Source organism: Marmota flaviventris, chromosome 6 (assembly GCF_047511675.1).
Source record: "Marmota flaviventris isolate mMarFla1 chromosome 6, mMarFla1.hap1, whole genome shotgun sequence".
Taxonomy (NCBI): Eukaryota; Metazoa; Chordata; class Mammalia; order Rodentia; family Sciuridae; genus Marmota; species Marmota flaviventris.
Genome location: NC_092503.1, coordinates 30,701,914 through 30,846,092, shown reverse-complemented (window position 1 = coordinate 30,846,092; position 144,179 = coordinate 30,701,914). Strand labels below are relative to the sequence as shown.

Sequence of the window (144,179 nt, the reverse complement as noted above, 5' to 3'; positions counted from 1 at the left end):
CAGGAAAGGGATGCTGAGCTCATAACCCAACAAGTGGCCTTTACCTTCCACCACTTTCCTTTATCTAACCCTCAACCTCCATGCTTTTCCTTTATATAATCCAGCATATTTTAAGGAAACTGAAAACACATCCCCATTCCTTAATTAGATATAATCCAACGACTACTCATCTCACTAGTATGGAGACTTATTTCATAGGTGAGACATTTGTAACTATAATCTGCAAAGTGAATATTATTGTTCTAGGTAGACCTTTAAGGGCAGTGGCAGCCAAACTTCCAGGTAAGAACAGTTCCATTTACCTCTGTGTGAAGACTTTTACCAAACATGGGCCTTCCCTGTGCTCATCTCCAGGTTGATCAGTTAGTATCCAATGGACCCTGTCCTCTGCTCTCAAATGCCAGTCTGAATGTGAATTGCTTTCTGCATTTTCTATTATGAATCTAGTTGATGGGTTGTTTAATTAATGCATTTAATTAATGTTGTTTAATTAATTTTTACTATAGTTTAAATTATTTACCTTTCTGAGGGCAATTTTACCAAAATTAATATCTAAATCTGAACTTTTAAAACACTCCTTAAGAATTAGAACCAGCAATCAGTAGCCAGGAACCCAAATTTGAAATTTTGGCAAGCCTTCTTATAGGCATAAAGAGGTCACCAATAGATTTCTGATCAGGTTATAATAGAGCAATGTGTGTGTGATTACAGAGCAGATGTGACATAGGCACTTAGAGGCAGGGACGCCAGCTAGGAGACTGACTTCAGAGGCCCCAGAGAAAGTTTAGCAAGTTGTCCTTATTTTCAGAGACACTGCACATTATTTTTTCTTGTGATTGAAGCACATTTTCCAAACTGTCTACATTGAATATTTCTTTCTTTTGTTCTAAGTATATGGATATGTATATGAAATGGTAGATTTGGCCTGAAATGTACATAATGGCTGTGAGAGGGTTCTGGCCTCTTTTTCCTGACAGTTACATTATTCTCCAGTGATGCTAAAAGGCCTGACTTCCCCACAGGTATAAATGTTAATTGTAGAAAATTGCTGTGTTTCTTGTCAACCTCTCCCACAGTAAACTAAGCTCATATGAAATCTTATGAAACAGTCTTTCTGCAGATTGTTAGTTGCTTGGTGCTTGGGATCAAACCCAGTGCTTTATGCATGCTAAATGTGTGCTGTATCACTGAACTAGTGACTAGTGACTAGTCACTATCCCTGTCTAGTGACTTTTATCCAAAGGACCTAACCAGTTAAAAAAAAAAAAAGAAAGAAAGAAGAAAAAGAAAGAAAAAAAAATGCATCACAGGGAATTAAAATTGTTGCAAATGGGAGTCATGCCCATTTCTTGAGCACATAGCATATCAGCTGGTGGTCCGCTTAGGAGGTACTGAACTGCCATATATCCTTATGGTCATTCTAGACTTGGGGCATTATTAGTGAAGAATAATAATAAACTTGATGTAAGTAGAAACATAGAAACTTTTTGGGTCCCTCTTCAAGGTGGAAGAAATACGATCTGATGGCTTTCCTTTCAGCAATTCAATTACAGCAACACCTATTTTTGCCCTTAAACTTGCTATCGATCAGGCATCTACTATGTGACAGGCATTGTTTGAGATAATTTAGTGAACAAAACAGGAAGTGTATATTGACAATGAAGTATTCTAGAAGGTAATTAGGAGAGCATTGTGAGCAATAGATGATTTTTAAATTGGATGAGCAACTCCAAAGAGAACAATACCACTAGGATGGAGTGAGACCAGAATTTAAGATCTGAAATAACAATATTCTAGAAAAAAACTACCATTTCTCACCTATCCGGGATTTTGAGAATATTTACGTGAAATTTTATTAAATGCGTTGCAAATACATTTTTCTTCCTCTCTCAAATACTACAGGATGGAACTGTTCCCAGGCAGGACACCTCCCTCTGCCACACCTCACACCCTCCAGGACCAAATCTTTGTCCTGATTGGAGGACTTCACCAGCCAAGCCTTTGGAAAAAAATAAAAATAATAAAACTCTTTAAAGTTTGTGTCTTAAGATAGATGAGGGTTTAGTGCAATCCCCAAAATCTGAGTTCTAAAGATACAGAGATTCTCCTCATTATATCATCATATTTCAGTTGTCTTAGCAACCTACAGTGTTTTCGTTTGTTTTTCAATAATCCAGTGAATGAATGTGGTCTTGGTTCATGTGTTTATGAAATTTTAGCACCTGATACTTGATGTCTTTTGAGTTATTTTACTGGGCCAAACAGTGATCTTTCTATTCTTAAAATTCATGTAACTAAAATTGAATTTGAATTTTCTTCAATATGTGAATTTCTAATGAAAGACTATCTAACGTAAGAATAGTTGAAAATATGTATATATTCTTATATTTTAAAAATGCTCTCATTTTAATTGTAGTTAATTTCTAAGGCTCCACAAACTTGGCAAACTCAGTTATCTCATAGTCCTCTCCCACACAGTCATACCTGAGAACTGCTGAGAAACAAGAAAAACCTATGACACATCTAGGTGTCTTTGAGTTTTCTCAGAGTAAGTTTTTCTCTTTCTGTGCACCTAAGTCTAAACTGCAAACAATTCCTTTTTCCTACTAACAGGAGCATTCAAGTATCTGGATCATTTGGGGTATTTTTGTCAGTCTGCATCCTATACCTAGCCCAGTATCTCGCACATAGTAGGAGTGCAATAAATTTTTATGTGAATGAATGAATGAGCAGTTAGTTTTTCCTTTTGGATAAGGGGGAAATTCTTCATATTTTTACCTATAAAGTTGTTACTACTGTATGCCATGTAATAACTAATGAAGTTTAAACGTTATTTGTGAACAAGATCAAATTTAAGAGGGACATTTAAATTTACTATAAAAGGTAGGGTAACTTTATTTCAAGTTTGTTCAAGTACAATCCCAATTTACAGTTGCTATCCCAGCATCCCTTACTTTCAGAGAAATCTAGTTTGAATGATAAATAGTGGATTTAACTTAATTAAAATCTTCATGGCCTTAGCAAACTTTTCAAGATAAAAAACGTAATAATTTCTCGTTTTCTATCCTTTCCCACTTCCCTTTTTTTTTTTTTTTTTCCTCATCTTCTCTATCTTATCTTAGGATGATTTTTATAACAGAGCATGGGCACTTGTATCTTTAAAGAAACACAATATGTGAAAATGCTCCTTAAAGTAAAAGACCGCTCAAGAAATAACAGTTTTTGTAGGCTTAATTTAAGTAGGAAACACATCTGTTGCATTCTGTCACATAAATAATTCCTGGAAATTTTATACTTCTCAAAACTAATACCACCTTCTCACGAACACACACAGTGTTATTACATCGTCATTACAAGAAGGGATCCAGTCTTATCTTCTATATTTTCCCTGTGTCACCCATTCTCTCACTCTCTGTTATTCTTCACATGCAGATCCAAAGTCCCAAATAATAGGGGTGTGAGATATCATGCTAGAGCCGGGAAAGGAGTGATGAATGTGAGCTGGCAGAATGCCGAGACAGATGCACAACACCCATGGTGTGGCAGCTGCCATACTGCAGATCATCGATGTTAGACAGGAGCATCACACATAACTTCAGATGGGAGGCAACACCAGGCTGATGTGCTCAGACATGACCAACACTGACCATCATGTTGCACATGTGCTCTTGGCATAGCTATCAGCTTAGGCATTCTTATAATTATTTTAGAAAAGTAATGATGAAAATCAGGGTATAGAGAAGACAGATGAGACTTGTGAGTGCATGTGGGCATGTGCAATGTGACTGAAAGTTGGATGACCCGTCAGATTTCTCCAAGGGGCATTTGGAAAGGTCCATTCTCTGTTATGTGGGACAGACCAGCACAAATGCAGGATTATCTGATACTACCCTCTTATAGGTCTCAGTCGTAGCCCATCACTGTGAGAATCCCAGCTTCCTGGCAGTTTTCAAACATTTCAAAGCTACTCAACATGCATGACTGGTCAGAGAAGGCTGCTGGTGTCTCTGGACTGGGAAAGACTTGGGAAATTCAAGGCTTAGAAAATGGTGTTAGTTGAAGCCAGCCTTTTGAGGGCCCAGACTGAGTGCTTTAGCTTTCCTGGAAAGGACATTTTCTTCTGCAGCATCTGACAGTTAAACCCAGGCATGGCTCTTGCAGACACTTGGCAATGAAGCAAGGACATCCTTGTGACAGTGTAGGCAGCAAAGCAGAATTCATCAATACCTCAGAAAAACAACCCAAGGTCAGTATCCCAATAACAACACTTGACTGTAGGTGAGGCTTAGACAGAGTCAATAAGCTTCAGAGCCTGAATTCAAGGCCATTTCCTGACCTTGGGAGAGGAGTAAGGTAAAGTTTTAGAATTCTTTCCAAAATTCCAGTTTTTCAACTGTCTTTTTACTTGTTCTGTTCATTGCAATCTATCAGTTCTGTTCCATCTAACAGGTTCTTGATAGAAGAGCATATGGATTTTTTTATAAAATTGAATTTTACTTTGTGGAAAAGTGTTATTGTTTTTTTTTTTTAATTCATGTGATGGAACTTAGTGATATTTGATGAATATTGGAAATAGTTGGCTTTTCACATATTAATAACACCTCTTCATATATTATTTGTCAGTACAATACTCTAGCCAGGGGTTGGAAATCTTTGGAACTGACTTATTTTCCTTGCACATATGGTATACAACCGAATTCCTCACATTCATCCTTCATGTGTCCTTTCTCCCGTGGCCCTGAATCCAGAGCCCATTAAGTTAAGGAACTGAGTAGCTGCTGCATGTTTTGTGTTAAATAAAGGAGATATAAATGGGGGAAAAAAAAGAGTCTGGTGCAAGTACTAGGCCTTGTTCTTGGGTCAAGAATTGGACGAATAGCAAAAGAATGTACCTACCCCTGTGTGCAATCCCTGCAAGCGACCAAACTAGTTTTACAAACCCTGTGAATTGATTCTGTGTGCCTGGGAGGGAGGGCTATTGAGATTAATTTACTTAAAGTATTTTGAGGTTTTGTTTTCGTTTTTTACTTTCTGTAAATAATCTTACCCCTTTTTAGAGGGGGAGAATTTTGTGTAATGGATTTTTTTTTTTAATTAGATTGAATGTTGACAACCAAATTGAATCTATTATGAGTGGTTGAATTCTTTCTAAATGAGTGACTATGAGAACAGGTTTCAGTCTTTTTCTTATTTTGGGCACCTGACTTTTTTTTTTTTCCCAACTACTTCCTTTTCTCTTCATTATCATGTTGCTTTGACCCAGTTGACTTCTCTGTTTATTTTTTCAGTAATAACAGAACCTCAGAGTCTGCCTTTATTTATTTATTTATTTTTTATTTCTAAGACTTCTTCAACCAATCCTTTTGCATACATGCTATGGAAGGTTCATCTGAAAACTCTGGGAAGCCTCTAAATTGGTAGAGTCCAGAATTTCATTGACAGTATGAACATTTCTTTGGTAAATTGGCCATACTGTAGAAATGGGAAGGACAGGCTTCCTAAGTGAAGTCCTGCCATGGCTCCTTTGATTAAAAAAAAAAAAAAAGAAAAGAAAAGAAAAAGAAATTTGTGGGTTAAAATTGGTTTCAGTAAAATCTTACCCTCAAATGAAACCTGTGGTGTATGTACAGGGAAGAGAAAAAACCTGGTGTGTTTGGTACCTTCTGTAGGAGGAAAGTGGACGGACCTGGAGAGCATCCTGTTAAGGGAAATAAACCAGACTAAGAAAGCCAAAGGTCACATGTTCTCTTCATATGTGAAATCCAGAGAGAAAAACATAAGAGAGAAGACTTCGTGAAAGTAGAAGGGAGACGAGTAAAGGAGAAAAGGGGGGTCAGGAGGGAAGAGGCGGATAAAAGGAGAAGTACTGGGGAATGAAATCAATCAAATTATGTTATGTGAAACTCATTATTATGTGTAAATATCATACACCAGTAAAATTAAATAAATGGAACAAATAATAAGGAGAAAACAATAACAAAGACATTATAAAGCATGTGAATGAGGGTGAATTAAATAAATGCAAGGTATGACATCACAACATGGTTATTGGTCTTTGGGCTAAAATGTGCCCTGCCATGATTGTTGACCATCAACTATCATCACCACCCCACCCGCCTCATCCCATTTAGACCAGCACCAACCAGCTCAGTGGGGCCCACAGCGGGTCATGGTCGGTGCAGATCAGCATCAGATCAGCCTGCTTTGCTGGTAGAGTTTCTGAGCATAATTTGTACATTCTCAGTATCTTTTCCTTATCAGACCAAGTATATTTTTAAATTATTCTAATTAGTTATATATGACAGTAGAATGCATTTTGACACATCATACATAGTGTAATGTCTCATTCTTCTGGTTGTACAAAATGTAGAATCACACTGGTCATGTAATCATATATGTATATAAGGTAATAATGTCCGATTCATTCTACTATCCTTCCTGCACCCATCACCCCTCCCCTCTGCCTAATACAGAGTACCTCTATTCTTCCTTAGCTCCCCTCCCTTATTGTGAATTAGCACCCATATATCAGAGAAAACATTCAGCCTTTGTTTTTTGGGGATTGGCTTATTTCACAGTATTATATTTTCCAGTTCCATATATATTGGAAAAAGAAGAGACTCATTATTCTTCTTTAAGGCTGAGTAATACTCTATTGTGTGTGTGTGTGTGTGTGTGTATATATATATATATATATCATATTTTCTTTATCCATTCATTTGTTGAAGGCATTTAGGTTGGTTCCATACTTTAGCTATTGTGAGTTGAGCTGCTATAAACATTGATGAGGCCATGTCACTGTAGTTTGCTGATTTTAAGTCTTTGGGGTATAAACCAAGGAGTGGCATAGGTGGGTCAAATGGTGGTTCCATTCCAAGTTTTCTGAGCAATCTCCATACTGCTTTCCATAATGGTTGCACCAATTTGCATTCCCACCAGCAATGTATGAGTGTACCTTTTGCCCAACATCCTCGCCATCATTTATTGTTGTTTGTATTCTTGATAATTGCCATTCTGACTGGATTTGCATTTTTCTAATTGCTAGAGATGTTGAACATTTTTTTCATATATTTGTTGATCCATTATTTTCTTCTTCAGTGGAAAGTTTGTTCAGTTCCTTAACCCATTTTTTGACTAGGTGGTGGTGGTGGTTGTTGTTATTATTATTATTATTATTTGGTGTTGAGTGTTTTATATATCCTGGAGATTAATTCTATATCTGAGGTGCATATGGTAAATATTGTCTCACATTCTGTAGGCTCTCTCTTCACATTATTGATTGTTTCCTTTGCTGAGAAGAAGCTTTTCATTTCAATCCATCCCATTTATTGATTCTTGATTTTACTCCTTGCACTTTTGGAGTCTTATTAAGGAAGTCAAGTCCTAAGCTGAAATGATGAAGATTTGGGCCTACTTTTTGTTCTATTAGGTACAGAGTCTCTATTCTAGTGCCTAAGCTTTTGATCCACTGCGAGTTAAGTTTTGTGCATGGTGAGAGATAGAGCTTTAATTTCATTTTGTTATATATGGATTTCCAGTTTTCCCAGCTCCATTTGTTGAAGAGGCTATCTTTTCTCCTGTGAATGTTTTTGGCACATTTTGTCTAATATGAGATAATTGTATTTATTTGTGTTTGTCTTTGTGTCTTCTATTCAGTACCACTGGCCTACTTGTCTGTTTTTGTGCTGATACCATGCCATTTTTGTTATTATGACTCTGTAGTATAGTTCAAGGTCTGATACTGTGATGCTTCCTGCTTCACTTTCCTTGCTAAGGATTGCTTTGGTTATTCTGAGTCTCTTCTTTTTCCAAAGGAATTTCATGATTGCTTTTTCTATTTCTATGAAGAATGTCATGGGATTTTAATAGGAATTGCATTAAATCTATATAATGCTTTTGGTAGTATGGCCATTTTGACAATATTGTGTCTTTCCAAAAGCATGGGAGATCATTCTATCTTCTAAGGTCTTTTTCAATGTATTCCTTTAGTGTTCTATAGTTTTCATTGTAGAGGTCTTTCACCTCTTTTGTTAGATTGTTTCCCAAGTATTTTATCTTATTTTATTTTGTTTAAGTTTATTGAGTCTGAATGGGTAGTTTTTTCTAATTTCTCTTACATTGGATTCATCACTGATGTATAGGAATGTGTTTGATTTATGGGTCCTGATTTTATACCCTGCTACTTCGATGAATTCATTTATTAGTTCTAGAAGTTTTATGGTGGAATTTTTGGATCTTCTAAATATAGAATCATGTCATCAACAAATAATGATGATCTGAGTTCTTCTTTTACTATTTGTATCCCTTTAATTTCTTTCTTCTTCATAATTCCTTTGACTAGAGTTTCTAGGACTATGTCAAATAGAAGTGGTGATAGAGGACATCCTTGTCTTGTTCCAGTTTTTAGAAGGAATGCTTTCAATTTTTCTCCATTTAGAATGATGTTGGCCTTGGGTTTAGCAGAGATAGCTTTTACAATGTTGAAGTATGTTCCTACTATCTCTAGTTTTTGTAGTGTTTTGAGCATCAAGGGACCAAGTGTTTCTTTTTAAAGATTTTTTTTTTAGTTGTAGATGGAAAAATACTTTTATTTTATTTATTTTTTTAATGTGGTGCTGAGAATCAAACCCAGTGCCTCACACATGTTAAGTGAGTGCTCTGAGTGCTCTACCACTGAGCTACAACCCCAGCCCGATAGATCAAGTATTTTTATGTGATAACATTTTAAAATTTTTGTAAACTATTCAATTTGGAACAACCATAAATTACCTTTCATGAAGCACTAGTGAACTGAAGAAAACTACTTTCATTAAACTAGTACTTTATTTTTGGCCCCTTTTCAAGTAAAAATCACTGTGAGAAACAAATATTCAATATGATTCATTATCTGATTAGTTCACAGAATCAAGATGTTGGTGTGTGACACATAAAAGTGGGAAAGTTAGGGGGTTAAAAGCTGGTTGATACAATCTTGTGAAGGAAAAAAAGATCCAGTGAGGCCACTTATGTTGTAAATCAAGAGTATGTTTTCAGTGCAGATATTTTCTAATGATTCATAGGAGAATGTTTCAACTTTGACTACATCTGCTGAAAATAAAAATGTAAGTAGTTGGGAAGCATTTAATTCTGACAGGAGTCTGTACTGTGGCGTGACACAAAGTTCACATTAAATGACAATAGTTTTGTATTTTATCTGTCTCTAAAAGTAGTCTCTTGACTTCTAAAGATGTGAACCACAGTTTTTCTGCTGCACATTACAGAAGTAACTGGCAATGTGCCGGTAGGATTTCCAGAGTAGGTTTCTTAAAATAATATCAATGGGAAGATATTTGTTTAATGTTAGAGTGTAAATTTCTGCCACAGTTTAAACAAAATTAAATAGATAGTCAAAAGAGGAGCTCTTGTATAATTGCCAGGAAAACATGAATGGAAGGAGCAGTTGGGCAGTAACATCTGAAAAGATAGAAACCAGTGTTCCCAAAGGCCAGAGTGTTCACAAGGGTTCCTTCCCTCATTCTCTGACACTGTGTGGTGGTTGTTTCTGAATTGCACATCTGAATATCAGCATATTTATCTACATATTTCTAGCCTGTGGGTGTGTGCTTTCATAGTTTCTACTTAAGAGTTTCATATTAAAATGGCACACACTTAATACATATTATGTGCAAAAAACATTATTTTGTCATTTTGCTAGTGAACCATTAGTAGTGCATTAGTAGTACACTGTCACTAAAGTATAATCTAATACAGATATAAGGTAGAAAGTGGGGGCTGGGGTTGTGGCTTGGTGGTAGAGCACTTGCCTAGCATGTGTGAGACACTGGGTTCGATTCTCAGCACCACATATATAAAGGCCCATCAACAATCAAAAAATATATTTTAGAAAAAGTTAGAAAATGACATGCAAATCCTCTTATGTAAATAGTCAATGCCATTGTAAGGATTTTTGCTTAGCAACAGCTGTGAAAATAGAGAATAGTATTGTGATAGTATTGTGCCCTGGACACAATGAGTGATATTATGCTCAAGTCAAGGATAGTAATACAGTACAGGAAGTATAATTGGCTCCCTTCTCTTTTAACAACATTAATTTTTAGATATCTAGATTTCTATATTCTATTTAAGTTTAAATTAACTTTAATTAGCATCTGTCCCTTTTTGTGTTAAATTTTCTACCAAATTGGCTTAAATTTTAATCAATTCTGACTTTTTTTTTTTTTTTTTTTTTTTGGTACCAGAGATTGAACCCAGGGGCACTTAACAACGGAGCCACATAACCAGCCTTTTTTTTTTTTTGATATTTTATTTAGAGACAGAGTCTTGCCAAATTGCTGAGGGCCTGGCTAAGTTGCTGGGGCTGGCTTTGAACTCACGATCCTCCTGCCTCAGCCTCTGAGACACTGGGATTACAGGCGTGTGCCACCATACTGTCTTGACTTCTTTTTGTAAGAACTTAATGAGTCTGATATGGTTCATATTGGCAGCTTAGTTTTGCAATTAGACTGCCCACAGATTGAATTTTCCTGTAGTGTCCTATCACTCTTAGAAAACAATATGAGACAACACTAGATCTTAGACAAGTCTACATCTTAGACACAAAAGGAATCCATATACAATTCCCCTGCTTATTGACATCTTAGTTGACATCTCATTGAATCTTAGTTCATATCCTCTTTTAGCTTGATCTTTTGCCCCAGAAATCCAGTATCTCCTTCTTCTGTTTTCATGAAGACTAGTTTAGATGACACTATGTTTAGTATTTGACACAGAGTAAATACTCAATGAAAGGCAGTTATTATCTTTCAAGGTGTATACAACTGACCCTCAGGAGTTATGAATTGACCTCTTAAAATGTGTCAGAAACTGGGGTTCAGCTTCCTTGGGAATAATCAGCCTTGGATGGAGGACCTTTTCCTGCATAGCTGTGTAATAGCAGACACTCAAAATTTTAGCAGACACAGGAAGAGGTAACAGCCAATAATAGTGCCTTGGGTGGACTTTACTGTTTTGTTTTATTTTTTATGTCCTTTGAGAAACAACTACAAGAAACCAAGGGGTGAAGAGGAGAGAGCTGGGAAATTGCTCACCACCCTCATTGTGACAAGCCATAGTCACTCTTAAGAGGACTTGATTTACCCTTTCCTCCAAAAGCCATCTATGTAATTTTAGTCAAAAAAAGATTTTTTTTTAATGTTATCTGTCTCTATGTTTCTAAGTTATCTATGTGATTCTTGGGACACTCATACATCTCCTTGATACCACTGTGGCATTGTGGCCTGACCTGTGTGGTTACCACAGATTCCATCATGGCGCAAGGATGTCTGACAATGGAATTAAAACCTCTCCAAAATTCCTCCTGAGGGAAAAGTACTTTGGAGCATCTGTTAAGTTGTTGTATGGAGGGCTTTTACTTATAAGGCCTTTATTTTCTATTTGCTCTTCATAATTAATTAAATAGCTCTCTAACTAGAATACCTGTCCTTTTTCTGTCAATTTCTAATAATGTAACATTTTAAAATGACTCAGGATCAGAACAAAATTCCAGAGTCAGAATGAAGCTGTTAATTGTTAGGGAATTTGATACCTCCATTCCTGGTAACCGTACTACTATTCTTAATAAGTAACTTCTGTGAAGTGTTGGAGACATGGCCTGATGCAGTGGGAGAGGATAGGGAGCCAGGACAGGGAGGAACCCAGTTTGTCCAGTACTTCCTCTGCCACCTCGGACCCTTCTCTTAACCTCACACTGCCTCAGTTTCCTCAGTTTTATCATGGAAAGGTAACAATACCTGGCTTCTAGAGGACTGCGAGGATTAAATTAGCTAAAACTATAGGACTTAGCACAGCTAAGCATATCAAGTGCTATTTTTATTATTTCTATTTGTTTTTATATTTATGCATTCATGTGAAAGGGAATATTAACATTCTGCCAATTAAATAGGAAAAACCCCAAACAGCCAGAAGTGTTATATTAAATTAGAATTTTTTGTGGTATTATTGCACCTAGAGTTTAACAAGATTCAGGGATTATAATAATAAGCATTTAGACCGTCTTGACTTATGTATACTGAAAACAGGAGTTGTCCTGATAGAATGTTGAAAACTATACAATAGCTAGCTACCTTTCTTTATTGATACTCTTGAAACAGCCTAAGCAATAATATTTTAGAGAATATAGTCATATAAAATAAATACTTTTTCTACTTTTGCCTTTTTTAACTGAAGGAAGATAATTCTAATAAGTTTGAGTAGTGCACATAGACACTGTTAGTTCCAGATTGAAATGACAATTTACAAAAGTGTTTATTCACAAACATTATATCCCTGGGTGTGGTAGCACACACCTATAATCCCAGCGGCTTGAGAGGCTGAGAAATGTGGATTGCAAGTTCAAAGCCAGCCTCAGCAAAAGCAAGGCATTAAGCAACTCAGTTGAGACCCTACCTCTAAATAAAATAAAAAATAAAATAGGGCTGGGTATGTGGCTCAGTGGTTGAGTACCCCTGAGTTCAATCCCTGGTACCACCAACCCCCCCCCCCCCAAAAAAAAAAAAAAGAATGTAATATTACATCTAACTTTAAGGGTTTTCCTTGATATAAGCCAGTGTTTAGTTTTCATGATAGAGTTCAGCCCCTTAAAATAATATTTCCGAATCTCAATATATCATACTGTTTTGATCAATCAGACTGTCTTTTACTAAACAAAGGAAAACACTTCCACAAGTAATACTTCAGAACTGGAAGACATCTCTTTCAATCATTTATTCTTAACTTGTTAGTTATTATTATTGAATTCTTACTCCTAAAAGTGTCTCAGGTATTTTAAACACTCATCTTTGGGCTGATTCCTCTTTTAACTTACTTTTTCCAGTGTAGTGAGTGTGACTAATAAGAGAGAGAGATGAAAAATGCCAAGCCTAGTATCTCTTTTTGAATGCTGGTGTTGCTTGGTGATGAGACAAGAGCAGATAAGACCTTCAGTTACTGAAGTAGTGAATAATTTCATCTATTAGTTTACTCAAATCATTCAGCCAGTATTTATTGAAGAGCTCTATTTGTCCCTGTCATTGGGCTCCTTTAGTAAAGACTGTCCACTCTTCAGCTTGAGACACTAAGGCAGGAGGATTGCCAAGTTCAAAGCCAGACTAAGCAACTTAGCAAGTCCCTATACTACTTAGTGAGACTCTGTCTCAGAATTTAAAAATAAATAATAAAAAGGCCTGGGGATGTGGCTCAATGGTTAATTATTCCTAGGTTCAAACCACAGAACAAAAAAAAAAAAAAAAAAATTGAAAAAACAGAAAAGACTGTCTGCTCTTGACTGGGTAGAACAAGCCGTAGTTTCTAGTTGAACATTTTTCTTAAAACATTCAGAGATGACTGTCTTCCTATTATTTCCTATTATGAATCTAGTATGTTGTAGATCCTTCAGACAGAATATACACAGAGTTATACCAACTAAAATAAAAGCCATCTATAGTTTTAGCTCCTATAGTCTTCCTGTCATAGAGAATAATCCCAAGCATTGGCTTGAATAAAAAAGTTTTTTTTTCAACATAAACTATCTAAAACTGTTAATTCCTTATGTATTCAATATTAGCAGATATAAATCTGTCACTAAGAGAACACACTCTGTGTAGCTCTGTGGTGCTCTTCATGCCCATCTGTGGGCCTTCCTGCTCACTCACCTCCAAGTGCATTACTTAGATCCAGCTTGTATTCCCCTTGGCTCTTCATGTGAGAAGAAATGGGTAACCCTAATTCCTTGTTCAGTTGATCCCACATCTACTGTTGCATTTTATTTAAAACTCTCCCCTGGCAGTAGCCTTCCCACTCCTTCATGGCTGCCTTCAAGCTTGTTGTTCTTCCTGTATGAACTCACTCTCCTGGTTCCTTGTCTGGAGAACTCTTACTTTTCCTTTCTCACTTAGGATCCCACTTCCCTGAGAAGCATTTCCCATTGTCATGAGTTGGAGGTGCCTTTCTAAAAAACTAAGGGCTGGATACAGACTTATTCTTGTATTGTCCCAATGATGATATGACTAGTTTTCCACTGGTTTGATAAAAATCATTCTCAGTGCAATAATTCTACCACCTATTATGGAGTGCTATTGCTCTTGATTCATTCATTCATTAACAGATTAATTCAATAAATACTTATTGAATATCAATTGTGTCAGCACTGCTTTAGGTGAGGCTGCAGCAAGGTATAAAATAGAAGTTTTCCCTTTGGGGTTTATATTCTAATGGGGAGAGACAAGTAATAATAAATATGAGCATATCCTAATAAATATTGATATGTAAGATAGATGTAAATATATGTAATAATATGTAAAATATTAGATGGTGCTATTGCTATAGAAGAAAACAAACTAGGAAAAAGGAAGAGGGATGTATTTTAGTTAACCTTCTGTCACTGTGACCAAAATACCTTACAAAAACAATTTAAAGGAGGAAAAGTTTATTTGAGGCTATGGTTTTAGAGGTCTCAGTCCACAGATGGCTGACTCCATAGCTCTGGGGTCAAAGTCAGGCCGAACATCATAGCAGAAGGGTGTGGTGGAGGAAAGCAGGTCAGAACCTTGCAACCAGAAAGCAGAGTGGGCTCCACCACCAGGAACAAAATGTAAACTCCGATGACAACACCAGTGACCTAATTCTCCAGCCATCACTACCACCTGCTCTTTCTATAGTTAGCATTTAGTTACTCCATATCCAGTGGATTAGTCCTCTGATTAGGTTACAACTCTCATGAACTAATCATTTCACCTTTGACCATTCTTGTTTTGAGGGAATACCTCATATCTAACCCGTAAAAGAATGTGTGTAAGGATGGGACCACAGTTTTACATTGCTTGGCCCTGGAAGCCCTCAAAGAGAGCATTACTCAGAGGAAGTGAAGGGATTGGCCATGGAAATACCTGGGAGAAGAATTCCAGGAAGAGAAAAAGGCATTGGCAAAGGTCCTGATGCTCATTGGGTTTTAGAAAGAGTATAGATGACTGAAGAGCAATGAGAATGGGAGGGGCTGCTAGATGGTATGACCAGGGGTGGGGAGGAAGGCAGTTCAGCTAAGGTTGTTTAAGGGTTTTATCTTTCACTCTGAGTGAGCCAGAAAGCCATTGAAGGGCTTCAAGGTGAGGGTTGAACAACTTTGTTTTTAATTGGCTCATTTTGTTTTCTGTGTAATGCAGTGCTCTCCAACATAACTTTCTGCAACGAAGATGTTCTATAATGCTTGTTGTTCTGTACGATACGCTTTTATCACATGTGGCTATTACATGCTTGAAATATGGCTGGGGCTCTTTAGAAATGGAATTTCTAGTTTTCACTGATTTGTATTTAAACAACCACGTGTGGTTGGGTTTTACGCTATGGAAAGCACAGGTATTCAGGAAAGCCTGAAGGGAAACTGGTTAGGGGATCCTGTCAGTACCCCACTCAGGTGTTACCTCATATACACAGTGTAGCCAATGAGACTTCATTGACATTTTCATTCATTAACTTTGCAGATAGTGATTCAGCATTGAGCATGATTCAGTCTCTGTTCAAAATAATAGGAGAGAGTAAGGTAAATGCACAACTAGTAACACAAGATGGGCTGGGTGAGAGAGGAAGGAGAGAATGAAGTGAGTACTTCCTGGAAGAGTGCACTGAGCACCACCCTGAGAACACTGCAGTGCCAACAGCACATCATATGCAATCATACAAACTGGGCACATCACTGCCATCCAGATGTGAAGGCAGGAGTACATGGTAAGCCTGGACAAACTTACATCAGTATTGGAATGACTTTGAATGAATACAAGTGTGTATTTTGCAAATTCTCCCCATTAAAGATATTCTAAGAGTTATCATGATGTTCCATGCCTTGGTCTTCAAAATCCTGCCCTCAGCTAAGTTGGCACAGCCAAATATATATATATATATATATATATATATATATATATATATATATATATATATTTCAAATAAAGAGCTATTAACAGGTAGTATAAAATGTGTTCCTCAAATATGATTGAAATATGTAAGTTCTAAGTACATTATTATGATTTTTTAATTTTAGAAGTTTTCCTATAAAAATGAAAATTGAAGTGTAAAGTTTTTTACTCAACCTTCTGGTGCTCTTCTGACTAGAACAAATTAGAAAGAAACACAGAATCATGTAAAATTAAGGACTACTTGTGATATACTAGAAAAATAATATATTTATAGTTCTGACTTTTCCAAAAGTTAACTTTTACCTTTTAGCTGTACTCTTTATTTTTGAGTATGCTTTACAGATAGCTGTTGGTATGGTAATATTTCAGTTGAATACAGAATATACTATTTATTTAAATTAATTTATTTAGTGGTACTGGGGATCAAAACTTAGGGTCTTGCACGTGTAACTCTAACTACTGAACTACATCCCCAGCCCTAATTCTTTGAATTTGGAGAGAAAGAAAAAATACATTGTTATCACTTTCTTTTTTTTTTTTATGAAGGAAATGTTATTTTAAAATCTTAAATTGAACTAAGTTTGTTGTTGAAATACTAATTCAGTTTTATCAACCACGTGTTATCACAGATTTAATTAACCTAAACTGTTAAATAAAGAGTCTTGGCATTTTTTTTTTTTCTAATTGAAGGAAAGCTATCCATCAGAAGAGGTTTATATAGATCATTCTACTTAGTCTAGTTGGAATTTGTTAGAGTTTTTTTTTTTTTTTTTTTTATTGAAAGAAGATTAGAGTAGTTGGTAAATGGTGGGTTGGGGATAAAAGGAGAGGGACAGCAAAACACAGACATTTTACAAATAATGGAGATTTTTTTTCTTGTTCTAGAGCCTTCTTTTCCTCACAGTGGCTTCACATTACAACAAGCTTAGCAGAAGCAGCTCAGAGGCTGCCACTCCCCTTGAACTCTTGAATAATCCAGAGACCCCCCCATGAAACACATGAAATGCAATCATAAATCTTCTCAGGTCCAGTGATTTTAGATTCCTAAATTCAATTAAGTTGAACCTGGTAAGAATTTGTAAGTCACATAGTGAACTCTATAAAAATTCAGATTCAATTTAGGGTTCTGGTGTTTGTAACTGATTTTCTTTTCTGGAATAAATAAAACAATTTTTGTTTAAAATGGAAAAATACTGCTCCTGATTTCCAATCCCCCCTCTCCAATCCCAGCTTCCTTGTGAAGGTATTTCTTATTGAAATCAAACCTGTATTTCTTAAATTCCTAGACCACTATCTATCATTCAATTCAAGTCTGTTTTTCAAGTGGCAGATGGAGTGCCAGAAAATCAAAAGCTGCTTGTTTGGGTTCCTGGATTTTTCTGAGTGTTCTTGGTAGGATTTGCAGTTGAGGGCAGAGGTGGGAGAGGTGTAAAACTGACCTATGTTAACGACTAAATGTGTAAAGAGCATTAGGATAACCCCTTTCAGTTATTAATTATACAAACTTTCTCAGCACTATCATGCATACCTTTATCATTTCTTGTATTGTTTGTACTGCAGGTAGGATTTTTCTAAAGAGTATTCATTACTATGTGGAAGTTAGTGCTAAGTACATTCTACATTTTTCTCTTAGACTCTGCATGGTGAAGAATAGCCATTGTGAGGGCATGGGGTTAGAAATGATGGTGGAATGTGATGGTCATCATTATCCAAAGTACATGTATGAAGACATGTATTGGTGTGAACATACTTTGTATACAACCAGAGATATGAAAAATTGTGTTCTATTTGTGTAATATGAATTTAATGCATTCCGCTGTTATATGTAAATTTTTAAAAATGTAAAAGAAAAAGAATAGCCATTGCTTGGCTGTATTTTGTTCATGAATGCCCTACTAGAGTTCTCATTAATAAGCTGGAGAGGATATTCCTTGGCAGATTCCATGCACACTCTTATTAATGCTTGGATTTGCTCAGAATTCTTTATGTGGTTACACTGCAGATAGACTGTCTGAATAGTCTTGTCCTCTTGAATGATTTATGCGAAGGTTAAAAAAACTTGTCTATCCTCTGGAATCTACACACTAAATTGAATGAATCCCTAGAGGCTTTTAGTTTTGGAAAAAAAATTATGAAGTCATCCTTATAAAGGCAATTAGGTACTATGGTAAAGGATGTAGATGAAGATTCTGGGGTGAAGCCTAGACTTACTATTTACTCACTGTGAGATCTCAAACAAGATACTTAACCTCTTTGTGTCTCAGTTTACCCATCCTGAAATCAGCGAATCATAAAAGTACTAAATGAGATATGAATGAGTTTATACCCCCAAAGCTTTTAGGACAGTGCCTGGTACCTAGTAAGAACTCAGCAAGTATTAATTATGATATGTAATATTCATGGCATTCATCAGACCTGAGTGTGTTTGTGTTTGTGATTTAGGATTAATTTTCACTTTACCTATCAAGTAGCCTAATGCTATCCTTCCTTCCTTCCTTCCTTCCTTCCTTCCTTCCTTCCTTCCTTCCTTCCTTCCTTCCTTCCTTTCTCTCTCTCTCCGTTCCTTCCTTCCTTCCTTCCTTCCTTCCTTCCTTCCTTCCTTCCTTCCTTCCCTTCCTCTCTCTCTCTCTCTCTCTCTCTCTCTCTTTCTTTCGGTACTGGGGATTGAACTCAGGGGCATTTGACCACTGAGTCACATCCCCAGCCCTATTTTGTTTTGTATTTTATTTAGAGATAGGGTCTCATTGATAAGCTGAAGAGGATACTCCTTCTAACCCCTCCCTGGAGCTGAGGCTGGCTTTGCTTTGAACTTGAGATCCTCCTGCCTCAGCCTCCCAAGGCCCTGGGATTACAGGCAGAGGCCTGGCTTAATGCTATTTTTGATAGGGCTCACAGAGTCACATGGTCATTTTCAGTGCAGTTCATCCTCACTGATTATACTTTGATCTTGCAAAATTCTTTGTTCCAATTCAGGTTTCATTATATGAGTGAAATGAAATTGGTGAGTCAGTGATCTTTAGACCCTAAGTCCACAGCTTCCAGGTTACATGGAAGACGCTTAGCTCCTAGCTAGCAAAGAAGATACTGGAGTCTAGATTGTCAAAATAAATTAGAAACATCTGTTACTCCCAACTCAAAGAAATTAAAGCATTATTTGGGGGGGGGAGGGGGGGAGAAACTGGGGATTTAACCCTGTCCTTTTAATTTTTTAAAAAAATTAATTCACTCAAGTTGGCTTCAGACTTATGTATGGTTCACTTGCCTCTGCCACCTAAGTTGTGGGAATTACAGGCATGCTCCACCATGCCCAGTAAAAGCATTAAAATTTCTATTCATTATCCAAAGGAAATTAAATCAGCATCTCATGGAGATATCTGCATTCCCATGTTCATGGTAGCATTATCCACAATAGCCAAGATAGTGGAGGCAACTGAAGTGCCCATCAAAGGATGACTAAAGAAATGGTGTATACATATATCACATAATGCATAGATGAGTATTATTCAACCTTAAGAAAGAAGGAGATCTTGACATTCAATAATGTGAATGAATCTGGAGGATGTTATGCTAATGAAATAATCCATTCAGAGAAAGACAAATACTACATGATCCCTCTTATATGTGGAATAAAAGAAAAATAAGTGAAATGAGAATAGAGATGGGGGAGAAGATGAGAGGTAGGTCAGAACGTACAAAGTTGCAGTTATGTAGTATGGATAAGTCTAGAGATCTACAGCACAGCATAGGGACCCTAGTTAATAATATTGTATTTTATACTGGAAATTTCCTAAGGTCTTAGATTCTAGATATTCCTACCTCCCTGATATTCTCCCAAAAGGTAATTATGTGTAATTAGTGGTATAATAATTAACAGTAGTAATCATTTTACTATGCGTATGTGTATTAAAACATCATGTTGCACATTTTATCTATATACAATAAAATATATGTGTTAAATATTTTCTGTTCCCTTCTTCAGGGTCATTTAAATGGATATTTACAAAGGGCTACACAGCTTTTGGAAAACTTCAAATATCGCTGCAACCTGTGCACATCTTTAAAAGTTTAACGCACTGGATTTTTAAATGTTTACAAAACCATTTTGAAGAAAGATAATATGAAGATATGAAGTCAGATCATGACCTTAATGTCCTTCTAAGTGCTACCAATATCTGTTGATTAAATACTTTGTATTAATTTAATGAAATGAGAAGACTATACAATACAGGTTGCCCAAGCAAACTGAAAAGTTGGCATACTTGGTATTTTCCTATGGAATTTGGTATGAGTGAGGTGTTAATGTAAAGTATGTTTTTAAAATAGAAAATGTGTTATTAGTATTTTTAAAATATAAATCACAGGGTGCTTTTCCTCTAAAATTTATTTAAACTTGAGAGCAAAGAGCCTCATATGAAGACAAAAGAGAAAAAAAATTTGAGAAAGCATTATTTAGGACAATTTAACTAAGGACATTGGATGATTCAGTTCAGGTCACAAATTTTTAGAAAGTTACCAACTAATATGAAAATTAGCAACAGTTTTTCCCAACTTAACTGTGAAAGATGTATTAAACACTGTATTTTTCTGTTGAAATAAGATCTTATTTCCTTCTATCAATCATGTGCTTTCTCCCTTTCCTTTGACGGCTCCTACCTGCTCCTACAGTCAGTCCCTCTGTCTGCCAGGCTTTGCTCTCCTCCTTTGGGCTCCCCTGCAGGCCACTTCAAACAGGGCTCTGGTTCCCCAGAGAGCCAGTTAAATTATTGCCCCCAGGTGTTGATTTACCTTTGTCATTGTTGGATTTTACCTCTTTCAGCTTTGAGTGGGGCAAGAGAAAGGGACCTGGAAGAAGATCAAAGTGGGGCTGTAGTTGGAGCATTAGAGGTGGGGTTGAACCCCTAGCCCTGTTTTGGCTCCCCCTACCCTCCCCCATAAGGCCTCGGCACTAGTGAACCCCTAACCCTTTGACCATCTGCCCTCCTCAGTCTAGCCAGAAAGTGGAGTGGATTCTGTGGTTAAATCATAAACTGTGCAGTTAGAAATGCTTCACTTCTACTTTAACACAGAAGCAGCCACAGGTTTGGCGCTGCATGTTCATTTAGTTGTGTGGCACAATTATAGAAGATGACAAGGTGAAGCCCTGTTATAGTTTTGATTCATTTTTTTTCTTTTTTAGCATCTACTCTGTTCTCAGAAGGCACTACAGATGAAGGTTGTGTTGAGTGAGACACCCTTCTTCCCAGGTAGCACAAAATCAATATGTTTGTAAAACTCTTATGGAGCAGGACACAGTTGTTACCTGTGTTTTGGGAAGCAGATATAAAACTCCATGTGAAAAGCAAGTAAAAAAGTAGCATCAGCATGATTTTCTTTTAGATCCATGGTCAATGAAGCATTCTGTGATCTTTCTAGAAAATCAAGAAAGCACATAATTTATTAAATGAAAGGCAAAATCACTTTATCCAGAGCGACAAGCACACTTTGGCACATTTTTTATATATATTTGAAATCATACTGAAAGTTCACTTTTCAATTCTTCTCTTTAAACTCTACATTATAATTATAACTCGCCATACAATTGATAATTACTTGCATAACATCATATCACAGTGTATATAATAGCTTATGTAATCATTTCCTCATTTACGGATATTTGTTCTTTTCAAAAATTTTCCATCTTATAATTACTTCATTGAATATATTTGTTCCTAAATCTTCTCATATTCCTGATTTTCCTAGGATAAACTTCTAGAAATGCCATTCTAGGTCAAAAGCTGTGCCTATTGTAGAACAGATAGCTTTTCACCAAGCTTGTACTACTTTATTTAAAGTCAAGGCTAGCAAGAAAAGGGTGCTCTGTCTCATGCTTGTCAGCATTGAGCACTACTGTTTTTTAAAAACATGTAAGTCTTGCTGTTTCAGTGAGCAGAACTGATACATATTTTTAGTTTATTAGATATTAACTATTTTATAGCATAATAAGCATGCAGAAAAACACATGTATCATAAATGTTCAGTTTTATAAATTTCATTCAACTGGACACACCTATGTCATCATCATGCAGAAAAGACCTAAACATGTCCAGTCCCCAGAATCCTCCCTCATTATCTCTTCCCAGTCAAAATCCTCTTTTCTGGCTTTAAAAACATGGCAAATTAAGTTGCTTGTTTTTTAGTGTATACATCCATATGTATAAATTTTGCATGATGTTAGCATATTTTTGTATCTGACTCCTTTTGCTTTACTTCATTTTTGCAGAACTCATACCTATTGGTACATTTTGCCATATGGACTTGCATGTTGGTAATAGTCTCCATTGATTAATGTTAAGTGTCCTTGTTGTTGAGTGAGATCTATTCAAGATGTCTGGTCTTGTAACTTGTATTCTTCAAATGATATTACTCTGTTCTTTGCCTGGCTTAGATCTCCTGGCTCACCTTTCAACCACTAGCCTACCAATAGTCTTAAATTCCATTCTTTTTTCTTTCTTCTTTTTGGAAGTGCTGGGATTGAACTCAGGGCCTCACACATGGTAGGCAAGCACTCTACCACTGAACTACATCCACAGGCCCCATATCTTTTTCTTTTTATCATACTCAGTAGATGATAATTGCTGTTACTATCCTCTTCACTTGACTCCCATTGGTGAGTCCAAGGTGGTTTCTCTAGTTCTCATTACAGCCCTGCAACTGGATGAGGTACAGACAGGGAGAACGACTTCAATTGGAAATGGCACACTCTCTTCTACTCAGTTCCACTAAATAGCCTGCAGTCATGTGCACAATCCCACCTGCAAGGGAGATTGTACAAGCAGGATTATGGTTGCTGTCCCTGAGCACAACAAAAAACCTATTTATTATTAGGGAGGAAGGGAATCATGACATATTTGGGGACAACTAGAAAGACACCAGAAAACTACCAGTTTGTTCTTTGTTCTCAGCTAGGCCCTTTTATTCCTACCTGACAAATTTATGAGTCTCACCAACAACTCTCCATTTCTGGTAGTATTTACTTAAAACCTTCTGTACTCTCCTTGAGCTTGCTTCACTTTACCTGTCCCTTCAAGTTCCACCTGTGAAGTTCTTGCTTCCTACTTTATGGAGTAGGACTATGGGCCAGGAATTTCCTTAGCCTTCCTCTCTCACCTGTTACCTGGAGACATCTTTCTTTGGCCCTGGCTGTTGTTATTTTGACCCCATGTGCCTCATCCTGTTAAAGGCCAATTTTTTCTAGTTATATTCCAGATTCTTTCAGAGTTTATCAGTCAGTGTTGGTATTAATCTGGTGAATTCCTTTTATATTTCTCTGTTTTCTTCACCTCTGCTACATTTGTCACTTTTGAACTATTCACAACTTCTTAAACATTCTTCTTTTACTTATTCTAAGACCATGCTCTCCTGGCTTTCCTGACATCTTTTTCCGGTGTCTCTTATGTGTTCCTCCTTCTTGCCCATCCTTTAATTAAAGGTCCCAGGGTCCTTTTGTCTTCTCACCTACCCCTTTTATTGGATGGCCTTCCTACCTAATTCTCTCATTCTCCATCCCTTGTGTTTTGCATGTTATTCATGCTCATTCCCACATCTGGGTTTTTCCATGTGTTGTCTTTTCTGTCTGGAAGACCCCACTTTCCTTTGTCTACTGTTAGATGGCTTACGGGTTTGTCTGCTAATCTTTCTTTGATCTTCTCTAAGAATTGATGAATAATTGCTCTTATATATTTCCAAAGGATGTGTACTTACTGATATTGTAGAGAAATTATAAAATTGTATTGTAATTGTCTGTTGATTTGTTTGTGTCCTTGCTAGACTTTGAACTCGGTGTGCCTCATTGTATCAACAGAGGATATTGAAAATATTTTAACACCAGTTCAGCATCAGCACAGATTCAGGAAAAAGAGGTCAGGCCCCTTGCTATGCCAGGCTCTATCTCCTCAGCTCACTTTTCTCTTCCTGGACTCATCCCTTCTGCACCTTGGCCTGACATTTTTCTCCAGAGAGTAAGCTGGAGGACTCATGGGGCTTACCAGATTTATTTTCCATCACTCAGTGATCACTGTTCTATGCTGCCTGATATTCAGTGTCTTGAGAAACTATTGTTTACTATATTTTGATATTTGGGACTTTTTTCTTGTTTCAGGTGGGAGAGTCTGTTCCCTGACACTCTGTTGTTGGGTAAAAACAGAAGTTGCAATGCCTGTTTTATTTGTTTGAGATGGTTGGCATTAATATGTCAGTTTGGTGATTATTTATATAGCAACTTAGAGATGAAGGGAAATCAGAAACTAATATTTCTTAGCCTTTATTTTATGCCAGATGCTTAATGTAAATAAATTTATTTCATCTTATTTGTAAAGCTCATTATCCTGTTTTTTAGATGAGCAAACAGGCTCAGAACACTCATGTAGCTAGCCAGGTTTCACAAAGTCAGGAACATCTGCATTTCAAACTGAGGCTTGTCTGCTGCTGAACCTTCCTCTCTTCTCACCGAAGCCCACAGCTAGTTGGATAAACCCAAGAGCCCCGATATATTGATGGATGCCTCATTATTGCTTAGGGAACCACCAGAGTGAAACAGTGCCCTGGTCCTCATGTGAAGGGGAACTTTCAGTAGGACATTTCTTATCTATGCTGTCAGTAAATCTTTCAGTAGTTCCTCATTTTTCCCAGATTAAATGTCCAGGAACATACAGTAACCTGAAAGACCTACCTGATCGAGCCCCCCACCTGTTGTATGTTGGACCCCAATTCACACTCTTCCTCCACTGCTCAGTCTTCTTCTGCCCACTGGCCTTGTCCCCCTTCTCAAAGCCCTTGCACGGGCTGATCTTTCTGTATGGAAATCTCTTCCCCCTCTTATCCACCTGACTCTTTCCTTCACTGTATTCAAATCTAGTTCATGGGGATAAGGAGACACATATGACTATGATGTGTAAATTGCACCCTGTCCTCATTAACACCATTCATCTTCATTCCATTTTCTCATAGAACTGGACCATTTCTTGAAATAATATGTAATTTGCTTAGTTATTACATCTATAAACTTCCCAAGGACTGGGAACTCTGCTTCTCTTGCTCTGTACTATGTCCTCTCAGTTAGAATGGTACCTGGTAATTTGAGGATGCTCAATAAATATTGATTAATTAATTCACTAGTGTTCCAGGTCCTGTGTCAGATAAAATGTCTCCAGAAACTCATAATCTGATAAGAAAATGCAGACACACAAGTACAAAACAGTGTGGAAGGACTATCATAGAGATATGTATAGGAAATCTCAGGAGCTTCTATTTATCCTGAGTTGACTTAGGAAACATTTCAGAAAACAGGTGTTCTAGGAATCAGTCTGAGTCAGTCAGGTAAGGAGAAAAGGTAGGATATTCCAGGCAGAGTGAGTCTTTGTACAATAATACATGGGGTCAAGAAAGAGCATGTCTTGTTTGGCCATTAAGGTATAATTCTCTGGGTACTGTGGACTTATGGAAGGATGCTCAGTAAGGGAGTGTCATGGTCAGATAAACTCTTGTGGAGAAACTACTTGGGTTACAGCATGAATCATGAGTTTCAATAAGATACAATGAGAAGGAAGAGGAAAAATCTAGAGGTTATGACATAACCCCAGCTGCAATTTGTAATTGTGTCAGGAATTTGTAATTGATGGGATTGGGTAAATGAGAGAGAGGAAGTCAAGGTGAAACCTGGTGACACCAGACTGAGCTTCAGATAGAATTTCATCATTCCCTAGAAAAGATAAAGAATTATATATATTTTATATTACATTGATATCATAGGTAAGCAAAATTACATGTGTATGAGAATTTTCACACCTGTATTTTTGCATTGAGAATAAAGGCCTCATGGACTGGTGTTTTGGCTCAGTGGTAGAGCAATTGCCTAGCATGTGTGAGGTACTGGATTCAATTCTCAGCACCACATAAAAATAAATAAATAAATGGAGGTCCAGTGATAACTAATAAAAATATATAAAAAAAGAATAAAGGCCTCAAATATGACCTTTCCAACTTGGTAGCCAAACAATAATAGAACCACAGTCCATGATATAAAATTGCAAATTATCCTTATGTCCCTCTACTTCTCCAGTACCTTGCTCACACATGAATGGGAAAACAGGGCAAAGCATAATTTTCCTATAGCATCCAAACACAGTTTCATGGGAATGAGTGGGAGATGACTGGGGCCAGCTGCTCCTGAAATTTTACCACTGTGGGCATAAGCATGGATGTGGGCACATGCGTAACTCTGCTACTCATTTAGAGTAGGGTAAAGCAATCTGCTGATACAGCAGTTTATTGCCATTATCCTATTCTGATCATTTGAGATGGTTATTTTGACTATAGATTTTTGAAATGACATTTTAAATGCCATCTGAATCTGAAATATGAAAATAAGTAAGTTCCAGTTGCAAGGGAACTGAAGATTACTGAAAGCAAACCCACTTCTAAAGGCCAGAGAGGTTATATGATTTCTCCAATGTTTCAGGAGTTTAAGGTAAGGGCCAAGACAAGCCCTTAACCTCTTGGATCACACTTTAATTCTCTTTCCTCTTCAATGCCACACCTGAACAGGGAAAGGAAAGCCATCCTTTAGGAAAGTGCATCTATTGACAGATCAGGAAAGAAAGCTGAAGGCAAGGAGATCAGGACAGTATTGGGCTATTGGGTTGAGTGAGAGAAAGGGCTGGATTATGAAGAAGAGAAAGAAAAAGGAAATGTGGGGTTAATAGGTGAGATGTAGGACTTGTAATGAGTTGGATAATGCACAGTATTTGCATGTGGTGGGCAGAATATATATGATGCGGAATGTTGGATGTGGATATCTGCATGTATTTACAGATATAATCCTCACATACATATAGATAAACTATATATTGAATAGCCAGGCATCTTGTTATACAAAAATCACCAAAAAATTCTTTTTTGTTTTAATGTTTGTAATAACACTGATATACTGATATACCCTTCCCAATATATAGATAGGATATAAGGCTCAGAGAGATTGTTTTCCTAAAATCACAAATTGAAGACTTGAGCTAGACTTGACAAGTTTCTTAAATTAAAATCTGGATTTTTGCCAAGCATGATGGTGTACATCTGTAACCCCAGCAACTCAGGAGACTGAAGCAGGAGTATTACAAGTTTGAGGCCAGACTCAGCAATTTAGCAAGACCTTTTCTCAAAATAAAAAATAAAAAGGACTCAGGATGTAGCTCAGTGGTAAAGTGTCCCTGGGTAGTTCAATCCCCACTACAAAAAATAAAATAAAACACAGTACACACACACACACACACACACACACACAACCAAAACCTCTGGATCTTTCTTCAAGAACCTCTTACTTTTTAAAGTCATATAAAGAACATTTCTGAGTTTTCTGTTGTGACTGATTTTGAAACATGATGTATCAATCTATCCCTTAATTGTAGGCAATACATAACACTTCTGCTAAAAAATCGTATACCCTGAACCCTCTTTGATTCTTCCAGGTTTAAGTTGCTGTCAACTATTGCTCTTCCCTGTGTTTGACAGCTAACACTGTGACACTAAGAAATGTCCTGCACTGTGTGCTGCTTTGCTTGTGGTCTTTCTTTAGCTTTTCATCCTTCAGCAGCTGGCGGTAAGCAGTACACATTCTGAATCTATATACCATCTAACAAGGTATAAAGTCAAGCCCCCCGCCAAGTTGTGATGAATTGCTTGCAAGGACTGTGTTCATGGGAGCTGCCTCTTCAGCGAGGTGCCTTGGTAACAGCTCACATTTTTCACCAAGTGGATGTGACAGCTGCAGCACATCCTTGGGTTTTGTTTTGTACATGCTAGACTGTTAGACGTCTTACAAATCTCTTCTCCCTACAGTGCCCAGCATAGCACCTTGAATACACTGATTTTCAAAAAAGTGTGCGTGGTTAATGAAAGGTTTTATTGGCATTACACGGGACATTTTTTTGTGGAACATTGGATGATGAAATGTATACATATGTACATAATAGATAGTTCATATACACATACAAAAATATTAAACTATCCATGTATATTCTAAATACATTTCAAATATGCATAATTGAAAAGCTGGTATACAGATCAATTATATGAAACCTGAAGCATAAACTTGAAGTTTTGTTCAAGTGAGTATAGTTTAGATTAGCAGGAGAAATAGTAGAACAGTAACTAAGCACAGTTCTATAAATAAGAACAAACAAATTGATATCACGAGAGACCTACAGAGAAATTAGAACTTCATGAAGTTTACAACTTTAATATTTCCAGACTAAAATATCATATATTTCTTTGAAATGTACTTGGAAATAGAGAAAATAGTACATCTGGGAGTCATAATTTCTACAGTGATGAAGGTTTACTGATGTGGCCCTCTGTTCCTTTAGTTGATGTGAATAGGATGACATGACACTCTGCTTCTCCCTCTAGTCTCTGGGCCACTGTTGGACTGTCTAATCATATCCACTCATAGGACAGGGCATGGTCTTTTCTCTACTTAAACACAGGGGAGTTATACAATAGTATTTCAATATCCTTTTTGTGGATTTCTTAAATTGAGTAATATTCTTGGTGTGGTTGTGGCAGTTGGAGCCTCCACACAGCCTTACAAATGAATAAGGAACCCAGTCTAGCAATGACATCCAGTAGCACTGTTTTCACTTACATCAACTAGTGAATGGTGTGACAGCTGGCTTTACACTCTGTGACAGTGAGGGCTATACTTTCCCAAAGGTGCTGATCTTTTATGGAAGTAGAAACTTTAGTTCACATATACAAAATTTACTTTTGCACTTTGTGATTTATTACAGTTCCGCTTTAGCACACGTCCCTATCTTTCACAAGATGTCAGTGTGGTCTTATCCCTTGGGACCCCTCAGGACAAGTCTTGTCTGTTCCTCTTCACTAGTCCTTTGTGATATACTGCCTGGTATTGTCTTTTTATATGATGGTTATGTTTGTCTTTATAAGAAACTGTGAACTCCTATGGGAAATGGATTCTAGGTACAAAACTTGATATTCCCTAACTATGCCTTAGATAAAGTACATTTCAGATAAGGATATCTGTAAGTGAATGAGATATTTTCACCTTGTATGCAAATAATCATGACGTGAAAGATAGCATGCAAATAAACCATAAACTCCATATTGCCTCCATCACACCCCTCCAAAGGCAAAGAAGAACCAAGCAAACTAAAGAATCATATACTACCCAAACCAAAATTATTTCTGTGTACTTTAAAAAGAGTACAGTGTAGTCCAACAATATATCCAGCCATGACAACATGAATAGTTGCAATCTCATAATGCAAGACAAACACTGCAACTCTGGTGCCTAGCACAGTGCCTAGTAAACTGCATTAAACACAGATGTCCATAAATGAATGAATAAAATGCTCTCATCGAGAATTTAGGAGAGTTTTACACTACACTCTTCTTGGGGTCCCACTTAGGGTTCTCCATTTAGTGTGTGCAAGGGTAGGAATGGGATCAGTATAACCTATGAGGATTATATTTTTAAGGTGGCCTGATGCCATGGAGAAGTTGCAGAGATGTGATTAAGCAGGTGATGCTACAAGGAAATCTTGTAATTGTTGTCTTTAGAACATTCTCAGAAAATCACCCATAATTTATTAGATGCAAAAAGTCCCCATAATTTAAGAGATGTTCTCACTTATTCATGTCCATTATTAAGACAATAAACACTTATTCAGCATCCCTCTAAGCAGAGCTGACAGCATATTGGCAAAAGCCTTAACATCACTTAAAGACTATAGAAGGAAGGACTTATATAGAATATATTTTAGCTCTGGATTATTAGTTTTGCCATTATTGCAAATAATATCTTTTTTTACATACAAATTACAATTTTTAAAGCATCTTTATAAATATATATTGGTCTTCAGTCCAGCTTTGTTTTGTTTTTGTTTTTGTTTTTTTAATGTAGGACAAGATCTATTTTTTTTTAAATACATGAGAAAACTGGGATGCAATAGAGCCTGGGTCATGTCACTGACCTGGGAAAAGTGGAGGTAGGACCAGTGTCTATGTTATTCTTCTTGTCTGTTCACTCAGACTTTTAAAATAGGATGCTGACAGCAGGTTCTTGAGTTTGTTTACCTTTGTTTAGGACAGCACTGGAAGAAGGTATGACTTAGATGACCTTGAACAACTTTAACACATTTATAAGCCCAAGGAAAATCCACCTTGCCAAACTCTTGGCTTGTCCACAGGTGACTGTAAACTGAAATCTCACCCAGATATGGGTGCCTCGGAGCTGTGCAGACTGTTAGAGTGAATGCTGGTCCTGGTAGGAGCCTAGGGAATCTGACAAGCAGCTCTCAACTCTGACACTCAATTTAATCCAAGACAAGCCAGCTTGCAGCAGGTCAAGGGAGAGCTGCACACCATGTACAGAATAGGCCACTATTTACCCACCTTTTATCTGGTTCATGTTCCTTCTCACTTACCACCCTTACTGCAGGCTGCCCTCCAAAGTCAGACTGCTCAGCAGAAAGAAGATGGGGAGATCCCCTTTCCTCCATTTGACTTGTTCTTAGAAGTGCCTCTTCTCCAGTGAAACAGACTAAATACAGCTCAATCATGCAAGAGAGAGGTCAAAGCAAGTCTTCTAACTTTACCTCTGGGCAGATGTATTCAGTAAGAGTGTCATGCAGAAAGATTATTGCTATTCCTATCACATGCTGATTATAATTGCACCTGGAGTTGTATTCCAATATAAATATCCTTCAAACTAGCTTAGCTCTACTATCCAATGATTCTCCTAGAACTCAGGAAAAAGTGCTGGTCAAACTGCCAGCACATTAATCCAAACATATGAAGGAATCCAAATAAATCAAGTAACATCTCATTCTGGATAAGTTTTAATATACCAAGTTTGTGGCAAGCCACAGTGTTTTGAATTTGTTCCATATACCTCAAATTGGGTTATGGTATGTTTTACTTAGCCTGTATTCTCAAGATCAACCCAAATAGTCTTCATTTTAGTGTCTTTGTATTTGGATGATTCTTGTGTGGGTATCCTGAAGCTCACCCCCAATTTGAGGTGATAACAGCAATAATTAAATTGCAAAATCCAGACTTTTCTTCTGGCGTGGGATTGAAACCATGTTTATCATTGTTTTTGCCTAAAGCTAACTTTGAACAATAGCAACTTAGCTCGAAAAAATGTTTTGCTTGTAGGAGCATACACATTCTCAAAAGCTGAACCATATGCATGATCAGCTTACCCAGGACAGAGTTATGGATAACCATGTGCTTGTAGTGTTCATAAATTCATAGACAGGAATGTGAATTCAGAAGTGAAATCTAGTCGGTCTGTATTACCTCTGTGACAACTGAACAGTTCACTATTTCCCTTTATAAGGGGATTTTAAAGGCATTTTATGTCTGAGGGCTAATTTTGCTTTTATCTTTAGTTTTTTGCTATTAGACAATATGAAATTGTTTTAGTATTAATCCTTTTGCTTTAAAAGGGAATAAAATTATATTTTATTTTTACCCATTTCTTTTTCTGTTGTGGATTTGCAAACATATCAGAACAGGGACAAATAAACATTTGTATTCCTCTCCTACCGATGTAAGATCTTAACATCATTTTATATTCACTTTGTATAGTAAAAATAAGTATTACAGCTGGGTATGGTGGTGCAAGCCTATAATCCTAGTGGCTTGGAAAGCCGAGGCAGGAAGATTGAGAGTTCAAGGTCAGCTTCATCAAGTTAGCAAGGCCCTAAGCAACTCAGCAAGACCCTGTCTCTAAATAATATATTAAAAAGGGCTATGGATGTGGCTCAGAGGTTAAGTGCCCCTTGTTCAATCCCTGGTACCAAAAATAAAATTTTTTAAATGCTTTTTAGACTCTGTTGAAGATCCCTGTATACTCCCCTGGGATATGTAATCCCTTTCTCTTTGGGAAAAATACTATCCTGAATTTAGAAGTTGTCATTCCTATGAATGAATTAGCATAACATTATTAGTATATATTTATGAATTTAGAAATAACATGACCACACTTCTACCAAATTTTAAAATTCATACCAGTATAAAATTTTACGCATAGTTTTGTGACTTGTTTATCTAAGATTTTATCCTTTACATTTATCCATATTAATACCTGTAGCTCTATCTAATTTTTATAACCAATATATAGTATTCCATTGTATTTACAGAACTCAAATTATCTATGCATTCTTTTCTGGATGGACATATAAGTTGTTTTTAATTGTTTACTCTTACAAGTAATGTTAATAGGATCATTTTTTCTGGGGTAAAAACAGAAGAGAGGAGTTCAGGAACTTGGTACATGGTAAATGCCTCAGTGCGTATTGGGTAATAAATATTATAATAACATATTTAACATTATTAGAATGTGTATATTTATTAAAAAAAACATTTTGTGAAACTAAATATTTCAAACATTTCAGTGAAAAATTAAGAAGCAAAAATTATAAAATATTCCTCCTGCTACTCCTAGCTCTGCCCTTTCCTTGGTCTTTACTTCCCTCCATCTGGAACATTTCTTGGCATTGTCCCTTCTGACTTGTCCAGCCCTTGAACTTCTTGTCTTCCAGCTGTGTTTATGTGGCCTGAGGTGATGTTCTTGGTACTGTGGCCTCTGGCAACAGTTTTGTCCTCTCTCACTGCCCACCTTGCCTACCATCTGACTGATCTCCATTCCAGAGGAAAGCTGTCTTCTGTGGCACTTCATCTGTGCTGAGCCTTTTATGGGTAGAAGGAGGGTATCTGTGGGTGATGTGGTTGGGATGTGAAAAATTAAAGATGATAAGAGACAGGAACCTTTTGTGAGCAGTAAAATACCTGCATGGTTTGCAAGGAGAAGATGAATGGGATTAGGGAGAAATTTAAAAGGGAAGAACTAAGCTATTGAAATCTAAAATATTGAAGTCTAAAATTGTATTATGCAAAAAATTATGACAGTACTTTTAAATGTACCAATTACTGAAATAATGGAAAAGGGCAACTGATATTGCAATCATTCATCATAGGAGTGCATTTCCAATTTCACTAGTTACAGCAACATTTCTTTCCAAATTGGCTACACCAGTTTACATTTCCTAGCAGAAGTGTGAGAGAATCAGGCATCCTACCACGCTCCAGCTAGCCTTGACCTTTATTTGATTTTGTACTGATATGTTTGATACAATATTTCACTGTTTTCCAAAATTGAAATTCACTGATGATTCCCACTCCTATTAGGAGAGTAGTGAGTACCTGACCAGGGCACTTTTATCACTTTAAAAAATTTTAATGAATTTTATTTGAAAAGACAATAGTTTTATAGTATCATTGAAAACACAAACAAACAAAGGGAAAAAATTAAAATTAAGCCATAAACCACTACATAAAGATGTCTATTATTTTTGTTTTAAATCAACTTTACTGAGGTATATTTAGCACACCTATTTAAAATATTCAATGTAACGTAGGTGTACTCCAGTAGAGCCATGGCTGCAATCATAATGATCAACCTGTTCATTAACCCCTAAAGTTTGCTCCTGCCCCTTAGTATTTTATTACTTGCTTCTTCAACCTAAACTCCTGGAAACTTTCATAATTCTTCTCGGCTTTCCCCGTGTTTTAAGTGTATATCAATGGGTCATTCCTTTTTATTGCTTAGCTGCATTCCTCTGGGTATTGGTTCCACACTTTGTCTACATATTAACCTGTTGGTGGATGTTTGCATCATTCCAAGTCATTTAATTCATTAACTCCTTAATTTTTTAGTGGAAAATATATATGCCCATAATTTTCTCCCAAGCAACACATTAAATATGAAATAATTCCTGTTACTTCTCACTACATGGGGCAGTGTCTGGCTGATAGAGGTGTACAGTAAATGTGTGTACTTGAAAGAACTAGACAACTGTTGGAAAATTTTAAGTTCTAGTTAGGAAAAAAACAAAGGAAACAAACCTAAGAAATTAAAGAGCTTGGGACAGTTAGACTGAGCAATATTCTTTTCTACCCAAATGCTGGGATCCCACCACTCTCCCCAGTGCCTACTTGACATCTCTTCTCCTTCCTTCAAAGAAACACATCCTCAACCAAATCACTGTTCTGTCACCAAAAACCCATTCTCTACTTTGTTCCTCTTTTGATCAGTCCTTCTGAAACCACTGAGTTCAAAACCTGGGTGATTTTGAAACTCTTTCTGTTCACATCTTATCAGTTCCCAGGTTATGGCCATCCAGCTTCCAGTGTAGCTCCTGCTGCGTTGACCCTACCCACAGCTTGTGTTCAGATCTGGCCATGTCTCCCCACTCTCCAGTCACCTCTTTCTTGCCTCACTGAGCCCCCAGGCCTCCAGGTCAGCCTTTATGTGGTCACATTGTGGTTCTGAAATGCCATTTTGACCATGCCAAACTATTGCTTCCAACTCCCTGTTTGCTTCATTTTTATTTTTAAAAATCAACTTTCTTCAATTATACATAATACACTTTGGTGGGGAGTATGGGGATTGAACTCGGGGCACTGGACCTCTGAGCCACATTCCCACCCCTATTTTGTATTTTATTTAGAGATATGGTCTCACTGAGTTGCTTAGCATCTTGCCATTGCTGAGGCTGGCTTTAAACTTACAATCCTCCTGCCTTCAGCCTCCTGAGCCACTGGAATTACAGGTGTGCATCACTGCGCTCGGTTTTAACACACATTTTAACATGTTCAGTTTGACGCATGCATTTGCCTTTTGAACAAAAATTCAAACTCCTCCACATGGAACTGCAAGTGCTCTGTCTTTTGCCCCTGACAAGAAAAGGTCTGTGACTTCTGTGATGCACAAATATTTAATGGTGTGCAGGCACCCAAACACACTCACCATTTCATACCCATGCCTTCTAGTTAACTTGCCTTTCCATCTTCCAGAATGCCTTACCAACTCTGATGGGGTGGGGGACAGATTCAAGTCGAAGGCTTTTTTTTTTCCCCTGCACACATGAATACTCACCCCAAACCCAACAAAGTTAGTCACTTCTCATTTATGCTACAGTGTACACACACTGCCCTTTCCTCTGCTGCTATTATAATGTCCTCGCTGGACTGTAGCCACAGAGGATATGCTTTTTACCTTTGAAGCTAGTGACATGAAAAATGGCATCTATCTAATACATTTTCAATGAATATGTTGGGTGCTTTATAAATGAGTAACCCAAACCATAAGGCTTAATAAATAAAAACAAATGAATGTGTGATTTAAATAATCTGATGAAATTGTAGTTTTTCAGCTGAAATATGCCAAAATCTTCCACTTGTTTTCAAAGCTATCCAACTTCCTGCCCACATTGCTTTATCAGCTTCCTAACTCACTCATGTCAATAAATTCTTCCTCCTTTTAAACTACACTAAGGCAGATTATCTAGGCTAATCTCCTACAAAGACTGCATTGATTATATTATTCCCCTGTCAGAGTCCACTGCTTGACTTTCAAAATATGCAGCTATATAATGCATTATTGTTAAGTGTATTCGCCCTGCTGTACCTTGGAATTCCAGAACGGACTCCTCCCATCAGACAATAACATTGCACCTGTTGATTGACATCTCTCCTTCCTCCCTCCCCAATACTCTCTCCAGTCTCCAGTAACTGGTATTCTACTCTCAACTTCTATGAGATCAACCTGTTTAGATTCCACCAAATGAGATCATGACAGTTACCCCAAGTTGATCACTACCCAAGGTATAACTAAATCAAAACATCACATTTTACCTCATAATAAGTACAGATATTATATATCAATCAAAGGATGTTTTGAAATTTAAAAAAAATTAGCTACTCTGGCAATCAAACTTTCTTCTGTTCTCCAACACAAATTCTCCATTCTACTTAGCCTATCTTCTTGGTTTCGCATGGTGAGAGTGCAGACCAGTTTGTTTTCCAATGCTTATATTTATCTTTGCACCTGAATACCCTGTCCTCTCTCTTCCATCTGCCTGAATTCTAGTGATAATTTTGCCTTACCGAAGTTGCACCAACAACAGAGCCATATCTCCCATGGACTTCTTTGGCCTTTCTCATAGCAGTTAGATGTCAACCATGTGGCTACCCATGACCGAACAACCAAGATGCTCTATAATAAGTATAGCCTGCAGGAAAAGTTTAGATGAAGAATTATGAAGACATAGTTCAAATAATGATTAGGATGAATAGAAGTAGATATTTTAGAATCGATATTTATGCAGAAACATTAATGGCATAGAGAACTATGTAAAGATTGAGGGCTTGAGGACTCACCTAAAGTTTTGATTTCAGTTGCCAATTTAATATTTAGTTAAGGATAATCGTATAAGTAGATGTGAAAGGAATGATAATGAGTTTAACTGTGCACATACAAGTCAGAAGACTTTGTGAAAAATCCCTGTGGAGATGACCAGGATTGCAGATGAGGACTGGTACCAGAAAAGATATGAGGGCTGAGGAGGGATGGATTTGGAATAGATCAACAGCAACAAAAGAATATTTGTCAAAGACATAGAAACAGGTGAAATTTCCCCAGAAGGTGTTTACTTGAGCAAGATGCAGTGAGGGCCCAGGTCACAAGATAAGGACATTAAAGGTTAAGAAGACAAGAATAACCCAAAAGAAGAATGAAAATTAATGGCCAGATCTGACGTCAAGAAACCAGGAAACAGTAGTTGTATCGCTTAAAATGGTTTCAAGGGCAGGTAATGGAGAACCAGGCCCTTCCAGCTTTAAACAATAAGGTAATTTATTGGCTCTCATAGTTGGAATTCCAGAGGTAGAGTGGCCTCCAGGAACTCAGGAACTTCATCAAGAAACTACTTCTTCTTTTTTTTTTTTTTTTTTTTGTCTCCTTTAGCTCTGCCTTGCACAGTTTTGGATTTTCCCTACATTTGCTTCTCTTATGGTGATAGCATGACTGAAAGTAGAACTTAGGGCACGTGCTCCCTCACTCACATCCAGCCAAAGAGGCAGTTTGGCTATGGGAGCTGTCCTAGATGAAGAAAGAGAAACTTACCCACAGTCACCAAAAAACAAAAACAAAATGCTCCCATGTGCTATTGGCACATATTTGATTACCCAGTGAATCCTGAAACAACCATTAATTTAGGAGACAAATTGGGCTCCCTCTTCTGGAGCTGAGGGTGAATTCATCACCTTTGTTGGGGAGAGATGAACACCTAAACCAAACTCCAGATTCTTTTAGGTCAAAGGAAATGGAATGTGGATCATGATTGAATCACCAGGCAACAGACATCACTGTATAGGTAAGCCTGGGGAGGAGAATCCATCAACATAGACAAGTGCCCAAGAGGAGTCAAGGTAAGAATTCAGGGAAAAAAGAAATGACTGAAAAACGCTTGATTAGGAGCAAATGGATAACAGTGCCTTCAAACCCGTTCTGATGAAGCCTTTGCCAGCCACCAGGTATGTGAACTTGGGCAACTCTCAAGATCTTTTTCAGTTCTCAACAAAAGAAGAGAAAGGGGCTGTATTTTTATTCCATAGAATTGGTGGACTTTAGAAAAATTTTAAAGAAAAGAATAAGATATATTTTATTTGTATTTAGGAAAGATTGGAAATGTTATATACTTCACTAAGCCATCAGTAGATTATTTGGGCCACAAAAATAGAGAATTTATATATTATTTCTCATTGGTTGGCTTTAGGCTAAAATTAATATTTTGAAGGGGATGCAAGACAATTTGTAATTCCATATTAAATGATGTTTTATTGAACTATAGAAAGCACAGTGCCTGAAATATGATAGAGATGAATAATTCCTAATCTATTTCTCATATTTAAAGATGAAAAAAATATTATTGATTCTGTCAACAAAATTATATAATTCTTTATACTGGAACTGTATCGTTTTGTTTATTGGAGAATGGTGTGTACAAAAAAATAAAATTATGCCATCAAAAAAAAAATGAGCGATACCGATTGATCAGTGCAATAAAGCCTAGGTAAATAGGTCTGACCCGGCAGGTCAACTGAAATTATTGGAAAACTTATTATACATTTAACACATGTTAATTTCACATTTACTATGTGCTAGTCACTGTTCTAGATACTATAGATAGAGCAATGAATAAAAATTCCCTGTTTGTGTGGAGAGATGATTAAGAAGTAAATATTATCTCTCACATCAGAGAGATAATAGAAGAATGAAACAGGGTACTGGGATAGCTGGCAGTTATTGAGTGGAAGAGATGCTATTTTCTATAAGAAGGGTGGGAAGGGATCTCTGAACAGGGAATGTCTGAACATAGAAACAGAAGGACAGCTGGGAAACCATGCTCTAGGAAAAGTGAACATTAAGTGCAGAGGTCCTATTCTGAAAAAGTGCATTGGACATGTTTGAAGAACAACCAGTTAGAACCAGCTTGCCAAGATGGGATGATGTTATTGGAGCTCTACAAGTACAAGTGAGGGGAACCCTTTAGAGGATAGTCAGAGAAATGGGGCATCAGGTCTCCTGCAAAGGAGTAAGGTCTGAGGGGTCAAGTGAGGAGTTCTGAATGACTCTAAGAGGGCTGGGAAGGCAGGAGAGGGCTTCGACCAGAGGATGGTTTGATTGGTGAGTTGGTGCTCTAACTGCCATGGAAGAAAAGGGTCTATTAGGGCAAGTGTGATCCTGGGAGACAGAGTTGAAACAAGTGCAACTTTTTTTTTTTTTTCATAGGATTTATAATAAATCAAAGCTACTTAAGCATAGAAACAGGACAATGAGGACAGGGAGTTTGGAAGAAAGCCTGAGAAGCTTGTGTATAGATGCTTCTTAATTTACAGTGTTAGATAGTTTTTGACTTTGCATTGGTGCAACCCCATAAACTACTGCTTTTCATTTTCAGCAGAGTATTCAAAGAATTATGTGAGATATTTGGCACATTATTATAAAATAGGCTTTATATTTTGCTGGATCATAGGTTAGCAGAAGCACATTTTTTAAAAAAAAATTGCAATACTCCGGTTTATTTTTATTTTTTTATTTTTTATTGGTTGTTCAAAACATTACAAAGCTCTTGACATATCATATTTCATACATTAGATTCAAGTGGGTTATGAACTCCCATTTTTACCCCAAATACAGATTGCAGAATCACATCGGTTACACATCCACATTTTTACATAATACCATATTAGTAACTGTTGTATTCTGCTACCTTTCCTATCCTGTACTATCCCCCCTCCCCTCCCCTCACATCTTCTCTCTCTACCCCATCTACTGTAATTCATTTCTCTCCTTGTTTTTTTCCCATTCCACTCACAACCTCTTATATGTAATTGTGTGTAACAATGAAGGTCTCCTTCCATTTCCATGCAATTTCCCTTATCTCTCCCTTTCCCTCCCACCTCATGTCTCTGTTTAATGTTAATCTTTTCCTCCTGCTCTTCCTCCCTGCTCTGTTCTTAGTTGCTCTCATTATATCAAAGAAGACATTTGGCATTTGTTTTTTAGGGATTGGCTAGCTTCACTTAGCATAATCTGCTCTAATGCCATCCATTTCCCTGCATATTCCATGATTTTGTCATTTTTTAGTGCAGAGTAATACTCCGTTGTGTATAAATGCCACATTTTTTTTTATCCTTTTCATCTATTGAAGGGCATCTGGGTTGGTTCCACAGTCTAGCTATTGTGAATTGTGCTGCTATGAACATGGATGTGGCAGTATCCCTGTAGTACGCTCTTTTAAGGTCTTCAGGGAATAGTCCGAGAAGGGCAATAGCTGGGTCAAATGGTGGTTCCATTCCCAGCTTTCCCAGGAATCTCCATACTGCTTTCCAAATTGGCTGCACCAATTTGCAGTCCCACCAGCAATGTACAAGAGTACCCTTTTCCCCACATCCTCGCCAGCACTTGTTGTTGTTTGACTTCAGAATGACTGCCAATCTTACTGGAGTGAGATGGTATCTTAGGGTGGTTTTGATTTGCATTTCTCTGACTGCTAGAGATGGTGAGCATTTTTTCATGTACTTGTTGATTGATTGTATGTCCTCCTCTGAGAAGTGTCTGTTCAGGTCCTTGGCCCGTTTGTTGATTGGGTTATTTGTTATCTTATTGTTTAATTTTTTGAGTTCTTTGTATACTCTGGATATTAGGGCTCTATCTGAAGTGTGAGGAGTAAAGATTTGTTCCCAGGGTGTAGGCTCCCTATTTACCTCTCTTATTGTTTCTCTTGCTGAGAAAAAAACTTTTTAGTTTGAGTAAGTCCCATTTGTTGATTCTTGTTATTAACTCTTGTGCTATGGGTGTCCTATTAAGGAATTTGGAGCCCGACCCCACAATATGTAGATCGGAGCTAACTTTTTCTTCTATCAGACGCAGAGTACAGTTTATTTTTAAAACTCCTTCCTCCATCTGTGCATGTCATTACTTTTAGGTTTTCATTTATTATTAACTTACTTATTTTTATTGGTGCATCACAATTATATGTAATAGATTTTTACTAAGTATTCATACATGCACACAATGAAAAAATATAATTGGTCAATTAAGGTAAGCTAAACTAAGCTATGATGCTTCACAGATTAGGTAGATTTAATGAATTTTTACTTAATGATATTTTCAATCTACAATGAGTTTTTTGAGGACGTAACCCCATCATAAATTGAGGACAGTCTATAATATCACTGACAAGCCTATTTTTATAAATAGATTATTTTCGTTGATGATTAACATAACTATTCATGTAGAAGTATTTTAGGGAACTCTAGTTGCCTGTGTTTTTGTATAGTCTTACTCTTGATTTGGTGGGTTTGCTTTGTAGTAGGTGAAACATGAAGTGCACTTTCATTCTTCAGCATTGACAAATTGCCACCAATAATTGAAATCAGTGTCCTCAAAATGAATGACATTGGGGCATTTTATTATAAAGAAATGATTGCATGGTAAATAATTTTTGTCAAGCTTCTAGGAACTACTCAAGTGCTTTAAATTTAGAACACTGCGTGTTGCCCTTAATTATTCATGGTTCAATGCATCTAAATATATGCAATGTTTAAAAACCTTTTCAGCAGTGACATTCATGGGCTAGTGATCTCAAAGCTCCTCTTACTCTACATTATATAGGCTAAACAGTAGCTTTTTTCAGAATTTAGAAGCTGTCATCTGTATTTTCAAGGCAGACATTATAGAAAGACTTTATTTTGGAAAACAGTTTAAATGTAAAGATTGCGCCTAAACTTAAAGAAGCATTAGTTTGCTTAATTTTTTTTTTTTTTTTTTTTTTTTTTTTTTTTGCCAAGACCTTCATCAGGAGAGCAGATCATCCCAATATTTGCAAACCATGGATTCTTTCCTGAGGGACCTTAAGGAAGCATTGAATTCCCTGCAGTCAGTGTTGCCTCCCACCTGGGAGAAAGACAGCTCTGTAATTGAATCCCCGCATATGTATTGTCATTCCTCCTGCCTGGCCCCCTGGTGCTGCTGCAAATTAAAAGATCTCCTAGGCTCAGCCTGCCTTCCAGCTGCCAGTTTGTGGTAGACATGAGGGAGCCAGAAGGGACCAGGTGGAGCAGTTTTGAGTTGCACTAAACACACAGTGCAAGGCGATTGGCCATAACTTCCCAATTGAATATTTATACCAGCCCCAATCCTCATCTTGCTGTTTGGCACAGTTCAGAGTGCTGAGCTCTTGTTGATTTCCAGAGCACTACATTGTGTGTGGACCTGATCTGTGAACTATTACGCCAGATGAGAAATGGACTGTAGGTTCCTATCGCTAGCACAACTTGCTGACTTTTTTTTTTTCCTCCTGGGAAACTATCATGTTATAGTGTCAGAGGATGGGGCAACAGAGCCATTGCCTATCATCCTGTAGCCACTGACCCATGAATTGTACACAGTCTCAAGCACCACTTCCACCATGACTGATTTTGGCTCCTATGAAGGGCCTCACAACACTGGATTGCATGTTACTGCATTTTTATTCTTTTCTCAGAGGTTTTGTTTCTGTTTGTTAAGGTCAGGCACTTATCACAGGGCCGGGTCATCACATTTCACATTCTGATTCCTCATAGCAGGTGCTAACTTCCTTGTGCTCAAAGTGAATGGGTTGAGTAACCTCATAAAGATACAGAATGTCTTGGCAGAGAAAGGAAGGAGTAGAGAATGCCTGTGTATGGAAGAGTTTCAGAGTTATTTAGTGAGTCCTATAAACCCAAGAGGATATTTAGAAAACTTCTACACACGCCCATTGACCTTTTCCAAGGTAGTAAATAGATCATAGACTTACACTCGTGTTCCTGATTTCCAATTCATATCAATATCTTTAGGGCACCTTCTTTTTGTGTATGTTATAAATCATATTTACTTAAGAAAAATCACTTTTTAAATTGTTTCTTTAGAGGACATAATAAATTCTAAAACTGAACATCTTATGTCAGATTGGCTATAAAACGAAATTGTAAAATAATTAAATGTAAATAATTAGGGGACCAGTTTAGAATCCAGTGTAAGTTCTCTAAACTGGAGGCATACCATAGTAACCTCTTAGTTTTGTGGTAGTAGTACTAGTATTACATTGGATACACACAGAATCCAACAAAGTGATGTGTCACAGGCTTTTGATATATTTATGAAGGAAAGAGAAAAATAGACTAAATGATAGTACTACTATTAGTTCCAGAATTGTTACCAAGGAGATGATATGAATCTGGAGGTGACCTTCTAGTGCTGTCTTCAAGTCCTGTCCGTGACATTGGCCTGCTCATCCTGTCTGTATGATAAAGACATTGAAGGCAGGCTAAACAAGTTTGGGTGACATGGCACTGAGAAAGAGTACAACAAAGAGCAGAATCAGAATTTAACAGGATAGTTTGAAACAAGGGATTCAGACCAACAACATGGCTTTTGGGAGGAACACATGAAAAGCTGTTCACTTGTGTTCCAAACATCAAATGCGTGTGTAGCTGCTGGGAAGATACCTGGTTCTAAAGAATCAGCTGGGACACAGACGTCAGGGCTTCCTTGCTCGGGTTGTAGCTAGAGCTCTGACTCTCAAATATTTTAGATTGTTCACACACTCTTCAGGTTGCTTATCTAGTTCATCTTTTGTACCATAACGATATACCTGTGGGTCTCATGGTTTAAGGGACCTGGAATGTCCTCAGAAGAGAACACTAGGCAGGTCAAGAAGCTTGCAGTGACCCAAGCACCCTGAAGAAACACGAGAGGCTTCACCTGAGAGGAGAAGGGCTCTTGGTCAGGACCGCTCATTGATGGGGAAAAGGTCTTCTATGAAAAAAAGCCTTACACTTGACATGTGTCAATGGGTGCCTTGTGTTTTGGACACCATGGAGAGAAAACTTTCTAGCAATATAAGTTATCTGCAAATGATATAGCTGCCTCTCAAGAAATGGGTTTTCTTAAAAGTGAGTCTTCAAGCAGACAAAGCAGACACTTATGGTCCGTGTTGCAAAAGTGCCTATAACAGTAGCTGATATGCATGAGGAGTAAACCCTGCACCAAGCTCGGTGTTCTTTATGTGAGTCATCTCATTTAATTCCCACAGTGAATGTTGTGAGCCTAAGGTCTCATGGCTGACCAATGGCAGAGACAGAGTTAAAAACTCAAGTTTGATTAGCAATGCACTCAGCCTCAAGCATAATATGACATTTTGCATTAAAGGACATTTAATGTCTTTTCAGAGACTGAGATTCAATTATTTTTATAGGTAGACAACTTGAATTTGTACCTATTGTGTCAGTACTTTTTTTATTTTTAAGTTCCACATTCTACCCTTGAAAAATCCTCATTTGTTCATCTTGCATAATATTTGCTCCTTACGAGGAATATATTTTCTTAGAAAAGGGCTTGATATATTTCTCAGTATAATTGATGGCATTAAATGTTTTGGTTGTGGCCTTCTGGCTTTACCCTACTACTTGCTTAGAGGAAAATAATTTCCTGCTTCATTAACCATGGTTTGTAACTGATCTGACAGAAACTTGACTCCTGTACCATTCAAATAATGCTTGAAGGATCTGTTGGATTTTTGTCGAGTTCTTTGTTTTCCAATGAAGAGAGGCTTTTGAAAATCAAAAGTTAGAGAAATGCTCCTATTATTTTGAAATATTTACTCACATTCTTGGCGGAATAAAGATTGAACATGTTTTAGCAAAATAAGTTGTTAAAGAGTCTTAGCTAAGAAAGGGCCAGCATTGCAGGTCGCAGGTCGAGAGCTGCAAGCCCTGGAAAGGAAGGACTGTGAAAGTGTCCAGAGAACAGTATGTTCATGGCTTTATTTGCTGTTGCTCCAGGGCCTGAGGTCACCCTGGCAGATGGGTCACTTGCACTGCAAGCATTCATGCTGGCCTCAGTGACAGGCATGAGGTCGGTGGCAGATTTTGGGTACAGCTCCCCTTCTTTGCATAGCCTACTTCCCTGATCCCTGGTCTTCCTCTTGAAGTCCCTTGTCTCCTGTCTCCAGAACTGACCTCAGATCTGGCTGTGTTGGGAAACATGGGTTGGTGAGGTCCTCAAGGAAAATACATTCCTCATAAGGAACAAATATTATGCAAGATGAACAAACGAGAATTTTGCAAGAGTAGAAATGATTATTTTTAAGTGGAACTTAAAAATTAAAAAGGACTGACACAATAGGTACAAAGTCAAATTATCTACCTGCTAAAATAATTGAATCTCAGTCTCTGAAAGCACATTAGATGTCCTTTAATGAAAATGAGGTCCTCCTGTTGGCAGTGCCTGTCCACATCGTCACTGACGCAGTCACTCTGCAGCAGAGGAGCTGTGTCTCCTAATCTGAAGTATGTTCTTACATGGTGACTGGGTATTGTTACCTGATGTTTCTAAAGGCCTGTCCTTTTCCCAGGAAATAGGAACTGGCACCAGTGGTGACTTGCTCTTGTGTTTTTTTCACCTCATGTAGGTTGACCAAGTTGCTTTTTTAGATTTATTTTTCACAAACTCTTTCTGTGTCCATGCAGAGTCCCCTGCCTCTCCCCACACACCTACCTCATTCATTTGGGACATCTCAAACTTCACATGGAATAAAATGAAAATTGTATACACAGTCTCATCAGAGTTTTACCAGTAGCCTACAAGCTCTCTTATGATACTTTGTGTTTCTAGATGTTCAAGAATTATTTGCTGAACTACATTTGAGTCCAAATAATTCAAATCTTTTCATCTTTTTATTTCTAGTCCTATTTTATTAGCACACACTATTTCTAGTCCTATTCATTAGCATACACTAAATACACTGCACTATTCTAAAGTGTGGGGGGGAGGCAATGAGCAAAATAGAAAGCAATCCCTGCTCTAATAAAGCTGTACATTTTAATTACTTGAGGGTGAAGTAGATGCTTTACTTTTCAGCTGAAGCTTTTGTTGCACAGAAAAGGGTGTTAGTAGCAAATCAAATACCAGAACTCCTGTCTTAAATTCATTCCCCTGGTCAAAAATGCAAATTTGCTAAGTAAATGGACTGAGAATGCGGGGAATAAACAATACATCCATACTGCCTAATTTATGTAAAGAAGAAAAGCTGGCATGAGAGTATCTTTGAGAGTCTAGGATGCTTTTGCATTTCTTGGGTCATGATCAACTGATGGAGTCAGTCTAGTCTATAAATAAACAAGGGCTATGACTCATTACCAGGATCTGTGCGGAATGATTCATGGTTTCTGAGTCAGAGCAAATTCTAATGTTTACAAATGTACATCTTGCCCTTCCTTAGTTTGAAGAAGATATGTCATGCTAATAGAAATACATTGCACCTATACTGCAGAAAAAAAATATGCATAAAGGATCAATACGCCATTTGCATGTATCCTCCAAATTCTTTCATTTGTTTTTGTAAGTGAGTTTTTATATCTGTGGAACAGTTCACTTTTTTATATTGTCCAGACAGATGCTAGTATTTACATGGCCTGATGACATGAAGATCATTAAAAAGGGGTGGAAATAGATACCTTGGGAGGGAAAGAGGATCAACTTTAAGTATCATAATGATCAAGGTAGATTTAGCTAGATCAAGGTAGATGCTAATTTTTTGAAAAATATTCTAAAAGTGTTTTATTTCAGAGATATGGTTTTGCAGTGTGGAAGAATTAAAATCACTTAAAAATTAGAAACAAACAACGTGCAATATAACCTGGGCTCTGGCATCATAAATGAATGAGTACAAATTCTCTAGTGTGGCTAGCATTCTGTATGTCCTCTCTGAGACTCAGTTTCTTCATCTAGAAAAGGCTGATAATAATGTATGTATCAGTGGGTCATTTTGAAATGAAAGGAGATAATATATGTATGAAGTATCAAGCATAGAATGTATCATGCAAAATGTACTCAGGAAAAATTGGTGCCCGTTAATCATTTTATTAAACCTAAGGTAAACTTCACATTTTATATATTTTGTGTAAATTTAACTTCAAAAGTATCTGAAGTTTCATGATTAAATTAATTACATAGCATACTTAAGGAAGTCCAGAAATATTCTTACTGTATATTTTTGGTAGCAATAATACATTTCTGTTCTCTTAAGGATCTTTTAGTTGTAAGAAACACTAACCCACTAGAACAAATTTGAGCAAAAAAGGCTAAACTGTAAAGAACCAAATAATTGCATTTCGGTTTCCTGTGCACTGGAATGTAACATGCTAAGGCTATGTTTATTTTGCTGGAGATCTTTTTGTTTTGCTGAAGTAACATTTTCTATTTCCTCTTCATTCCTCTCTGTGGTGTGTGCTCCATTCTTTCATTCCTGACTGATTTTCCTGGCTTACTCATTTTGCACGTGGTCCAAGTTGGCCAGGAGCCCCTACACTACTTTGGGGCTTCAGTGATACCATTGACCAGAGGCCTCCCCTAGGATCTTTTATTTGAATCCATCAAAATCCAGCTAATCCAGCCAGAAACTTTGAGTCTAAAAGTTCACATTGCTTCGTGTGTTCCTCTCAGTGGACACTTACTATTTTAAACCTTAAGTTTCTATGCACAGACTCTGCCTATTCAACTTAGATTGTCAGCTCTTTGAGGGTAGGTAGATCATGTTTGCTTCACTCAGTAATCCCAACACCTGTGACAGAGCTTCCCATGTAGTGAGCAATCATTAACTTGATCCATTAAATTCTATATCTTAGGACTGGGGTTGTGACTCAGTGGTAGAGCACTTGCCTAGCACGTGTGAGATACTGGATTTGATTCTCAGCACTGCATATAAATAAATAAAATAAAGGTCCATCAACAACTTAAAAAATACTTTAAGTAAATTCATTGTCTTTGGGCTGAGTAGGTCCTGTGGGAGATAATGAAATCATTGTTCACTGTAATGAAGTCTGTTAACAGATACTACTTTTTCAGGTCTTACGGTTTTTGACATCATCCTTGTTTTTGAATTTCATATATGTTTTTCTTCTCTTTTCACTGAAGTTGGTAAATCTTGTGATTCCTGACTGCCATTAAAACCCATTTCGTACTTTAAAACATCTTAAATTTACCTTGTTTACACTTGATTTCACAGCTTTGTCTAAGATAGCTATGTGTGACACATCATATTATTCATCCAACCATCCATCCATTCATTCATCAAGTATCTGTTGAGAAACTACCGTGTTCCAGATACCTGTTCAGACATTCAGAATTCTTTTGTGAATAAAACTGAGAAAAATCCCTGGCTTTGTGTGATCATTTCTCTTGAGCTTGAGCAATTTCCTTTAACATTCTTGGATTGGCTCTTCAGGTCATTTAAAAAAAAAAAATCTTTGTCTTTGTTTTACTTTCATTGTTGAGGGATAACTTTCCTTGATATAAACTTCTAAGGTGACATATTTTCTTCCTCCCATCTTGATCCCATTGTTTTCTGGCTTGCATTATTTCTCACCAAAAAAAAAAAAAAAGTCTGTGAACTATTTATTTGATTGTTTTTATTTTATTTTTAATTTTTAGTCTTTATCACTGGCTTTGAATGATGTATTTTGTGATGTACCTGAGTTTGCATTTCATGTGAGTAGAGGCACACATGTGTACACATATATAGTGTATCCTGCTTCAGTGGTGTATGTCAACATATTTGTAAAATATTCAACCTTCATTTCTTTAAATGTATTTTTTTGTCACCTCTCTTCTTCTCTCTTTCTGGTACTTCAGTTGCACACAGGTGAAGTTTCTTGATATTATTCCCAGGCACACAAAGGTTCTGTAAATTCATTGTTTTTTTTTTTTTTTTTTTGTGGTAGTGGTGTGGGTGCCAGGAATTGAACTCAGGGGCACTCAACCCCTGAGCCACATCCCCAGCTCTATTTTGATTTTTTTTATTTAAAGACAGGATCTCAACTGAGTTGCTTAGCACCTCAATTTGCTGAGGCTGACTCGCAATCCTTCTGCCTCAGCTTCCTGAGTCGCTGGGATTACAGGTGTGCACCACCTTGCCTGGCTGTTCATTTTATTCTTAGGTTGAATAATATTTTCTTGTGTTTTATCTTCAAGGTCACTCTTCTTTTTTTTTTATAATCCATTGTTAATTCTCTCCAGTAAAAGTTTTCTTGTTGCAACTTTCAATTCAACTTTTCAGTTTATTGATATCTTACTTTTCCGTTCTATGTCCATACTTGCCTCTCACTTTTTAACTGTATTTAATATTTATATCTTCATGTCATTGTCTGCTATTTCCACCAGCTTTGCTATTTATGAATTTGTTTTGTTTTTATTTTCTGATGTTATCTGCTTAATGGATTGTATTTCTGGCTTCTTTACATGCCTAATAATTTTTAATTGGATAATAAGAGATTTTACAGTACTGAGTGCTTGATTTTTTGTTTCTTTTAAAAAGTGTTCTCCTTGTTCTGGTAGACCATTAACTTGCTTATAGATCAGCTTGGCTTTATTGAGAGTTGTTTGTAAACTTTGTTCAGGAGTCTGGATTTCACTGGAGCCAAAAACTGAAGCTGAGCTCTTATGGGATTTTCCACTGAGAGCCAACGTCACTGAGACTCTGTGTGATTTCTCAGAATTGTTCTGCTTACCAGGTCCCTGATGGTTCATTGCCCAGCCTCATAGAATGTTACCCTCAACAGGCACCACTTAATATTCAGTAGAATCTCCAGGACATTCTGCACAGACTTCTGGAACTCCTTAGAGCAGGTCCCAACCACAATTTTTTTCATATCACAAATTCTAGCTTCCTCATCCTCTCAAATTCCAAGTATCCATTGCATCAGTTCAGAAGAGAGTTATGTGCTTATGTTGAGGTGCAGTTAATGACTCTAGTGAAAATACAGTTCAATAATTGTAGGGCTGTGCTTGGGGTGTCCCCAAGATCATCCTTAGCTACGTTAATTGACTAAAAGAACTCACTCAGAAAAACTGTTAGGGTACAAATAATTTTTTTTCAGTACACAGGGCAGAGTCTAGGGGAAGCCAGGAGTTCATTTCCAATTGTATTTTCCCAGTAGATCTGTAGAAACAGTGTTTACCTCCCCCAGCACCTTGAGGTGACAATACTTAACTCTGTATCTAGGCATGGAGGCTCATCTATGCCCTGTTGGATAATTCCAAAACCTGGACCATATTCAGGTCTGCCATTTACTATTTTTTACACTCTACTAGGAATGACTCTTCTGCCCCCACTTCTCTCTCTTTGATTAGGTACTAGTTATTTATTTAACCGAAGAGTGCTCTAACCTCTGAACTCATTCCCAGCCCTTTTAAATTTTATTTTGAGACAAGGTCTCTCTAAGTTGCCCAGGCACTGGCCCCAAATTTGCCATTCTCCTGCTTTAGCCTCCCCAGGAGCTGGGATTGCAGGCATGCACCACTATACCAGTCATTTTCTGCTTCTTATGTTTCAGAATATTTATAGTATTCTGAACATTATATATTTGAGTGTACACACACACACACACACACACACACACACATACTGTAGAGACTAAAGCATAGCATTTCTGTTTTGTTTTGTTTTATTTTCCCCAATAGGAAAGTTCTGCCTGACAGTTGAGTGTCTGACCATTCAGTGCTTCTTAAAGATGAATAACCACTATTTTGAAATTTCAGTATTTGAAGAGTCATTTGCTGAAGTTTCAGATATTTTTAGTTCATGTTTTATTTAGTAATGGCAAAGTCCTTATCTATGTAACTTTGATAAATTTATTTACCAGTTTTAGTAATATTAGAGTTTTTTGATAGATTTTTAAAAATTCTCTATGTAAACAATTGTCATATGTGAATTATAGTTTTATCTTTCTATACTCTACACTCTTACTCTTCACCATTTTATTTATTTATTTTTGCCTTGTGTTGGCCAAGATTGCTAGTAAAATGTGCTGAAGAGAGAAAAGCAGACATCTTTGCCTCATTGCTGAAAGAATTTAATATTTCATCATTAAATATGATATAAACTGAAGATTTTTCATAAACAGTTCTTATCAGATGAAAGGAAAATGCTTCATTTCCTAGGTTGCCAAGAACTTAGACACAAATGGATGATGAATATTGTCAAGTAATTTTTGTACCCATGAAATAATATTCTGTTAATATATTGAATTACATTGATTTCCCAATGTTAAATCAGCTTTGCATTCCTGGGATGAATCACACATGGTCATGATGTGTTTATCCTTTTACTGTTGGATTGGATGTGATGCTTGGTTCCATATTTTTTATCTTTGTTTATAAGTAATATGGATCCATAACTTTCTTCTTGAGATTATCTTTGTCAGATTCTGGGTCAGGGTCATTCTGGTCTCCTACAATAGTAAAAAACATTCTCTCTTGTTTTTGTCCAACAGAAATTGTAAAAGATTGTTAGTATTTTTTTCTTAAAATGTTTGCTAGCGTTCGCAAAGGAAATCATATGACTCTAGAGTTTTCTTTTCTGAAAGTGACAATTCAGTTTCTTCAGTTGATCATTTATATTTCAATTTTTCGTGTGTGTGTGTGTGTGTGTGTGTGTGTGTGTGTGTGTGTGTATTGCTAAGAGTGGAACTCAATGCCTCACACATGCTCTGGAATTTCAATTTTTTTATTGGGGTCGGGTTTTTAACAATGTCTTTCAAGAAAGTCACCAACTTTGTCCATTGTTGAATTCACTGGCATAATACTTATAATATTTCTATATCCTTTTAATGTCATTAGTATCTCTAATGATCATTTTCTGGATTTATCAGAAAAATCCATAAAATTTGTAAATTTTATGTCTTGTTCATGTATTTTTTACCTACCAATTTTTATTTTTTATAAAAATAAAAAGAATAAAAATCTACTTACTTTCTCTTCGATTTGTTTTTCTTTCTCTAGTTTCTTAAGGTAGAAACTTAGATCACATACTTCTAAAACTTTGTCCTTTTTAATATACATTTCTCACTAACCACTACTTTATCTATATACCACAGGTTTTAAAGTTTTCATTATTGTTTTGTCCTAATTATTTTTTATATTTGTTTTTGGATTCTTCTATGACTTAAAGATTGCTTAGATATGGTGTTTCAATTTCAAATGTTAGGGACTTTTTTATATATATTTTATTACGTTTACTTTCTAAATTAATTCATTGTGATCAGATATCATTCTCTATAAGATTTCCATGTTAAAACATACTGGTATAGTCCTTTGTGTGCATTCCAGGTATGCTTGAAACTAGCCTATTTTCTACAATCCTTGTTGTTAGCATCCTAAAGCAAACTGGTAATTAGGTCACATTGGCAATAATGCTATTCAAATCTTTTGTATGCATTTTAAACTAATTTTTGTCAATTTTTTTTCTTTTAGTTATTATTAAAAGTATATTATAAAAGCTCCAACCATGGTGGGCTTGGTGGCGTATGCCTGTGATCCCACTGGTTCTGGACACAGGAGAATTGCAAGTTCAAAGCCAGCCTCAGCAACTTAGCTCTGTCTCAAAATAAAAGGGCTGAGGATGTAGCTCAGTGATTAAGTGCCCCTGGGCTCATCCCTGCTACCAAAAATAAATGAATAAAAGGAAGCTCAAACTATGAATATGGACTTGCCTGTTTCATCTTTTAGTTATGTCCGTTTCTCCTTCAGGGTAATTTGAAGTTCTGCTTATAGGTACCTGCACAGTTTGGGTGGTCCAGTTTTCCTGAGAAACTTTTTTGGTTTTCATCATTTTCTAATTTCTCTCTATCATCTTGAAACCCATTTGTGTGATAGCATTATAGCCTAAACATCTCTTTGCTGTTAATTTTCATTTGCATGGTATATAATTTGCCTTTATTCCCCTTTACTCTCAACGTACTTGGGTCTTCCCACTCTTTTAGAGTTCCTAGGAAGCAGACTCTGACATGGAGATTTCATGCACAGGGTGTATTTGGGATGTGCTTTCAGTATCAATACCTTTTGGGAGAAGGAAGGAAGAAAAGTTGGACTAGGAAACTTTGGTTGTTCAATTGCAACAAAGGCTCAGCTGGTTTTATGGATGCCCTAGACTAGGATGCACCTTGGAGCAGGAGAAAGTGTTTATACTCCTACATTGACCTGTCAGTATTCGAGGGCTGACCCCAAAAGGGATGTGATCTTGGGCACATAGAATCTGTTAGTTGAAGCAAGTCCTGGAAAGGAACTCAGTTGAGAGCTATCAGTTGGCAACACTCCCAGCAGCTATAGGAATGAGTTCTTCAGGCCTAGATCTGAATGTGTGGGTGGTGCACTGTGTCATTACAGTGTATAGTTGAAAATGCTTCTTGTAACTCTCCTATAGCTAAATGTCAGTTGTGTAGTACAAGATGATGACCTTGGCTTTCTGTTGGAGTGTCTAATCCCTTGAAACTTAGTGTAATCATCAATGGGGTTAGGTGGGTGTGCCATTTTTCTGTGTATTTTCCATTTTTCTCATATGCTATTTCTTTCTCTTTTCCTGACTTCATTGAGATCAGTCATTTCTTTATGTTTTTATTTTAATTGACCTAATGGCTTTTTATTGTATTTATTGATATTTTTTTCTTATTAATATTTAATGACAGGAGTTATATTATGTACCCTAAACTTACTATTTATCCAAGTTTAATATAATATTTAAAGCCAAATGGAGAAACCTTAGAAAATACAACTTCATTCACTTGACCATCTTTTGTGTTGTTATCATTTATTTCACTTCTATAGCATATTATAAATCTCACAATATAGTGTCATATTTTTGCTTCAAAGATAGAAGCATATTTTTGCTTCAAAAAGCTGTCTTTAATTATTTAAGAGGAGCATAGAAGATAATCTTTGACATTTACCTGCATTCTTACATTTATGTTACTCTTCATTCCCTCCTGCACATCTTAGATTTCATTTGGTTTCTTTCTTTCAGCTGAAATCACCCCATAGTATTTTTTTTTTTCCTTTTTAATTCAGGTCATAGGTGAAAAAAATTATTCTCTATTTTTGTTTATCTGTGCTTCCTTTCTTTCATAAAAGCATGTTTGGCTTCTTTGGACCACTGAGCAATAATTTTTTTCTAGGTTCCTTTTTAGAAGAGGGTTATCATTTTTAAGAATCCCAGCTTGGGGCTGGGGATGTGGTTCAAGCGGTAGTGCACTCGCCTGGCATGTTTGCGGCCTGGGTTCGATCCTCAGCACCACATACAAACAAAGATGTTGTATCCACAGAAAACTAAAAAATAAATATTAAAAAAAATTCTCTCTCTCTCTCTCTCTCTCTCTCTCTCTCTCTCTCTCTCTCATCTCTCTCTCTCTCTTTAAAAAAAAGAATCCCAGTTTTATTTAGGGTCTCAATTCTAGCACATTCTCTGAAACAAACATATATCAAAGTCTCCTGTTCCTGGATGGATATTAGAAGTGTTACAACTCCAGCTCTCAGGCCTTTGGCTCATTTTTCAGCCACCTAGGTCAATGAGGTCAGCTAGAAGCTTCTGTTCTGGTTTTGAGTTCCCAGTTTATTTCTGGTTACTGAATTCTTCCTTAATGGTGACAGGGTATGCCAAATTATGGGAATTGACTGTTTTCACTGTTTCTTCATATTTATACCAGAGGTGAACAATTTAGGAAGGTAGATGTTCATATCAACTGCTAAGATGAAAGAATCTGCTTTTTTTTTTCTTCATAATGTGGAATACTTTTAGGATTACAAATAACAATCAAATTATGAGAACTAAATCACTGTGGAAGCTTTTCTTATTCATTTATTTATTTTTAATAGACTGTATTTTCACCTGGTTAACAAAGAGGTTTCAGCTATTGGCTTTATTTATTGTGAGATCACACATGTACTAAATGGAATCATGTATATAATTTAATAAAAAATAATTTTTGAAGTTTCAACTTTTGCTCTGTTGCTTCCTACTCCAACAGGTCTATGGAAATGCAGGACCTAGCAAGTCCTCATACTCTTGTTGGACCTAGTGATACTGCTGGTAGCTCCAAACTGGATAAATCCAATCTCAGCAGCACATCAGTCACTACGAATGGAACTGGAGGTAAGTGTATCACCCCAGAGATACCCAGAATCATATCTCATTGTTTGCTTTAATTTTACATTAGGATTCTGCTAATAAAGGATTATCTTATTATCAGTTCAGCAGTATATCCTAGGAATATAGAGTTAGTATGTCATTTATCATTCTGTTGATTTTCTTGAAATATATGTTCTTCCTCCATAGTGGAAACATTCAGAGAGAACAGATAGTCCTGAGCAACATTTTGAGGGCCTACAGAAGGTTTTCTTTTTGTGTTTTTACTTATTCCTTATAAATATTTCAACTAATTTAAAAGTTTTTATCAAAAGATTTGAACTCTGTTAGTACAAATACACACACACACACACACACACACATAAACACACACACACACACACCACTTATGCCACTTTTGGGTTTTATTTTGATTTAAAAGAGATTACCCAAAATTTTTCGTAAAGAATGTTTTTTCTTAAAAATGATCTTGGAAATACAAAAATATGCATATCTGCTGTATTTTCTTTTCAAAGAGAATAATACCATAATACTTAGCACTTCTTTAAAAAAGGATTGTATTTTTTCTAGATACTTTCTCATTTCATTAGGCCATAATTATTCCACAACAACAACTAGTCTGTCTAAAATTCTGGTTTTTTAAATATAATTTTTTTATAGAATGCATTCAACTTGTCAGAACATATGATCCAATTCTTGTACTAGCATATGTATATATTGACTATATACATACATACACTCTCATAAATATGATATAAATTGCATTTCAATTATTCACAACCATTTTAAAATCTCGTAAGTCTAGTCTCATCAATAAAGTAAAATTTATATGAAATTTGGTTTAGTTTGTAAACTATTCTTATTATCAGATATCAGCATTTGCCACATCATATTTTCTTTTAAATTTTGAATAAATATCTATAAATTTTCTACACTTCTTCCCATTTAATATAACTGTGCAGTCTAAACTGTTCTTTGTCAAGTTGTGTGCATTGCAACTTACCTGTACTTAATAATGTTTTATACCAAACCCTTTGCAGATTAACATTCTCCTTGTTTATAGTGTTTCTTTGTCTCTAAACATGCATCTGTAATTTCAGCTAATTAATTATGGGATTGCAAATATATAAGAATATTTAGTGATGACTAAAGTATGGACATTTACATTTAAACTTGTAATAGGATACTAATAAGATTGAAAAATCCTCTGAAATCAGACTTTGAAGTTCACAAATCGTCCTGTACATATATTTACTGAACTAAAACAGATCTGGGTACACCAAAATGCAGAAGTTATACAGTGCAGTGCTAATTTGGCTAAAGGTCAGAAACCAGCACAGACATTGAAGATTACTCATGTACACTGAGCAGGCATTCAGACAATGAACTCTTATACTGTTCCTGTTCTCAGGGGACAACATGACTGTTTTAAATACAGCAGACTGGTTACTGAGTTGCAACACCCCCTCTTCCGCAACAAGTATGGGAGACGATGGTACACTGCATGCGTTTGGGTGTGTGGATTTGCCCCTCTGGTTTGCTGTCTGTTGCTCTTTCTGTGTTTGCCCCTCTTCTCGGGGTTCAGTATGTAAAAAGGAGAAAAGTGAACAAGACTTTAGTTGTTTATGGTAACAGTGGGCTGTGTTTTTTTTTATCAACTGATGCTCTAATCTTACATTCTAAAGAATGTAAGAATGTAAGATTAAATGTAAAGAATGTCAGTGGGTTTTTTTTTCCTGATATTTTTCATAATTTGGCACGAAAAGGTACATACGTGGACAACACGTGGTTTTTCTAATGACTAAAAAATTTATTATGCGGTTAATTTGACCCAGCGACAGGCACATTGATCAGAGCAAGTTGAAGGAGTAAACATATATAAAAATTTAGTTACCTAATAACCCATAGATTTTTAGGATTTAAATTAAATTCTTTACATGGCAAAAAGATAGTAGCTAGTTTTCAGACTTTGATAAATATTTCAAAGTCAATAGTCAATATCATATTACTTTCAAAAGTTTCAGTGATGAAACTATATGTTTTAAATTTTTTAAAATATTGTTTAGTTTTTAGTGGATCTTTATTTTATTTATTTATATGTGGTGCTGAGAATCAAACTCAGTGTCTCACACGTGCTAGGCAAGCCCTCTGCTACTGAACCACAACCCCAGCCCCTATATGTTTAAAATTATAATAGTCTCTTGAAATGTTTTGATCTATAGATATTTATATTCATACACACACAAATTTTCCCCATATCAAATATTAATATACTACCAAAATGTAAATATTTAAACTATCACAATACTGCAGAAACACTCATTTTAGGCTTAAAAAAAAGAGCTAATATTTATTGGAAAGATGCATTAAAAGCAAGTACTCAAAATAGGCACAGTTTGGCTGGCCTTGCTCTCAGATCAAATTAAAACATCACCACCATATAAATATCACTGCACTATGTGCATTGTTTATATTTTTATGGTTTTAGTTTCAAATATTTCTCATTTTCACATTTGGAATACACTTTTCATACTTAAAAATATGTTGCCAGGATTCGGTTTTTCTTAATTCTAATGCAGAAGTCCCTTTTGGAAAAGATCAAGATAGTAAATGTGTCTGGCTTTGTAGAACACACAGTCTCTGTTTCAGCTCTCAGCTCTACATTGAAGTGCAAAGGTAGCTATAAGCAGGGTAAAAATGAATGGCCATGGCCATGTTCCAATAGACTTTTATTTATGGACCACCAAATTTTAAAAATTTAAATTTCATATAATTTTCTTGTGTTATGATATATTCTCATTTTGCCAGTTTTTTATCTTATTTTTTTGGTTGGGGGGATACCACAGATTGAACCCAGGGGTGCCTAACCCTGAGCCTATCAGCAGCCCTTTTTCATATTTTATTTAGAGACAGGATCTCACTGAGTTGCTCAAGGTCTTACTAAGCTGCTGAGGCTGGCTTTGAACTCACAATCCTCTTGCCTCAGCCTCCCAAGCTGCCAGAATTACAGGCATGTACCACTGTACCCAGCTCACTTTGCTAATTTTTTAGACAAGCATATGTTAAAAAAAATTATAGCTCACTGACTGTTCTGAAGTAGTGTCAATGTATTACAATAGTGAATATGTCCAACAATATTTAGGAATTTTCATCTCACCTCAAGCAGAAACATTTTTCTAAGTGTAAACCATCAAGTTTTCTCGATTCTTAGGGTAAATATTATGTCTTATATGGCCATGTGGAAGGAAAAGGACTTATGTGTCAGGAGTACCATGGATCTAGATGTTAGCACTACTCTTACTGGCTGTGTCACCTTGAACAAGTTAGTTAACCTCTTTGAGCATGAGTTTTTTCCTCTAAAAAAAGGAAGTCTATAACATATAATGGCAAAGCATTTTGTAATTAGATAATGTATACAAATTGCTTGGCAATAAATACTGCTACATCTTTCTTTCTATAATTAATTATATAATGAATAAGCAAGTTTTTTAAGGAAAATAAAAATTTGCATTGTATTTAAAGAACTTTCAATATTTGGTCAGATAAACATTTTTGTTGAATAGAGAAATTTGTAAAATGGGCCAAAAAGGCAAACTTTTAACAAAGTGTTATATGTACTTCAGTTATTGGAATATAGTATTAATGGCATACTGATACTGGAAATTTTAAGGAATTTTATTGAATTTTTAATGGCAAGTGTTATGTTACACACCACACATTGGTTATATAATCTCTTCCACAGAGAATAAACTGTTTTACTTTTTTAATTCAAAGTTTTATTGTTGGAGTTAATCACTTTGTAAAATTATCCCAATAAAAAGTATAAGCTAAATAAATTTAATGGCTTTTCAAGACCTTTCCATTAACTTTGAGAATAATTTTAATTCTGTAGTTTTAATACCTATAAATAGCATCACCTTAAGATCCTACATTGGTGTTTCCTAAATACATTGCGTTATTTTTTAAAGTAATTTAAGATGTTTTATCACTTTAGTCCTAACTGCATCATTATATCTGCAGATTTATATGGGAACTAAGATTTTTCCCTTTTAAAAGGAACACAATCATACCTTAGCAAACAAATGACTGGCCAGGCTTTGTGGGCCACACAAATTAGGCCATGGTGTTGTTGCAGGATAGCAGCCATAGAGTGACTTAGTAGCTACAACTGACACATGACAATAATCACACGATCTGGATTTAGTCTATAGATACTAATTATTTTAAACAGTAAAAAATGGAAAATCTGATTACACATATATGTTTTTATATATAATATATGTATATTATATGTGTGTATTTATATGTATTTTTTAACTATTTGACTATGTGAAAAGCACCCAAATTGCAAATAGTCCAGGGTGGGATCTGACAAGGCAAGAATTTCTTTTACTTTTTTTTTAATACCTTGATTTTAATTATTTATTAACTTTTTATGTGGTGCTGAGGATTGAACCCAGTGCTTCATGTGTATAAGACAAGCGCTCTACCACTGAGCCACAACCACAGCCCCAAGAATTTCTTAATGTGACAGTTCTGTACAAAGTGCTGTGGCTGTGTAAAGTTGTTTTATCCTAAATTTCATGAACCATCTACTCACTTCTTTTGAGCATGGAGAAGAACAAAGTCTCAGAACTCTCCAAAGTAGGACATGAAAATCTGATTTCTGCTTTTGAAATCAAAGCATTTGTTGTGTGGGTTTTAATTTTGTTGAAAATGTGGTCCTTTTCTACTATACAAGGTTTTTGCTTCTATTTTATAGTATGTAATGATTTTGAATAGTGACCTGAAAAGTGAGTAAAAAAGACCTGTTTAAACTCTATATTAATTTGAGACAAACAAGATATAGTTGTATATTTTACTGAATATACACTGAATGAGAATTTTTTCGCAAGTTTTAGGAGAAACGTAAAAAAAAAAAGTAGATTTGTTTTATTAATGAACATGTTTCTAACAGTGCCTTGCACATATTTAATTTTAAAAAGTTTTCTGCCACTAGGAAAAAATATAGTATATCTAATTTAAACTGCAGAGACAAAAGAAAATAAGATACATTTCAAATATTTTTGGGAAAATGATTTCCATTTTTCAAGCTTTATAATTATTATGTAATGTATACTTTATAGCTATTATCTTTTTTATGGATATCAATATTACCCTCCTTTGTACTCTAATATCTGTTTAATCACTTAATATAAGTAAAAGTACTGATTTCACTTCTCTGAGTTTTCTATTGTTAAGAGATTCTAATTATTTGTTATTACCCAATATTACACCCTTTCTTTAAAAAAAATAAAAGAAAAATATCTTTGCATTTCATTTGGAGCTCAGGAGATATGTGTTAATGTCCACTTAATGTGGAAATGATGTTTATCTGGACAGTGCAATTTATTTCTATCCCCTGTTATCTTCTGTACTATAATTACCTGCATAGGAAAAATAATTTTACATCAGTGTCTGTCATTTTCCTCCACATGTTAGCATCTATTCTTTGACTTTTACCTTAAAATCCCTCCACTTTTGTATCCTGGACACATCTTGATATTTGTGCATCTGCATGTACTTGCTAGGGATGCTTCTTCTCAGTAAAATGGTCCACCTTTTTCTATCTCCCCCCACCCCCCTTCCTGGAGATTGAACTCAAGGGCACTCAACCATTGAGCTACATCCCCAGCCCTATTTTATTTTGTATTTTATTTAGAGACAGGGTCTCACTGAGTTGCTTGGTACCTGGCTTTCACTGAGGCTGACTTTGAACTCAGGATCCTCCTTCCTCAGCCTCCCAAGCTGCTAGGATTACAGGTGTGCATCACCCCACACAGCTCCTTTGTCTACCTTTAAGTAAATACAGACCTTTATAGTTTTAATGAAAGATGTTACCAATATTAAGAATGAGATAAAAAGATCTCACCTTCTTCTTTGTCCTTCTATGATAGTTTTTCTGAAGGCTTTTGACCACCTGAAGTTTTCAAATTGAGGAGATTTATAATCACAGTCAATACTGAATTTTTAAAATCAAGTCTCAAAGTTGCAATCCAAGGTAATAATATGAATCTTGGGGTCTGATTCCTAGACCAGTTTCATCAGACTCACCTCATATTCTGCTTCATTTCCTAATGAACAAGTGAAGTAGGTTATCTTTGGGAATATAATAAATCTATTTTACAAGCACTGTTTATAGGTACAGACATGTGTAAATAGGAACTTAGCCACAATTAGTTTGGAAGTCTAAGAAACTCTCTTGTGGTAGTTTTTCTGTCAGCTTTCGACTATGTCATAAATGTCAGAAGGAAAATGTGGACATTATACCACAGAGGGTAACCTTTACATCCATCTGGATTATTCTCTGGATTGTCTCTATACAGATGAAAGGAATTCTTGAGTAGTTGGTACTTCCTTAAAGGCAAATGGTTTAGTGATTGGATTCTGCAAATGTACCACCTGATCTCAAATTCTAGTTCTTACCAGCAGTGTGACTGTGGACATGTTATTTAATCTTCGTGTGTCTTAATTTCCTCATCTGAAGAATGAAGATACTAATATTGTCTGTTGACTGTTGTAGAGAGTAAATAAATTAATTCCTGTAAAGCACAGGAAAAGCCCCTGGAATGTATCAAGCATCTTTTAATTGTGTGCTCTTATCATCTACTTTTTTTTCCTTGTTGTCTTTTAAAATATGCCATGAGGAAGAAATAAAAAATACAAGTTAGTAGCCTATTTCAGTACTTTCAGCTTTCAATTTAAGTAAGGCATTCCTAGAATGTAACCATATTCTTATAATGCTCTAAGTCTTCATGGAGAGACACTCTCAGGAACATAAATAAGCAAGTCATTTTTCAGGCCTGAAGATAGTTCTGGTAGAAAGATTATTATTAAAATTGAATTTCTTAATTCAGATCTTATTCTAAATTCCCAAATTCAGATCATTTCTTCTGTGATGGAACTGACACAGATTCCTTAGTCACCTGAATTTTAGTTTCTTTGTGTATGAAACAGAAAAAAGTGATTTGTAACTATCGGGTTGTTTTAAGGCTTAGCTAAATGCACATGGTCTAGCATATAGTAAGCTCTCAATAATAATTTTGTATTAATTAGAACTTTTATAGTGGTAAGCACAATTGCTAATTAGGTATAATGTAATGTGAACAACTGCAAATTACTATTGAAATGTACTAATCACTCATTCATTGGTTATCATTACGCAAATAATAAGACTCTACTCATGGTTGCTATTGAAAGATAGGTCAACCTCCGATTTTCCTTTGGTTAGGATAAGTAAACCATTTTTTACTTCCTCTTTCCAAACTGAACAATTCACCTCTGACTCTACCAGCAAATTATCATGTCATTTTTCAAACATGAATACTAAGTTAACTCAGAACTCACTGAGGATCTGTTTAAGTCTGTTCACGTGGAAAGCACATAATCATTTCTGCATGTTGTTTCATCAATCAATTGCTTTTCTAACACAGTAACATTACTGACACGGGTGTAATGTTGGTAGGTACTGTGTGACCCTGCTATTCTCTTTTGGCCTACTTAGTCATGGTTGGCTGGTCTGCAGCTTTCTTTATAGTTTACTGCTTGCTTCTAAGTTATATAACTGCACCATTCCATTTATGATCAGGAAACATAAGAAGTGACAAGTAGAAAATAAGTTTGTTTATTCCCTTACTGCTGTGATATATGTAGTAAAGCTTTGCAACCAAGGGAAAATATGGTGTGACCAAATGGGGAGAGGCTTTATCACTGCCCCACGTGCTGTGTCTCATAATGGCAATAATGTGTGCCAGGCTACATTGCTGCCACAGAGGATTTTGCCCAAATACACCATCTCAAAGTAGAAATAACATATTACAACAGTTTTCCAGAGATAGGCTTGCTGCTATCAAAGTCACCTCTTCTCTGCTTAGCTCTACAACACATTAAAAATTGTTACATCATTAATATAAAAAACCCAACACTTGAAGACTCCTTGTCTTCTTTAGTCTGGAAAATTTATTGTCTCATCTGTCACCCATCAATGAATAGGCTCATGGTTTCTGGATTTGTATATGCCTCCATTGTACTCTAATGCAATTTTTGTTATTTTAAATATCTCCTTGGGAAGAATAAAAGATCAACTAGTAAATCCCTTTGTTATGATTTGAATTAAATGTGCTGGTGACTGACTGGATTCTTCTGTCTGTTGACTCTATCAGAGTGTGCTTAAGTGAATTAAAAATGCAAATATATGTACTGCTGTTTCACTTTTGAAGGTTGACTGCCTTTAAAAGTCAGGCTCTGAGAACCAGCTTAGCCAGAGGATTCTAGAATAAATCCTCCATAAATGCATGCCCATTTAGAAGCTAAATTAACAAAACTCTTCTCGTCAACATCTCAAAGTTTTCTCTTGCATGCCCATGATAGCTAGCGAGATCAGTCATAGAACAGTCAGGGTCTTTGATATACATTTAGAAGTAAAACTCACATGTACTTATTCTTCTACGTAGTGTCTCTTCTTGCAGTCAAAACAGAGCCCTTGAACAGCAGTGAAACCACAAGCACGACTGGAGATGGAGCGCTTGACACTTTTACTGGGTCAGGTAAAGCCTTTAGTTCGTGTGTCCTTATGTCCACACCAGGGTTCATGCACAGCCTCCTCCTTGTGGATAGCAACGTGAACATCAAAGCTATTAGAACTTGAATCTTTATGAAGTTAGCAACAAATCCACTTTTGAGATTCATCCTAAAACTATGTATTTTTACAAATTATAGTAGGAATCATTTTGCCAGCTTTTCAGTTGACAGTGAAGCAATCCCATGACTTTCTCATTAGAGATAAGCAGAGCTGGCTTCCTTCATCATGATTTTATGCAGTGCTTAATTAATTTAATAATTAGGTCACAACAGCCGACTTTGTTCCTTCAACTCACCCACTTAAATTACATTAAAAACTGCCTTCTATCCCCCATCCTAGATGTAAAACTATCCATTTGATTCCTTCTAAATAACCTTGCTTCCTCTCTGGGTTTAAAAAAGCCCTCCTGTGCAAGCAGCTGAGTGATAAGTATTAAAGGTTAATGGGCTTCGGGGGACACATGCTGGTTGCATTAGAACCCAGACTCAGGGAGCAATCCTGGGCTTCAAAGAGAACAACCTTGTGTCTTTAAACATCAATCCCTTTTAAATAGAAATATCTGATAACTCCCAGCTGGACACAAAGGGTGTGAAATAAATTGACTTAGTAAAAGATTTTTTTTTTTAATTACAGTATTGACTTGGTAAAATATTTTTCTTTTTTAATTACAGTATTTTGGTTAGCTTATTTTCTGGCAAAAGGATTAAAACAAACAAACAAAAAAAACCTTAGAAGGAATGTGTACATCAGAAAGATGAAAATTAAACTTAGAAGAGCAGTTATGGCAATTAAATCTCGGTTCCATTGTCTGCTTTAATGTATTTTACATTTATTCGTGTTCTTATGTGCAAGGATTTTATGTGGGTATGCCCTAAGTAAAAAGAGTTGAGATATGTGTTTGAGTATAATGTCATCATAGCACATTTAATTTTTATGGATGTGGATAACCCAGTTTTATTAGTTCATACCAGTTGGAAGTAGTTGTCATATATTGACATAAATATTAGTACTACAAACAAAAATAATGTATAGTAGATAAATTTTGCATAGAAACTCATTTATGCTAATCCACATCGTTTCTGGCATCTTGCCTGCTTCCCAGAGATAGACACTGACTTACCTTGTGATTCTGTATTGCTCACTTACTTCAGCTCTTGTAAACATTCTGCAAAGTAAATGTATATAATGCAATTTTAAGAAAAGGAGTTATTAAGTGATTGCTATCATACTTCAAGGGCATACAAGTACTTGGAAAGTTGAATGACAGAACTATAGAACGATAGGAGTGTCAGAGCTCTCTGAAACATTTTACAGATGAGAATACCAAGGTGCACAGAGAAGTCAAAGGTAGTTATGGCCCCATGATCAAGGCATTATAACTGGTACAAATGAGGCTAGAACTGGGTAGTACATGGGTCCTTTCAATAGTCCTCCATTGGAAAACATAAAGACACACAAAGAAACATGTGTAAACAATCATTCTATTTGAAATACACTCATATTTTCTTTAAACATATTTTCCCAGTTTTCTTTTGAAACTTTTCTAGGGCTATGCAGTCTAACAAAATAGCCATTTGCCACATGTAACTATTTAAATTTAAATTAAGTAAAATGTGGTAAGATAAAAATTTTGTTTTTTATCACACCAGCCACACTTCAAATGTTTAATGGATGCCTGTAGCTAGTGGCTACCATATTGGATAACTCAAATACAGAGCATGTTCAACACCATGGGAAGTTCCTTCTCAATAGTGATCCAGGATAAGGGTTCTCAATGGCAGTACTATTAAAATTGGGGGCTAATTCTTTATTGTGAGGGATCTATGCTGTGCATGGTAAGATGCTCAGCAGCATCCACACATATGCTCCAAATGCCAGTAGCACCATCAGTTATAACACCAAAAAAATAACTCCAGATATTTAACATTCTCCTGGCATATAAATTCCTCCCCGCTTCACATTTCGAATCACTGACCTAACGTATTCTAATAGTAAGAGTAAAACCCTAAAATCATTTGACACGATCATCTGGAAAACTAATAGACATTAAACTTTTTAAATTAATTTTCAGGATATTTTGAAGACTAGCAGTTCTGTTTCCTTTTGTTTGAAATATACTGAGTTAAAATATACTGAGTTGAGTGCTTTGGGGTTAATTAAAAGACAATGAGGGATAAAGAGAAGATCTTCCCCATTTGTATAGGGTGTCCCATACGTTTTTCTGGAGATCAGGCTGCCTTGGCAGGAACAGTCTTTATTCTGAACAACTAATCACAATTCACTTGAATCCATTTTTTATTGTTTTCTATCATCTGCAAATTTATGAGCATAAAATATATAAATTTTAATAAAGAAGCTTATATTCTCCATCTTGTTCTTTAAATGGCCTCTTAGTTTTCTAAACCAAAAGTTGTGTTTTTTATTTAGAAAGTGAAAATATAGACATTAGTGAGAAATTTCAATTTAATTGACAATTTATTTGTTGTGGGTACGTTATTCTAATGATATCTAGATTTGTTAATTAGAGAGAAAAACATCCTATATATTCAGAATTGTGTTCATGTATATAGGTTTTGTCTGAAATACAGAATTTTGCTCTTCATCATATTTAATGAAAACTGCTATAGTGAATGTTTCTTTTCATCATTCTGTGTATTTTGAAAATCCTCCTATTTTTCAGTCTTGAGAATAATTAGTATGTATAGCCAAAGTCCTTTAAAAAAGAGACAAAACATCTTGGAATTAATTGTTTAATTCCAACTTATTTAACTGTTTTTCTGATAAATAAAATATTTACTATAGTGAATTAATAAATTAGACTGAAAGCACTATTATTATATAATGTACATTTAGTACCCATGGAGTGTAGTACAAAGTTTACCCTCATTGAATTGATTTGAGAGTTTTAAATATCCTTTTAAGTTTTTAAGAATTAACTAGAAAATTAATGGCTTACCAATAAATTTATTTCTAATATACATATATAGAAAATTCACTTAAATTTTGATTCCTGAGAATTTTTAGAATATTATACTTCAGTCATATTTGACTATTTTCAAACTTGATTTCTAGTATTCATGAAAATGTGCTTATTGTACTATTGCTGTGAAAACTATACTTTCATTACCCCAAACTTATAGGCAAAATAGCATTTTAAACACCTTACATTCTGTATGTTTATGAAGCAATAGATCACAAGAGTACTTAATAACATTTGGATATAGAAGTATATCACATTTCATAAAATAGTGAGCAACTTAAACCTATTTGTCACTTTTACAATTCTAAAAGTTTAGCTCCAGAATTATTATGAACAACTTAGGAAGGTCATAGTACTTTGAAGTAGAACTATGATTGATTAGACTAAACTAATTCCAGCACTGTGTTGTGTACTACTTTAATCTTTTTGAAAAGTGAATGAACAGCAGATGGCCTAATAAAGACACTCTGTGTGCTTGCCCAGTATGGATTGGCTCTGAAGGGGCTGGCTCAACACTTTAGAACCCATATATTTGCAATACATCTGTCTTAGTCAAGGCAGATGGCTAAAGGAAAGAGAAACTTCCATACTTTTGGATATATTCCAGTCTGTGGTGCATATTTGGATGAAATGTTTATAGAACCTGACTTTTACTTTTAAGTTCTTTTCAGAAAAGTATTTTCTCTGATAGTTATAAATATGTATGTAAATATGATTGCTACTGCATTTTGTGATTATGCTTAATAGAAGGTGTTACATCATCCTGCATGTTTGCTCTGTACATTTCAAATATTTCTAGGGTACTTTGGTCTCTGCATTTTTAATCACTCCTCGGATTAGTAAAATGAAAGAAAATAGAAAAGAATAGCATGTTTACAATTAATGAATGATGTTTTGAAACATGAATTTTTTCTTAAATATTATTTTAAGGCTGGGGTTGTGGCTCAGTGGCAGAGTGCTTGCCTCGCACATGTGAGGCACTGGGTTCGATCCTCAGCACCACAAAAAAATAAATAAACAAAATAAATATATTACATCCATCTAGAACTAAAAATATTTTTTAGAATTATTATTTTAGTTAGAATAAATCTGCAAGCAATGTATTGCTATCATGTGGAGTTTAAAATGTAAAGTGTTCAAATTTAAAAATTTACTTTTACACCTTGAAAGTTTAATTATTCTATAATCAAAAATACTTTTTTATAACGTATCAATATGTAAGAGTATACTGCTGACTTGAGAAAATGGATGAGTGATAGAATGATTTGAATGAGGAATATTTATTTCATGCTCTTAGAACAAAATTCAAAGCAGTTTAATTTGAAAAAGTATTTAGGGAGTGTTACATTTTAAGAAATGGATTTTAGAAAATGAACAAATTTTTAGAAACATTTAACATGGCAATTTCTTTAAATTAGCTATATACCTTCTAATGGAATGCATTTATGAAGCAAATTTTTTTGTGCATTTTTTTTTTGTGTCTTACAGTAATCACAAGCAGTGGCTACAGCCCTAGATCAGCACATCAGTACTCTCCCCAGCTCTATCCTTCCAAGTAAGTGGTCAGTAGATGCAGTTTTGTTAGAACCATTTTCCAGAATTACATTTATTAATTTCTATTCACACAATATATCAACTTTAATTGGCAAGAATTTCTGTACATACATGTAACATAGGCAGCTGGATAGATATTTGGATAGATTAGACAAATATTCTATACATATTAGAAATAGAGACATCAGGGGCTGGGGTTGTGGTTCAGCAGTGGAGCATTCGCCTAGCATATACAAGGCCCTGGGTTCAATCCTCAGCACCACATAAAAACGAATAAATAAAATAAAGGTATTGTGTCCAACTGCAACTAAAAAAAAAAATAATTTAAAAAAGAAATAGAGACATCACTTTTATCTGGATAATGCCCTTCTTTTTGGGTATTTGTGGACTTTGAGCAGGACATGAAACTAAAACTAGAATATGCTATTTTTTTAAATGAAAAATTTTAAATGCTGGGTAGTTTAAAGAAAATATAAAGAATTCACATTTTATCCAAACATCAACACTTCATAATTCATTCCATTATTGGAATATTTTTATTGGATTTCAAGTTATAATAAGCATACTTCTGGAAAAATATATATACATATGTTTGTTTTTATAACTAGTGTGGTCACCATACTAAGGACAATGGTAGATAGTTCAAATTTAACTATATTGGGTGTATATCCCAATTTGTTTGGAATCAACAAGATGTGCCTAATTTGGATTCCCAAGACATACACTTTAATATATAATGTGTTATTGTCTGTAACATCAAGAATATCCTTAAGTATAAGCTGGGATTGAATCTCCAGTTGGGAACACAGATAAAATGTGACATGATAAAGGGAATGGCATTCATTTTCTTTTCAGGAGGACTTCTCCTTCTCCTTTTTTCTAAGATTTCCCATTTACAGTAGTGAATTCTTGGAAGAAATTTTAAATAGAGTTTTGTAATCACTGTATAGCATTAGGTCACTTGTAGTGAATCTGAATCTGCTTGTAAGCATATTAATTAACTGGCCTGTGCTCCCTTTTCCTCATCTACAAATTATTTAGAGTGCTATTTAGCTGTAACAAGACTTTAGATATAATATCTAAACCAAATTTCTCATTTGACAGGTGAGATAGTCGTAAGGAGTTTAAATTATTTTTTCCAAGGTGACCAGATTGCTTTGTAGCAGAGCCTGGGCTCCGGACATTCAAACTCTTATTTGCTCCTATATTGTTAAAATTATGTTGTAAATAGAGAGGAGGATTACTTCCTGAATATTGTAGGGTTTCACTGAATCTAAGCTGTCTGAATTAATATGCAGTCTTTGTTGCCACAGTAATGCTATTTTTCTGATATTTAGGCCCTATCCACACATTCTTTCTACACCAGCAGCTCAAACTATGTCTGCCTACGCAGGCCAGACTCAGTATTCGGGGATGCAGCAGCCAGCGGTCTACACAGCCTACTCACAGACAGGACAGCCCTACAGCCTGCCCACCTACGGTATTTCACATCTTTTATCTTCTCCTTCTTCAGTTATAAGTGGGTAATCTTGCTGGCTAGTAGTTTTATACTCTGATGTTAAGTTCCAACTCAAGGAAGGTCATCTTACTAATCAAATGGTTTGTATGTGCATTTTGGAAACAGATTTGGGTGTGATGTTGCCAGCCATCAAGACGGAGAGTGGACTTTCCCAAACTCAGTCCCCATTACAAAGTGGCTGCCTCAGTTACAGCCCAGGGTTTTCAACCCCACAACCAGGCCAGACACCATATTCTTATCAAATGCCAGGTAAGTAGCCATACATGAAGCGTGTGAGGTGAGAACCAATTCTCTGAATGAGACTCTTCAGCTTCAGTCTTAGAAATGTTCAGTCCTAAAGACAGGTTTAAATTTACCCCCGCTCACATGATTTCTTAAGACAAACAAAGAGGCAGAAACATGATGGAAAAAGTTGAATGTACATGGAGAAACATGACTCAGACTGAATGTAAATACTTAATTTTAAGCCACATAACATTGGCAGGAAACAGAGTCCAAGCAAAGCAAACTTCCAACCAGCCACCAGGTCAGGCAGGCACTTGTTTGGCGTCTATTTAAGTGAGGAATTTAAAAGACTCATAGTGCAAACTAGTATTTTCTTTTCAATATTCCTTAATAATGTAGTGCAATTTTGATTGTATGAAACTAAATTAGCACTTTTCTAAGGTCCACTTAACAAGTGATTGTTAAGTGACTAGGGATTTTGTTCATTCCTTAAATACTTACTACCTATTGGTAGTATAGTTCTTAATAGGACTTTTATATAATTTGTACCCGCCCCCATCATCAATATAGGATCATTTAATTTTTTAAAAAATTTTGGATCCTGTAAAAAATTATGTCTGATCTTTATATAATAGCTGAAGAAACAATTTTAGTGACATGGTAAAAAACATTAAAAGTTAGTTCTTCTGTGTCATTTTGTCTATAGTATTGATCATAATTTGGGGGCTATATTCATACATTTGAACCAATGGTTACTGGCCCTTTACTTAGAAATTTTTGGTCGGAATAGCAAATCTCTTTCCACCCGGAATATTAGGTGGAAACATATTTGCATATACGCTATTGCCACAATGAGTCACAGAGCTTCGTGAGCAATGTGATGAAGCATAGAAACATATTCAGTTTTCCCCTGTATAGGTTTATTCAGACCAAGTCAATTGCATTGATTACATAATATATTGCTAGTCAAAACACGTTGATAAAAGAGGTCTTCCACTTCCTGAATAGTTTTTCATTTCATTCCTTGATAAGTACAATCCACAAGAACATATTTAAAAAGAAAATTCTATAATTAATACTTTCCTTGTTTGGGGCCCAGCTGGAAAAATAATTAAATAAATTTTAAACTTTGTAGTTAAGTAGTAGAAGGCCCTTAAACCTTAAATTCTTAAACTTGTATGAACCTTTTCCAGACTCTGAATCTTAATTCGCACCTTTCATTGTTCTAAAGGGAGACATAAGTATCAGAGACAGGTTGCTGCAAGCATCAGTTCTAAGTGGGGCTTGTATGTTTATTTCCTAATAATCTCACCCAATGTTTAGCTACGTTAGTTTCAGTCTGCAAATGTGGTGGAAATAGTTTGAAAGATCCAAAATTCTGTCTGTCTTGTAGTTTATTCTTTGAGTACTCTGGCTCTTGTAGACACCTCTCCTTGAATGCCAGCTTTATCCTGGTGAGACTGTCCCCATGTTCTCCTGCATAACCCAACAAACCCACATGGCAAGTCTACTAGCCACCATGAGATGGCTAAGCACATTTTCTTTATGAGTCTCCCAACTTCAAATTTCACTGCATTCACAACCAAATTCAAAATATGTTTCTCTCACTGAATTCTGTGAAGTGAAATATTTTTATCATTTAACAAGGAAAACTTATTTGGGGTCTGTATGGAAATTTCATTTTTATTTTACATATAATACTTATATATTTATGGGATACTATGTGATGTTTTGATATGTGTATCATTATATAATGTTGAAACCAAAGCAAATAAAGCTTTCTCCTCATTTATCATTTATTTGTGATGAAAGGTTTCAGAATCTTTTTTTCTAACTTTTTTGAAATATATAGTACATTATTATCTACATTAGGATTTTACTAGTGTGCAATAGACACCAGAATTTTTTTCTCCTATTCACCAACATCCCCACCCTTCACACTAGCTTCTTCTTTCCATCCTCTGGTAAGCACTATTCCATTCTTAACTTATATGAGATCAACCCTTTGGATTCTATATATGAATGAGGTCACATGACATTTGTCTTCCTTTGCCTGGCTTATTTCACTTAATATCTTTCAGTTCCATCTGAGTTGTCACAAATGACAGGATGCACCCTATTTATGACTGAATTGGTATGAAAGTTTTTAAAACAAAATTTGTTCTTCATCTCTAGGTTCTAGTTTTGCACCATCATCTACCATTTATGCAAATAATTCAGTTTCCAATTCAACGAATTTCAGTGGTTCACAACAGGTATAGTAGCTTTTTGTATTTGTTCTTTTTATATCTATTGCAGATTATTGAAGAGTACTTTCAATTATAAGTGTACATCCTCTGTAAATAAAGTTTCTTTATTTAAAATTCATATAGCAACTCAGGACAGTAAAAATTTACCTATCCAGAACTCTTGGGATATGTGTTATTCTAACTGTTTTAGATTTCTTGGTTACTAAATATGAATGCTGCAGTTGTTGCACTCTTTTGGCATGTTTTTTAAACATATTTTGCATACTTTTATCTTAAACTATCCTAAACACAACTTTATTTATATTAACAAACTGTTATCATGATGAATATTAACTAGTAGATCAAACTATAATCAATCACAGGATTATGCTATAGATGCTAAAACTTTTCAATCTTAAAAAGTAACACTAGTTAATAAACAAAATGCCTCCAGAACTAAGACTGGGTTTTCATTTTTTAAGTATTTAATTCTATAATTTCTTTCAATAAATGTTTAGTTCCCACTTTCCTAATAGTCATAATTTTGGCTTTGGTCACTGAGCCTATCTTGAGCAGGCCTCTGTCTCCTCCTAATCATATTTTTCTAATGTTTTGAGAGTTTTAAAAATCTAGCTGGTGGAGGGCTGGGAATATAGCTCAGATGGAAGAGTGTTTGCCTCATATGCACAAGGCCATGAGTTCACTTCCTAGCACCACAAAAAAAGTAAAAATAAAAATCTAGCTGGTGGGAATGACATGTGGAACAAGAGTGCAGGTTCCTGAAGTAGCAACTTGGCACAGAGATGAACTTGTGATCTGTGCTGATGCTTCAGAATCTATTGTCTTTATTTAGTGATTCTTAACTATGCCCAGAGTAGTTGAGACTGAAGGGTAACTGGTTTCTGGGCAGACAATGCACTATTTTACTTCAGTGTCATGGCTGAGCTTTCGGTATTTTAAAATATCTTACTGCACAACTGCTTGGATTTTGCATTTACTGAAGGAATTCTATTCATTGCTTTTTTGTGTGGTTTTATTAACATAGAAAAAGGCCAGAAGGAAGTTGGCATTCATTAGAAAGTGTGGTATACTTGGTCAAGTAGCCATCAGAGTCATTGCATATTTTATTTAAAAGCTGAGAATTTTAGATCATTTATTTATTGATACAGCAGGCATTTATTAAGCCCATGCTGTACATTATATTTTTGACTAAGCATTGAATGTTCAATATGTTACCATTATGTACAATTATAATGCACCAATAAAAATATGGAAAAAATACTTAAGTCTTTATTTCATGTTCTCCAAAGGACACAATCTTCATGAAGAAACAGCAATGAAACAATTTGGATAGAGGGTGGAATATAATAATAAAATAATAGAAATATGGGTTGGGGATATAGCTCAGTTGGTAGAGTGCTAGCCTTGCATGCACGAGGTCCTGGGTTCAATCCCCAGTACCACCAAAAGAAAAAGAAGAATAAAAATATACACTAGTCAGAGTGGTAGTGTAAAGGAAAGACCACTATACTTGGGAGGATTTAAAATATATTTGTAAATTAGAAGAATATTTATTTGAAAAGTTTTAATCATAAAATAAATGGTGGGAATGACAATTTTGTCTGACAATTTAAGTATAATGGATGTCATATAAAATATAGTTTGTATTTTGGATCATGGGCCGAGTACCACTTCATCATTTCTGTAGATACTGAGTGTTTCTCAAGTATTAGGAACAGGTCTGAACATTAGGGGACAGTGGCGTGGTGGCCAGAATCTATCAGACCTTATCCTTACTTCATGGAATTTACAGCCTACAGACAATAAACCAATGAACACACAAATTAATATGTCCAGAATTAAAAAGCTTGAATGGAGAGAACAAGATCCCACTAAAAATAATAACAGGAAAATAATTTTGAACAGGGAGGCCTGGTGGACGCCTTCTCTGTGAGAGACACATTTAGGCCAAGGCTCCTGAGAGCCAGGTGAGGAAAGAGGGCACAAGTGTTTCAAGCCAAGAAAGCAGCAAGAACCAGACCCCCACGGGTGGAAGACTCCATGTGTCACTGAACTCCAGGAGGACTGGAGTTTAGCTGGAGCTGAGGGGAAGGTAGAGACAGCTGGTTTTGAAGCGGTAGGCAGAGGCCTGCTCACATAGAGCCACAAGGGTTTCAGTTAGGCCTTTGGATCCTTGTCTAAACCAGTAGGAAGCTATTAAAGGATCATAAGCAGGAGAACCCTACATCATTATGTAATTTACGTTTTGTGTAATCTGGCTTCTGAGTGTTTGGGGAAAGTAAAAAAATGGAAACAGGAGATAAAGTAGATTAGTGAATAAAATGGGTGGCAATGGGAAGTGAAGGATGTATAGACCAGGGTAACCATATTGGGAATGAAGGAGGCAGAAATCTCAGATATACACTGGAGCACTTGACACCTTATTCCCCAAAGACCAATGGGAGACTTCCCAGGGTGTACCCAGCTCCTCCTTAGGGTGTCAGTAGCTTATTAGCACACAGTGCCTCACACCCATGCTGGGGTCAAACAACAGGTACCAGTTGCAGCTCTGAAGCTTGTTGGCTGTGTAACCTGGGCACAAATCACATAAGCATTCTGTGCTGTTGTCTTCTTTTTAATATATAACATGGGAATAGTAATAATAACACCACATAGGAGATTGTGAAGATTAGGTGAACAAAGCTATTTAAGCCCTTAGTACAGTAACTGGACACAAAGCCAGCCATACGTAAGACTCTGCTCTCTCTTTGACTCTGGAAAAGTCGGGTTGCTTGGAACTTGTTCAAATATTGATGAGTTTTTTCTTTGGCTCACAGGTAGCTGTGGGGAACATAAGATCCTGCAATTAACAGCCTAGTGGAATTTTAGTTTTTTGACATATTACTTAATCCTTTCTGCTAATACATGTATTACGCAGAGAATTTCCTTTTTGGGGAACCACATCCCACATGCATCTATGTTCACTCCAGAACTTGTCTCAACAGGGATCTTGATCCTGACCAAAGGTCTGTCATCACTGATAGCATTTTGGATTATCACATGGGAGATATATCAAACTCTATCACAACAGCCTCACTCACCATCTTAACATAGAAAAGAATTTTGCAGAATCATTCTTATCATTTTAAGGCTTTTTAAATTTTTTAAAATAAAAAACAGGGGAGCTGACCCAATGCTTTCATTTTTGTCTGTAAACAAAGGAGAAAAACCACAAGTTTGAAAAACCTCACTTCACTGAACCTTTTTAAGTCAAGGCCTCAGGTAGCACATGGTATGTGAGAGGCTAGGTTAGAAAAATCCTTCATTCTTTTGTTTATTTACTCTGTGCCTTCTGCCAAGAAGACAGAATCATCAAGGGCCGCCTGGAAAGGGAACAGAATGCACTGGGCAGTCCGTGTGGAAGCTGGGTGGGGAGCAGCCACACTCCCCCTACTGATGGCCTTAGTACTGATTTTATAAATGTGACCTGATTCTGGCTCCCCATCTCCTCTTCCAGGGCATAGGTCCTAATGATGTAAATCCTTGGATAAGTGTAATTAGGGAGGCAAATGAAGTATATGCAAATTTTAGACAGATTAAAATTTTTGTTCTATAGCTGGCTTGTAAAAATAATAGAAAGCTTGGTCTGGGGTTGTGGCTCAGCGGTAGAGTGCTCGCCTAGCACGTGCAAGGCCCTGGGTTCAATCTCAGCACCACATAAAAATAAATAAACAAAATAAAGGTATTGTGTACAACTAAAAAATAAATATTTAAAAAAATAATAATAGGAAGCTCATTACCATGTGCATATATAGGTACAAAATGCCAACAAAATCATCTCCACATGTGAGGATTAGCTCAATGCTCTAGACTCGGAAACAAATGGAGCCAAAGCTGATCTTCCAATTGCCATGGTGATTGGGGTTGTTTGGGTTTTTTGCTTGTTATTTTTGTTGTTGTTTGGAGCACAATGGATGGTAATTTCTCTTCCAAGCACACACTTTTCCATTATTTGTTTCAGGATTATCCGTCCTACACAGCCTTTGGCCAAAACCAGTATGCACAGTATTACTCAGCATCAACCTATGGAGCATACATGACTTCAAATAACACAGCAGACGGCACATCCTCATCAACCTCCACCTATCAGTTACAGGAATCTCTCCCAGGACTGACTAGCCAACCAGGTACAGATCTTCACCCAGGTGAAATACTGTTAAATGTTTTCTAATAACATGAAGAAAATGGGCTTTTCAAAAACATGCCTGAAAATTCTCAGATAATTGTGATGATATTTAATCTACATTGGCCTCATTGCAAAAACTGAGGCTCTTTTGATATTTCAGAAAACCCTCCTTTTAGATATGGAACTGTTAGGAGATTGGACTCTCAAAGAGACTATGTATGTAGGAATGTGGATATGGGCGAATGGACCTTTTGCCAGACTTATTCTTTATTTTGTCAAAAACTTGACAGCAGAGTTATAATATTTTCTTCTTGAATATAACTGATAATATTTTCTTTCTGCCAGAGAGACTACCTAGGTCCTTCACCCTTAGTTCATCAGTAACTCCTAAAAGTCCACATTTATAGGATCAGTGGCAGGTAGTTTAACGTCTTTGCCTGATGTATGCTATTTGAAATCTATCATCATTCTCATTATATAAAGCTTTGCCATCTTCTTAGTAGAATCATGTTTGCTACATATATTTGATATATCAAAGTATTAAAAGTTAAAGGCAAGTTTTAATAGAGATTCAACATAATCTCAAATCAAAATGTCAATAGATTTTTTTGAAGTAATTATAAAGGTGATTTTAAAATTACAAGGAAAGGTAAAGGAACAGAAGAGTGAAAACAATTTTGAAAAATAAGAATGAAGTTTGAAAACTTGCACTGAATAATTTCAAGATTTACAAGTATAGTAATCAAGAAAGTACAGTATTATCAAAAGTATAGATTCATAGAGAAATGCAAGTGCAAAGACAATTGAATGAACAATTAGTATCTTTTAGCAAAAGGTACTGGAAAAACTGAACATCAATATGCAAAAGGTAAAAGAATCTCAACTCATAACCCATATGCAAAATATTAAATTGAATTATAAGCCTTCATGTAAAAATTAAAAACTAAAAAATATCTAGAAGAAAAACGAAATCTTTGTGACCTTGGACAACATAAAGATTTTGTAGATATGACACTGAAAACACAATTCATAAAAGAAAAGTTAAACTAGATTTCATCAAACTGAGAATATCTTTTAGAAAGCCACCACTAGAGGAAGAAAAAGGCAAGTCACAGAGAAAAGATTTCCAAAACACATATCTGATAAAGGACCTGTATCCAGAATACATAAAGAACTCTCAAAAAAAAAAAAAAAAAAAACTTGTAAATACTATCAATGTGTTTTAATATTTTTCTGCCTTTAGTTATTTTTAAGACCTAAATTCACCCATGTCTTTTATCTAGATTTGGAAAGAAAGAATATGGGAAAACATGGTCATATGTCAGCAAATTCTAACTGGACAAGTAGGGCCAAGATAATTCAATTCCATTAAACAACTATTTATTCAGTTCCTATTAGGTCCCAGCATTGAGCTAGAAACTTGTACTTAAGCAATGAAAAAAAAAGCTTTGCCATCTTATTAGAATTAGACTCTGTGCATGTCTTTAATGTCCTTTTAACAAGCAAGATAAAAATCAGGTAAATAATTAACAGTGATGTATTAAGAAAAGGAAAATACTCGATTATATTTAAAATATTAACAAGTAAACTAATGTGGACATAAAGAACTAACAATGAAACACACACACACACGCATGCACGCACACACACATATATTTTTGCAGTGCTGGGATTGAACTCAGGGCCTCATACATGCTAGGCAAGCATTTTACCACTGAGCCAATGCCCAGCCCTAAACCAATATTTTAATTAACATCCAAACTATGCTTATATCATGAATTGATGGAAGGGCAGCATCTATTATTTTTCATTTCCTGCTGAGAATAGAGTAGTTCTCCCTTATTCATGGTTTTCTTGTTGCAGTTTCAGTAAACTATGATCAACTGCATTCAAAAAATATTAAGTGGAAAATTCCAAAAATAAACATAAGAATCCTTGCTTCACGAGTGGTGGAGATGCTGTAGATAGGGAGGCTTGTCATACTCTCATCACATTGGAAAGATTTTTCTCCATGGTGAATGCGCAGGCAGAACAAATGAGGGGACTCTGCTGACACAGAACCACAGTAGTGTTTGTCATCAGAGTGTCAGAGACTGAACGACAGACAGGACCATAGGGTGTTTTGAAGTTACTAGACTACAGTTACCATGAATGGAAACTGTATGCTCAGAGACGGAATGTGCTGCATGGCGCTTGGGTCCAAGGTTGATTTTGCTATAGTTTCCATGTAATCACAGCAGGGTTTCTGTGCAGGAAACACATGGATGGTGACTTCCATTTGCTAAAGAACACTCCATATTCAGAATAGTAGTTTTATTCATGGTACAGGTGCTACCTGCAGGCAGGGAGATATTCTGAGTGGGGACTTCGAATGCAGCACACCTACATGTGCATTCTCGTGTTTGCTATAAGATTCTACCATTTCTTCAGGCTTCCCGTGGCTGCTAATGCCAACAAATATGGATTAGCATAATTTTCATATTTCATCATACTTTTAGTTGAATTTAAAGAAGAAAGTATTTCTACTTGTAACTACATTGTTCTCTCAACCAAAATCATAACACACGCGTCTGAATTTTTAAGGAATTCTGTGATCTCTGACCTTTACTCATGCCTATTGAGATCTGGCATGCCTCCAAAAAGCAAGCAAGTTTATAACTATGAATTTGTTTTTATTAATGATGAAATCTGATGGATTCAGTTCAAGGGCAGGAAAAAAATTTCCCATTAACTGATTCTGCATTTTGGACTTATAGCAGAGACCTAACAATTAAGTCCACAATTTTTCACAGAACATTTCACTGTTTTCCATCTTTAAAACAGAAACATGCCCTATGTTCAATAAGAGACAGCTGGTTGTTCAGATATAGAGATAAACCTAATGAAATAAAGTTGGATCTAAATATCCAAAGCTTACAAGGGGCAGTTATTCATTATTGTACTGATTAAGGGATAATTATTCAATCATGTAGAAAAGCCCTGGGCAGTTGGTAATGACTGATGTTATTTGGAAATTGCAAATAGCGTTCAGTTATTTATTTTACCCTATTAGGTAGTTTGACAATGGATTTAAGAAACACTACTGTGCTGATTAAGAACAGACATTTTAGTTCATTATCGTTATGAAGACCTTTCTTTGGCTTTAACACAAAGTTTATCTAGGGTAAAATGATTTGCATGCAGGATGTTTTGAGAATGGATCAGCAAGTGAAGATGAAAGATTTTTACAGTTATTTTTATTAAATATTTTAATCTTCTTTAAAGTTAAGTGTGGTTAGTACTTTGTAGCAGTATTATCCTTTACCCTAAAACTACGAGAAACATTACAGTACATTAGCTAACTGAACAAGTGCTCCAGAAATGTCAAGGAGATAGTAAATCACTTCCCTCTCTGAGGCTAGCTTCTCAAGCAGAGGATGGACCACAATGAACTTTGCCAAATTACATTTTCCCCTCTTGAAGTATCCCATGCCCTTGTACAGTGACCTGAGTAAAGCAGACACTAGAGCTAACAGCTGTCTCTTTAAAAAAAAATAGTATCAACAAATGTTTAATGATCAGTTAAGCCCAAGTTTCTGGTTTTACTCTTTATCAGGAGATAGAGAGTACAGAGGTCAATACCGTCTCACCTGGATGGGCTCTGGAGGAGCAGAGACCCACCTGCCCTCCACAGGAAGTACTTTTTCACTTCAGTGAAGTCCTTTCAGTGAATTCCTTGGTCCTTTCTCACAGAGCAATAATGACTTTTTTATTTAATTGCTTTAAATGACAAATTTTAATATAGTTGTCATGTAAAACATGTTGTTTTGAAATATGCATGTATAGGGAAATGACTAAATCAAGCTAATGTATTTGTGACCTCACATACATCATTTTTGTGGTAATAACACTGAAAAGTCATTATCTTAGCAATTTTCAAAAAATATACATTATTGTCAACATGGTCACTGTGTTGTACGATACCATCTCTTCAACTTGTCCTTCCAAGTTAACTGAAATTTTGTATACTTTAACTGACATCTTCCCAATCCCTGGCCCCAGCCTCACAGCACATGGTAACCACCATTCTATTCCATTTCTGAGACTAAACTTTTGCACTCTACATGTGAGTGAGGTCATGCAATATTTATCTTTCTGCACCTGACTTATTTTGCTTAACATAATAACCTCCATATTGTTGCAAGCAACAGGTTTCTTTCTCTTTTAAGGTTGAATAATACTCCACTGTGTACATGGACCACATTTTCTTTTTCCCTTCACCTTTTGAAGGAACCTTGGGTTGATAGCATATCTTAGTTATTCTGAACAGTGCTTCAGTGACCATGGGAATGCAGGTATCTCCTTTACATAGTGATTTCACTTCCTGTAGATATATACCCAGGGATGGGATTGCTGAATCATTTGGTAATTCTATGTTTAACTCTTTGAGGACCTTCCATGCTCTTTTCCATAATGGGGGTCTTCATCTACATTCAACAGTTGCAAGCGTTCCCTTTTCTCTACATCCTCTCCAACACTTATTATCTTTAGTCTTTTTGATAATAGTCATCCCAACAGGTGTGAGGAGATATCTCATTGTAGTTTATTTGAATTTCTCTCATGATTGTTGAACATTTTTTCATCTTCCTGTTGCCCATCTGCAGGTTTTTTTTTTAAGACGTATCGACTGAGATCCTTTGCCCATGTTTTAATGAGGTTATTTGTTCTCTTACTACTGAGTTGTTTGAGTTCCTTGTATTCCTTATATGTTTTGAATACTAACCGCTTATCAGATGTATGCTTTCCAATATTTTCTCGCATTCTGATCAGTTGTTAGATTATTCCTTGATGTGTAGAAGCAGGCATAGATTTGACCTTTTTGTAACCTGGAAAATATATGGCAATTTGGGGAAAGCCTCATGATTAAGGCAGAAGTTCTGAAGTCACATTAAAATTGTAAAATACAAGCTAATTAATTTTGGTAAGTTAGTTAAGTTTCACATGTCTCCAATCTATCACTAAAAGACAACAATGAAGGACTTAATTCACTTTGTTGGAGTGAGTTTAAATCATGTGCATACACATATACTACAGTGAAAAGCTCTGACGAATCAATAAGAAAAGGAAGAACAACCCATTTTTTAAAATGGGCAAGAGCTTTAACAATTATCAAAAAGAAAATATAAAATGGACAAGAAACATAGCAAAAATGTTCTCCATCATTACACATCAAGAAAATGCTAATTAAAATGACAGTGCAATACTACCATGCATTCACAATGACTAAAATAAAGAAGACTAACCATATCAAGTATTGTCATGGATGTGAAGCAACTGGAACTCTTGTTGTTAGTAGGAGAGCAAATTAATACCCTCACTTTGGAAAAAGTTGATGTCTACTAAAGATGCACATATGCCTACCCTCTAACCCAGTAATCGCCCTGTGAGGTATAGATACTCAAGAAGAATGAGTGCTTATATCCACAAAAGCATGTACAAGAGTACAAATGGCAGCTTTCTTCATAATAACCTAACACTGACACTAACCCAAATGTCCCTCAATAGGAGGGATAAAATTTAATATATGTATTTCATGAAGTTTTAGCCACATAAATGAAAGAACAGAGTTGTTCTAGGTCTAATATGGATAAACTCAAAGACATAATGAGCAATGAAAATTTCTTTTTTAAAAAAAGAATGCATGACACTTTCTAAGTGTTTAATAAATTTAGAACTATTTTTCATGGTTTGCTTTAAAAGCTGTACTTTATTCCCATCAAAACATTTCTGTCCACATTTTTTTCATATTCTTAGAGCATATTTTAAGACCCTCTAGTAACTTGCAAAGTATTAATGGGAATAAATTCTTCTGCATATGAAAACCAAGATACTTCTTATGACCACATCTTTTCCCTTCACAACTGTGGCATTTACTGGATCCCAGATTCAAATAGCCCTGTTGTTCCTGCTAAATTTCTTCTTTATTGACCCAGTCTACAATTGACTTCCCATAACTGATGGCAATAATTGAGATTTTGTAAGTTTCTATTCTTTCAGCTCTTGTACTGTGGGAAGAACAAAGCTGCCTTATGGTATATAACACCTAGAAATTGATTTAAAATGAATATCAAGACAGGTTTTAGGGACTATTATCCAAAAAATTTTAAAAGCTTACTTAAGAAGAGAATATCAATTTGCATCATCATTTTACTTAAATGAGAACATTCAATTTGCAGAATATAGTAACCTTAGGAAAGGTTCAAAAAATAATTTAAAATATTTTAAGTAATTTTATTAAAAGTTGATGTGTTTTCAAATAACTGAAGCCTCATTTAACACATGCAAAAGCAAGCTGAAACATAATTTACTACAAAATAGGGCTATATTTAACCCTACAACTAAAAAACTTTAACAGAGAAACATATGCCATGAACTTACAATATTGTAAAAGCAAATACTATTTGCAAACATATTTTTTGTGTAAACATATTTTTTGATCCTGTCCTGACATGCACAATATTTCCATAGAAAATGTTATAATCAAAAGAAATAAGATATTGGCTATGTAAAAACTGCTGTTTCTCAGAAAAATAATAATGCCGAAGGGACTGGTGACTGGTATGTATGTAGCCCAGTGATAGCACATTTGCCTAGGATAATGCACAAGGCCCTGGGTTTGGTCCCAGCACTGATAAAAAGGAAAGAAAAAAAAATAATGTATATAAGTATGCCTGGTTTGTTCAAATTTATTTATTTAGATTAATTTCTGCTTGGCTGCCTTGAGAATTCTTTTACTTTAATTTAATGATAAAGCATGATAGCCACAACATCTTTATGTTTAAAAATGTGCAATTTAAACTTAATATAGTTTGCAATCTGATTCTCCTAGAAAGTTTTATTTTATACATATGATTTAAATCAAATTAAACATAAATCTGATTTTCCCTCAGTAGTGCAAAAAAGTAGCTACTATTACCGGTACTTTAATGTACAATGAAACAGATTCAGAGAGATTGAAATTCTTGAAGTTATAGATTAAGACTGGCTCCTTTCTCATGGTGGCCTCAGTTTATCTTAAGAACCTCTAACAATTTTTCACTGTTCATGAGGTACCCTCCACCTGCTAAGATATATTGTCACTAGCTTTAGATATGTCAGAATTTTAGGTATTTGTGAGAGATACAGACACCAGCTAGATAAGAAGTCTGAACCTTAGGATATGGCTGGATAGAGGTATAAACTTGATCACAGGTGATTCAATACAGGTTCATTAATACATAAGAGGGTAATGTCACCCAAAATATGGAGTGAAAAGGATGGTGATCAAAAAATGGATCTCTTTTAAAAAAAATGGATCTCTTCAATACCAGCATATAAGGAATGGCAGGACGGGAGTCCATATCTCCTAGACAGAGAAGGGCTGGTGTTTAGGGTTTAGGTGAACTGAAGCTAGCTTTTGATAAATCAGATACATGGAGTGGAAATAATTGTGTTGTCTGATACTTTAGCCACTGGCCATTCATGGCTATTGAACACTTAGAATGTGGCTTACCATAGTTTGAGATATACTATACGTGTAAAATATGCACAAGATTTTAAAGATTTAGTATGAAAATGAGAATGGAAGACATATCATTGATCATTTTTTATATTGACTTCATGCTGAAATGATATTTTTCATATTCTGAGTTAATAATGTGAGTCAATTTTATATCTTTTTACTTTTTTAATGCGGCTGCTAGAAAATGTTTTTAGTCAGCTTTTTCACTGCTGTGACAAAAAGACATAACCAGAACAATTATTTATTGTTTATTTTGCAGCTTATAGTTTCAGAGGTCTTGGTCTATAGTTAGCCAACTCCATTCTTTATGGCTTGAGGTGAGACAGAACATCGTACAGAAGTGTGTGGCACAGGAAAGTAGCTCAGAACAGGACACCAGGAAGCAAAGAGAGAGTTCTGCTCAACAAGGACAAATACAGATTCCACAAAGACAGCCTCTGATGTCCCACCTCCTTCAGCCACACCCTTCCTGCCTACAGTTAGCATCCAGTTAATCCCTATCATGACACTCAATCCCTAATTGGGTTTAAACTCTTATAACACAATCATTTCACCTCTAAACTTTCTTGCATTGTATCATTCATGAGCTTTTGTGGGATACCTCATATTTAAATCATAACAAATATAAAATTATGTGTGCAGTCATATCTGTGGCTTGCATTTATTTCTATTTCATGGAGCTGGTATATGAACTATTATTCTTCTAAGAAGTTTCATTTAAATGAGAAGATAGCAGAGAGTATCAAGATGGAAATGCAAGGTCAAGAGAAGGGACTTCTAAATTTGTCAGTGGACCACAGAGAAGGTTGAAGGAAAGATGAAAAAGGGTTTTTGATTAACCAGGCATGATTCCCTAAGAGGTGGAGCTAGGGAGTCCCCTTTGGATAGGATTGATCTAGAAGGCATCCTCTGTACTGTGACCAAAAAGAACGTGAGGATAGAGGGCTGGGGTTGTGGCTCAGTGATAGAGTGCTTGCCTCGTACATGCAAGGCGCTGGGTTCAATCCTCAGCACCACATATAAATAAATAAATAAAATAAAGGTATTGTGTCCAACTACAACTAAAAAATATTAAAAAAAGAAAAAGAATATGAGAATAGAGCTAAATATAGATAAATATGTAGGTGAAGGCACAGAGATAAAGTTGAAGATGTGATGTATAAAAAGTATTTGGGTTTAATAGATCATATAAATTAAAACAGAAGAGATCTGTATGACCAGTAAAAATTTTGACTCAATTAGAATTTTTGGGTTTGGGATTATAATAATTCTTTTCTTTTTCTTTTTGTCACAAGATTTCTATTATACAGAAATTTGTTAAGATAATTAATAATGGAGGCCCATACCTGATCTAAATATGAAGTGCTCTTCTTGATACAGGTTATGTTTTTGCAGGAGAGTTTGATACTGTGCAAAGCCCCTCCACACCTATCAAAGATCTTGATGACCGAACATGCAGGAGTTCTGGGTCTAAGTCCAGAGGCAGAGGCAGGAAAAACAACCCTTCCCCACCTCCCGACAGTGACCTGGAGGTATGCCTGCTGATTCTTCAAGAGTGCAGTCTGTTGCTCTATTTTAGTGATTGATGGATTCTCTAGCTTACTCTTCCATTAAATTTCAGAATTAAAGTAAAAAAGACATATCATGAACTGAGTAGATCTGCTTTGTCACAGGCATTTTACAACTCTAAGTTCTGAAATTTCATATTGAATGACCATTATAATAGTAAAATGAAAAGCAATAACAACTCAAAAGTAATAGTACTTTACAAATTCTAAGGCCTGAGATAATCACATCTTTCTATTCAAATTGGCAAAAACAAGCAGAAAGTTTTAAAAATAAAGCCATTTTGTGGGACCATTTCCTAAGAACATTATATTTGGTAGGATTAAAGTAATGAAAGACTTATACATATGGGTTAATATATTTTAAAACATAAAATAACCTGTTTGGAAAAGAAAGATCATCCCAAAATAGGAAAATGTCATTTATTTGACTTATGGGTTTAAATTGTCATATCTGGGAAAATTTAAACTATGTAATTTTCTCATTTAAGAGCCCTTTTGAGATTCATGTATACTAAGCAGGTTTTTTTTTTTTTATTATAAGACATCAAGAAAAACTACTATTACTCGTAATGTTACTTCTTATACAAACTCCTGCTTCAATTGAGAAAAAAATTAATTTCCGGATTTACTATACCTCCACATAAAAGGTGATTCTTTTGCCTGAACAATAGCAGCAAATTTAAATGCCTTCAAGAACCTAGAAGGTAATATTAGTGATGAGACTGGGGAGCCCAGCAGACCCTGGAAGAGGAGAGCATTGGTCCGTTCTAGGGGACCTGTCATTGGTCCGTTGCAGGGGACCTGCCATCTCTGCAGTGTGGGAGTATCAGCCAGCCTGGCCCCAATCTCAAGTTTCTCTGTTACAGTCAAAACTCTGAAGCTTGATGAAATCTCTTAATTTTGAAATGGTGATAAATAATTTCGAACCTTTTCAAACTCCGCAGGTTAGACAACATATTCATTGACCTAATCTGACTCAACGGTCTACACTTTGCATTTTCTATTTAGAGGTTACTCACAGATTCTTTTAAATATTTTTAAAACCCAATTCTTTATATGTAAATTGCAAAATTCCATGAATCCATGAGGTCTAAAACTTTAAGGTATATATAGAAGTTAAGCACACTTTTATTATAAAGTCTAAATGTGTCTTTTTTTTTTTTTTTTTTTTTTGGTATTAACTACCAGTAGAAGAGTTTGAATGAATTTATGCAGTTTAGATCATCAGATATTAAGCTTATTATCACTTGTATTACTCATGTTTTTCTGGATTTACAGGAGTTAGAGTTTTCAAATGAAAAATAATAATGGAATAAAAAATTTTCTGTAAAACAATATCAAGATTATACCTGAAAATGTAGGGAGATGTTTTCTACTTATGTAGAGGTTTCTGTTTCCTTTAAACTTTGTGATTTTTTGATATTGATTTTTTTTTTCCCCTCAGCGTGTGTTTGTCTGGGATTTGGATGAAACCATAATTGTTTTTCATTCACTGCTCACAGGGTCTTACGCACAGAAGTACGGCAAGGTAAGGAATCAAGAACTACTGTACTTGTTAAAAGAAAATGCTAGAATGAATATCCACACACCTATTTGTATCTCATATTTATTTTTATTACCTGTTTCATAATGAACATACTTCACAAATGTATTTTCTTAGCTCTAACTAGTACTTGTTCTTAACTAGTACTTGTTCTTAGCTCTACTGTACTTGTTAGAACTTATTTTATTCAAAAATCAAAGGTCACTTAAAAGTACTGTTAAGTGCTTTTATTGCAATCTGTCAGATCTTCCCTTAGTTATCTATTTCCAGTGGCTTACAGGACTTTAACATGAACTGACACACTTCATGAAGCTAATGAGAAATTGGATGCCCTCTTCGTTCTTCATAATGACTTTTAGCTTTTTACAACAAAACCAAGTTTCTTACTCTTACACAATTATTTGAAAAATCAGGAATCAAAATAGACTTTTAAACGTTTGGAAACCATGTCTTATTCCCTACTAAGAGAACTTGAAGAAATTGAACAAATCTGTTGTACCTGTTACTATCGGATTCTATTTTGAAACAAGCAGTCCTTCTTTTTTTGTCTGACAGAGTTTTTGGATTGATGAATGAAAGAATGTTTCTGTACCTTGAATATGAACCTGAGAGATAACACCCCCTCAGGTTACTCATAGTCAGCAACAGAGGATCTCTTTGCTTCCCTGCCTTTCTCCCCTGCTGTTGTTTTCCTAAACAGCTTCTTATAACATAGTGTTATTCACTGTTTGAGTGCTGTTCCCAAGACTGATGCAGCAGCAAGAGGCCTATCAGCTGGAAACAAATTTTTAGGCCATTACTGTTTAAGACCTTGACAATTTAGGATTCATGATCTAACCAGAATGGATTGAGAATAAGCTGGTCTGCTTTTGACTACTGTACTTAAAGTTAGATAGAACTTGGTTCCTTAACACATCACACCTACACAAGCATCTTATTCTTTTTAGCAACACACTAATTGATAATGAGTGTCTCAGGCCAGCTCAACATGTGTTTTTTAGCAGTTATGTTAAGAATTGTCGTCTAGACAAACAGTGATCAATTTCATTGAAACTTCTTCCTCAATTGCTCTTTGGGCGAATCTATATTACCATGTTTTGGGTGTAGGTAATGGAAGTTTCTAAACAGATATGAAAAGTAACAACCATTTCTAAATGGACTTTTAGGCCCTTGTCACAATTTTCATCTAAAGCATTCATCTCTAAAGTAAGATGAATACATGTGCATTAGATACACAAGACTGTCAACTTGGATAAGGAAAGAAAATACTAGAATGAATATCCACACACCTATTTGTATCTCATATTTATTTTTATTACCTGTTTCATAATGGACATACTTCACAAATGCATTTTCTTAGCTCTAACTAGTATAACAAATCGCCCACAGATTGGGTGGCTTAAACAGAAAACAATTATTTCTCATAGTTTTGGAGGCTGGGAAGGCCAAGATCAAGGTGTCAGCAGATTTGATTCTGGTGGGGGCCTGCTTCCTGGCTTCACAATGGCTATCTTCTTGCTGTAACCTGATATGGTGGAGAGAAGAGAAATAAAAAGCAAGGACTTTTGTCTTTTTACAAGGACATCTGTCTCATTCATGAGGTGTCTACCTTCATAACCCAATTATTTCTCAAAGGCTCATCCTCCCGATATCAGCACAGTGGAAGTTAAGATGTCAACATACAAATTCGGGGAGGTCACAAAGATTCAGTCTATAGCATACCAATGTGTATTAGCCATTTTTCCATTACTGTGACAAAAATTCCTGAGATGATCAAGTTGTAAGAAGAGAAAAGGTTTATTTTAGTTTTCAGTTTCAGGGGTTTCAGTCCATGGTGACATGGCTTCATTGCCTTTGACCTGTGGTGAAGCATCATGGCAGGGAGTAAGCATGTGGTAGAACAAGCTGTTAATCTCGTGGCAGTTGGGAATCAAAGAGAGAAGAAAAAATGGGTGAAGGTCCCAATATCACTTTTTTTTTAAAGAGAGAGAGAGAGAGAGAATTTTTTTTAATATTTATGTTTCAGTTTTCGGTGGACACAACATCTTTATTTAATTTTATGTTGTGCTAAGGATCGAACCCAACACCCCGCACATGCCAGGCAAGCACGTTACCGCTTGAGCCACATCCCCAGCCCCCCAATATCACTTTTGAGGGCATGTCCCCAATAGCCTCTTTTTCCCACTGGGCACCACCTCCTAGAGGTTCCACCACCACCTCTCAACATTGTCACAGGCTGTCTGGCAACCAAGCCTTAACTTTAACATGTAGGCCTTTGAGGAGCACTTATCTAAACCACAGCACTACACATGAGTATCATTAAAATATATGCTTATAATGTGTAAGTAAATTATACAAATTTGGGATACACACACTCACTCCAAATACTATTACTTATGGAGTATACAATCTAAAATGTTTTCAGAAAAATAATCTGAAGGATTTCTTCTGATATAGCATTGGCTTATAGGAAATAGCCAGTAAGGCTTATTGAATTCGTTGCAATATTTTTGTACAGCTAAGTTTCATATTAAGACAAGTGTTTAAAATAAATAATCTACCTTGAATGCATGCTCTAAATAAAGGTCTTCTCAAAATAATCACATTTGGGGCTATACCTAGATGTCCATGTTGTTCCCCTTATGCCAAGTCAGGGATGGAGATCATATTTTTTAATAACCTTTAAAATTTGAACATATTTTCTTACATCAAATCTCCTTTTTTTGGGGGGGAATTTTTATCTACAAAAATAATATCATTTGGACTCAACACAATGAATACAGAGCGTGGTAAAAACATCATTATATATGTTTGCTTTATTTTTTTTGCTATAGCGCGGTGAAGCTGCTTTGCCCAGCTGACTCATAAACTGACTTTCGGAACAATTCCAAAGTTCTCAGACTTCTCCCAGCAGTGGTACATCACTTACATTAACCTGTCCCCTCCCTGGATGACCACCTGGCTATGCAATCCACATGTCCATGTTTCATTATTTCAAAGTGTTGTCTAGAAAATTTATTTAAATCCAAAATAGGAACATTCTGCATGCTTCCAGAAGTTAAAAAAAAAAAAAAAAAGAAGAAGAAGAAGAAAGAAAAACCAGCAGTAATACCTAAAGAGCAGAGCAAGGTGAGGGGGAAGAATGGAGCTAACCACTATTTACTGCTGGTGATGTTCCACACAGTGGGTGTCACACAGTGCCAAAGGCTAGTTTGTTCTCCCTCTCTGTAGATAGGAAACATACTCAGAAAGGTCACTAAATGGGCACATGGCTGCACAGCCAGCCAGTGACACAGATGAGTCCTGGGACCCTGGACTTCTTGACTCCAGAGAAAAGCTATGTTCTTCCCGCTATAACACACCATGTGGCATAGACAATTCATCCACCAGGAATGCAATATATAAAGAGCATTTCCCAGAATCAGTGAAAATAGCAACATACGATGCAGATGGTGTGTGAGTTCTTCTTTCAATTGTACTAATTTTAATTACCTTCTCTCAGACTCTGAGATTCTTTCCCATTAAGAGGTAAAACTAAAGACATGTTGTATGAAATAGAATGTAGCAGACATCAATAGTGCTCTTCTAATAGTGCCCTATTAGAAGATAACTTCACGTTCACCATGTGTGTCGGCCTCTGGCATTTCAGAGGCAATGGTGGTAATTAAGGGCCAGGGCTTTTGAGTTGGATGAACTAAATTTGAAAATTTAGTTTTGATGTTTACTGTTTTCTGACTCTGGCCAGTTGATTAATCCCCAAGTCTTAATATCTATAAAATGGGAATAACATCATTACTGGAAAATGAGAATTAAAGAGCTAGCTAGCATGTTTAAAGGGTTTAGCAGAATGTTGGTTGTGAATTAGTGCTCAAGAATGTTGTAGCTGCTGTTTATTACTTTCAGAAACATCATCATCCCATTTAATTCTCACAATTACTTTGCTGTCTTTTATTTATTTATTTATTTGTTTGTTTGTTTTGTGATGCATGTTTTATGGATAACTGGGATAATGAGGTCTTAAGTACTTAATCAAGGTAGCAGAATAACAAATGCTGGCACGCATGCTGGAAACCAGGTCAGTCTCTTGACAAGTCCGTGTTCTTGGGACCTGCCCCTGGTTGACCATATTGAACAATGTTTTTACTCAAGGCAACTTAAGAAAATTAAAATTTAAAAAAAATTTTAAAGCTGTTTTTCCTAATCAAAATTTAAGATGCCCTATTGAATTCCATGAAAAGCAATTTAGGTTGCCTAATTTGTTGAATTATTATTTACATTTTTCTAAAAGTCGTTATTGACATCTCCCTGAATGTTGATGAGGGAATGGATATTGCCTTTTAGCCAATAAGATGTTATTAACTTGGCCTATTGAGATGTAGCTTAGGAAGAGATGTTAAATCAGGTCACCTTGTGAAACTTGGACCACATGCAGCTCAGGGCTTATTGCAGAGGGAACAGAGAGGACATTGAGTGGCTTTGGCAAGTGAAAATGGTAAAGTAGAAACTAAAGCTCCTGGATAGATTGTATCCCTTTAGCAAACAATTATTAACACAAATGTGCTTCCTGCACTCTTGGGACTTACAAATAAAATCATTTCAGGTAGTAACAACTGCTATGAAGACAATAAATCTGGGTCATATAAAGAGTGACCTGGGTGTGTGACTAGAGGGGGAACGTTGGTGCTGAGACCTGAATTACAAGGAGCCAGGCAGACTAGGGGGAGAGGGAGAATGGGGAAGAGCCTCCCAGTGGGGCACAGAGGACCCTGAGACAGTGTTCCATGAATACAAAGTCCAGTGAGGCTAGAAAGTATAAACAAGTGGGAGATCCATACAAGCAAGTAGAGAGATAGGCAAGGACAGGGGCAGGTAGGTCTTGTCCTCTGTGGAAAGGCATTTGGGAGTTTCATTAGTTGTAATAAAAAGCCACTGGAGGGTTTTAGGCAGAGTTGGGACTTGATGGTTTATAATCATCTGCCAGGTGAGAATGGCATTTAAAGGAACAAGGGTGGACACACATTGACCATATAGGAGTGTAAGATATGGTGGTGGCTTAGGCTGGAATGGTACTTTTCAGCCTTTAGTGTGAGTCGCAGTAACCTGCAGGGCTTGTTAAACACAATAGGTTGAGTCCTGCCCCTGTGGTTCAATTCAGTAAGTCTGGGGAGGGGCCTGAGATACTGTATTTGGAGCAAATTTCCAGAGAACTGGTGATCCTAAACCACTTTTTGAGAACTACTAGAATATTTTCCAAACTTTTACCTTGAGGAAAGTAGTTCTGGGTCAGGTCTGGAGGAAAGTCCATGGTCCAGTTAATTTTAGAGATGCTTAAATTTTATGGCTCTTCAGTAGAAATTATCATCTCAAAAGTCCTGAGAGTTTTAAAGAATCCTCTCTAATCAGGTTTAATCCATTGGTTCCCTAATGTATTCAGTAAAGGCTTTGAGGACTGACGGAAATTAGGTCACTTTGGTTGATTAGTTGACAATTCAGGACTCTTCACTGCTCATGATGAAAGTGACCAGGGCCATTATTTCTGGAACATTTATACTATTTAAAACTGTCTATGCTTGAAATTATTATGCATCCCCAGTCCTTTCCATTTCTTAGCTCCATCTTATTTCTACAATATGATGTTTAGAATGTAACATTTTGCTATGTGACTGTGATATTTCACATTTTTTAGTCAGAGCATTCTTTCCATTTAAAATTAGTTAATGAATGTCCCTCCACATTTTTTATTGACTCATCATAGTTGTAATAATGGTGGGATTTGTTGTTACGTGTTAGTACATGCACACAATATAACAATGTAATTTGGCCAATGTCCCTCCCAGCACTTCCCCCTTTCTCACCACTTCCCACCACCTAGTCCCCTTCTCTATTCTACTGATCATCCTTTGTTTTTCATGTAATCACCCCTACCTTTCTTTTCCTTTTTCCTCTCTAGCTTCCACATATTAGAGAAAATATACTACACTTGACCTTCTGAGTTTGTTTATTTCACTTAACATAATGGTTTCAAGCTCCATCCATTTTCCTGTAAAAGACATAATTTCATCTTTTGTGGCTGAATAAAACTCTTTGGAATGAATATATATATATATATATATATATATATATATATATATATATATATATATATATATATCACATTTTCCATTTTCTTTATTTATTCATATGTTGATGGACACCTAGGCTGGTTCCATATTTTGGCTGCTGAATTGTGCTAATATAAACATGGATATGTATGTATAGCTGTAGTATAATGACTTTAATTCTTCAGGGCAAATAGCAAGGAGTGGTATAGCTGAGTCATAATGGAGTTTCCATGCCTAGCCTTCTGAGGAACCTCCATAATGATTTCCATGGTGGTTGCACTAATATACAATTCAGCCAACATTGTAAAAGTGTCCCTTTTTTCTCCACATCCTCTTTAGCATTTACTATTGTTTGCATTTTTTTTTTAGAGTGAGAGAAGGAGGGAGAGACAGAGAGAGAGAGAGAGAGAGAGAGAGAGAGAGAGAGAGAATTTTAATATTTATCTTTTAGTTATTGGCGGACACAACATCTTTGTTTTGTATGTGGTGCTGAGGATCGAACCCGGGCCCGCACGCATGCCAGGCAAGCGCGCTACCGCTTGAGCCACATCCCTAGCCCCTTGTTTGCATTCTTGATGATTACCATCTGACTGGTGTGAGATGAAGTCTCTAGTTTTGATTTGCATTTCCCTAGGTCCTAGTGATTCTGAACATTCTTTGCAAATATTTGTTGGTCATTTGTATTTCTTCTTTTAAGAAGTGTCTGCTTAATTAATTTGCCAATTAATTAATTAATTGGGATTTTTTTGGTGTTAAGTTTTTTGAGTTATTTATATATTCTGAATATTAACCCAGAGGACACTTTATACACATAATGTACCAAACAGAGCATTTTTATTCAAAACACACCTAAGGGCAGAGCAGCTCTAGGTGAAAGGAACAGGTGAAGGACTAGAGAGATCTCATTTCCCCCACTCAGCCAATTCCCTCCCCCACCATTCTCAATCACTGCAAAGGGTTTCCAGAGCTTGGGCTGTCTGTAAGGCAGTCACACAGCTAAAGGAGCACTGAGCTAGACGTCAGAAGATGTTCCTGGATGTGCCCAAGTGAAGCCACTTGACCTCTGAACCCATGTTTGTAGTCCGTTCCCTCCCTGGAGTTCTTGTGTAGATTAAGTGAAATAATGTAAATATATAAAAGTGATACTTGGCTATGAAAACCATCATCTACCTCCCTGGTCAGAGAAACTTAAGTAATAATACACATTCTTTCCTCAAATGAGAAATGACTCAAGGCAGATAGATGTTTTCAGACAGGCTGGAGGTCAGTTTTTACTCTCACTGTGCACAAAAGGTTACTGCAATGGGCTAAAATATGGAGAGAGAGGACTTGAGGATGTACACACCAACCATGTAAACCCTGGCCTGAAATTAAAACACCTACCCACCTACCTGGCTGTCTCTCTTTCTCTCCCCCACTTTTCAATAGTGGGTAATAATAAGTACCATTTTTGACCTCTCAGCGTATGGGGCACTTCACCAAGTATCCTGCTAAATGCATTATCCCCCTGGCTTTCACCACCACCCTATGTCATTGATACTTTGTTACACAATTTGTAAGTGGCACCCAGTTGGTACTTCCCTCTCTTTGACATGGTCTTAATCTCTATACCCTTTTGGTCTCATTTTTTTCTCCCCCCTATAAAAATAAAACTCAGGGAACAAAATCATTTAGGAATGCCATTGTACTCATAAATCATCTTGTAATAACTGACTTTTGTGTATTAACTTAAAAAATAGTCTTGGAAATAATGTGACTTGTCCAAGGATCTTTCTAATATGTTATCACTTTTAAACTCTGTTGGTTGTCAACACTCCCTCTTCTGGGCAGAACTATTCCTGGATGTGCACTAAAATGGCAAATGAAGGACATGAGCATTTGAGCTCTGCTGCTTGGGAGGCTGGTAATGGGTTCTGCAGCTGAGCACCAGTTGGCACGTACAGTTCTCATCACTGCAAAAATCTAAAATAGGAGTTTGTAAATTTGACAGGATGTAGACCAGGAGTCATCCATCATCTGTTAGAGTTTGTGAAGATTACCCCTATTCCCTGATTAATTATACATTATTTTACCTAAGTTGCAGTGATTCCTTTTTTTTCATGGAAGGGGGAAGCTAAATTAATTGTGCTTTAGGGATTTGGTTTATTTTGGAGCATTAATGTATCATGTGCTCTGAAGCTATGATTTTTTTTTTTTTTTGAAGTTATTCCATAGTAAGGATACAAGGGAAATATCCCAGGTCAGAGAAAAGGCTGAAGGAAAAGTGGACAGCTGCCTTATGATATGTAATAAAAGTTCAAGTTCCTCTAACTATTTGCTCATTTCAGATTACATCTTATATAAGGGCAGAACTCAGGAAGTGATACGTTCATCTGGGTAAATCAATTGATTACTTTTATATTAAATAACCTATACATACTCACATATCTGAATAGCAGAATAGTCATGAAAATAATTATGACTTGTGGGAATTATTAGGGTGCCATGAGAATTAATCAAGTGTCTTATGGCAGAGTTAATGCTACACCCACGATCCCCTCCAGGCATAATAATTGGAAGGTTTAGCTTTGGAGGAGAATAGAGTTAGGTTCCAAGTTCTAGCTCTGCCTCCTACTACCTGTGTAACTTTGGGTAGCCTTTATAAGTTTCCATGATCTTTTGTATAAGATGAACAGAACAGTAAAAGTAATTATTTAATTATGAGGGTTGAATGAGTCACTATGTTAAAACTCAGCACTTCGCCTACCTCAGAATAAACATTCAATAAGTGTTAACTTGTTTTGTTTAGTTCCAAGTAAACCTGAAATTTTGGCAGTTGTATGTTTTCTAAGGAAATTTTCTTCTTCTATTTGTATCTGTTATTTTAACCTATGATGTGAGATACCCAGCTCAGTGCTATGGAAAAGTCACACTATTTGTAACCAAGGTGGCTACAATGTAGTTTTGAGTATATATAAAGTATATATAAAATGAATGAATATGGAATTTTCAAGTCTCAAAACTTCAATAGTATCTTTCTTGGCTTTTCAAGGAGGTTGATAGTATATGCATGTTGTATGTGTATAGGATATGTGTAAATACGGTTCATACACATATATAAGTCAGATCAAGGACAGTGACATTTCTACAATTCTGTCTGAAGGAGTTTCAGAGACTCTTTCAGAGCTTTATGTTGAGTATATATTTTTGAGAACGGGTTTGATCTGTTGGATTGAATGGCACTAACTGATAGCATTATTAAAGCCAGATATCTTACTTTTATTTAAGCCCACCCTTATCAAGCTATTGCTGTGTCCAGCAAGCATGGGGAAGATCGTGAAAGGGTCTTCAAGTTTTTTAACTTGAAATTAATATACTAGAGAGTGGTCGTTAGTCTCTTAAAAGCCCAAACTTCTAGAAGAACCTTCAAAAAGGATCTTCTGAAGTTTTCAAGACCTTTTATCTCTGTTTATGATCATTCAGTCTTACATCTTGGGGAGATGGGGGGATCATTAACTTCTCCAAGGTTTCCTTAAATTATCATCCGTCCTTCTTTCTTAATTAATGTCTCACCCAGCCTTTCATGTCTTTCTTCCAACTTACCAACCAGTATTCTTCCTGTGTCCCAAGGCTTCCTGGGCTGGGTATGTTTCTACCATCTCTGCCCTTGCCTTCTTATCTCAGCCCTGTGTTTCCTAGCTCTTCCTCCATGGTCTGTCTCCCCAACCAACCTTTCCATTCATTCTGAGTACTGTGCTATGCTAAATGGCTAGGTATTATTGCTGTGATTCCCCTTGAAGTATATTTATTCCAGTGTCATTTTTATAATTTTCACGAGTTTTATTCATTGGGTTTTCTTCTGACTGGAATCTCAGAAGCTGGTGGTGGTAGGTAAATTGGGTGTTGACCCTTTCCTGGCTTCTGACTGCTTAGTAATAACTATTATTCAGTTGCCCAGGGGTTGCTCACATCAGACACTTGGGCTGTGAACAAATCCTCTTAATCCAGAGCAAAATTAGCTTGTGTTACACCTCTACCAGATCCCTAGTAGGTAATTGTCAACGTGACTAAGAAGGTGACAGAAGGGTCATCTGATTCCGGAAGTCCACAGGTAGCCATTTTGGAGGTAAAGGTGGACAAATGCACTCAGTTTATAACTTCACTCTGGAGAAGTTTAGTCCCCAAGATATCACACTGTGTCACTGTTCTACTCACTGATGACACTCAAGTCCTGCAGTCCTTTGAAGTCATGGAGACCCTGAACTTCTGGGAAGCCAGAGATCATGCCGGCTATGGTCTTTCTTACCCATTCCAGACCTTTGCCATGAGAACTGTAAGACCTGGCCTTCTTAAATGTTAACATGAATCACCTGGCAATCTTGTTAAGCTGTAGATTTAGATTCAGGTGCTGGGGGGGGCAGAGCATGTGATTGTGATTCTGCCTTCGTGTTGAGTGCCCACTTTTTGCTGCTCTGCGAACCCCAGAAGGTCCCACAGAGGTCCTCTGCTGATTTTGTCCTGTGTGTCCACTGGAATTGATGATTAAAATGACTGATACACAGGTCCTTGCCCTGAGACATTCAGGTGTGGCCTGGGCAGCAGGAGTTCTAAAACCTCACCTGTGTTTCTCACAGGTGGTCATGTGTAGAAGCTTTGCCTTTGACCTGTCTCCCCGCATAGAGTTCTTGTGTATCACTGTAACCCCTCATTTGCATCCTTACCCCTTGGCTTTTCTGCCAGAGTCATCTTGCCAAATCCTGGACTTCACCTGTCCTTCAGCAGCTGCCTGTGGCCGCACATCTCCAGTGGGTGCTGGCTTCATGAACTCTCGTGGCTGACAATGTCATGCCTGCTGTCCCTTCAGGTCTTCAATTCTATACAAACCTCCTCCTTTTCTGAGGTTGGTAGAAGGAACAAACAGAAAATGATTCCCTGATCTTAGTAACCACCAAATCTGCACTCCTGCCCTATGGCCATATACTCTGCCTTCTTCCTTGTGGCTCTTTTGTGCTCTGGTTTGCTCTTGAAATGACCTCTCTGGCTCAGCGGCCCCCCTCCTGGAAGCTTTCTGCCACCAATTACATGCAGTAATATTCCTGTCAGAAGAAAGGCCTCTTGAGCCATATTCTCCTACAGTTGCTTTTCTCTTTCCCTGTTCACTTCCAAGTTGCCATAAAATGACTCTCAGAGTTCGAGGAACCACCTTCTAGCCATAGAAAGTGCTCCTTTTGGTTTATCTTTCTGGGGACTCTGCTGTGCCTCTGACTCAGGTGAGGGCTCACTGTTTCTTAAAATACCCACTTCCCTTCCCTGTGCTCTTCCTCCCTCAGGAGAGAATGCATGCTTACCTCCAACTCTGTGTCCTTCCCGATGTCACTCTGGGCCTGGCCATCTCCCTCACCTTTTCCTGGCCTCTGTTCCTGCTGAGAGGGACCTTCTCTGCATTATCTTCACAGTAGCCAGCGCCACACATGGGCCTTTGCCAAGACAGCCTCATCGCCACCTGAAATGCTTATGTTTACTTGTTCTTTGTCTATGTATCAAGTGTCTCCTCCTGTAACAATATAAACCCCACAAGGGAAGGGTCTTTGTTTTTGTTTTGTTTTTTTTTTTTTTTTTGGCTCTCAGAATTTGAAATGTCTAACAGATAGTAGACATTTGGTGAATATATGATAAGTGAAGAAACGTACCTGAAGCCATTCTCCAATTCCCTCTAGGAATTTTAAGCCCACTATTTATTCATCACAGACAAATATCTCAATGGCAAAGCTTCCCTCCTGATCCACGTCTGAATTTTATTTCCTCTTTTACCACATATTTAAAGAGTTCATTTGTTCTAAAAACTCCAGGAGTAATTTTCACCTTGGTGCGTGGAGCTGGGCTGTCTTTCACCCTCTGTGATGAGTGTGCACATGGTCTGTCTCTGTGCATGCAAGTCTACAAGTGTAGTTTGTGTCCCAAAGCAAGAAGTGTTCCAAGAGCTTAATCTTTAAAAAAAAAAAAAAAAAGTCTTCCCTCTGTTTCTTTAAAAATACATAATTGCTGCCTCTCCTGAGATATTTTTACAGAGTGTCCCTAGAGGAGGAATTCCAGCTGATGGCCCAACGCAGGGCAGAGGCCCATAGACAGACAGTCTGGCTCCAATTTATGCTCTGCGCTAACATGGCTAATAGGCGTTAGCATTTTGATTTAGAGAAGTTCCGTACTTGATCCTTGCTTGGTTCTACACTGGTGACATCTGGCTCAGAATCACACATTTAAAAGGCCACAGCTATTCAAATTTTTCACCTTCCTCTTTCTTTCCCTCTCTTTCTCTTTTTCTCTCTCTCCGAATTCAATTAAATGTCTTGGGAACAGTTTCAATATTTTGATAAAGCAGTACACAGGATAAATTGGCAGGAATTCAGTTTGCCCTGTGTTAAACTCTGGTGTAGACACTTTGAACCTTTGGAACTATTACGTATGTTTGTACGCATCAGAGCTTCTGCAAACCCCTGCTAGTGCCATTTTATTCTACTTTTTTCCTCTGTCCAAGTTTTCGCTATCACTTCATTTGAGATCCTAAACTCAACACTCACTCCACTTAAACAGAAAAAAAAAAAAAAAAGCAGCAGCTCTTGATTCATAAGGTGCCCGTAATTCTATAAACATCTAATGAAAATGAGCAAACATCTCTGTTTAAAACTTGGGTTACATCCAGAAGTATGTTTCACTCTCAGATGCCTGATAAAACAGCAAGACTGCAGGCACTGGCAAGTCCTCCACAGAGCTTTGGCAAGACAGAGGGTGCCCAACATTACAGGACATAAGGCTACACCCACCAGATGCAGTTGTCCTCCTTAAATTCATAGGTCTGTGAGTCCTTCAGCAAAAAAAAAAAAAAAAAAAAAAAAGAAAAGAAAAAAAATGCAGCACTATAATCTGCTGACTTAGAATTAACTGTCCCAGTGACTTAGAAAGCTAGGGGAAAAAAAAAAAAAAAAAAGAGAGAGAGAGCAAAATGAGATATTTGAAAGTAAACCCTCACCAGGCATTCTCTAGAAATAAGATCCCCACCAGCTCTGACTGGTAGGGTTTTCCTGGCGTGGCATGAGTGTCCTTGGCTCATTTGTATCAAGCCTTTGGTGTGGCCGAAGAAATACTTCCCTTTAACGTGCTTGCTCTCAGTAAGCTTTAGTAAAATAGTTAGTTCACTCTCTGACAGACCTCAGACTTAAACTTACCTAGTTAACACATGGTATTTTGCCAAAATGCTTAGTAAGTGCTGGCTGTGATAGGGTGTGTGATGTGGAATCACCATAGCCTGAAAAACAAATGAACAGCCCTCCCAGAGCCATGGGATTGCATTCCAATGGAGTGCTCAAATACAGTTTTCATTGTGCCATATGCCGTCCTTGCTTGTTAGAGGATTCTTGCATTCTTTTAAAAAACTATATTCGTTTGCATGCTTATCAGATGCACAAAATGCATTCTTCATGGATTTTCCTATCATTGCTTGGTAGCATAGAAAGTTGTATAGTTCAGAATCATGGACTCAATGGAAGTAACAATCAAAGAGGAACTGCATATTTTCTCCCATCCCTATAAATCCGATCTGTAAATGCTAAGAATTTGAGGAATGAATGTAAGAAATTCAGTCATTTTATTGAAAACTTAAGAAGGAAAGAATGGCAATTCGTAGGATATGAATCTCACCAACCTGGCCTCCAGAAGGAAAACCTTTTAAAATAAGATATTTTTGAACTCCCATCTGAAATATATATCTCTAGGGCAGAAATCATCAGAAACAGCAGAGGAGTGTGGAGCTCGGTTTTGTTGTCTTGCATCAGTGAACATTCCTCAAAAGCAGAGAGCGTCACTAATGGAATTATATGTTTTCATGCTATAATTACATTAGATGATTTTTTGATATTTCTGTAGACATTTTGTTCATGGGTCCATGACTAGGCAGAATATTTACAAGTTTTCTATGGCCTCCTCCTGTCCAGTGCCCACCTCTTCCCCAAAAAAGAGAGACACCAACACCCTTTTTAACAAGGGTTAGGGGGAGACAAATTGTATATTAAAAAAAAATTGAGAGCTTCTTTCATTAAAAACAATAATAAAACCTGAACCACAAGAAGATAAAAATTTTGTACTTGCAGGAAACACCTAGGTCCTTCTGAGTTCTGAAACTCCTTTTGACAAAAAGAGATTTAGTTAATGTTTTCATTTTTAGTTTTGAATGAATATCTTTGATAGAACAGAATTTTGTTGATCTTTAGGTGTGTTGCCCTAAATGGCCTTGTCACAGAGGCAGGGCAGATAAACTTGGGGCAGTGGTGTCAAGCTGGCTGGGGGATATAGTATCAGGGTTCCATCAATCATATGAGCAATCCACATCTTTTTTTGAGAAACTAAAATCTTTTGCTATTAAAAAAAATCCACAAAAATCTCCACCAAGGAGATGTCAACATGTTAGAAAAGATGTTGAAATCAATACTGTTGCACCTTCCACGGACTCCCATATCAATTCTTAGCTTTCCTGAACACACCTCAATAATCCCTGTGCTCTCAATTCCTATTTCTTAGCATGCAATTCCTATTATCTAGGTTTCAATGGCTATAGATACAAAGATGACCCTTCAAATATGTTTACACTGTAGCATTATTGAAGGAAATACAGGGACAAAATTGATTCTATGCAGATATGGAATGAGGAGCTGCTTTTGCTTGCAAATAGAATTAGTTTGGAGTATAGATGAATATCCTTTGACCTGGCCTGGGTTGCATGTTTTTTATCATAAATTAAAGTTACGATTACATTTCTCCTTGTTTAAATACATTTCTTGAAATGCTATTTATTAGAATGTTGAAAACACAATTTCAGTTCTTTTCTCTCAAATTCCCACAGTCTGGCTCCTGGCCCAGCCACTCAACCCAAATCACCCTCTGAGGTCTTCCAAAATAATTTCTCAGCCAAAATCAATAGTATCCTTCTAGGCTTGTCAGCTTTCTTCAAAACCAGATCCTTCTGCATGTGCACACCCCATCTGGTCTCAAATTCTAAGGATTCATCCCGTCCAGATTGTCTCCTTTCTGTATCTCCAGAGTCACACCTATAGCTCTTCTCCTTCAGCAATGGTTCCAACTGTGGTCAATTTATCACAGTGTTTGTGCGTGAATTACTTTCCTATCCAATCTCTAAACTCTCCTTACTTCCCAAAGTCTTACATCCTTTGGTGCCACGTGTTCAGCTGCAGTGAAACTTGGTAAAGGATCAATCCTGGTCCTAATTTTCAACCCCTTGTCTCTGTTTAAGACCTTGATTGCTGCAACCAAAATCTTGAGTCCTTTTGACTCCTCACTAATCTCTTTAATTTTCATAAGCTCCCCAAAGCATATGTTTTCTACTTGTATTACTTTAGGGAATGAATGCTTTTAGTTGTCCTCCACCTTCTCTCTTCAGCCCTAGTGAGATGCAAGTTAAACCAAACTGCACGCATATTCAGATGGAGACTCATCCTGTTGATCAAAATGCAACTCCTGCTTAAGTCCTGGTTGTACCATCCTCTGCCACTTCTTCCTCCCTTCCCATTTTAGCATAATCTCTGCTCAAACCCTACAAACATCCCCTCAACCTCTCAGTCTCCTAGTTCTGTCTCCTAGTTCTGATTGCCACCATTCTCAAAGGGAAGCCTTTTCCTCTCTGTTACAAATTTGTCCCATTCCTTAACAAGTCACCCAAATACCTTTCTCCAAAAGACTTTCCATGGAGATTATGTAAATTGTGTCATGAACTGGCTGTGGCTTTCTTCCGCCTCCTCTCAAGAAGAGCTTTAGGTGAAAATGTGTCCTGAGTCAGCTCTACATGTATTTAACTTCACAGATGTATCTGTACATATGGTGTCTCTTAACCCTTTGGAAAGATCCATCTTTTTGGATAATTGAAAATCTGCATATACATATATGTAATATCCCAAAAAGAACACAAAATAATCATACACATTTTACAGTGTGTATATCAATATCTGTATACAACATGAAATGATCAAATCAGTAAGTACTTTATCCGTTATCTCACAAACATTTATCATTTCTTTGTGTTGGAAACATTCAAAATCCTTCCTTCTGGCTGTATTGAAATCTACAATAAATATTAATTTTTTAATTTTTTTAATTCTAATTTGTTGTATATGATAGGAGAATGCATTACAACTCCTATTGCATATGTACAACACAATTTTTCATCTCTCTGCTTGATTGAACATGAAACTTTTTCCTTCTATTGATACTGCCCATTATCAGTGACCCCACATGTCAGTCTGAACATTAGAGTTTGAACATTAGAGAAGCACACCAAGGCAAGCATCATTAAGGCAGGGTTTGTTTAAAAAGGGGTAACATAGACTTCTCCCTTTCTCCCAGGAGAAAGAAGGAGGCCATAACTGGTATCCTGGTATCCCTAGAAGTGAGGTGGTCTGCCCTTTTTATCTGTCCTAGGCTTCCTTTGTTCTCCTCCCCTCTTCCCCTTATCTTTCTCCTTTCTGCATAGAGTGACTAGGCCCAGGAATGCTCCGTGGAGGGCCAAAAGGTGGGAAACAGGTGGGCTGAAGGGGGAAGGGCAGGATGTAGCTCCCTGTAGGGAGGGGCAATTCCTGAGACAAGTTACCTTAGCAACAGGTTGGAGCTGGGGCGGGTTTAGGAAGAACTCTAAAGGAATTAACATTTCAATTCCTCAGGGGACAGTCTCCAACTTCTGGGGACTCACTCAAAATTGGCCTGACTCAATGTGACTTGACTCAATTTACCTATCTGTATTGACTGCTGGCTTCACTATCTGATTAAATATTTTTATACTATCACCACCTCTATTCTCCCCTCCATGCTAGGAATCTTCAGTAAAAGTCCATAGTTCACACCCTCCCCCCTGCGCGCGCACACACACACACACACTCACACACTCACACACTAGTATGCACTTAAAATTGTTTTAATGAAAATTGTGCTTTCTGAAATTTTACCTCATTATGTGTGCATTTTCTTTTCAGGACCCTCCCATGGCTGTAACCCTTGGACTCCGAATGGAGGAAATGATCTTTAATCTTGCTGATACACATTTGTTTTTTAATGATTTAGAGGTAAGAATTTTAAAAGGTAAGAATGATTGTTTCCAACACTAAAACTCTTAGATGGTTTTATATGTGCAGAAAACTGAAAGATAAATACATAGCTTAAGAGAACTATAAAGTTCTTGTCAAGACAAAAAATTGTATGTACAAGCATATGATCTTTAAGCAAAATTGTGTTCATGAATGACACATATGTACTAGCACACATTAAGAAAAAAGTTTCCACGAACAGGAGATGCTCTGTTTTGCTGGCCTGTACCAAACACCTCACATGGTGCTCCTAGTTCTTTTAATATTTTAACCACAACCCTTTGGCACCTTTAGACTCAGCATCCCTAGCCTTTCAGGTGACCACTGAGGACACTATTTGCAATCATCACTAGACAATGTTCACAGACACTCTTAATGCTAATAGCATGGATCACTGAATTTTGCAGATAATTTGAACCCCCCTATTTTTGGACAACAGTATCATTCTGCATTTTCTCCTGTTCTAGATAAAAACAGTGCTGGACTTACCTACATATTACATCTGATGAGTTTAAATACATTTTTTTTCCTTTTCTCAAATTAATTTTTTCATTTCCCAACCTCAGCCTGCAACATGATGTCTAAATAACAAAGAAGAGACAATAAAAGCAACAAAATGAAAGGGCAAAGAGAACCAGCCTCTGAGTATCTAACTATAATCTCAGCTAACAAGCTGGGATATTAGGCATCCAGACAATAGAAACTGAAATAATTAAATAGTTTGGCAGTGGGCAAGAGTGCTACTTTGGCAGTTACAATTATGCTAAAATGGTGATTTCTCTTTCTTTTTTTTTAAATGACCTGTTAAAATTTACTTTTTATCTCATGGTGTCACAATGAAAGTCTTTATCTATAATCACATTATGAAAGGAGAAGATTATTATTACTAAATTTCACCTAATTTTAGACCTTCCATTTATTAATTGACAAGATTTTGAAATAAATACCTGTATTGCACTGCTTTTGCAGGGAAAAAACTGTAGGATCCACAGCATAAAAGTCATGTCCAGGATTACCTGCTAGCTAAGTAGTTGAACTGGGATTTTAAAGCAGATTTGGCAACAGAGAATATATTTCTGCTCCCCTACTGTGCTGAAATTTTAAAAAGTTTGTGAGAAAGAAAAGCCAAGTTTCAGTAAATGACTTAAATAAGTTTTTAACATTGACAAGGTCTTAAATCCAGATTTAGTTACATTTGAGACGTGAGACTAAAAGCGAGTGACTCAATGTAACCCACAAATGTATGTGCTGAAAATCTACTATACCATGGCCATTCACTGTTGCTCTCTCTGCAGTGAGTCAGTAGTTTTATTGGATAATAAAATGACTGTTTAAAGAGGCTTTATTTTTTCTTTAATGGGCAATATGAAAGATCAATATTTGTACGCATGTTTTCCAATTTTAGGTAATAAGAAATAATTACCTCCCTAAAATCCGATTTAAATTAATCCAGCTACTTTATTACTGTCCAGTATACAGAATGCTTTTACATGTATCTGTTAATGAGAAACACATTTGGACCTTTTTGGAACTTGAATTTTTTATATACAGTGAACTTTTTAGATCAGTTTTCCTGTTGTTAATATGGAGGACTTTCATTCTAAAGAAGATTCTAAGATGGTTAGCTCTTTCAGGACTGTAAAAAGAAGTAAGAAATTATATGTGGTTTTATTCAAGTTTTATAACATTTATCTAATTTGCTTAATTTATTTTACTAGAATAAATGAAGTTTTAGCTTTTTTATTGGCACATTAGAAACCAGATGAAATAAATATACTGTTCAACTTTTAGCCAGACACTGAAGTGAGAAGGTAAAAGTAGCACACGATGAATTTGTAAATATCTTTAGCAATTTTGAAATGAATATTGGTACATTAAAAACATGTAGTGATCCTCTAAGGTGTTTTAAGACTTTCTTATTCAAGATAATACACTATGTTAAAATGTATTCTTTTACTGTCTGGCAGAATCTCCGGTAGAAATAGTAACCAAGAAAATATTGTTATTCACTCTGCTCTTTCTGGTTGTGTTTTAGGATGTGAGAAAAATTCTATTTGACTTAAACCCAGAAACAACATAATATTTAACAATATTATGCTTGATCAATAAAATACTTGTGTATGTAAAATGATTGTACTCTCATTATGTATGTGCACATACATTCTTGCACATCCAGATGAAGTGACCAAGGATACTTAAAAATTTATTACTAACTTAAGTGAAATAAACAAGCACTAATGAAATGAAATCTAAACAATAGCTTTCAGGGTTTTTCAGTGCAGTTAACATACCCACAATCTGTCTGCTTCTGACTTTGAAAGCAACATTATTTTCGCACATTTTTTCATTTCCATAAACATCTTAAAACCAAAGATTGCAAAGGTTCCTTAACTGGAATTAAATTATGTCTGCTTCTACAAGAGAGTAACTCCACCTTTAGCTTATTATGCTTTTTATTCTTGTATATTTAATCTTTTGGGGCCTTTTTTTTTAACCTAAAAGTCTAATTTGAGACTCAAATTCTTCAACATGTACAGCAACATATGTAGTGGCAGCTGCTTGTCTCATAATTCCTTAAAAGATACCAATTTAAATCCTAGTAATAGTTTGCTACATCCTGCCTAACTGCACAGAAGGCAAAGCTTACGGCACTCCCCCTAAGAGAATTCTGTTTCAATAAAATGTTCTTCAGGTTAGAATAATTTCTCAAAAAGAATGCTCCAGAGAGGTTGGGATCACAAAAGTGAGAGAAAATGGCTGTGGATTTTAACTGGAAAATAGTAGTGACAACTCTGTGGTTACCTTAGAAGACAAAACATTTAAGATTAACACTAGAGTTATATCAAAAGGTTAAGGTCTTCCACTAACATTTGTTAAATCATGATAACGTTTTTAGATATGTCAGGTTTGGGCCAAAAGGATTCTTACATAGTTCTTCAGAATGAAAACTAATTGAAGAACGGTTATTTAGTTTTTCCTAAAAATGTAATTGAAGTTCAAGTTTCTTTCACTGGACTGTAATCCTCAGGCAACAGTCCAGAGTCAACAGGCACAGTTAACTAGGCATAAATTTAAAAAGAAGTTAGATTTGGAAAAACCTCAGACATAACTTCAAATATAGAGTACGTGGTCCAATAAGTTTGATATACTGTTGTCCTCAGGAGTAAATAATAATTTTTTGGGAAACCTATGTACATATTAATCATGTGAGTTAATCCCCGAAATGTCAGAGGAATTTCTCTAAAAATTAGATGAGAGAGTATTAAATATAAAAATAACTTCTGATTACCCAGAGTAATTCACAAAGATACGTTTCCCCCGGGGATATTATTAGTTTATTACAAAAGAAAGACAGGGAAATCATTTACACAAAGAAAAATTTCAGAACCTAGTGGAGTGGGCAACATTATATGATACCGTTTTGATAGTGGTTCAGCTTAATCAACATACTTGCTAAGAACATCGCCATCCCTGAATAAGAAATAATTCCATCTTCTAGAAGTACTCCGGTGTGCCCATGTTCTGGGAGAACTTTATTTCCATCTTTCATGATAACTGGTAGGATCTCTACCTAGACTCTGACCTAGACTTTTCTGGAAGCATAATGCTGCTTAGTTATTGTTTGATCTGCATCCTTTTGAAATAGGGTGTTTCAAAATGCCTGTTCAAAATGCCTGTTAAAATGTCTGTTTGAACACAGCTTAGGCAGCCTCTGCCCTCCCACCACCTTCCCTCCACTCTTGATGTAATTGTCTCCTTAAGGTCTTCATCATTTAGAATATTACTCTTTTATATCATCGTACTTTGTATGAGAAAATTTAAATGATTGCAGAAATCCAATAAGAATTATCATTTGTCTAGACTTTGGCCATTTGTTATAAGAAAAATTCTTAAGTGATTATTTTCTTCCTGATTATGCCTGAAATGAGATTATATTCTGTTGAGTGAACGACCATGCTCAGGGAGGTTTTCTGAGCCCTTCCCTATGAATGTAGAGAGAGATTTTTAAGAAAATTATTAACCAGGCACAGTGGCACAGCACATGCTTGCAATCCCAGATAGTGGGTAGGCTGATGCAGTCTGGACAATTCATGGAGATCCTGTCTCCAAACTGGAAAAAAAAAAAAAGGGGGGGGGGGAATGGGGTGATGGGCATGGATATAACTCCATGGTAGAGTGTACCTGGGTTCAATCTCCAGGACCAAAAAAATTAATTTAAAATAATATAACCCCATAATTTATGTAAACCTTTTAAACTTTTAAAATTAGTGTATAGAATTTCAATTTCCATAACAAAATTGTATTGTTAGGCCCTGTCACTGAGTTTTATGGTTTAAAAGAAGCCCAAGTCAACGAAACAGGATGATATGTGCTATGTAGACAGCTAGAGACTAGACATTAAGTATTTGACTACGGATACTTCCTATCCCATAATGAATTTGAATAACACCTGTAAAGCCTTTGCTTAGTATGGCCTATTTTGAAATGTAATGATTTAAAGAGAGAGAGAGAGAGAGAGAGGGAGGGAGAGATTTTGAATGGTAAAATATCATGCATAGAGTCAGAATCTGTGAATATGATTAATTAATTTGGGGGAGATAAAAGAGGCCCCAAAGGCTAATCCCTGTCTAGTCTGGGGTTATTTACTTATTATAAGGTATAATATATTATTATTAATTCTTGATTTATTCTTCTCAGAGTTTGGTATTTTAAATTCCTTATCCACATTTCACCTTCAGATCATATAATATTTCACTGTACCTTTTCTGATTATTTGAAGATATTACAAGACTCTTAGCAAAAAGGAATCAAATCCCAACACCTACTTTTTCTGAGTATATGCTAACTTCAAGTCAGGTCAATATTATATGGATATACTAACCTGAATTATATTTTCCTTGGAGTTTATAGCACAAGTAGGGTGGTAAATCTTCATTCCTAATCGATGATTTGAAGATTAAACTTATTTTGTAAATTGGTCTACAAAACCCCTCATGCTACATGTTTTCAGAACCTTTCTTATGTTATGCCTCTGGATTTCAATTTTACAGAGTAGAAAAGGTACCATTTCCCAGCAAAAAAAGAATAAGCATAGGATTGGTGGGATGGATGGGCAAATGCTGCCATCTTCTGGCCATAGGCTAATCACAAGGAACAATGGACACCTTTGTGTCACATGGTAACAAGTGTCATGTGAAAACAAGTAACATCTCTCATGTTTTTAACAGGAATGTGATCAAGTTCATATAGATGATGTTTCCTCTGATGATAATGGACAAGACTTAAGGTAAGCCATGCCTTTCAGTATGCTGTTTCCTACAGAAATTCGGCTATGGAGTTTTGCACATGTAATTATTTCTTTTTAATGTATTTTGGGTGTTGCAGTACCTACAGTTTTGCAACTGATGGCTTCCATGCAGCTGCAAGTAGTGCAAACCTTTGTTTGCCAACAGGTGTGAGAGGAGGAGTGGACTGGATGAGGAAGTTGGCTTTTCGTTACAGAAGAGTGAAAGAATTATATAACACCTACAAGAACAATGTTGGAGGTATGTGTGTCTTATTTCATCTAATAAGGGCACCATGGGAATAGGTAGATTCAGCCGCAGTCCGTGGTAGAGATGGTGATACTGTAAAATAAAGCTGCAGAAGTTCATGTTGAATAACTTTCATCCTGAATTTTTAGTTTCTTAGAATTGTTGGGGAAATTTTAACTACAGAATAAAACTCCTCTGTCAAAGAATTGGGCATTCTTTGTGAAACTGTGTACTCAAATGTTCGGACAAGATTTGCAGCAGGGTATTTAAGTTAGAACACATATAAAGAGTCGTATCATTTCAAAAACGTTCAACAAGTCTATTTTTTCCTTTTGAAAAAAATCACATTATCTGATAGTATCTCTTTCCCACATACGGTATAGTGTTAACTTAGATTATCATGATTTTTTAAAGTTTAAATACTCTGTAGTTAATATCTAAACCATATTATATTCATCCATATGTGGTTTTGTTGTTGTTGTTATTTTCGGCGGTGCTGGGGATTGAACCCAGGGCCTTGTGCATGTGAAGCAAGCACTCTACCAACTAAGCTATATCCCCAACCCCCTCATCCATATGTCTTGGAGTGATATCAAAACTAAGATCCACATATGTTTCTGTATGTAATAAACCTGTGTGTTCTGTATTATTGAGATTAATTTTAGGTCAACAAGATTCTTAGTATTAGTTATGAGATCACGTAAAATTCTTCTCACAGGGTATTTGTTTCTCTTATAAAAGAAATTATATTTGAAGATCATAATCCAAAATCCGAAAGGGAATGATGCAACTACATATATGCATGCATACTACACCTGTGTATATTCATATTTGTCATAGAATACAGTGTAGTAAATGAAATTCCATGTATAATATGCACCTCACATCCATGCATACACATCCTGAGGGCAGGGCTGTGTTTTGTTTCACGTTGTATCTGTCCAGTACTAAAGCTCATTATAGATGCTCAGTGAGTACTCAGAACTATAGGAGAACAAAACAATGTAGAACCATAGATAATTTTAATGTTAGAACCAGTGGAGACCTTCATTTCCAAATAGGAAATTGGATCCTGAAGACTCTGCAGAGTCCTACCTGGCCAGAGTTCTAGATTGTAATTCCTGTTTCCCAATTCACTCCAATGCTCTTCACAAGATTGTGTGTGTGTGTGTGTGTGTGTGTGTGTGTGTGTGTGTTGAACCCAGGGGCACTTAACCACTGAGCCACATCCCCAGCCCTTTTTGTAATATATTTTATTTAGAGACAGGGCCTCACTGAGTTACTTAGGCCTTCACTAAATTGCTGAAGCTGGCTTTGAACTCGTGATCCTCCTGCCTCAGCCTCCCGAGCTGCTGGGATTACAGGTGTGTGCCACTGTGCCCAGGTCATAAGACACTTTTGTAAAATCAAATAAATGGAATATCCAGTTAAAATCAATTGTAGGTAATATGCTTATTTTTAAAGTAAATATACCATTCTCCTTCCTCTACTAGACTTCCTTTCGCTAGTCTATTTATTTATATTTGATTGGTTCTTTCTACCTATGCATAAAGATTAAGTTCTGGAGGGGACAATAGAAGGGGAAAGAGGGAAAGAAAAGGGAGAGGATCTGAAATTGAATTCTATGCATGTGTGAGTTTGCTGGAATGAACCCAATTATTATGTAAAACTATGAAGCTCTAGTAAAAAAAAAAAAAGAAGTTACTTAAACATGAAAACTTTTTTAAAATGATAAATAAAAGAAAATAAAAAATGAAGAAAAGAATGACATACCTGAATGATAACTATTTTCTGACTTCTTAAAGGGAGTCGAATAATATCCCTTTTAGAGTATTATTAAAATTATTTTAAAATCAATAAGTCAGCAAATAAATAATCTTTTGTCTTAGAAAGTTTTAAGAAGCCACATAAAAGTCCATTTTCCGTCATACATCAGTATTTCTTTATTACAATGAGGACAAGTAAGACTTGCTTGAAAGTTTAAATTTTACTTTAAAAATCGTCCACCTGTATTTGAGCTCCCAGGATTCTGAAATACAATTTAAATCAGAAACCTCCCTTTTGTCTGGATTTTATTTAATTTTGTTTTATCATGAAACAAAGGCTGCATCTTTTGAAAATAAAAATTAGCATGCTTACTTCTTATCATAACATCAATGTAATTTTCCACCATTATCTGTAAAGTGCTATATATTTCAGGATTGCAAACACAGGTTTTAATTTAAAAAAAAAAAAAAGCAAAGTATAATAGTGCTAGCACTACTTTTAGAAAAATTCTAATTGCTATGTATGATAATGCCACTATTTCTATTTCACAGTGGAAATGATTGTGATTATTGAAAAGCTAAACCTCTTTAGGCAACCATAATATTTGAGGTTTGTCACCCAAGGCTGTTGGAGCCCACCACTCCTCCAGACCCAATGGGTTCCAGCCTCTTGGAGTGGGACTCATGCCTGGGGGCTGAGAAGATCTTCTGGTGGCAGATGCCCAGACATGGCAGAAACTGGGGGCCACTCTTGCACTGTTCTGTCCCCATTGTTTAATTTAGTGCCTGACCCCTAGATGTTGTCTAGTAGATATTCATTGAATGAATGAGTGAGTGAATAATCAGTTCTGAAATGAAGATCAATATTGATATGTGTGTTTGTCTTTCCATTTTGATATAATTGAAATAAAAATTATCAATGCCAGAGAGAAGGGACACCAAACTTATATTCTTGTGGATATATTCAGCTCCTGACTCTGTCTTGCTTTTGATGTTGCAGGACTCCTTGGCCCTGCCAAGAGGGATGCGTGGCTGCAGTTAAGGGCAGAAATTGAAGGCCTGACAGATTCCTGGCTAACAAATGCACTAAAGTCTTTATCAATTATTAGTACTAGGTAAGTGGGATCAGTGCCCTTTCTATTTTAATTATATGGAAGACTGAGGTCTAATAGTACAACATAGATTAAAAAAATTAATTTCTAGGCTAATTTGGAGTTCAGAGGAATTAGTTCACTGAATCCAGTGATTTCTGTGTGCGTGTGTGTGTGTGTGTGTGTGTGTGTGTGTGTGTCATTGAGGGTCAGCCGCTTTTTCTTCTCAGAATAACCAGGAGATTATATCTTTCCTTTTGTCTCCTCAGAACCACTGATAACCATACAGAAAGGTCACATGACTTATAATAAAAATGGGAGCACTCTTTTGATGACAGAGTACAAGGGATAATGGCAAAAACAAGACAGTACTGTTTATGAAAAAAAAAAAATTCTTGTGTTAGGACTTTCAGGCCATAATAGATAACATACATAACTTCAGTACACTAGAAACAGCAAGAGAAAGCTCTTGAAAAAATTCTAATCTCTGTGTTGTTTGAACTTACCAGTGACACACTGACTTGTTAAGTAGATAATAAATTTAAATAGTTTTGTAAGTTGTTGAAGAGCTATTTGCCATAAATTTTAATTTGTAAAGTAATATGAACCTGGAAAGTGATCGTTGGTGGGTGGGATTAATCTTTGTACTTTCCTATTCTATAGTTTTAATTCCAACTTTAATGAATAAGTAAAAAAAAAAGCAAGCTTAGCAAATATGTGGGTAACAGAACATATACAGAAAGAGATATTATTTGGACTGATTGAAGATACATAAAAATCTTGGCCAAGTAAAATGAGAATCTAGTATTGAGAACTTGAAAGTATGTGTCAAGCCTGGCACATGGCTTCTGACCCTTGGAAATGATCAAGAACTGCACTGTGAACAGAAAGTCTAAATGGTGGTGGCAGTTGGGGGTAGCAGGGAGCAGAGCTGCAGGAATCACATGAAAACAACTGTTAGAGCAGCCAGAGAGCTTGTGGGAAGAACAGTCACACGTGGAACACAGCGGTCTATTTTAGCAGTTCAAGATGTTAGGTGGAAGATCAATTAGACTATTCTCTGTGTCTATAAAGAGTTGGAATGAGTGGGATCCTAGGACAGGACAGAGTAATACAATGTAAGGAAGAAGTGTCAAACAACTGAAGCTGCTTAAACATGGGACTTGCTGCCTGTTACTTTCTGTAACTGCTGATATGAAGACCAAAACTCAGTGCGGCAGGGACATGAGGCTCCTGAACCCGTGAAACTGCCATGGGTAGTGGAATGTGCATTTCTCTGAGGAGGAGGTCAAAAGCTTTTATCATTTCTAAAAGATGTCTTCTAGATAGTAAAAAACAGATTGTTTCATTATCGTATAGGTTTATATGTATATGTGTGTGTATATATATATATTTTATATATTTTATATATTTTATATATATACACACACATATATATAAAATATATACACACATATATGTATATAGTTTGTATAATATATTCATATGTTATTTTAAAAAATACAGGCATAAAAAAGAAGTGATGGAGAAAAAATCAATACATGTTGAATAGTCAAATACTATGAAATTTTCTAAGCTATCTACATATAGTATCTTATTGTAGTCTTCACAAAATGTCAGGAATTACAGAAAAAAAAACATGTACTTTTTTTGAATTTACCCTCTGACCCTTATTCTTCTGTGACTATCAACTGGAAGAAATAATACAAGGTGTAGAAGAAATTTAATAAGCATTATTTATAACATTGAAAAATTGAAAGCCATGTTAAATATCAAAACTGGACTTCAAAAATATATGGTAAAATTTTTTTTTAAAGTTAAAAAAATGAAAAAAATATATGGTACACCCACCTATTTTGTTTTGTTGGAAAATGGGAGGTACGGAATAAGTTGATAGGCTTAGGAAAGAAAGGAAGGAAAGAAAGTAACAATTTGCATATATAGTATGATCTGAATGAGAAAATATATATACAAACAAACAATGAAAATAAATTCAAAAAACAGAGAAAGTGGTTATCGCTGGTGACTAATAATTGAAGCTTTACTTTTCATATTCTTCCTTATATTTCTTTTTTTTTTTTTTTTTACAAATTCTGTCTTATAAACACATACACAAACTCATACAGTGTTTGTAGTTAAAAACAAGGTGATATAACTCCAAATATTCCATAGTATAAATAGATACTTCATTTCAAAACTGTATCTCTAAAGTTGAAAATCCTTAGTTTTGTTTTCTCACCATGATTTTATTCTGTAGCATTTATCTACATATGACCTTGAATAGCATCTTTTTTCTAACAAAATATTATATAGAACTTAAGTGTCACAGTTTAGTGATGGTTGTGCATGATTTTTAGTAGTCTGTCATTATTTGGGGAATGTCTGGTAATAGGCAAGGACTGTTGACTATCAAAAGGGGCCATTTAATATAGAATTTAGAGACCACAATAACAATTTTAAATCTGTGCTATTAGAAGTTATTTAGTGTTAGAAAACAGATACATATACAGATATTTCCTCCTTATTTCAGGAGTAATTGTGTAAATGTCTTGGTAACGACGACCCAGCTGATCCCAGCACTTGCAAAGGTTCTGCTCTATAGCTTAGGAGGTGCTTTCCCCATTGAGAATATTTACAGTGCAACTAAAATAGGTAAGGAAATTCTTTTAAATTTTGTATGGAATGTGCTTACATCTGTGCTTGGGGGGGGGGTAGTTCTTAATGAATGTCTTTGCATGGTTTCCTTTCCATCAATTTTAATTTTAGAATATCAAGCAAAATGGACAAAGTTCTCATAACAAGATACCCTGCATACAACTCATTACACACGTGTAAATTTTATGAGCATTTTTGGATAATCAATTCAGGATCTCAGTAGTTCTGATTCATTCCATATATTTCATAGAATATTACAGAACATGCTATCTAAATAATATATAATCTTGCCATCCATAATATTTAATAGTCTAATTGGTATGGGATATACTATTGCCTCCTTGCATGTGCAGGAATCCAGATCTAAAATAAAAAAGTGATTTTGTCATTACAGGAGAGTCTCACATAGATTCAACTAGGATCCAAAATAAAAAATCCAGAAAGAAATGAAGATTTCATGAATCAGAAAACATAATTGGAATATTGTTAATACATCATTGGCCAGAATCCACATTTCCAAAAATACATAGTAGCAGCCCAAGGACTACAACTTGTTTATTTAGTTTATATCTATAGGTAGAGCCATCTTTGACTTCAAGGGTATTCTGCAGAGTCAGACTTCTAAAGTATGTTCAAAAACTTCATCATGTCCATCTTACAAGAGTTAAAACAGCACATGTATTCCACTGTCTGTCAAGGAAATGCCTGGGAAAATAAATAGGTTGTGTAATGTGCCCTGAAGGTCAACAGACTTGGGCTTTGGCACCTTGACAAGAGAAGTTTAAAATCCCAAAATCCCCCACCAAAAATAGCCTTCCCTGGGCCTTTGGGAGGGCTGATATTGGCGCTGGCACAAGGAGCCCCCAGTTGCAGCTGTTTCCGGAGGACAGTTCAAGTGAGCCAAGCTTTCAGAAAGCAAATGCTACATTGTCATAGCACTACAATTCAGAGCCCAGGTCCCAACCCCAGGCATTCTTTTCATATAAATGTATGTATGTATGCTAGCAAGATTCATATAGAGAATATGATTTTGCTTTTTGACAACTTAAATAATTTTATACCAGAGTACACATTTTAGTTAAGGACCAGATTCCTTTTTATTGGCTAAATTATTCCTTATATTTAGTCTAAAAAATCATTTTAATTTTTCCCTTGAAGCTAGTATTTTTTGGAGTTCTGCACTATGAGATTAAGAAAAAAAGCGAAAATAGCCATGGCTATATGGACATTGTGGGAATAAAATTCAGAGAATAATGCCAGTATCATAAAAGCAAAGAACATGCAGGGATTCTATGATGTATTTTTGTAAGTATAATCAGAGGATGCTAGTGTCATCAGGTTGTGGCCCAATTGGACAGCATCCTTAGTATAATTAATGAACATATTAGATCCTACCCACTTGAAAAAAGGAGAGGTGTATCAGAGTAAATCCACATCTTAGTATTGAATCTTCAAAGTGAAACTTAAATTTCCCATAATAATATATTCAGTTGACTGTTTATGCTTACTTGAAATGATTAGACAATGTATATGGAATTAAAGTTGTTTCAATACACTTTCAGTGGAATAAAACATACTAACAATTTCTCTAGGTCAAACACTTAACCCTACTGACTTACTTGAACCATAAAATGCATTTGTTTAGTAATCTCTCCTAAGAGTTATGTTATTCACACACGTGTGTTAATTTCATCAACCCAGAGGTTGTAAGCTAGCTCGAGTGATGTCAAAGAGATATTAACTCAATACTTTATGCATCTTTAGGTTACTGAATGCAATGGCTGGAAGAATAAACAGTGCATTGTTTTTCAGGCAAGGAAAGCTGTTTTGAGCGTATAGTGTCCAGATTTGGCACTAACATAACTTATGTTGTGATTGGAGATGGCCGAGATGAGGAACATGCCGCTAACCAGGTAACTTCACTCTGAACTTTATCTTATTTATCTTCCAGGAAAAGAAAGTTGCTTTGAACGAATAATGCAAAGGTTTGGCAGAAAAGTAGTATATGTTGTAATTGGGGATGGTGTAGAAGAAGAACAGGCAGCAAAAAAGGTAACCTGTCTCAAACAATGTTGGTGTGGTACTTCTAATGCAAGCCTTTTTGTTTGCATTCCTGTAGTTTGGCCCAATGGCAGCTTGACAATTGATTTAAATATATAGATGCAAGCGATAAGAGCATGAGAGAGTCAATACTTACTTTCAAAAAAAAAAACATTTGGAGTCTAGCATTTTTTGCCTGAAATTTGATAGGAAATGTAGGAAAATTTATATTTGTTTGTGTGGATATAAATTAATGTATAATAATAATTACAGATTTGTGTGTGCATATATGTATATACGGTACACAAACACATACCATGCACACAGAAACATATGACCCCATAGTTCTTAAGGAAGATGGGGGGAAAACAGTTTTTAAGCTCATGAAACTCAACAAGATAAATAAGTTTAATCAGCTCATAGAAAAATGATTAGAGTGCTTTGTGCCATAGAGTCCTTGAGATCACCTGGAAAAAGGTGTTGCCCCATGATGATAAATGCTGGGGGTAGATTTAATAGCAGAAGAAAAAAAATGGTTGTAAGAGACTTTAATAAGCTCTATTGGAAATGGCATGTGTTATTCTGTTCTTTTGTGCCAGCTTGTCTCACATCTTCCAGAAGATACTCATCCGTTTGGATGAGCCATTGGTACCTGATTGAAGCCAAGCAGCTGGCTTTGTACATATTCAGAAGATCTCATAGGCCCTAAGTATTTAATTTAGCTGTTTATCTGCCCATATTTCTGAAGAAGAAATGAAGACAATTAAAAAAACATTAGGTGGCTGGTTAGACATCAAAAGGGGAATGATACCAGAATTGCCCCCCTCCACCATTCTATCAGTCAGTACAACACTGAGGTCTATTGCTTCCTTCACTGAATGATAGCAAAACATTATCTAGCCAAGATAAAAGTGATAGAATTTACAGAAAACACAAAATAATTTGTATTTTTAAGCAGCAACATATCATCTTTTAATGTTTGTTTTACATAGAAAAATCTTATTATCCTGAGGTGATTTAAAATGTCATCTAATAAATCCTTATTAGATGGAAGGTTTACCTGAGTTCTGTTTCCTAATTTTTTTTTCCCAAAAAGACAGCATAAACAGTTTTATATAAGAGTTTATGGCTATAGTAGAAAGGGAGAGGAAATGATCTATGTTGCCTGTCAGTTCAAGTCAAGGAACATGGAGAAAGAGAAAGCACTTCCACTTGATTTGAAAAGTTTGGGGACAGTGTTGGCAGCCATACTTGAAATCCCCCATGCTTTTCTGTCCCAGGAAGGGAGCTGGTGCAGACTCTGGTCCTGTAGAGCACCTAGGTTTTAATTAGCAGTGTCAGTGACCCAAGACAGCACACAAGCTCCAAGGACATTCTGCACGAGGTCAGGGTTGCAGCCTTAAGTAACACAGCCTGCATTGTTGAATACTACTTGAAATGCTCCCAGTCACACACGATTGAAATGTCTCCTGGAGTTTGTCCTTGTCCTGAGTTAACGTTGTTTTGAGTTTTCATATTGGCACCATAATTAAGCACAACAAAAAGCAGGCAGTGGTTGGGCCACCCCAGCAAATGTGTACATGATTTTTAGCCTGTGTGAAATCCACGTCTGTCTAGGTCAGAACTAATAAAATTCATTTTTTTCCAAACTTAAAACAGGATAAGTCTTTGAAAGTTAAAACTTATCAAGTCACCTTTGGTGATGCCTGGTAAGAAGGCTAGTCTTGGTAAATCATTTCTATACCTCTGGTTTATACCTGAAATTTCAGGAGAAAAAGTGTGACTCCAAATGGATAAGAATATCCAATAGAATGCTGTTTCGAATGGTTGTTTATGTAGGTGCAGTTTTGGTGATGGTGAAGGCTTAAAATTCTACTTTGGAACACAGGTGGTTGGTTTCTCTGGTACCCAAAATGCATGCTTTTCTTTGGATGTAGCAGTAATCGCATGTGCAGAAATATTAAATACTGTTTTGTTATTACAAATAGATCTGAGCTGAATTTTAAAAAATGTTACTTCCAGGTGAATTTCTGTGCTCTGATTTGACATAAAACATACTTTGAGAAATTTAAGAAGAAATCTCAAAGTGCAGGAATGTACTTGCACTCTCCTATACAAGTATATAATGTGAGAAATAAATGTAATTTTCAAATTTTCTAGAAACCTTGTTAAATACAAGTAAAAAGAGACAGCTAGAGTTAATCTTAATAATACATTTTAATTAACCCAACATATGCCAGACATTATCATAAATACCCAATCTATATAAAAATCACTGATTGATGTTCTTAACTTCTTTTCCTTATTCTAAGTTTTTGCGATTTAGTATGCGTTTTAAACTGGACTAACCAAGTGCTTAATAGCCACATGTGGTTAGTGGCCAAAATATGGAGCAGAAAAGAATTTAATATAGCAGTAATGAGTATTCTGATGCTTAATTTATTTATAAAATACCTTTTCCGTATATATGTATATATGTGTTTCCATTGTGTACATGAATATATTCCTTACATCTATATTCTGGATGTGTCCTCAGCCCAAATTTACATTATAATACTTTTGTCTTGTCAGTTGCTGAAGTGCACTTTCTTTGTTTTTAAACATGGAAAGGAATTCACTGTTTTTCTCTCAAATACACAAAAGGGCTTAGGAAGTTTGTAGTTATCTTAGTTTTTTAGCTGAGAGATGGACCTTTAGGAGTGAGGTCCCTATCAGAGCTTGCTTTCCATCAGCCAAGTAGGAGTTTGATGCTTGTTTTTCCAGATGCTAAGGTTGGTAATGCTACTTTGCAAATATTAAACTATGTAAAATTTCAATATTTTCTTCTTTTATCATTAAAATTCAGCTTTTATCATTAAAATTCAGTGGTAGAGCACTTGCCTTGCATGCATGAGGCCCTGGGTTAGATCCTCAGCACCTCATAAAAATAAACAAATGAAAAAAAGATATTTTGTCCATCTACAACTAAAAAAAAAATTTTTTTTTAAATCCAGTTCAGATCTATTTCTCTGTTACTTTGACAATGCCACCTTGGTTCTGCCAAACCTTCAAATATGATCATCCCTCCATTAAACTCCCTGCCTTAAACCTGGGTGGACTGCACATCCTTGTGTGCAGCTGCTTCCTTGAAGCAATGGCTATGATCTCTCTGTTCTTCACTCCTGCCTCTCTCTCTCTCCCATCCCTCCTTCTCTTGCCCACACAGCACAACATGCCCTTCTGGAGGATATCAAGTCACTCGGACCTCTTGGCTCTACATCAAGCACTGGAATTAGAATATTTGTAACTGTGTTCTCTAGCTGGAGATCCGTTTTGTTTGTTTTTTGTTTTTTTTTTTTTACATTTCAAGTACACTGAATTTTTATGTGTGTGATTCAATGCCTCTGGCTCTACACATATAAATTGTCTTAAAGGATGAAATCGTATTTGGAATGGAAATTCCGGAATGAAGAATTCAGATTGCTGAATGGAATTGAACTTTAGTGCTACAGAAAGGAAACTCTATGGTCTTACATCTACAACACTTTAATGGTTTCTAAAACAAATCTGTGGAGATTGCTATGCACAGAGAATGAGTCCTAACTGGAATTCACAGCTTTAGCAAAGACCCCTCACCCTCCCGGGCAGCAACACTTATGCTCCCTCTGACAAGGTGGTCACCAACATTCCTCAAAATGGGATCTCTTCTCAGCCCTGAGGTTTGAATCTGACTTTAGCCTACCTAGCCCAGAAAATCTGAATTGGAATGCACTCAAGACTGTATAAGGACAGTCCTATCTAGACCTGTAATTTGTGTAAATTATTGATGAAAATAATTTACTGTGACTTTATTAGCCGCTGACTTTGAAAGTGGATGCAATTTTTCTTTCATTTGTTGGGGAGGGTTGAGGGAGGGGAAACGGGAATATAATATTGTCTTTTTTTTTTTTTTTTTTTTAAGTTTGGCAAACAGAATGTTCATACTGATGTGTTGTGCCTTAAAGACAAGACAGCGTTTGTGTGTTACAATGTAACTTTGGTTAAAAATCTCTGTAGATAATGAAAACCAAAAAACAAAAACCAAAAAAAAAAAAAAAACTTTGTGATAATTCTTCACATGACCAAATTTAAAATTCAAGCTATCAATGTTTTAACACTACATCAACAAGAAAACAAGTATATGTGGCAATAAGAAACCAACAAGAATAATAAGAGAAAGCTTGTGTTTTATTTGGGTTCTTAATAATTCCATTGATTGTATGAGGCAACTATTTGTACACCCAATCATTAGCAGGTTTGAGAGAGACTGTGGGACATTTACTTAGAAAGAAACATGTTTGTTGAATTCTCAGTACCCTTTCTACAGTTCTACCCAAGAAAACTAAGAGCCATATTCATGACAATTTGCACAGTTTTGAATTTGAGACTTTTTGATGTGTGTAAGTTGCTTACAAGGAAGATATTTTCATGCATATCTTTAGGAATTATCTCCTTACCTTTTTTAGTATATGCCAAGGACATAGGTTAAAATTTAAGTTGACTGAACATGGCTTAAAATATAGCTAAGTATGTTAATTCTCAATGCCATTGCAAAAATGAAATGTCATCAGTAAGGGAAGGCAGGTGACCCAGATGGCCCAAGGAAAGAAGTGAGTCTATGAATATTTTACCTAGAATATCATCATAAATTAGATTAGCAAGTGAGCCAGACCTTGACAGCATTAGCAAATTACAACAGGAAAATGCACTGGTATTTCACTGAACCCATCAACTGAGTCTCTCTCCATTGCAGACTTGCGCATGTTGGTTTTCGCCTGTACTGTTACTGAACAATAGGTTGCATTCATTGCAGGGAGAACCTGTCATTGTTGTGTTTGCATGGTTTTGGGTTTGTTTGTTTGTTTTTTTTTTTTTTCCTTCTTCTTCTTGGTGTGTAGCCCATGTTGGGAACACGATACAGGTTCTCCTATCATTTTCTGTGACATGGTTTCCCTTGTGGAAATTTAAGACTTGGAGGTCTCGAGTATTCTAATGGTGTCTGCACTTGCAGTGTAATATGGATTGTGGAATCCAGCTGTTCATCAGTGCTCCTAACCAGAGGCTGATTCATGACAGTTCATCAACTGAGGCTTCTGTAGATCAAGTTAAGGTCAACGCTTTGCTCACAGATCACAACATTCATTATGGAAGTAGTTTATATCTCCAGGTAGTCAGACTGCATTTCTTTAGTGAATGTGAAGGCCACATTTACGATGGGCAGAAAGATCATCAGATCCCAATTGTACATAAGATTGTGATTTCATAAAACTTATTCTTATATTTTGTGGGTTTTGGCTACTTCTACCCCCAAGTACTATGGCAGGCAAAATATGGTTGAAAGACTTTTAATAATAAATAAAGGTAAATCTTCTGCTTTGGCTTGAAAATAGCAGTTTAAAAATGGAAGAGTTGCGTCGATTCTCAGTATTTATTTTGCACACTAAAACCTTAAATATTCATTACTGTGAATAAAACAAAATTATTTTTACTGTATAGCCCATTTCTTTAAATAATACAACTGTGGCATTATATAAAAATTTTAATTCTGCTCCATAACAAACAAGCAAGGCTTCTTATGCTGCTAAACCTGCAGGTGCAGAAAGAAACCTCTGGAAGGGGCATGGCCTCTGCAGTGCTATTTCTCACACACATCTTTTTTCCCAATTATATATTCAGAAGAGGCTGCCACCATGACACCTAAATGCAGGATTAATGGAGAACAGTTTTTCCAGCACAACAGTGGTGCAGGTCAACAAGCCATCCTCAGGGCAGCCTGTGATTTGGGGCATGCTCAAACTAGAACTCTCCTGCCCCACCTTAGGGAAAGTAAATCTGCTTTCTTTCTGGTCAGAAAAAAAAAAAAAAACATAAAATAAATCAACAAACAAACAAACAAATTAGCCATTTGGTAGTCCCCATGTTCTATTTCCATGTAGAATGGTGTGCCTTATTGTAAGTCAGTTTGGGTTTTTGTCTACTCCATATACAAACTTTGAATTCTTACTAGGAAAGATAACTACCTTGTGTTGAATGATAAAACTATCAAGACCATGTAATTTCAATAACAATATAGGTAGCCTGGCTGTAATATTGTGATTAAGACTCTCTATCCCTAAAAAAAAAACTATAGATCAAATTCAGAGGCAAAAATAATATCTTAGAATCATATAGTTTATGCACAAAATATAGATAACCGTCTCTAATTTTTTTTCCTTCATCTCTGGTGAGCTGAGATTAAAAATAGTGTCAGTCGCATGTTCCACTATGAAGTTGTCTTCGTACAGCACATTTATGACGAGCCTATATTCTCAGTGAATATGGCATTTAGTATTTCTTTTCAAACCAAACTTAAGCATCATGAGCCAAAGTTGCATTTTGACTCCCCACTATGGTAGCATTATGGAAATCTCACAGTCGAAGTCAAGGGTTTCTGTTATGTATTAGTAAAGTATAGATTATTGGGGCCTACATAATTTAAAGAAATGTAAATTAATATTAAAAGCTTGTAAAAATATGTACATCTTTACTATTTCTCAATAAATACCCTTTGCAAATGTTTTCATTTTCTTCACCCTCCCATTTTGTAGAGTTTTTATGTGTGTATTTACTTTGATCCTAAGTCATGTGAAATTTGGGTTTAGGTCTCTTGATGTAGCCTTTCCTTTTGTGCCTAAGTTGCAAAATTTGCAGTTAAGTTAAACTGAGATCAACAGTCTAGAATGTCACAAACTGGTACTTCAAAGTGGCTGGTTTACTAAGGTAGATATGGGTTGCAGAGTGTTTTACATTCATTCAAGTAGACGGTACACAAACCATTAACAGTAGAGAAAAGCTTATTAAAATATTTAGAGCAAGTTCCCTTTAGATGAACAGAATTGTACCTATGATAAGCTCTAAGTCATAGTTTATAAATATCTTCTAAGAAGATAAGAGTATTTTTTTCTGAACTGGATTTAGCAGCTCCTTCATTATCTTGTGTATTGACATTTTGCATATCTGTTGTTCACATACAAATCAGAGGCAAATTTTGGACCAAATTCTACTCATTCATAACTTTTTCAAAAGCCTCCAAGTTAACAATAATGAAGTGGAATATTGTGTGGGAATACTCCAGAGAGTTTTACGTCATTGCAAAATCAACCATGGCCTGTGGGAATACAACAAATATATTTAAAAATAAACTGAGTATGTAGACTACCTTTCTATTCTTTTATATCTAGTTACTTTTGAATGTTGAATTTTGTCAGAACGATAAAACTCTATGTATCGTTCCCCAATGCTCCCCAGAACTCCAAACAATTATCACCCTTTGCCTATTCATGATACCTGCTTGGATGAAAAGGCTGTCAATCAACATGTGCAACATGGAGCCTCTGCTTCTGCCCCAGGTACTTCTTACCTCTCACAGGACTACCACCCAGGCCACAGTTGTCATCAGTTTCTCACCTGGATGAGACATCAACCTCTAACTGCATCTCTTGCCCTTATACCTCTTCAGTATACTTCATCACAGTAGCTGGCAGGATACTGAGAATCAGAGCATGTTCTTTTCCCAGAAATCTCTAGCAGCTGGATTTCTCTTCCAAGAAATCTCTAGCACTATTGTCCTTAACAATGGCCTCTAAGGCCTGTGAGAATGAATCAGGGATCATAAACTGTCTACTGTCTCATCTTCTACCATCTTGTGTTTCATTCCTCACTGCTAAACTTAGGCGCTTTCATATTCTTGACACATACCTGCACCCACCCACCACAGAGCCTTTGTTCTCACTGTCATTTTCTGTTTGAGAAGAATTTCACCCAGATATCTGCAGTCCTTTTGTCCTGTATTTCCTTCAGGTCTTTACTCAAAGATCACCTTCTGATTGACTATGTCCCCTGCTCTAAAATTGCATGTGATTCCCTGGTACTTACCATTTCTCCACCTTATCATTAAATAGTACTTGATCCTTAGGTTTATCCAATATGATAGTTATGTTATAACTAACCCATTACTATATATGCCCTGTGAAGACATTGAAAAAATCTGTTTTATTTCTGTATAACCATAATTGGTAAAAGTGTTTGTTGAGTGAATTCCTAAATCATAAGAAAACATTTGCACGATCATACTTTAGAATTAAAGAAACTTGTAATTTGAAGCTTGATTTGAAGGGGAAAAAGGAGAAAACATCCAGGTAAGTTTGGATGAAACCAAAGTTTTTACAACTTTCCAGAGTGTTTACTAGAATAATAATTTATAAAAAGCAAGGATAGACATAAGCAAAGATGTACTTGGAAAGAGGTCAAACAAGACCTAGGAATTCTCTAGATAAAAAGAAGCCTATAATGATTTGGTGATTGCTTCCTTGCCTCTCTTTTGTTAATTAAAAAGAAAAAAAAATGCAACAATGTGTTTCAGTTGACTTAAATTATTCAAAGCCACAAATAAGCCAAGTAAAATCAAATCTCTCTGCATTCTCTTTGGTTCATGATTCTAAATCTCTGAAACAAAAAAGAAAGAAAAGTGAATGATTCCTTTAGTTAACAAAACATAAATAATATTTAATATCTGTGTATTGTTTTTTATGTTTAAAAAATAAATTATTAGATTTGGTGTTATGAAAGTACATTTGTTGTTACAGACAGGCCACTACTCAAAACTATCTTAAATTTGAACTGACCAGCCACTAATCAAAATCATCTTAAATTTGAACTGACCAATGTTAATTCTTGGGATGTTAATGAAGATGTTGTGTGTCTCAGAACCACAAGGAAAAGTGTTCACTGTACCCAACTCCTGACTTTGAGAATAGTAATCATTATCATTTGGATTTTTCCTTCATCTGGAGACTCTCTTCCAGGATCTGAAAAATATTCAAACATAATATGTTCAAGAATCTCTAACAAATCAGATAATATTATAGAAGCTAGATGAGTATTTTCCCTGTTAATGAGATATTTTTTGGTTGTTTGCAGAGCAGTGTCTCCATGGCTACAGGGTGCTGGATGGTCTTTTGTTGTCATGGTATCTTAGATTCTGGTGCCTGGCAACTGCTTTCATTGTATTAGTTGAATTCTCCAGTGGGCCTTCAGGAAAAAGATATGAAATTAAAAGAGAGCGTGTATTGCAGAAGGTAGAAGATCTGCCAAGTCCATCAGGCAGAACCATGGCAGAGAACTCAACTTGCTCCTGACCCTCAAGACTTTTATACACAGTTCATTGGTGGTGAAGCCCTGTCATAAGCTTGCGGAGGCACCAGACCAGGGTTTAAAGGGAAGGCTCTCAAGCTGAAACTTAAGGACAAAAGGAGGGAGGCCATGAAAAAGAGGATAGGATTGGAAGCATCTAGACAAACTAGAAAATAGGAGAGGAGCTGGGATTGTAGCTCAGTGGTAGAGCATTTGCCTGGTACATGTAAGGCTCTGGGTTCGATGCTTAGCACCACATTAAAGTAAATAATTTTTCAAGAAAGAAAATATGAGAGAGAGGGTATGAGAGAAAAGACTAGAGTATCATTGTTAAGGAATTGCCCATAATTCTTGTTTATAGAGCATTAGAGTGAAGAGAAGAGGAAATCAGAAGAAATGAGACTAGAAAATAAGCACCAGATCATGAGGATTTCCATTATAAAATCGATGAGTCTGATTATATCCTGGGATCAGTAGGTGTCAAATGAGGGACTCACAAACCAGAGGATTTACCTGTCCCTATTGACACTTTGTAGCAGTTACTCTGGGCATACTGGGGAGCATTAGGGATCTAAGAGGTAGGCACAAGGAGGATCCCAAAGAATCATCAATAGATTCCTGAATGAGCAGATGGCCATGAATATGGAAAAAATGTATAGATTTAAAGAAATAGCGGTGCAATCACCGCTGCTGAGTCCTCAGCAGATCCCATCTGACCTCTGTTTCTGGCTTGCGCAGTTTATGACTTGAATCTGGAGTGTTTCTCAAAACCTCAAGTATTGAAGGCTTGCTCCCCAGTGAAGCGAGGTCCATGGGTGGGGTTTTCAGCTTTGGGGAAGTAACTGGATCATGAGGGCTCTGACCTCATCAGTGGATTAATCTCTTGATAGCTGAATGAACTTCTGGAAGGTGGTAGAAACTTTAAGCAGTGGAGCATAGTTGGAGGAAGAAGGTCACTGTGGATGTTTCCTTGGGGACTATATCTTGTCCCTGGCCCCTTCTTGTTTCTTTATCTCTCCCTCTCCCTCTCCCTGCCTCTCTCTGTGTCTCTTCCTCTGTTTCCTGGCTGCCAGGAGCTGAGCAGCTGTCCTTCACCACACCCATTCACAGGTGAGATTTCTACCTTGAAGCCAACGACTATTGACTAAAACTACTGAAATCATCAACTAAAAGTTTTTTCCTTTAAGTGGTTAATGCCAGGAATTTGGGTCATACCAACAAAAAGCTGCCTAACAAAGGGAGTTTGGCAAATCACATTACACTTTTTAAGAGCTCAGAAACACAAAAGAAGAAGGATTCTGGTTGCTAGTTTTTGTTTTGTAATTGTCGATGCTTGTTAATGGAGGGAGATATTGAGTCTGGGATTTGGAAGTGTTCATTTGGAAGCAGTTGGTGAAAAGCTGAATTTGGTTGTTTGTTAAATGTTTTGCCCAAGTCACAGCTGACTTATTCTGAGAGTAGTAAGAACCTAAATAATATCACCAATCACATCAGTTAATCGTTTAAAAAGCATTTACCATTTGTGCAAACTTGAGACACCCTGGCTGAAAGTCTAGGAATGATGCCAGTAATGTCGATGTGTCTGTAGGAAGAGCACCAGGGAGAATTATTTGGGGCTGCCAGTTGATTTGACACTGTGCTTTCACATCCTCTGCTTGCTGCAATTTCCAGTAAAGATAAAGTAATAATATGTCTAGATTTACAACCCTGAAGAGATTCAAATGCCTCTATGAACTTTTATGCAGTGGCTTATACTAGCTAGTCATTACCAGCTTACATCTGCTTGGAAACAAATATGACACTCTAATTTATTTGTCAAAGAAAGAAACCCTATTAGGGAAAGAAGTCCACAACAGAACGACAAATGATCCAGTCACTTATCATTTTACAGATTGATGTATTCAAAAATATGGTGATCATTAAAATACAAGTCATGATGGATTTGAGAGCAAACAGTATTCTCTAGTATAGGAATAGAAAGCAAATCAATGCCAAACACACACCTGGAAAACCATCCTATGTGTAACATTATTTCTCATGAGCTACAGAAATAGCAATGTGTGGGATGGGAGAGACATTGGAGAGAGCTCTAAGAAAAAGGGATATAACATCATTTTTAAACTTTTATCTAGCATTTTACAAATAACAAGTGCAGTTTCCAAATTTTGAGCATGCACTGATTTCCCAAATAAAACCTATCACCACAAACTGGTCCCATTGGGCAATATATGTTGTTGCCATGCTCCACTCAAGAATTGTTTCTAAGGAAAATGGGACATTTTCCTTGCTTTTGTCTAGGTAGGGCAATGATGATCATCTCTGAACCTTCTTCTGTATCCTTGAAGACTCAGCTATCATTTTACTTCTCTGACCTTGGCAATATTCATTGAACAGACAGAGCTGGTACCACTGTAACAAGGTGACAAATGGGAGCATGTAGGAGGTGGTCAGGCTTTGATTCAGTCACTAGCTTTGGAATAAACTCTATAGCAAGAATGTTGTAGAAAGAAAGAGGAAAGAAACTGACATTGAAAGAAAGAAATAATGATCCAGAGAGCTTACCATGTTACCTTATTTAATTATCCCATCCCTGAGACTCACTGATATTACATATTATTTTTATTGTATAGTTGAAATCCCAAGGTCATCGGATTTGTGTATAACACAGAATCGGAACACAGGTCTTTCAGACAGACACTATCTGGATCACAAAATTAGGCTCCTTGCACTCTTTCTGCTTTTGAATTTACTGCAGTTGAGTTGCTCAGAACTTACAGAGTTATAATCCGTGCAAAAGTACAATCAAGAGCAGGCCAGATTGCAAGCAATGGAATTAACTCTAACTCTTTATTCTCCATAGATATAAATGCCATCCAAGTAACTCTTATATTGCCTATGTGAGAAATGGCCTTTAGGTAGGAGAAATCTTACTTTTGTATAAAAGTGGTAAGTCCTTATCTGATGAATTCAACACTATTATGAAGACCCAGGAGATAAATATACAATTAAAGCTGCTGAATTGTTTAGCATTTTTCAGATTCCCTCTTTTCAAATCACCTTTCCTGGGTACGACATGTACCTCAGCAGCTTTTAGCACAACTGACTCAGCTGCTCTGACCTAAAGTGTGGTCCCAAGCAGGGTCCTGGACAGGCATCTGGCAGAAAGGGGCATTAGGAAGGTTCTGTGGCTATGTATATAGGGAACGCTAATCACATGGAGGTCTGAGAAATCAACATGGCTTTAGGAGTGTCTTGATGAAGATGTTCAAAAGGAAGTCCCTAAAGAGGAAGAGAGAAAATGTTTTTCAAAACTGCTTTTTATTTTGTCTAAAACTCTGTGATGGAGATGAGTTTTTTAAAATCCTGGTAAAATGCAGATGAATGTTAGGGTCTTAGCCACTTTTTAAGCACGCCTTCAGTGATGCTGAGTTTCTTCACTTGTGCTGCCATCACTGCCCTCCATCACAGTACCCACTTCCTGCCTACAAGACCTAAACACTGTACCCATGCAGGATATTGCCACGGCCTCCCCATTCCCCTGGTAACCACCAGCCCAGTTTCCGAGTCTATGAATTTGACTATATAAGTAGAATCATATAGTATTTATTGTTTTGTGCTTATTTCACTGAACATAATGACCCTAAAGTTCAGAATTCCTTTCCTTTTTCAACCTGAATAGCATCTCATTGTATATATACACAAAATGTCTTATTTATCCATTTATCTATCCCTGGGCAATTGGGCTGCCTCTAGCTTTAAGCTACTTCAAATAATGGTGTCATGAACATGGTTGAACTAATAATATCTATTTGAATTCCTACTTTAACGTATTTGGGGTATATAGCCAAATGTGTAATTGCTGGATCATATGTGATTTAATTTTCTGAGGTACCATACTGTTTACCGTGACAGCAATACCATTCTAAATTTCTACCAGTAGCTCCCAAGTGTCTCAATTTCTTTTTCTAAAATATTTTTTAGTTGTCAATGGACCTATATTTATTTATATGTGGTGCTGAGAATCAAACCCAGTGTCTCACACGTGTTAGGCAAGCGCCCTACCACTGAGCTACAACCCTAGCCCCCTCCAATTTCTTCACATCTTCACTGATAATTTCTGTTCTCTTTCTTTCTCTGTGTGTGTGTGTATGTGTTTATAGCAATCATCCTAATGAGTGTAAGATGGTATCTTGTTGTGATTTTTGATTTGTATTTCCCTGATTATTATGGTTTATTGGCCATTTGCATATCTTTGGAAGAAAATTTAAATCTGTTGCTTGTTTTAAATTTTTTTGTTGTTGTTGAATTTTATATTCTAGATACTAACCCCTCATTCAATAGATGAATTCCAAATATTTCTCCCATTTCTTGAGTCACCACCTTCCATAAAAAATATGACTTTCTTTTGTGTACCAAGTGTTCTTTTATTCAGGAAACCACCATACTTCTAGGCATATGGTTCAACCTTAACCAGTCAGCATACTTTATCCTATTTATACTGATAATTTCATTTATCAAAAGAGAAGGGTATTAGTTAGACCTAGAGTAGGCCTAAGAAAACTTAGAAACTAAGAAACTCTCCCAAAAACTGTTTTCCAAATTCACTGGGAAAGACGTCTTTCTGGGATCAGTATCTTTGGTGATTATGTCCACATGGACTTCCAGGACCTGAATTTGAAGTCAACATAGGGGGAAACAGGGCTGAGAGATGGAATCCCTAGTGATGTCAGAGCATTTCCTATGTCCATGGCTCCTTATGTTATTAAGTTCTGTCAGGAGACAGAAATTTAACTCAAAACCGTGGCTGGAAAATTTCAATTGTTAAACCCAAAACTTTTCTTTTTCCCTTCCTTAAACTTGTTTGACTTTGATTTTCGTCACTTGCAGTCAAGACAAAGTATGCTAATATGCATTTGTAAATATTTCTTCCTAGAGCCACCAGTCCAAAGTGTATCCTCTGATCAATGCTTGGGAGAATAAAAGGGTTAAAATTGATCACCCCAAGTCGATGAAGTGGTCCCCCTCCACTATGATATTCTCTATGTCTCCCATTTCTAGCAATACAGTGGCCAAGGTAACGAGGCTAAGAAGGGCATGAAGTGAAGGATTATTTATTTACATGGAAGGAGGGTTAAAACATCTCACAACAGGTTAAAATTATTACACTGAAATATTTACCCTCTCTGAGTGGCAGGGGGGCAAGAGAAAATAAAAGAGAAGGTGGACATGATAAAATCACAATATAAACCTGTACTGGAATGCCACAGTGAAACCTATTTTTGTACAATTATAACAATGACTATAATAAAAAGTAAATAAATAATTTGATGAAAAACAAAATACTTCTCCTCCTTTAAATGATGGTCGTCTGGATGAACGTAGGCACCTCATTTTGTGTCACCTTTTAATTTGGTACCTTTTGAGTTCTCCATCTGCCTCCCTACTTCACCTCACACATTGTGACTACATTTCCTAATAATCTGTGAAATGAAATGCATAGAGCCAACTTAGATAATCAGGTGCCAGATCCTATGACCACTCCTTAATTTTTCTTTCTTCGGAAAAACTTTTGGCCTATAAATCTTAGTCAGTATAGTCCCACCTATAGGCATGCAACATGTTAAAGACAAAAGACAATACTGAGTCACATCAGGACTTCAACATCTGCACAAAGCCAGAAGGGTAGTTAGGAGTATGCTATGATTTGGGTATGGTTTGTCTCACAAAAGTTTATGTTTAGGAAGTTTGGGTCCCAGTGTAATGGTAATGAAATGCGGTAGGGCTTTAAGAGGTAGAGATGAGTCGATAATGATTCTCTTAAAAAGCAGTAATGTCTGTCCCACAGGAATGGATTAGTTCTCCAGAGACTGGGCTGGTTACTTCAAGAGTGGGTTCTTACAGAGCAAGGTTGACTTCCTCTCTTGCTGTGTGACCTCTCTCATATTTGCCTCTATTACTGAGACACTCATCAGAACCTGAAACTAGCTTTTGGATCACTACAAATGTAAGCTAAATAGACTTTAAAAAATCTTTATTTTATTTATGTATTTATTTTTATGTGGTGCTGAGGATCAAACCCAGTGCCTCACACATGCTAGGTGAGTGCTCTATCACTGAGCCACAACCCCAACTGCTAAATAGACTTAAAAAAAAATAAATAAAGTACCCAGACTCAGATATTTTGTTACAGCAACACACACAAAAAGAAAGAAAGAGCCCTGAAAGTATAGGTTTTCTTTCTTTTTCCATTTCTTATATAGCTTTAATATACTCATACTGGCACCCATCCTGAGAACTTACAATGCTTTTAAGGTCAACCAGAGCTTTTTTTAAACAAGTGAATGATAAACTTTAAAAGTAGGAGTTTCTATTGCAACAACTGATGAGCCCTTAGTGCCAGAAACATATCATGCTAATGAAATAACAAATCATGAACTTGACAATAATGAGGCTGTTGCCAAGATGTTTGCTTTTTAAAAGCAGTTAGTCAAGCTCAACATATTTTTTAACATTATGTTTAGAAATAAGTTGCCTGCCTAGACCCAAATCTGCTTTTTAAACTAATGATGAAATTGTACATAATTAATGAGTGCATTCTTTGCATTTTAAAAACTAGTTTAGTGAAATTTCCTTCTAACCACTTAGCTTTAATCATGTTTATTATCATAAAACATTTTATTCTGAGGCTGCCTCTATTTCACTGTAGGATAAAAAGTGAAATGGCTTTACCCTAACCAGTCTCATCATTGGGAAACTTTCCAGTTGCTTTCTTTCTTTTTTTTTTTAACTAAAACAAACTAAAGTAAAATAAAACAAATCAAAACAAAATGACTTGTAACGGTGAGGCAAGTGGAATTAATAATGTACATTTTCATTCAAAACAATGTCTTAATGAATGTCTAAATTCATCAGCTTTTCACTGCCTAATAACGTGACATGTTTACAATGTTGAAGGAAATCAGGTGTTTTCATGCTAAATGAAAATAAAATTTATGTACTGTTATTGCCATATTATTTGCCTGGTGTTTCTCACTCTATTCATCATTAAAGGCTGCTCAAAAAATACTGTGCAAACTGTATGTGGAGATGGCATGCAGCAATAATAACTCAGAATGAACCATAAATAACCACCCACCAGTGCCTTGGTGGGGACAAGGATTTAAGAGGCAATGCTTGCTCCCCTGTTGCTAACTGGTGAAAAAAGGAGTCATCACTCAATGTTCTCTCTATATTGATACACTGGGAGCAAAGCTTGGACTCTAGAACTCCAGCTTAGGACAAGGTCGTTATCCATCATCATATGAAGAGCTGATGTAGTTAATAGGCTAAGTGGCATCACTTTAGAGATCATGAGATTTTTCTACCTAATTATATTAAAATATCTCTTGAGGAAAAGATGTTATGACTTACCTAATGTAGTAGTTAACAAATTGCCACCAAATATGGTAGCTTATAACATCAAGCATTCCCTACCTCACCTACTGTCTTCTCTGGCAGGGATCTAAGAACTGGGTGATTCCAGAAAATGAGAGTCAAGCTGTATGCCAGGACCCTGGTCATCTCAAGGCTTGATGGGTTGAGATGTCCAAGCTCACTTAAATGGTTGATGGCAAGAATCAGCTCTTTAAAAAAAAAAAAAAAAAAAATTGGTGCATTATAGTTGTACATGTTGATGGGATTTGTTGTTACATATTCATATGTGCATGCAATATAACAATGTAATTTGGTCAATACCAGCATTTCCCCATCTCTCCCTGCCTCCCACCCCTTGGTCTCTTTACTCTACTGCTCTCTGTCTGATTTTCACGGGAGATCTGCCCCCACTTTGTTTTGCTTTTTCCTCTCTAGCTTCCACATATGAGAGAAAACATATGACCTTCTGAGTTTGACTCATTTCACTTAATATATTGGTCTCTAGTTCCATCCATTTTGCTGTAAATGACAATTTCATTTTTTATGGCTGAATTATCTCTACTCATCCATTTATGGTTCCACAATTTGACTATTGTGAATTGTGCTGCTATATACATGGGCATGTAATATGATGATTTTAATTCTTCAGCTTACAAACCCAGAAGTGGTATAGCTAGGTCATACGGTGTTTCCATACCTAGTCTTTTGAGGAGTTTACATAGTGATTTCCACAGTGGTTGTACTACAACCACAGTGTAAAAGTGTTCCTTTTTCTCCACATCCTCTCCAGCATTTGTTATTTGTATTCTTGATGACTGCCATTCTGACTGGCGTGAGATGAAATCTCAGTGTAATTTTAATTGGCATTTCCCTAATTGCTAACAATGCTGAACATTTTTTTTTTTTCATGCATGTTAGTCATTTGTGTTTCTTTTTTTGAGAAGTGTCTGTTTAGTTTCTTCCCTGGCTCGTGGTCAGAGGCTTATGTTCTTATCATGTTGGCCTGATTATAAGACTAGTCCCAGCATGGCAGCTTGCCTGCCTCACAATGAGAAGTCCCAGTGGAGGAAACAGCCCAAGCTAAGAAGAGAAAGCACCCAAGGGGAATTAATCACAGCCCAAACAATGCCCCGTGGGAAGGATGACACCAGGGCATTGAAACCAAGAAATTGGGGTCCCTGGGTCTATTTTGGAGGCTAACTTATTCTTGGATGAAGCTGGCATTCATGCTTAAGAACAGAGAATTGAAATGAATGAGCATAGTCGATTAGTAGAAAGGGTAGGGTTCAAATTAAGATTTACCTGGTTCCAAAACCAAGACGGTTGTAATAATTATCTCCCAAGCCTTAAAATTCCCATCTCTGACCCATGGCCCATTTGATACAGTTGTTATAAGATTTAATGGGAAGATTTGTAAAGACCTTTCCTCCCTGTGGAGGTTCCCCAAAAGGAAATTGACAATGAAAACAAAAAAGAGGGGTCTCTTGTACAGAAAGGAATCCAAAAAATTGTCTGCCATACTAGACGACACGGTGTATCAGGTATGGGTTGCCAAAGAAGACTCCAGGGTGGTGGCAGGGCTCCTACTTCGCTGGATTGGCCAGGGTTTCCCTGGAGTACTGTTGAGTCACACCCCAAGCATTTATTGAGCACTGAGTGCTAGGTGCTGCTAGAAGCTGGGATTACAAAGACAAGGAAGAATCAGTTCCTGATGTCAAGTTGCCTTAGTCTTGCCTGGGGCCAGTGTGCAGGGAGCGGGGTGAGGAGACAGGCAGTGAGCCAAACCTCACTTGAGGAGGAAGTTTGTAGAAAGAAGAGCACATGCACAGAGGAGAGAGGACCTGACTCAGAGATCTGAGAAGCAGATTCACAACCAGCTAGTGGAAGTCAAGAAAGGGGTGACTGGGAGAGGCCAGCAGCAGGTGCCACCTGGCAGAGAAGGGGTCGCATCCCAGAATGCCCCTTGGGTGGGTTGTCAGAGTAGAAAAAACAAATACAGAGCATTTCACTAAATTTGAGTTTCAGATAATTAACGAATCTTTAGTGTAAGTATATCCCAAATATTGAATTATTATTTATCCAAAATTCAAATTTAGCTGGGTACCCTATATTTTACCAGGCTACTCTAACCTGGAAAGAACACTGAATTTTTTCAGAGCAATGGAAGTTGAAGAAGACAGCAGAAAGTTTAGGCAGGACTTTTATTTCCAGATTGAAGACTTTGAACTAGCTCCAATGTTGGATGCTGCTGGAGAGCCCGTGGGGTTCAGTTGAGGCATGTTGGAGGTTTTCCCAAAGACCCTCTGGTAACTGTGGAGAATGAAGAGATGTGGAGGGACTGAGACTGGGAGAATATTTAGGAGACAATTGTAAAAGGATAGGATATAACTGGATGCAAAGGAGCATTCTTGTAAACCCAGTGGCTTGGGAAACTGAGGCAGGAATATCACCAATTCAAAGCCAGATTCAGCAACTTAGTGAGGTTCTAAGAAGCTCAGTGAGATCCTGTCTCTAAATAAAATATAAAAAAAGGGTTAGGGATGTAACTCAGTGGTTATGCTTAAGCACCCCTGTGTTCAATCCCCAGTACCAAAAACTAAAGCAAAAAAGCAGGGAAGATGACTTGACCCAAAGCAAAGTGGCAGGTGGAATCTTCTCTAAGAAGAGGAATTGGTGAGGGAGCATCTTATCAGTAGACACACCTTAGAAACAAATTTTTAAGTTTTAAACAAATTTTAAATTTTAAAACTAAATTAAATTTTTAATTAAAAATTTACATTTTAAACAAAGTATTCAAAACCTTGGTTGTCCATTAAAATTACATAGGAATAATTTTTTTTAAAATTCTGAAACTCCATTTCTAATGATATTGATCCAATTAACTGGAGGTCAAACCTGGATTATGACTAAAATATTATGATTAAATTATTTTTATTTTAAAAATTCATTGAACATTTCTAAAAAAATATTTTTTAGCAGTTGATGGACCTTTATTTTATTTATATATGTGGTGCTGAGAACTGAAGCCAGTGCCTCACACATGCTAGGCAAGCACTCCTCCACTAAGTCTCCATCCCAGCCCTCTGTGAACATTATAATGTATAGTCAGGGTCAATAACTCTGAATAAACCATCTTATCTTTGATTTTGACAAGGAATGTCCAGCTTTCTTGAAATAGTACACCTGAGCAGGGATACATCATAATCATAAAGTGGCTTGCTGTGCTCTCCTTCACACAGCATCAGTCCTTTACACATGCCTTGCAGGTGATGACTGGCTATTCCTGCTTAGGGACATCAAGAATCTATTTATTTTCATCATCATTTTTCTAAATATATCATCTTTAACTAGCTGAAAAGGAGGAGGGGAACAATAACATTGTATTCACTTGGACTCTACCTAAAGGTCCAAATATATGAACACTTCTCCATATCACCAAGTAGTTAGTCCAGAAATCTCAGGCATCTGACCCTTGTAAATAATTCTGAATTTTTGTCTAGATGCAGATATCTAGAGAAAATGGGTTGAAATACCTGAGTTTGTGCAATTCATTCGTATCTTTCAGCTAAACTATCTGGTTTTCACTAAACTCACCTTGGCTTCCTCTTGTGCCTACAAGTGAGTAGCACTGCCTCTTTGCAATGATTTGGGCTGCTTCGAGCAATGGAATACGAGCTGTTTTTTAGTTTATTCCAGAATAAGTGGGTGTTCCATTTTAGTACAAAGAGAAAGCCAGGAGCCTATTTCCTCTTTTCCATACTAGCATCCAAGTGTCTGCTTGACAGACAGGCACTATAGACACTTTTATATTTGTATCATTTTTTCACTCACAAAAGATTTATGCCAAGATTATTTAATCATAAGAGTTCTTCAATTTATATAAAGTGAGAATCAGTTTACCAACAACTCATAAAAGCCATGGACCCTCATATATTCTGCCTAATTTAATTCTTATTGCAAGCAGGCACACTTCTACTTTTGCTCCTCAATCCAAGTATCTCTGAGGTCAAGAGTTGTAGTATTTACTCCTTGTTAAGAAAGGAAGGAATAAGTGATTTGACATATGAAATTTGTAACTAGTCAAAGAAAACCAAAAGGTTTCTTCTTCAAATAAGACCTGGTTTTACAACATGTGTTGGCGTCTAATCAAGCCCAAAGGGGTCTTTAAATTATGCAATTTATTCTTTCCTCCCTCTCTCTCTTTGTCATTAGAATTCCTGGCTTTGGAGACATTTTTGTGTGTGATGCATGTAGAGAAAGAGGCTGAAAATTGTAGTTTGAAGTTTCCAGTGGCAATCATCAGGAAAATGTTTTCCTGTTTTAACACTGGCTAAGAACTGTACATGAGAACTTGATTCTCTAAATCGGATTCTAGTGAAAATATGAAGACTAAATTTAAATAGCTTGATGAAGTTGATATAAACGTGATGCTTCAAAAGTATTTAGAACTGTGAGAAAGATAAAAATATGTTTAAAAGACCACTGAGGGAGGAAAGCCAAAGTGCTAGACTCAGAATCAAGAAACCTATTCCCGATTGCATTGGTGCCTTCTAAAATTTTTCTTTTCCACTCTAGTTTTTTTTTTTTTTTTTGAGAGAATTTTTTTTTTTTACATATGAATAAAATAGTGGAATTGTAAATGACAGTCTCCAAAATTTCTTCCTGTTTGGGTATTCTAAGTAGTCACACTTACTGGAATTGCAAATGAGCATCATAAAAGGAATGTGTTACTTTCCATTCAAGAAATACTTTCGCATCTGAAATTAAAATTACTGATTTCTTTATTTAGCAAACTCCCATTGAACATCTATTTTGTGTCAAGTCTACCAGGCACTAGGACCTGACAGCAGAGGAAGCAGGCGTTGTCCCAGAGGCCTTTGAGGACTGGGAAGGGGCACACTTATGCCTAACAACAACTGCAAATCTCTGTGCTAACTGATCTAATGGAGGAGCAAGGCAGAGCTTCTGGAATTGAATGCCATTTCCAATTCAGTGATATTTTCAGCCATGTTAAAAACTAAAACTAAATCTATATCACAAAATAAACTGTATAGTGGATTTCAAAAAATGCAGGCCTTCTGCTGATCCCGTGCAAGAAGGCATGTGCACACAGACAGATGTGTTTATATATCGCGCTTCTCAAGCATCCTGTCAGCCTGTTGGGAACAGCATCGCAGCTGAAGCACATATAACCCAGACATCAGCTGTACAGGAACCAAATGGTTCCTTACCAAAAATTACCTTAGAATTCAAAGTATCCAGGCAACTTGACAGGCACAACCTATAATTCATAAACTAACCCTATCCCTGTACCCCACTGCCTCCCAGCTCACAGATATAATCCCTACATTCAGCAAGGAACCATTCTGAATTTCTACTGTCTCACTGCCACATTGAATTTGAAATCGTCCCCATAGAACAAAACAATGAAACACCATGAAAATAAGCAAAATAAAAAGATGTTAGTTGTCCGTCAAATCATGGTAGAATCATTGGTAAGATCACACAAATCCACAGGTTTGCTGAGTCATGATTAGAAACTAGTTTTAATCCTGTCTAATCAATGAATTTCAGCATAAGGCCCATGGAAACACCACAGCCAATTTTAAACTTACAGAATCAGTTAGTGACAGATAACTTGTTGCATTTAACAAGCCTGTGAAAGCCAAGCCATCAGTGGGAGCCTAATATTTTCTTTTTTTTTTTTTTTTGTACTGAATATAGAACCCAGAGGTGCTTTACCAGTGAAGCACATCCCCACCACCCCCCTCTTTTTTACAAATTTTATATTTTGAGACAGGATCTCACTAAGGTGCTTAGGACCTCTGCTTAATTGCTGAGGCTGGTCTTGAACTTCCAATCCTCCTGTGTGAGCCTCCCAAATCGCTGGAAATACAGGTGTGTGTCATGGTGCCCTACTGGGAGGCAAACACTTCAAAATCAGGTGGCACATGCTCTCTATGAATGTGCTCCTAAAGCTGAAATCAGCCCACTCGGTGCCCAACACTAAACACTGTTCCCATGTCAGTGCAACCTTTCCTGCCTTCATCACCCACAAAAACCCCAAACAAGTTCTTCTCAAGCCCTTTGTGCAAAAGATCTTTCTTTACTCACTGATACTGGCCTAACTGGCAAAACTCTCCCTCCCTTAAGCAAGTACTTTTAAGATTGAGTGTGTTGACCTCCTGCTTCCATGCTATATACAGATATCTGAAATCATAAGATGAATCTTTTGTTTTATTTACCACGTTGTACAGACTTCTTTGTTTAGACAGTGATCCGTTATGTTAAAATATATTATTTAAGAGACATTCTTGACTTAGTATAGATTCAGACCCCTATGTAAAATTGTGTCTTCTTTTTAAAAGTTCATCTTTCCTTGGAAATTCTGCACTTACAGTTTTTAAAGTTGAGCTTTTCACCTGAAGCTCTGAACTGGCACCATCTCTTGCATTCCTTGTCTTTGTTTAGGCCATAACCATGCACCTCGTTCTCCAAACTGCAAGCCTTGGGTTTGGCTTTGGCATTAACTTTCCTTCTCTCTGCCCTCTTCAGGCATACCAACACTATCCATGAAATATTCCTCAGATCTCTGCCCTCCCCTCATTCTTTTGGCTCTATCCTTAATTAAAAATTTCAACCCCTTTTTGTTATGATGCTTAACCATGTTGAATTGTTATGGGAAGACATTCCCACCCTTTAAACACATCCCCTAAGCCTCTGTGTGAGGATAAAGAAGCAGAACTCAGCTTCTCAGTCTGTATGACACCAGGCTCTCCTAAGAGACCAAGTGGAGGCTCCTTAACACCAGGGCCAGCATTGCTGAATCCACCCTCCTCTGCACCTGTCTTGTCCATCATTCCCCCCTCCCCTCTCATCCCATTTAAACCTCAATCGCTCTTACCTTCATTGTCCATGCTCATTCCTCAGCCTAAAACGTTTTTTTTTTTTGTCTTCTGAGCATGATTATATTCCCATCCCAAGCTGAAAAAAATCTCGCACTAAAATCATCTCTGTTCCAACATCAGTTACTCCCTGTGCTTTACAATCCATTGTGGAAATACACACAGAATTTGAAATATTTGTGCTCATTATTAAATGTTTTTCCCCTGGTGGATGCAGCTGATGGGCAAAGACAAAATTTTATTCCTCTCTGAGTTCTATTGGCCAGAACAAAAGGTAATGTAGAGTCAGTTTCCAGTAAATGTTTGTTAAAAAGGAATTCATTTGTCTGCATGTAGGTTTTAACATGTTCACGGAACTTGCAGCTTTTCCCAACCCAGAGCTCTTCATCCTATTAATTCCACTTGACCCTGACCTCTCTGCACTGCCTAAATGAAGTCTGTGTGTTTCTCTGAGCAAATGTTAGTCTCTGGTTTCATTTTCCTGTCTGCTGGGCGCTCGCTGAGCTATTCTTAAGAGAGAATGCCAAGGCATTCCACGGTGAATGTTTGCATGTGTTTCCGGAGGAATGTGTCTTGGACTTTCCTGTCTTCACTGGCATTTTAAAGGAATGACTTCTCAGGCAGCAGAACCGAATGATTGCATGATGTTTGCCTTGGCAGTTGTTAGCAATGCTTTGGCAGATAGACTCCACACCTCCTGGTTTGGGAAGTGGAAGTATAAAGAAACATTTATGGAGCACTTACTGTATGCCAGGTACCATCTTAGAAGATAAAGATACAAAAACAAGATACACACTACTTTCCAAAAGTTTGCATCCTAGTAAAGAACAAGCCAGGTACAATTGTACCTAGTAAGAGACAAGCTGGTGTGCAGGCAAGAGAAAGGTGCCCCTGGAGGTCCACTGGCTAGGAAGGGCTCCATGCAGCAGTGATATGTTTGGGTGTGTATTCACCTATAGGCTGTGCAAAGAACACACTCAGAAGAGTCCTGGGTAATCAGAAGCCTCTGCCACTGGGAAGTCTTTTCAAGTTAATTTTCATTAACTTGACATTCACAGGCCTTTCAAATGTACAGATCTGATTTCTGCTCGGCTTTGTCAATTTCATACCTACAGTGCACAACTGCCACCACATTTTTGGTCTCTTCAAACCAAAAAAAAAAAAAAAAAAGAGGTGGGGGGAGGGATTTATGTAACATAAGACTTAGTATGGGGCTGGGGTTGTGGCTCAGTGGTAGAGCGCTCGCCTAGTACGTTCAAGGCCCTGGGTTCAATCCTCAGCACCACATAAAAATAAATAAAATAAAGGTATTGTGTCCAACTACAATTAAAAAATAAATCTTTTTTGTTTTAAAAAAAGACTAAGTATGTTTGCCAAAGCAAACATTGGTCACCATTTTGAGGCTACCCTTTAAAAATCTCCAGATTTGTAGCCTGGACAAAGGGGAGGGAATCCCGATAAGGGGGTCAATAAAAATGGTGGATGGAATAAGTCACAGGACATTGTGTGACATGGTGGACACTTTCTACAGTGGTGGCAACCCTTTGAACTGCTATTGCTTGTTGATGGTGCCTTTGTGTCCACTTGACTTTTATGTGGCCAACTCTGTGTGTCAGTGCAGGGCACACTAATCCCTCCTGCTGAGCTCAGGTCATTAAATACTCGCCCTACATTTTACAGCTTCAACCCTGTGACAGGGGAGCTGACCCCAGCTTGGTGCCAGGCACCTAGCAAAATGGGGATTAATAAAACCCGCCCTGGTGTAGCCAAGGGCTCCACAGCTGCTTCTTGCAATTAAACTTGTCATCATTCTCTCAAGAAGCCCCTGTTGATGTTTAAATCCTAATTGGCAGGAGACACCTGTTTCCCGATGGGAAGGGGTCATTCATTTGTGGGCAACACAGAACAGAGGATGAGAAGCTGGAGGAATGAACACAAATAAATACCTTTGCCTCAAATCCGTTTGCTGTCATTTGGAGGCTCATTTTTGTTTTGTTTTCCTTTTCCTTTCTTTCTCCCCTACCCTTGACCCCACCAGAACAGCATGTGCAGCCTCATGCTGGTCCTTGGGAGCAAGTAACATTTTGGCCTTGAATCTTTTTTTTTTTTTTTTGAGCAAGAACTTTCCACAAGTGCCTCCCACGGGCATCCTCCATACTCTCCAGCATGAGTGCTTTTTCTTGACTACGTTTTTGCCAGGGTCCTGGTTGTCATTCATTCTGGTATTTGGGTATTTACTAACTGCCTGCAAGCTGCTTACTGGTCTATTTGTGCCTATAAAGATCACCAAGTATATTTTTAGTTCCTGTCTTCACTGATCTTGCATGCTCAATAGAGGGAGGCATTAGAACTGCACGGGAAGTGCACGTGAAATATTCTGCTCAGATCTACTTGTCCAAGTGGTAGCAAGATTAGCCTTTCCACTGGGAACCTCAAAAGAGTCTGATAGAATTCACCGTGACCCTTTCTCTTAACACCACTGTATGTTTTAATTTAAAATTTAATTATTCTCTGATAACTAAGGCAAATATATAAGGTAATAAAAATAAAATAGTCTGATAAGAGCACGAAGAAGCTATGAATCAGCAACGATTGAGGAACAACGGAGACCCCATTCTCATTTTCATTCTGTAAGCATTTATTGAACACCTAGTAAGACTGGCTCTATTCTAGCACTTGGACTTTTTGGGATCACTCAAGGCTTCCACTTAGATTACAAGGACTGTCTTATTAACAACTTTGCCAATAACCAGTTAAGCTCTCCTGGCAACCTTACCATGTCCTTGTGGGCTTTAGTGAAATGAGGCAATCAGGCAAGATTTACTCTGGAGTCCAAGCAAATTCCAGTGGGATGTCCTTCAAAAGCAATGCAATACATTCAAATACTTTCTCCTGTCCTTGTACTTACTATAGGACTTGTTTTATAAGATTTTATCTCTTGTTTACTCAAAATGGCGTTGTCATTACAGTACGACTACTGAAAACAAAGGAAGTAAAAGACCTGATTATTGCCCTTGATATGCTGGTCTTGGCGAATGAGGTGCCCACAGTAAGAACAGCTACCTCCACATGACGATTTGGCATGAAGGTTTAATTCAGAGAATTCCATTGTTATTAGTACTCTAAAAGTTTCTTTAAAAACTATGGATACATTTTTTTTCCATGAATAAATTTTAGGATAAATAGTTCCTAGTATTTTGTGTCTAAAATGATTTCATGAGCATCATGTTAAAATACAGATTCCTGGGGTCCTACACACAATGATTCTGATTCAGCAGGCATGTGGGGGTGGGGTAGAGTTGACCTTTAAGAGGCACTCCAGATGATTTTGATGCAACCTATACTTAAAGAAGCTCTGAGATTTTCCACACACCTGAGGGTCCTTTGGATAAGGGAGACTATAAATGAAAGGATAAAATTCAGTCAGGACCCTTCCTGCCTCCATAAAGGACCAAGTGAGCTTCACTCATGGATATTAAAGTACTTTTAAGGCTCACAAATTCCTCCTTATACAATCAATCCTGGGAGATACCACAATCCAGGGATGCTCAAGTCCCTTATATAAAATGTATTTGTCTATAACTTGTATACATCTTCTTATATATATTAAATCATCTCTAGATTACCTATAAATACCTATATAATGTAAGTCCTGTATCAACAGTTAAACTGTATTGTTTAGGGGAGAATCACAAGAAAAATGTTCCGTCCATTTTTGGTGCAATTTTTGCATTTTGATGCAATTTTTTTAATGCAGTGGTTTTCGATCTGCAGTTGACTAAATCTGCAGATGCAGAATCTGCAGATGAGGAGAGTCAATTCTATGTCATGCCACATGAACTATAGTTGACCATATACTGCCTTTTTGTATATTAAAAACTGCTCCAAGGATTTTGACTATTGATACTGTTTTTGACTTCTAAGGCCCTTTAAAAGACCCCCTGTGTGGTTTGCAGCTCACTCATTACCGTACAAGGAGGGCAACACTTGGGCTAAAACCTCCTTTTAGATTCAGTTTAGAACAAAGTGTGAGGCTTTGCAGTCTCTGTGTGTTTA

General features: G+C 36.4%; 1 protein-coding gene and 1 non-coding gene across 5 annotated transcripts; both read left to right on the top strand.

Moving 5' to 3' along the window:
• The first annotated feature begins 54,231 nt into the window (after window positions 1-54,231).
• On the top strand, window positions 54,232-119,902 carry Eya4 (EYA transcriptional coactivator and phosphatase 4). Of its 4 annotated transcripts, none has more exons than XM_027938485.1 (16): window positions 54,232-54,352; window positions 62,854-62,931; window positions 67,435-67,501; window positions 68,838-68,980; window positions 69,146-69,268; window positions 71,420-71,499; window positions 75,494-75,677; window positions 84,597-84,730; window positions 86,211-86,294; window positions 103,420-103,509; window positions 108,759-108,817; window positions 108,916-109,076; window positions 111,831-111,945; window positions 114,452-114,573; window positions 116,528-116,628; window positions 119,822-119,902. In XM_027938485.1, the coding sequence occupies exons 1-16, from the start codon at window positions 54,232-54,234 to the stop codon at window positions 119,900-119,902; spliced, it is 1,743 nt and encodes a 580-aa protein (XP_027794286.1). The 4 variants fall into 4 exon arrangements, with proteins under 4 accessions (XP_027794286.1, XP_027794285.1, XP_027794284.1 ...); XM_027938484.1 differs by having other exon boundaries at window positions 69,125-69,268; XM_027938483.1 differs by having other exon boundaries at window positions 68,814-68,980.
• Trnaa-ugc (transfer RNA alanine (anticodon UGC)) lies at window positions 72,866-72,938 on the top strand. Its single transcript has one exon. It is a non-coding gene; the product is annotated as a tRNA-Ala (tRNA).
• Window positions 119,903-144,179: the final 24,277 nt, after the last annotated feature.

Excerpts from the sequence above, each read along its gene's own strand:
- Eya4 (XM_027938482.1), top strand. The coding sequence starts at position 54,232 with ATGGAAATGCAGGACCTAGCAAGTCCTCATACTCTTGTTGGACCTAGT. Across the intron at positions 69,269-71,419 it reads ATATTCTTATCAAATGCCAG|GTTCTAGTTTTGCACCATCA; the intron begins GTAAGTAGCCAT and ends CTTCATCTCTAG. Across the intron at positions 116,629-119,821 it reads AAGAACAGGCAGCAAAAAAG|CACAACATGCCCTTCTGGAG; the intron begins GTAACCTGTCTC and ends TTGCCCACACAG.